The 115694-nt window shown below is 46.3% G+C and overlaps 2 protein-coding genes and 1 long non-coding RNA gene across 5 annotated transcripts; 2 read left to right on the forward strand and 1 right to left on the reverse strand.

The window, feature by feature from the left end:
- The first annotated feature begins 49847 nt into the window (after window positions 1–49847).
- On the forward strand, window positions 49848–84219 carry VTCN1 (V-set domain containing T cell activation inhibitor 1). Its single transcript, XM_059673707.1, has 6 exons — window positions 49848–49932; window positions 71202–71266; window positions 78026–78373; window positions 79271–79549; window positions 82231–82400; window positions 82699–84219. The coding sequence occupies exons 1-5, from the start codon at window positions 49901–49903 to the stop codon at window positions 82353–82355; spliced, it is 849 nt and encodes a 282-aa protein (XP_059529690.1). The 5' UTR covers window positions 49848–49900; the 3' UTR covers window positions 82356–82400; window positions 82699–84219.
- A 3399-nt stretch (window positions 84220–87618) lies between these two features.
- On the reverse strand, window positions 87619–92135 carry LOC132220349 (uncharacterized). The gene is made up of 3 exons (XR_009449769.1): window positions 91935–92135; window positions 88426–88523; window positions 87619–87745 (listed from the first exon to the last, which is right to left on the reverse strand). It is a non-coding gene; the product is annotated as an uncharacterized LOC132220349 (long non-coding RNA).
- Window positions 92136–100432: 8297 nt separating this feature from the next.
- On the forward strand, window positions 100433–112261 carry TRIM45 (tripartite motif containing 45). 3 transcript variants are annotated; one of them, XM_059674404.1, is made up of 6 exons: window positions 100433–101249; window positions 102664–103397; window positions 104859–104988; window positions 105581–105695; window positions 107544–107704; window positions 110788–110999. In XM_059674404.1, exons 1-6 carry the CDS (start codon window positions 100762–100764, stop codon window positions 110864–110866), a joined length of 1707 nt encoding a protein of 568 aa, XP_059530387.1. In that variant the 5' UTR covers window positions 100433–100761; the 3' UTR covers window positions 110867–110999. The 3 variants fall into 3 exon arrangements, with proteins under 3 accessions (XP_059530387.1, XP_059530388.1, XP_059530386.1); XM_059674403.1 differs by having other exon boundaries at window positions 100434–101249; window positions 107578–107704; window positions 110788–112261; XM_059674405.1 differs by lacking the exon at window positions 107544–107704 and having other exon boundaries at window positions 110788–112261.
- The last annotated feature ends 3433 nt before the right edge of the window (window positions 112262–115694 follow it).

Genomic DNA, 115694 nt, shown 5'->3' on the forward strand with positions numbered 1-115694 from the left:
TGGAAGTCTGGAGCCCCAGGAACACAGTTTGAGAACCACTGACATACATTAGCTCTTGACTCTCACATGCCCTGTGAGGTAGACAGGTCAGGGGTCGACATTCTTACTTTACAGATAAGAACAGGTTCAGGGAGGCTGCGTCACACAGGTAGGAACCAGTGGAGCTGGGACTTGAACTCGATCTTCTGATGCCAGACACAATATTCTAACTAAATGCAAACCCTGCCTTCGCTCACTTCGCAGCCTACCCTCTCACGGCGGGATGCCATGAGAAGATTCGCCAGAGGAGAAGGGATGCAGCACACGCAGTCAGTGAACAGAGAGAGAATCCTCCACGCTGCTGGGCTGTCCTTTCCTCATTCCAGAAGTGATGAGTCAGCCACCGCCTGACGACAGCCAGGTTGGAAAGTTCTCTTTCACTGATCACCTTTAGCGATTGGAATTTCAATTTCTGTCCCTGCGTGGTTATGTCTAAATATTTAGGCAGATCTGTACAGACTGGATTTGATGTCTGTTGGATGTGGTACATGTATTTATGCATTTGATTGTCAGCCTGTGAGGAAATCAATGCCACAGAAAGCAGATGTGATCTGACAGTTACGGAAGCATGGCTCTCGCTTTCCCCAGCACTCCCTGCCCCTCTCGGAGGCAGAGCTGGATTCTCCCTTTGGACCAGACTCCTGGAGAACTTGACATTTTACTTCCAGGCTCATTTTGTGTGAAATCTTAGGCATACCCATGGCTTCGATCCCTTTCCCAAACTCTGGTGATTCTCAGTTCTGTGTCCTCTTCCCTATCCTTTCTCTTAAGTTCCAGACTCACATTTCTAATTACTTAGACTACTAGAGGCCTGATGCACAAAATTCGTGCAAGAGTAGGCCTTCCTTCCCCCGGCTGCCGGCACCAGCTTCCCTCTGGCACCGGGGACCAGGGCTTCCCTCCAGCCGCTGTTTCACCTGGAAGGTCGTCCGGAAGGACATCCTGTCTAATTAGCATATTATGCTTTTATTATTATAGATGGGGACTGATGGACAAGATCACCTTATGAGAAGGCAGCCATCAGGGATGGTCAAACCCAGACTCTGACCCATTGATTCTCTTCCCTGAGGTGCTCTCCCTCTTCCCTCTAAAGCAGCAGGAATGACACAAATGAGAGGCTGAGTTTGGACTTCGCCCCAAAAGAGGCACATAAATAGACAAACAGCGGAAACCGGCAAAAATGAAAAAAAAAAAAAATCAGAGATAGAAGTACCCAGACAGCCGAGGAAAGTCACTGCTAATATAAGAAAGGTAATAAATTGAACTACCCATACTACCCATATACAGATAAGAAACTTGAAATAAGTATAATACAACCAAAGAGGAACACGTGGGATATTGTTAACATGAGGCAAATATAATAATTTTTTTAAATATCAAGTAAAAATACCAGTTAGGAAAAATATAACCATTTAATTAAGGAACTCAATTGACGAGATCACAGAAGAGATACATACAAATTGGAATTAGTGAACAAAAGATTAGGTTGAGGAATATCTCACAAAATATCAGGAAGAAATAAAGTGGGGGGCGGGAGGAGTAACTGGAAAAGGTAAAACTAATGAAAGCCAAAAATAGAAATTTTAACACCCAATATTAGGAGTCCCAGCGGGAAAGAAAACAGGTTAATAGAGGGAGAGGTGGTGGGTGTAACACTTGGGTCCCAGGGACTCACACCTCTCACAATGCATTGGTAGGCCCCTCTCACATGGAAGCTGAGCTTGATGGCGAGCCTTACTTTGGCCAATGGAACGTCCATAAACATGAAGCAAGCAGAGATGTGCTAAGTTCATGTGCCTTTGGTGGTGGTGGGGAGGGGGCGGTACACATATGACCATGTGACTCATTCTAACTAATGTAACATCAGTAAATTTGAAGCAAGCAGAGACTTATTAAGCACTTGGGCACACTTCCCTGACCATGTGCGGAAACCTAGTCCAGCCTTCTTGAGGATGAAGGCCCTCAGGAGAGAGAGAGAGAGAGAGATGCTGGTCATCCCAGCTCTGGCCTCCGCACTGTGTTATAGGTGGGTTACTTCCGGGACAGGTGCAGGAAGAAGAGGCACCATCACCTTTGACTATCCATTTCGAGCCTCCTCAAAACAGGCTTCTGGACTCACATAACATTTACACACCAACCCTCTGCTGGCCTGGATTCTATCCCCCTGCCTCTCAGTAACGTTGGGGCAGGCAGGGAGCCATCCAGAAAAGAGAAGTGAGCTTCTCTTTTTAAATCTTTAAAAGGTTTTCTTCACTTCTGACTCTCCCTCTGAAGGGGAGCTGGCTACATGCCCCCAGGCACCACTGTCTGGGGCCTGAGCAGACCCCTCACAGTCTCAGCTTCAACGCCTCTGTGACATTCCCTCCGTTTAAGGGCAAATACTTATTAGCAATTAAATTCTCCGCTCTTAGAACTGTCATCTGCGGTCTTTCCTCTGTAGGCATCTAGCCTGGTAGCTTCCCTCTTGTTGGCTCATTTTGCTGTTAGTTGTTGTCTCTATTTTTGTTGGGGGGCATCTGGGAGATTAAAAACCACACCATCATAGCCACCATCTTGCCTCTATTCTCCTTCTAGCTCCATTAAAAAAAAAAAATCTTATCTACAGGTCAGTTCTCTAATACTAAATGAATGAGATTGTTCCTTGCTCCAATACAGTCCAGAGCTTTCTTTCCCCTGTTGGACAACAATGAAATCCCAGAGACCCTCCACTATTTCGGGGCCCCTTCTTATGCGACTTTGTTTCTCATGTCACACATTCTGCCTCCGCCCAGAATGTTTCCATAGCCCATCCCAGCCTGCCCCTCTAGCTCTCCACATGTCACCATTCTCCAGGGCCCAGTTCAAGGCCTGCCTTTCCCCAGCCCGCCCCTCCCAGCCTGCCCCTCCCGTCCTCTCCCCTCTACACATCTCATCACCGTGAAGTTACATTTATCGAGCACTTATATTTAAATACCAGGCTCTGCAAAATGCTCTACATACATTATCCTAGTCAATCCTGGCAAGAACACTACGAGCCACTACAATTACTCATTTTAAGAAAACGGAAACTTAGAGGCTAAATATAATAAGGACAAGGTCGCGCGGTGGCAGAATTGGGATTTAAACCTACCTTGTGTCTTCAGACTACGCTCTCAATCATTTTGCTGCACAGGTCTGAGAGATGGCAGCTGTTAACTTTTTTAGTGAACATCCTTCCAGACATTTCTGTCTTTCACCTTTTAGAAATGCATTCATCCTCTCCCTCTCTCTCTCACACACACAGAAAAAGGTAAAAAGGTTTTGCATAAATGTTATATAAAATTTGCATAAGTCACTCCCTTGATTCGGAAAGTTATTAGCCATAGAACCAGGAGCAGTCCTGTCTACTTTGCCCTCCAATTAGATTTTAAATTCCTTGGTGGCCTCTTGCTTCTGGATATCTCCCTCCACTGCAGTGAAATCAGGACTGGGCACTTAGCAGGTGCATTGTAGATGCTTGTTGATGGACTAACACACAAAGGGTGCGACTGAAATAGGCCAATTGCAGATACAGTTACCAACAGGTTGTCACAAAGGCCTAGGGCAGTGATGGCGAACCTATGACACGCGTGTCAGAGGTGACACGAGAACTCATTTTTTGGTTGATTTTTCTTTGTTAAATGGCATTTAAATATATAAAATAAATATCAAAAATATAAGTCTTTGTTTTACTATGGTTGCAAATATCAAAAAGTTTCTATATGTGACACAGCACCAGAGTTAATTTAGGGTTTTTCAAAATGCTGACACGCTGAGCTCAAAAGGTTTGCCATCACTGGCCTAAGGGGCTGGGATTAATGCCCGTTCCCTCTTCAGTTGCACATTTCTAAATGACTGTAGGCAGATACTTAGGTAGGGGGTGGGGGGTAAGAAGTGCAGTTTCTGTCTCCGCAGCGGTCAAGGAAGGCCAGGCATGTCCATCATGGTCATCGGCCCACCCCCCAAGGAGTGAGGTTCAGGGGAGAAGGGAGGTAGCGTCTATCAGCTGCTCAGGGCTTCCTGCAGAGGCCAGACCACACAGGTACCCAGGATAACTGCTAGGGGGGGAGGGGCAGACACAGGCGCCGGTCCTTGTGCTCACCCAGCAGGATGTGAAAAATTCAGCTGGGTTCTTTTTATAGTTTCAATCATCCGTGGTAATGAAGATTCTGCAATTAGAACTCAGCTGGCAGTTGTGCTGGGGACGTGCGAGGCAGAGCAGAATCCCAGGTCTGCAGGAGGGCAGGCCTGTTTGCCGGAAGTCTTGAAAGCGCCGCTGGGAACGAGTGGGGTGATATAAGGACGAGAGCTATTTTTATGGACCATTTTCTAGCCATAATCACTCCTTAAGTAAGTTCCACGTGGGCATTATAGCTCTCCCATTTTATTTTGACTACATGCAGCTCTCAGTCATCTGTACAAGCGGAGGGGAGTATTAGCACAGGTGATGGAAACAGCAACACTGCGTTGATTTAAGACGCCACTAATTTGGAATTTATGATCATTTCCCCGGATTGGAGTTTACTTGTATGTATTTTATGAAGGAAGCATTTGTTGAAAATATCCAAGGTGGATTATTAGCCTACTTACGAGGACATGCTGTTCTCAGACACGTGAGCATAATGATAGGACATTTTTACTGAGTGCTTATTCTGTGCTAGGCGCTGTGCCAAACACTGTACCCGTATTATTAACCGTGACCCCTTTGCTCACCTTAGTCGACAGGCACTGTTGTCAACCCCATTTTAGAGGCAAGGCAATGGGCCTCTTGTCCAAGGTCACCCGGTCAGGAGGTGGCAGATCCTGGCTCTAAACCCAGCAAACCTGCCTCAGCCTCCGGCTCTCAAGTTTGAGGCTCCTCGAATCACAAAACAGCCCTGTGGCCTCTGCATGGCAGCGCTGTTAGCATGGGGAGCCATCATCCATGATTCTCAAAATCTTCGCAGCAAAGGATGAGGGGGCAGCATCAGTTTCTTGCTAAATTATGAAATGTCCTTCTCATTCCCTGTGTGTATATGTACCTCCTGGTTCCTTCTCCATTAAATTTAAAGCTCTCACTAAAACGCCTACACTATGACAACCACTCTGTCTTTCCAAACTGTATTATACAAACAGAAAACACATCTGCTCAAATTGACATTTCTATCCTGACAAACTTATCTGGTGAGCTAGGCCGATTCTTCCTGTCCCTTCTTCAGCTATATCGCTGGGGTCAACTTGTAGAATACAGATGGTCAAGTGCAGGGCACTGGAGGACCCATGAAGACAAGAAAAAGAGAGAGAACACTTCCTGCTTCTCGTTGCTCCAGTAGTAGGAAACAATGACCTGCTTTATATTTTATTTATTTATTTTGGTTTTTTATTTTATTTTGTTTTTTGCTTTATATTTTAGAGGAGGAGGTCATATAGACAGGCCCGTTCAGGAACATGTGGACTTAATTCTGTCATGTGAGGAGAAGTATTGTTCTATGGATCTATGTTACTCTGATAAAATGTGCCGATATTCTAGATCAGGCACAACCATTACAAAAGATGAACACACACACACACACACACACACACACACACACACACACAGAGTTAGTGCACAAAATTAATATCTTGGAAAACCCCATGCTCCTGGGACCCTAATCCTAAAACTCAGTTGTCAAAATGTGAAATTCCATTTATGTTTGTAGTAATGACCATGCAGCAAGCCTTTCTAAATGGCATTTAGGCCCAGCCGGTGTAGCTCAGTGGTTGAGTATTGATATATGAACCAGGAGGTCATGGTTTGATTCTGTTCAAGGGCACATGCCCACGTTGAAGAATCTATCCCAGTAGGGGGTGTGCAGGAGGTAGTCAATCAGTGATTCTCTCTCATCATTGATGTTTCTATCTCTCTCTCCCTCTCCCTTCCTCTCTGAAATCAACAAAAATGTTTTTAAAAATAAAAAGTAAATGGCATGTAGTGCCAACCCTAGAAATTCATAAGCTAATGATGCTTCCCTCTGAAGATGAGACCAGAGAAAGTGGCCTGAAGCTGACTTCAAGATTCAAGTGCTTACTACTAAAATAAGGGAAGATTATGGATGCTTTGTAAAATCAAACTCACTAATACTGCACACACACAAACTAATTTTATGAAAGATAAAACATTGAGAAGGAAGGCTAGTTTGACACTGGTTTGAATATTTCGTTTTGCAGAAAGGCTGCTATGTTACAGCACAAACCTGAGTATGGCTTTAAACACAGTGAACTCGGCCCCTCCGTGCAGATTATCCAGAACAAACCTTAGTCTCTGTGGAGCTGCTCTACCTTCCTTCCGTCTACCCCGTTCAGTAGAGGAAGAACACAAGTTATTTCCATTCAAGCAAAGCTATGGTGGAAAAGCACCAAGTACATTCTGCACAACTATCTGCACCCTCATTTTGTGATCATCGGCTCTTCGAATGATATCTGCCCATAATCACTGCCATGTGTGTGACTCACCCAGGGCTGACTGCCCACAAATCACGCCTGATAAGTACTGGCATGCACATGCAGAGGTGGGGAGACCTGAACGTTTGCCTCACTTCACTTCAGGTAAGTCAGGTGGTTGCTTGAGTTCAGACCTAGGCTGGCTGTAGTAGTGGATGCGTCTGGAGTTTGACTGAGTCCTAGACTCGGGGTGGGGGCCAGGATGTGAGGGATGGTCTGAAGAGGTAGATTGATGGGGGAAGGTGAGGTGCAAGAACCAGATCTGTGCTGGAAATAAAGGGCTGCCTGCAGGGAAAGGTAAAACGAACAGCCGTGCGGAGCTGCCACCAGCCCCATGGCACGGTGGGAACTAGAAAAAGATGTGTGTGTGCAACCCGTGCCAGGGTTCCCACCTCAGCTGGATCTCGGCCCCCACGTGTCCCCTGGGCTGGGTGCTTGTGTTCAGGATACAACCGGGGCAGCCAGAAAAAGCCTGGAGAGATCCTCTGAGGGATGGCCTTGGGAACTGTGGGAAAATGTTATAAAAATAAAATTAAGAGAAATATATATGTAGCATTAAAATCATATAGGAAGAGCCTAGCCAGATGCTTCACTGGTTGAGTGCCATCCTGTGCACTGAAAGGTTGCTGGTTGGGTCCTGGTCAGGGCACGTATGGAAGGCAACTGATCAATGTTTCTCTCTCACAACAATGCTCTTCTCTCTCTCTTTCTCTCTCTAAGAATGTCCTTGGGTGAGGATATATATATATATCTCCCCAAAGCAACCACTTTTGATACTTTCATAAACATTCTAGAAAAAATTATGAATGTAATGAAATTTATGAATGTGTGTCTAATCTTCCTCATCACATATTTTGAATTTACACAAAGTGTCCTATTATACATGCTTTCTGCACCTTGTTTTTTCCACTTAATGTATTTTGAAATAATTTCCCATCAGTGTATGTTAACCAACTCCTTTCTTTTTATGGCTACATGGTATCCCGTCACAGAGATGTACTCTTGTCTAACCAGTCTGCTGTTATTGGCTATTTAGAGTCTTCCTGGCCTCTTACTATTTTGGTTCTTCAGCAAATGTCTGTTATCTCTCTCTTGGTCTATTGCTGGGTAAGGAGAATGAAATGGAATCACGGTGCTATGTCCACTTCAGGGCGCTGTGACTTAGCAGCCAAGGTGGGAAGCCGGCCTGACAAATCCCTTGCCCTCCTCAAACTTGACTTACAGATAGTGCCTGATGCTAAGTGCTCGGTGGGCTCTGAGGACAGAACAGCATGGGCAGTGCTTCAGAAATGCATATCTTGTTTCTCGTGCATCTGCCTCAGTCTGCAGGTCCTTTTCTAAAGAGAGGCATTAGGTGGCACAGAGCTCACCCCTGCAGTGCCCACCCTCACACCAGTCATGGGACGGAGAAAGCCCTCCCTCTACTTTACCCCACTGGATGGATGCCAAGGCAGGTAAAGTTGCCAGAGCAGCACTGAGTACAGACCTTGAGGAGCAGCTGTGGACCAAACTCCACTTGGCGAACATATTTCCATGAGATGGAACTTTTGAGAATCCTCTGTGGTTCTGACCCATTTCAGAACTTATACATTCTGTGAAGGGTGGCTCTGTGGGCTGAATGATGCCTGGCTCTCCTGCCGGATTTCCTAAATTGAGAGATTGAGGGAGAAGTTACATTAATGGTCTCCCTTCTTCCTGAAGGTTCAATCAAATGATAAGGAAGCAATCTGCATAGTAATTACAACACCCCTCCACGTGAGTCCCTGTGCTGCAGCGGAGGAGAAGAGCATGGAAATCATATCTGAAATGAATTTCAGACCCACCAGCTTCTAAATCACAGAGAGGTTAATTCAGCCGGCACCATTACAGTAGGAGGTGGCATACTACGCTGGTCACTGGGAGAGCTCACATTGTTCTCAACAGCAGAGGGCAACAGGAAATACTGTCACCTGGACAAAGCTGGTGCTGACTGGGACCTTACCCGGGATTGCTTGGTAAGGACTTCATGAAGGTACCACTGACCATTCTCAGTTATGGATGGAAGCCTTGCCTTTTCCAGTATCTGAGCAGAAAATACAATGGCCAGAGTCCTTGCCCCAAATCCTCAAACCAAAGGATCATAAGACTAATGGATATAATGTGTTAATGGGTTATACTTTAGGGGAGTTAGAGGTGTTTGGGGGGAAAATGCGTATTTGTAACCTTTTGAGAGTGTCCACCCACAGAGCTCCACTGGCACCTCCATCAGCCATCTCAGTCTGTGATGCTGAGAGGACTCAGTCATTCCCATGACCTGGCGAAGCATTTCTCATGCTCTTTTTGGTAGCGCCAACAAAATTAAATGAGGTCTTTCCAAGAGGAATCAGAAGTTTGAGGCTCAAGAAAGAAAATGTTTAGACTGAGAAAAGGATTGGGAATAACAAGAATAATAAAAAGATTGGACAACCAGGGAGAGGGAAAGTTCTCAGACAGAGAGGAGAGGACACAGGATAATTGTGCACCAAGACCACCATTCAGACTGAAGAGGGGAAGCTAGGCATCCGTGCTGAGAGAAGTGTTGTCCGGTCTTCTGTATCAAGCAGAGTTACCTCTGATAAAAAAAACCTCTCTCAACCACTTCATAGACTGTTTCTTCTACTTCCTAGTTTGGTCTGAAGACCCACTCTCCCTGGCATACCCTTCGGCTCTTAGCCTCCTGAATAGAGGCTGAGAATTTCCCTTAGTCCCATGTACCAAGAAGGTGGGTGATCAGCACCCCCCAGTGCCCACACTGCCTCCAGACCAGTACTGCTCAACATCATGCCATATGCCTATTTTGGTCCGTGCTTCATTACTGCTACCCCCACCAAAATCTTGATGGCTACCTCAAATCCACTGAATACTCTGGCACCTAGCTTAATATACTTCATTCTCTCTTCTCCAAACTCTGCCATCTTCCTAGAAAGTACCCTGGGGAGGGTGTAGTAACGGGCCATGTGCTAGAGGAAGAGTCCATACACTAGACATCATGGGGAAGACGTGGGGATCATGTTCATAATAGGGATTTTCTTCTTCTTAGCCAGAGCTAAACCAGCCAACAAGTCCCCACACCCCACAGTAAGAGAGTTGTGGGGAACAGCCGCATTACAAGGGTGTGGAAGGTGCAGGGCAGACATGGTTGCGGTTCCTGCTGGTATATCTATTGCAGCTGGGGAGCAAGTCAGTTGCTCAGGGACCAGAAAAGAGGACACCAGCTAGGAGTAGTGGGGGTCCCAGCAGTAGAGGCTCTGCCAGCTGACACTCTCCCTCCATCACGTGAGTTTCCCCTCCACTAAGCGTCAACTTGTGGAGCTATGCATTCACTCTGGGATGGGGGCTCTGGGAGACTTTCAGCCTTGATTATTTGTAGCCTATGGACTGAATGTTTGCTACCTATTTTCTCTGTAACAATCCCTTCCTACAAGTTGTACTAATAGAATGTGTCAGGTGGCAGGGCAAGGCGCTACTTGCCCCATTTAGCAGCAAGTCGCATCCGTGCTTGCTCGAGGTTGGTGGTCATCCTTAAACTGCAGCTCTCTCTTAGAGGGCTGTAACTTTGAACTTGAACAATGCTATTCTTTATCCCACTGTATTAATTTCCACCTCTACCTAGTATGTCCACAGTATATTCATTTGTGTGTGTGTGCAACATAACAAACACACGGAAGGGATTTTAAAATAAAGATGTGATTTAACAACTAGTAAAGCAAACCCCTGTGTGACCTACCTGTCAAGACGGAACTTCACTAACATCCTAAAAACCTTGTCTGATTTGTAAGTCCCTCCCTTCCCTACAGGCAAATACTTTCTGTGGGTTTTTTTTTTTTTTTTTAGTATTTACTTCCTTAGTTTTCTTTATAATTTAAGTCCTAAAAAATGTCTAATTTTGCCTTTGAAAAATTTTAGTGTCCATTACATCATGCAGTATGTGCCCTGTACTGTTTGGCTCTTTCCGCTCAATATTATGACTAAGATTCATCTTCTCTGTGTCATTTAGCTGCACTTTCCCCTCCTATTTCTCACAGTACATTTCATGGTCTGAACCATAATTTGTTACTGACTCCACTCTTGATAGACATTTTAGGTTGTTTCTGGTTTGCAGCTATTATTCCATCCTGCTATGAACGTCTTAAATATGGATCCTGGTGCACATAAGCATATGTTTTATGGGAACTTATACCTTAAAAGGGAATTGCTGGGTCATAAATTATGCATTTCTTGTCGTTTATTAGATAATGTCAACCTGCTTTCTGTAGGAAGTGTGCCGATTTACAGTCCCGCCAGCAGGGTATCAGAGCTCTTGGAGTTCAAAGTCCTTGCAATGCTTGGTGCTGGCTCTCGGTGTTTATCTGTGATTTTCGTGTGCATTTCCCTGCTCACCAATGAGGCTGAGCACCTTTCTGTGCTTATTGTCTACCTGGGTTTCTCTTCTGTGGGATGCCTGTTCAGATTTTCTGCCCATTCTTTTATTGTGTTGTTTGTTTTTGTTTTCTTGTTGACTTACAGGTTTGTAGGACTTCTTCATGTAGTCTGGATAAATACCCCTTTGTTGTTTAGACTCATTGCAAAACATTGTTCCCATTTTGAATCTTGTCTTTTCTCTCATTAGTGATAAACTTTAATAAAAATGTTCTCAATTTAGACATAGTCACCTTTTAAAAATGTTTTTTTAATGGCAAGTGCTCCAGTATCTTGTTTGAGAAATCTTTCCTGATCCAGAATTCATAAAGATATTCTCCTATATTATCTGCTAGAAGCTTTATTGACTTGCTTTTCCCATTGGATCACCTGGGAATGATTTCTGTATATAGTGCACTGTAAGAGTTTATTGATCAATTTTTAAAGGATTCTTCCATTTTTGATGAAGTTGAGCTTCTGCACCTTTGGTTCTACATGCCTTAAATTTGAGGTTAACCAAGGTGGCAAGTCCATCAAACACCTAGACAATGCAGTGATCTACCAGGTCTTTAAAATACCAAAAGAATTTACATATATAATACAATTTATACATGCAATACACACACATACAAAAATAACAGTGATTGCCATCTATCAAGAATAGAAAAAGGGCCCAGCCAGCATGGCTCAGGGGTTGAGCATCAACCTATGAACCAGGAGGTCACAGTTCGATTCCCAGTCAGGGCACAGGCTCGGGTTGCAGCTTGAGCCCAAGTATGGGGTGTGCAGGAGGCAGCCAATCATTGATTCTCTCTCATCATTGATGTTTTTATCTCTTGCTCCCTCTCCTTTCTCCTCTGAAATCAATAAAAATATACTTTTAAAAAAAAGAATAGAAAAGTGATAGAAAAAGGGATTTTACAGGGAGATAGGAAGATATGATGGTGAGAGTGAGGATGTTTTAAGAGAAGGCAAGAGACAGGAAATCTGAAGGACTGGTTATTGACAGAAATGTCAGGGGTCTAACATTTGGTAGGTGCGGTGGATGTCTATTGTTTTTCCCGAACAGAACAAGAAGCCTCCTCTTAAGCCTTACTCGAATGTTTGCTTCATGAGATCAGGGCCAAGTTGTTCTTGTTCATTACTCTGTCTCCTCCACATTTGGCACAGTGCCTAGCACAGCACAGATACTCAATAAATGTTTGTTGAATGAATGAATGAATGAAATACTCCTAATATCATGGTTCAAATTGGAGCTATCATTTTTTATAGGCTACCTCTACGTCCTTAATGATAATAACTTTTGTTGCATACTTACTATGTGGTAGACAAGATGGTAAATGATTGACAGATATAACTTATTCCTTGAAACCACATTCCAAGGTTTTCAAGATTCCAAGCTAAACCAGTAATGACAGTAGCTAATGATTATTGTTGCGTGTACCACATAAAATTCTTTACATGTTTTATCACATTTAACCATCATATAAAAACCTATAAAGTAGACACCATTATTATTCTTCCCATTTTACAGACAAGGAAACTGAATTAAAAGAGCTTAAGTAATTTGCCAAAGGTCGTAGCTAGTAGGCAGGGGACTCAGTGCTCTGTTACCCATCATGCTATCTGCCTCTCCTAAGACCCTCTATCCCTTGTCTCAGAAGGAAACACCTCAACAAGCAAGGTCAGTTAGAGCCCGTCTCTGGAATTTTTGAACTTGAGACCATTCCTTCCTGGTGAGGGATGTTGTGAGGCTATGAGCCAATGGCAGCCATAACCCCATGGGTGGCAGATCCTATCTGCCGTAGGAGAGTGAAGCTGTTGGCAGAGAAATGCACACAAGACAGAAAGAGTGAGAATTCTGGTGGCTCTTTCACTCACTCTCCAGTTCTTCCTTCTGTTGTGAGAACTTTCCAATAAATTACTCCCACCACTCCTTTGTATTCTGCCTAAGCTAGTTCAATTGGGGTTCTTGCCACTGGCAACCAGAATAATCTTAGCTAATACAGAAGGCTGGGGTGTTCGCCTAAAGCATCAAAGCACTCTGGAGTTTAACACAAACTGTGCTTCCTGACTTTCCATTTGGTGCATGAATGGAGATGGGGACCTTTATAAAAGTGCCCTCTGTGTGCTTATAAGTGAATAATAAGTCTGGTCTCGTTTTGTCAGATGCTGCAACATCTTTGTAACTCTTTCCAGTGAAGGGGGTGGCCTGAGATATGCTCTTCTAAATATTCTTCTAAATAAGTTGTGTGTGTTTTCTACCTGCTGATCTAGTATGTCAAAATGTGGACTCTTTGCAATAGCTCTTCTGGGCAAAATGGTCATGAGTCTTCAACTCCCACAAATAGATGATGGTTATATTTCTTCACTGGGTTTTGGAGACTATTCTTTACTTTCTTTATAGCTCTCTGAGTCTCAGTCACCTTGTCTACAAAATGCAAGGAAGCCCAGCTGGCTGTGGCTCAGTGATGGAGCATCGACCCATGAACCAGGAAGTCACAGTTCTGTTCCCAGTGAGGGCACCTGCCCGGGTTGCAGACTCGATCCCCAGTGTGGGGCATGCAGGAGGCAGCTGATCAATGATTCTCTCTAATCATTGATGCCTCTATCTTTCTCTCCCTCTCCCTTCCTCTCTGAAATCAATAAAAATATATGTTAAAGAAATGCAAGGGACCTTAAGGACCTTTGGTGTCCTTTCCAACTCTGAGCCTGATCATTGAAACTGAGTCTACTATTAACTCAGAGGTATTGGTTATCGTTTGCTTCATTGGTCTTGTTGCTGGCTTGGAAGAGATCATGCCTGTCATTTCATAGTGTGGAGCTCTCTCTTTCCTAGTTCACCTCTTCCATGTCTAGTGCCTCATCCTCCTGCCCCCTGCAGTGTTCTGCAGGATGGGACACTAGCCCTTGGAATGCTCATTGACAACGGATTTATTGATCAAATATATGTCCAATCCCTCAAGGGGACTCATAATGTAAAGGCTATGAGAAATATTTGTAAAGAAACCTGGGTAACCTACTTTACCCTAAAATTTTCCGAACGTATTTGGTCACAAAACTCTCTTTTTGCAAAAAATGCACATTAATATCCCATTTTGGGAGCTGCTGATTTAACACCTCCCCTCTAGGTCTCTACAGTAGAGTAGATGTCATGACTCCTTAGTGTTAAGTGTACATGAAATGTAATGATGTTATCTTTCATTGTCCCACTTCCTGGGTGTAGCTTTTTTGTGAATTGAAAAGTGATTGTTCGGAGATCATGATTTGGTTTTATTACTAGGAAGCATCGTATTACTCCTTTCCCTGAACTCTCAATGGACATAAAGATTCTCTCCAGTTGACCAGAAGAGGGAAGCAGAGGATCTGGGATGGTACCTGAGGCCCCTGTCTCTCAGAGCCTGCCTTGACTTACTCATCTCCCCCTCAGAGCGAGCCATTCACATTTCAATCATACCCTCTGCAGAAAGCGAGGCCCACTGCTGGACACCATCATCTCACACCCTTGTGTATTTCCCAGAGCATCCATAGAAAGCAGCTTTCCTTAAAGTTGGGGAGCACCAGGAGGAGACTGATAGAGGCAGCAGAAAACCCTGAGGCACAGCCAGCAGAGGAGCAGACCTGGAAGTCACAGCAACAGTTCTCAAGAGCTGAGGCCTCCTCACAGTGGTGTGTTTGCTCCCACTGGCCCCTGTGAGAAGCCACTGCTCAGCAGGGCTCAGAGCAGGGCAGTCACCTGCCAGGGCGTTAGCCACAGTGGTCTTAAAATGGCAGACCTATGATCACCTCTGTTGCTGTTTTGGGTGACAAGGTATTCTTTTGGGGTAGTATGAGGCTTGGGTCCAGGGTTCTGAACATCAAATCCATTCTGCCAGAGCCATGCCTTTGCCCACAGAGAGCATCATGCTCAGAGGACAGGGCCAAACAAATGCATCATTTTGTTATGGTATTTTGGCCTCAAACCTACTCTAAGCCACTGAGAGGCTGGGAGTAACCACTGGAGGGTTACTCTAAAGGCAAAACTCAACATTCTACGTAGACTGAGTAACCTCCTGACACCTTTCCCCCTAAGTTTATACCTCTTTCTTGGGCTTCTAGATTTTAACTTTCTGATGGCAAGAAGAGATGAATCCGAGCATGCGAAGGGACAGAGAAAGCAGTTTCTCCTGAAGACCTGGAGCAGAGATGTAAGCCAGTGACTACAAACCTGCTTAGCACACAGAGACATTCCCAAGACATGTGCATTCACGAGAATGACGTGGCCAATAAAATCCCTTTGAACTTGACTCATCCTCATCACCCTTATTATCGCTGTCTTCCTTAGATGTGTAGGTGGGAACTAATGTGTGGGAGGGGGTGAGGTCAGGAAAATGAAGTGGGGAACACAGAGGCAGCCATTTTCTTACTCTTCCTTCTTTCCCCTCCCACCTGCCGCCTCCTCTCTTTCTTTCTATTCTATTCTCACCATCAGAGCCCCTTATAATAAGCTTGAGGGTCACTGTGTTGAAATGTCAGCACCCACACTGTGTTCTCCTGTACTTTCTGCTTTCTGTCTCTTGGTGGTTCTGTAAGAATGAGAGGAGTTCTGTACTAGACGGTGTTACCTCTCTTCTCCTTCCCCCGACTCCCAGGGAACCCAGGAATACCTGAGCTCTGCCCTCTCAAGTGTCCCTTCTTGCCATTAGTTTCCCAAGGAGTCCTGTGCAGCAAATGAGACTCCATAGCTGAGTTTGCACCTGATAATTCTCAATGCTGGGTTTTGCCCCAAATGTGTCTGCCCCAAATTCATATACTGAAGCCCTAAACCAAATGTGATTGTGTTAGGAGATAGGACCTTTGCAGAGGTTATTAAGGTTAAATGAGGTTATAGGAGTGGCACCCTAATCTGATAGTACTAGTGTCCTTATAAGATGAGTAAGAGACACGAGGTGTGTGTGTGTGTATACACACAGAGGAAAGGCCATGGAGAGCCCAGTGGCCGTCTACCAGCCAGGAAGAGGTGCCTCACCAGAAACCAACTCTGATGGCACCTTGATCTTGGTCTTTCTAGTGTTGAAACTGTGAGAAAATAAATGTCTGTTGCTAAGTCACCCAGTCTGTGGTATTTTGTTCTGGCAGCCCTAGCAAACCAATGCAGTACGTAATTACTTATTTGCTTTATCCCAAATACACACACAATAATACCATCACTACTCACTAATAATATAATTACTATAGTTTTTTTAATTCTGTAATTTATTTTGTCCTTACAGTATATACTACCAGAGATATACAGTCAAATTACTATGTCTTAAACTCACTTTGACTAGTTTCTTTCCATGTAGTTACAAGTTAGGGTCTTTTACTTTTTACTTTTAGGGGTTGCTTTTTAAATTTTTAATTTTGTTTCATAATTATGTAAAATATTACATGATTCTGAAGTCCAGTCTAGAGCCATGCTTTATTTATAGAAGTCTATCAGCAGCATCCATATGCCCAGTTACAACTGTGTTTCCCCAGAAGATTTAGAATATATTTAGGTAGACATACAGCAATCTTTGCCACAGTGGTAATTTGTGTTTTCTCTGTTTACTTTTAATTTTTTTCTCTTTTTTGTGTGTTTTATAATTTACCATAATTTATCTAATTGATTTATTTTTTTTATCTTGCTGAAGACTTAGTGAGCTTCTTGAATCTAAGGATTTATGTTTTTATCGATTCTGAAAATATCAATAATTTTCAAATATTTTACCTGTCATTTTCTTTAATCTTTTCTTTTGGAGCTAAAACTAATTGTTCCTCCTCAGTCTGTCTTTCCTGCCTCTTAATTTCTCTGTCATATTTCCTACCCCATTACACTTTGTGTTACATTCCAGTTCTCTCAGATTTACTTTTTAAAATTGTGTTTAAATCTGCTGTTTAATTTTTCCTTTGAATTTTAATTTCAATCTTTTTACCATCTACCTCCTTTTAGCACTTAATCATTTTAAAAATACTTATTTTTATAGTTTCTTCAGATTGCGGATTCTAACTTGTGGAGAGTTTTATCACATAGTAATATTTTTCTTGTAAGGTTATCTTTGATGGGTCATATTTTCCTTCTTTGGGCTTTGTTGGTGCTCCTGATCAGTGTTGACAAGCTTCTCTTTCTCAAAAAAAGCCAGATAGTAAATATTTTAGTCTTTGCAGTCACATACAGTCATGTAGTCTCTATCTCTTCTTCTTCGCCTCTCCTTCTCCTTCTCTTACCATCCTTTGAAAATGCAAAAATAAAAAAGTCTTGATGCAAGTCATATTATTCAAAAACAGGCCATGGGTGAGGGTCCTTGGGATTTGCTAGCCTGAACCAGTTTTACATTAAAGGGGACTCGGCGGCGGGGAGGCCTACACCATCTGGGTAGTGAACATTTGGACTCCACTCTCATGCAAAGTACAAGCTTGAGGTTTTGGTTTCTAAAAAAAGAGTTTTTTCTCTAATCAGAGTCCTAAGATCACTCAAATTTCCTTATCTCTTTTCTGGTCCAGGTAATGGAGTGTTTCTTGTTCCTACTTCACTGAGTGAAATTGTTCCTAGTTCACACCTGGAGATGCCAATTGTATATAATAATCTTAGTCACAGCCTCCCACTTTACGAAGCCCCAAACCATATATCCCATCCTTTAATGAACACCCCCCCCCAAAAAAATGCTGATTTTTGGCCATTAGAGCCAATATTAGGATTTGATTCACCCACCCGCATTCCCTAATTCTGGCTCTGAGTTCCTTCATTGTTTATGTAACTAGTTTTTTCTTTCTTTCTTAGGAGCCTACCTATTGTTTAAATTGTATGTATTATAGACATCTGACATTTCCCCGTGTTGAGTGAAGCAAGGGGTCCAAGTTAGCTGACTCTTCCAAGTTGCCCGAGTAACTCTTAATCAGAAGTGTTGAATTTTATCAAAAGTCTTTACTCATCCATTGTGATTGTAAAATAGATCTTATTCACTGAAAAAAAATCTATCATGTTATATTTTTTCCTCGAATTTTAAGTTATCCTTGCATTTCTGGAATGAAGCTCTCTTGGTTGTGACCCATGAGTCATTTAATATACTGTGAGTTCAATTCAGTAGGTTTATGATTCCAGATGCATAAATAAGATTGGTTTAAAGTCTGACATGCTTTTCTTTCTTTTTTTGTCAGATTTTGTATCAAAATGATTTGAGTTCTGCTAAAAAAAAAATTGGGTTGCCTTCTATATTTTTTCATGTGTTTAAAAAAATTTTTTGATTAGATGCTTATCTTTTATACTTCTCCTCCAGAACAATTAAAGCTGGATTTTCAAATCAATCCTGCTCTCTTTCTGTTTTTGTTTTTGCATTATTTTATTTTGGTTGTTTACTTTATTGTTCCTTTCTACTTTTTAAAAACCTTTTTATCCTTATTCTAAATTCCTGAATTAAATGAACAATTCAATTATTTTCATTTTTTCTTCAATAGTGAGAAAATTTGGAGTTATTTATTTTTGCATTTGCTGCATCAATTTCTCTAACTTTGACACATAGTGTAGGTTATCACTCTGCTGCAATGTGCATTTCCAAAGTCTTCCGATGGTACATTCTTCCTAATGTTCAGAGCTCAGCTTAAGTGCCATCTGAGAGGCCTTTCCAACCAGTAGTGCCACCCCCACGCCGGTCACTCTCAGTTACATCATTCTGTCTTCCTTTTATTAAAGCAAATATCACTCCCTCATATGTTCTTGTTTTATTCATGTACTTGTTTATGAGCTGTCTGCCCCCAATCTAGTGGTAGGAATATAAGCCCATGACAACAGGCTTTACCTTTTTAGTGCTGTATATCTTGCTCTTAGAGCAATGTCCCGTATCTGGTTGTGATCAATAAGTGTTTATTACATGAGTACATGAAAGTGTTCACAATGTCATTATTTTTTAAATAGCCTATATCTGTCATTTAAATTTTATTTTGTTGTTGCCTGACCGGCATGGCTCAGTCAGTGGTTGAGCACTGACCTATGAACCAGGAAGTCACGGTTCAATTCCTGGTCAGGGCACATGCCTGGGTTGTCAGTTCAATGCCCAGTAGGGGCGTGCAGGAGGCAGCCAATCAATGATTCTCTCTCATCATTGATGTTTCTCTCTCTCCCTCTCTAAAATCAGTAAAAATACTTTTTAAATAAATAAATAAATTTTATTTTGTTGTAGTAACTATTTCCAAGTTTGCCCTTCACCACAAGTGGATGGTTTCTTTGTTTGTTTAATTCCCAGTTTTATCTCTTTGTGATACGATAAAATGGCTCATATAATTTTATGCTTTAAAATTTAGAATTCATCTTTGTATCTTATCGTAAGATCCCTTTTTTGTAAATGTTCCACAGAAGCGGGAAAAGACGGCATTTTTCCTCTTTGTAAAAGAAGAATTCTATTATGAGGATTTTCTATGTTTCTGACCATTTTTGTTTATTTTAGCTGTCAAAGTTTGAGATGTGTGTTTAAGTCTCTCACAAAGATTGTATTTCAAGCATTCCTTTTCGTACATTTCTAACATACTTCTTTTTGTCACAGAAAGATTCCAGCTCTTAGATCTTTGTGGTGGATTGTGCCTTTGTTCAGAATAAAATGTTTTTCTTTGACTCATTTAACCTTTTTGACATGAATTCTATTTGTCTGAAATAAGCCACCCCCAGCTCTTTTTTGTGTGCTTGTCAGAAGACAGAATCTAGGAGCCTGTGGCCTGGAGCTCTGATGGGTCCAGGAGCCCCTTTCCTGATGTACAACAAAAGGTTAAAATGCTGCCCTGAGGGCCAGGTGAATCAAAGGGGCTTCGATACACTGCATATTTCGAATGCTTCTCTTCTAGGGAGTAAAGAAGGATGTGTTGGTGAATGTTTCAGCAGAGCAGAAATTACAGTTTTACTAGAGCCAGAAATTGCATACCTGTCAACAAGCTTAGGAAAGTCCTACGGGGCCCCGCAAGATGGTCTCCAAAGTGGCCGCAGTAGGGATTCGCCCTGGACTACCTAATTGACCCTTTTTGAAGATGTCCCTGGCGTTGACCATGATTTGAGACAGCCAGACGGCTTCCTAAGCATAGCTAGGGAGCCAGGGTAAGGGGCAAGGCACAGGAAAGCCTGACGCCGGGCCAGAGTGCCGTGCCCCCCCAGACTCCCCTGCTTAGTCCGGTTGGCAGTGGTTTGGGGCATCCTCGTCCACTCCCACCTAACCTAGTGCTGGGACAGGTGCGGGCGTGGAAGATGCTTGAGAAAGTTCGTGATGCTCTTGTGATGGGATGGAGCCCTGAGTAGTCATCATTCTCCGTGAAATGAAACCAAACACAACGTTCATGCTTGGCTTCACGCCATCTGGATATGGCCGCAAAATAACAGGCAATATTGTAGCAGCAGAACCCGGGCTGAATGGCAGGAGACCGGCGTGTGACTCCCCGTCGCTGTCACTGACTTGCCGTAGGCCGCTTTTCATCATGTGAGGCCGGGGAGCACCTCACTTCTTAAGAGCCTCCTGCAAGTGGGTGCGCTAGTCTGTGAAGTGCTGGGAGCTGTTTGGCAGACAAACGCAGTTTTAAAAAAAGACAAAATAGTACAACTGAGCTGTAGTGAAAACTGTGGCCTGCCACCAGATGCCCCTTCCCTCTCAGGGAAGGGCTGGCTGCCCAGCTGCTGGGGGTGTCTGGCAGATGACCCTCTGCTGCCTGCGCTGCAGGGAGCCTCCCCCGCCAGGCTGGCCCCTGCCTCGGGGTGGCCCATACCCAGGGACTGATCGGCAGAGGGTATAAAGGTCTTGTCATTCTGTTCCAACTCAGGAAACCCTGCCGGTCATTAGGTTCAGAACTCCCAGAGGAATTGAGCCCGGCTGCACCAGGAGCTACTAGAAGAGAAGGGATCGTTTCATTCTTCAATGTTTTTCCTCCAGAAACTTAAGCACATTTTGGTATACATGAACCTCACTTAAAGGAACCAGCATTTGTGAAAATGTGGATTTTTTTAAAGAGTTAAAATGGAAAAGAAATTTTAACAATAGCTACCGTTCATTTAGCACGGAACACGTGCTTTATATCCATTGGCTCATTTGACCCTCAGAATTGTCTTCTGAGGTAGATACTCATTAAATTTCACTCTCTAGCTGTGGGAAACTTAGGGTAAAATGGTTACGTCATCTGCCCAAGTTCCCATCTAGGAAGTGGTGGGGTAAGACGTGAAACCCAATTCTATCTGACTCCAGCAAACCGGCTCATTAACAACAACACAATACCACCCCTTAAAACTAGGCTACAGCCGCTTCCCCTGTAATTCCTGCAAACGACTGATTCATCTGTAGCACTGAGAAGAGATTTGGCTTTTCCTAAAAAAAGGGGTGAGGGGATATGCTATATTTTCTAGAAAAGAAGGGATACCCGATATTTCATAAATATTAAACCTTTCCTCTTGGTCTATTGTCTTCCGTGTCCATGAAAAGAAGTGGAAATAGAACAAGATACATTTCTCAATAGTAAAACACATCTAGAATTTATAAAATATTCCAGACAGTAGGGTGCAAAGAAAATAGGCCTTATCTGTTGCCCAAAAGGTGGGGAGGGGGGCTATTTGTAATTTCAATGACCTCTTTGGTTTTAACTTTCAGTGCATCTTTTTTTAAAAAACCTCTTCAAAGGAGAGGGATTCTATCAAGGCCATTTTCAGTGTTTCAGCCCCCCTTCCGTGCCCTGCACACGTTCCTCCCGCTCCATGCTAGCCGTGCCCACCGTGGCTCTGCCCTCTGAAGCCCTGCCGCTCCGGCAGCTGTTCGATCTGCTGAAGAAACCACCTCTCACCCTGTGCTAAGAGAAGCGCGTTTGCCTGCCTTTCCACAAGAGCTCTAGGACCGGGGCCCCAAGCATCACGGTCAGGGTAGCCTCTCTCATTCCCAATTCCAGTCCATCCTTGCTGGGAACTGACATAACACCACAGCACTGGTTGGGCTGCATTCCAAAGAGGTTTCAACCACATGTTCACACTCATGTCCTGCTGTCTGGCACTGCAGGCCAGATCCCAATCTCAGCCACATCATTCATCTACACCGGGCTTGGCTAAGAAAGAACAGAACAAAACTCCCGGGTCACAGGCCACATTCTTACATCGGATCATCTGAGCTGTTGCTGGAAGGGTGTTCATCACCTAGAAACACCCCAGGCTCGCGACTGAAAGTCAGTTCATCTGCAAGGGGGGTGGATGGCAGGATGAAGGGGTGACATGGAAAGTGCTGGGACGTGACTGTGGGCCTGGAATTTACCCCATGCCTGCCTCTGCGCATGCTCATGGCCCCTGGCCATGCCCTGGCACCCTGCTAGACTCTCCAGTGGTTTGAGCAGCCCACCATGTTTGCTCTTCCCATCTGTCCAGCCCGCAGAGACAGGTCACGGCGTGTGCTATAGGCTCACAGAGAATGCTCAGCAGGGGCCGGGGACCATGGAGGACACTGTTCCAGAAACTGGCTCTGCTTTGGAGGGCTTTCTGGGCGGAGCTGAAGGACCCTTGGGCCTCCAGAATTCGGAGTTATAATAATGGCAGTGCTGCCTTTTATTGAATATTGATTATGTGCCTGGCAGCATTCTAAATGCTTCACCTACATTATGTCACTTAATCTTCCCATAAATGTTATGAGATAGGACCAATATTATCTTCATTTTATGGATGAAGAAAGTGAAGGTGAGAGAGCTGCCTTGCACAAGGTCACAGAGAGGGGCTGAGCCAGGATTCCCACTGGTCTGTCTGGCTTTAGCGTCCACTCTCGACCCAGTGCCGTGCTGCAGAGGCGGTACTGGCAGCCCACGGGCTGGACTGTGTTCAGCCTGCCGGTGTGTTAAGAGACATTTAAAAATCTGAGCCAATATTAAAAATGCAAGGTATTTCACTTATAAACATATAAAAATTCTAGTATCTCTTAAAAAATGCGTATGTCTGCCATCACTGGGTCTCTGATCCCAAGGACTTTTATCTGCTCGAGGTGAGTATTAGCCGCCCCGTTAGATGGGGCCTGTGCTCCCCCGTTTCCACAGAGCCCAGTCCAGCAGGATGGTCCTGATCACATTCCTGCCTGACTCCCATGTGCTCTTGAGTTGCCCAGTCCTACTCTACAGACCCTGTTCCATGATTTTGGCTGGTGGGTACATCCCTGACCTGTATTGCCCTGGACATGGAATTTGGGGCTAACACTCATGGGTCTGGTTGGTTAGGAATAGAGAACACAAGTGTAAGCTGGTGATGGTTTGGAGCAACATGGCAGTTTATGGTTGATTCCAAAGTCAGTTCATCTCCAAGGGTAATGGCAGGATGAAGGGGTGACATGCCAAGTGCTGGGAAGGGACTGTGGACCTGGAATTGACTCCAGGTTCTGCCGCAGGCTGGTTGTGTGGGCCAGGTTGAGTCACTTCCTCTCTATAAAAGGGAGAGATTGAAGTTGATGAAGAGATTGAGGCGGGTGTCAGCTCTAAAACTCCTCCATGCTACTGCCTATAAGTCAGATTTTCACGTGAGAGGGACTGCCTTTGGGAGCATATTTTCTGGAGGGGGGCAAATTGCTTTCAGTGAGTACATGCGCAGGTAAGAAGCAAGCACCTTGGCTGGCTCAATTCCGAGCAGCGGAGGACCACAGGCCCAGCCCGGCAGGAGAGGTGTGGCCTGAGTCAATGAAGCGGTTTCAGATGCCAATGCTTTCCTTTACATGAGTTCAGGCTCAGGTCGGGCTGGGTTCTTTATTTGGAACTAAAAACATTTCTTGCCAGAGCAAATATCTCACCCCAAACAATATCACTGGGAACTATATTAGAGGGAATTTCACAACTTCTCAGTGCATTCAGAGGAACTCATAGGAACTGTATTGTTTTCCACTCTTCTTTAAAGCACAAACCTTATCACAACAAAGTGAACTTGTTTCTCATATTAGAGTAGCCAAGAAAATAGTTATCCAAAAGACTGCACTAAAAGAAATCAAGATAAGTCAAGAGATCAGGCACAGGTCGGCGAAAAACCCCTCATAATACATTTTCCTTATATGCTCCTTCATACATCTGTGGGTCTCCCAGTTCCCTCTGGCCTCGCACCATCTGAGTGTGAGTTTCATTGGCTTCTTAGAGTAAGCCCTATTTTCTCTTTGGCAAAGGTGGTGGTTGCAACCTGAAGTTCACTTACTTGTCTGAAAACTTGATCTCGGGTTGGACTTCCCAGTGTCCCCCAAGCTTGGCAGGTATGAGGGTGGGTGTGGGAACCTATAGGAGAGATGTGGCTCTTTCTGAGAGCCAGACACCAACTGAGGCTCTTAGAGGCCTCTGTGAGGAGGCCAACTGTACCTGGACTGAGCCTACCGGCTTCATCCCATAGAACTTGCCTCTGTATCCGGAGCTAGAGGACTGTCCAGCTTGTACTGGAACAGTGGGTCTCCTAGAGCAGGCTTCTCAGACTTAAATATACATATACATCACCTGTTAAATGAATATTTGGATTCAGTAGGTCTGGGTTATGGGCCAAAAGAAGAGTCTGCATTTCCTCAAAAAACTAAAAATGGAGCTCCCATTTGACCCAGTGATCCCAGTTCTAGGAATATATCCCAAGAAACTAGAAACACCAATTAGAAAGGATATATGCACCCCTATGTTCATAGCAGCACAATTTGCCATAGCTAAGATTTGGAAACAGCCTAAGTGCCCATCAGCAGATGAGTGGATTAAAAAACTGTGGTACATCTACACAATGGAATACTAGGCTGCGGTAAAAAAGTAGTTCTTACCATTTGCAACAGCATGGATGGAACTGGAGAGCATTATGCTGAGTGAAATAAGCCAGTCAGAGAAAGATTAATATCACATGATCTCACTCATTTATGGAATATAATGAACAACATAAACTGATGAACAAAAACAGATCCAGAGACAGAGAAGCATCGATCAGACTGTCAAACCTCAGAGGGAAGGTAGGGGAGGGTGGGGATAAGGGGGGAGAGATCAACCAAAAGACTATATGCATGCATATAGGCCTAACCAATGGACACAGACAACACGGGGGTGAGGGCATGAGTGGGGGGATGGAGGGTAATGTGGGGATAAGGACACATATGTAATAACTTAAGCAGTAAAGAAATTAAAAATAAAATAAAATAAAATAGAAAAGTAAAAAAAAAGAGAGAGAGAGAGTGCATTTCTCCAGGGTCTGGCGATTTTGCTGCTGCTGGTCCATGGACTGCATTTTGAGTTGCAAGGTCCTAGACTAGTGGTTTTCCACCAATACCAGCAGCTACAGCATCACCTGGGAACTTATTAGAAATGCAAATTGTAGGCCCCACCCAGACCTACTGAATCAGATACAGATATGTGGCCCAGCAGTCTACATTCTAATAAATCCTCTAGGTGATTCTGGTACATGGTAGAGTTTGAAAACCTCTGTTGACATACATCATTGTATGGATTGAATTGTGTCCCTCCCAAAAAGATATGTTGACGTCCTACCCTCCAATACCTGTGAATGTGACCTTATTTGGAAATAGTCTCTGTGGATTTAATCATGTTAAGATGAAGTCATTAGGGTGGGCCTTAGTCCAACATGACAAATATCCTTATAAGATGACGACCATGCCCTAGCTGGTTTGGCTCAGGGCTCAGTGGATGGAACATTGGCCTGTGGACTAAAGGGTCCAAGGTTCGATTCCAGTCAAGGGCACATGCCTGGGTTTCAGGCTCCATCCCCAGTAGGGGGCGTGCAGAAGGCAGCCGGTCAATGACTCATCATTGATGTTTCTATCTCTCTCTCTCCCTCTCCCTTCCTCTCTGAAATCAATATATATATACTAGAGGATGGTGCAGGACATTTGTGCACTGGGCCGGGGGGGGGGGGGGAGGGGCGGTTCCCTCAGCCCAGCCTGCACCCTCTGGCAGTCTTGGACCCCTAGGGGGATGTCCGCCTGCCACGGAGGTGGGAGAAGCTCCCGCCAACACTGCTGCACTCGCCAGCCATGAGCCCGGCTTCTGGTTGAGCAGTGCTCCCCCTGTGGGAGCACACTGACCACCAGGAGACAGCTCCTGTATTGAGCGTCTGCCCCCTGATGGTCAGTGCACATCATAGCGACTGGTCATTCTGCCATTCGGTCAATTTGCATATTAGCCTGTTGTTATATAGGATATATATATATATAAAAAGATGATGACCATGTGAAGACAGAGATACACAGGGAGAAGATGGCATGTGATGGTGGTGGCGGAGATTGGAGTGATGCATCTATAAGCCAAGGAATGCCTAAGATGGCCAGAAAAAAACCCAGAAGTTACAAGGGGCAGAGCAGGATTATCTTCTGCATGGCTTACAGGGAGCAAGGTGCTGCCAACACCTTGATTTTGAACTTCTGACCTCCAGAACTGTGAGTCAATACATTTTTGTTATGTTAAGCTGCTCAGTTTGTGGTACTTTGTTATGGCAACTAGGAGGGACACGGGACTGAATTCCCGCTATTGGAATGTGAGCAGAAGTGATGTGAGCAACATCGGTACCATATCACTTATAGAGGAAAGGGCTTGTGCTCCATTTTCTGTTTCCTACTGTGTGGGAAATGGCAGCAATGCAGCAGCCACCTGAGACCAAAGGTGGGAGCCACCATGAGGATGGAAGAGCTGCCCCAGTCCCTATCTCTCGGGTGACCTCAGGGAGCAGCCTGCATGTCCACTCTGGACCTCCAGCCTCCAGCCTACCCTTCCAAGAGGGACAATGAAACTTCTGTCTTGAGCCACTATATCTTTTGGTCTCTTTGAGAACAGTTAAGCCCCTACCTAACTCGTATCCAGGGCCCATCTTTTGGCCTGTCTTTGGCTTAGCTCAAGACCACAAAGGCATTTACCCAATTTGTCATAATCTGCACGTAGTTACAGCATGAGAAATCTCTTAAGTGATTTTTCCAGCATAAATATATCATGCTTCCGATCTGGCTGTCATTTCTTTTAACTCTTTCTCCCTCTTTCTCTGCTCACTTGCTCCTTCTTTCATTGGTCAGGTGCTCTAAATATTTGGAGAACAGCCCGGCCAGCGTGGCTCAGTGGTTGAGCATCGACCTATGAACCAGGAGGTCATGGTTCAATTCCCAGTCAGGGCACATGCCTGGGTTGCAGGCTCAATCCCCAGTAGGGGGCGTGCAGTAGGCAGCCGATCCATGATTCTCTCTCATCATGGGTGTTTCTCTCTCTCTATCTATCTCTCCCTCTCCCTCTCCCTCTCCCTCTCCCTCTCCCTTCCTCTCTGAAGTCAATTAAAAAATACTTAAAAAAATTTTTTTTAATATTTGGAGAACAGAAGTCATGGAGCCATGGGTGATTTTTGCCAGGTCACAATGGGGAGAATGAACTAGCAGAGAAAGGGAATGTGGATGAGATTCTGAGATGAAGATGAAAGCCTTAATCACCTGGAACTTGGTTAATCACAGCTCTTAATGAGAATGTTTCTACCACATCTTTAGAAGGAAGGAAACTGCAACCAAATAATCTGTTTCAACTCCAATGACTACTCTCCACAGCCTGGTATGAGGGGCTGGGGATTTGTCATAATGGCTGTGAGGTTCTTTTCAATCCTGTTTTACTCCTGCTTTGTTAAAGTGTTCATAATATGGAATGTCCAGTTAAACAAAAATTCTAAAATGCTATGGACTGTTCATTTTAAAAAACAATGTCCATTTTAAGAATATTATGCCAAAAATATTCTACAAATGTACATAGCTAACTGTACAAGGATGTTCATTTTGGCATTGTTGGCATTATTTAAACATTTGAAACAACCTAATATGTATCAAAAGGAAGAATATTAAATTTAAAAGTATGGTTTATCCTATTATATAAGGCAAAGGAGATAGGGCTGTGTGGACTGACCTGCAAAAATGTACACGATGTATTTTTAGAAAAATGATTATACTTCTTATAAAAATCAACAACTGATATTTGTGTATATATTTTCATATACCTAGGGAGCAAGGCCCTGCCAACACCTTCATTTTGAACTTCTGGCCTCCAGAACTGTACGTCAATGCATTTTGTTATTTCAAGCTGCTCAGTTGGTGGTTCTTTGTGTCTATCCTTCCAAAGTAGAAAAATAGCTTGGAAGGATAGTCATAAAGTCATTAATAATGGCTACCTCTGAGGAGCAGAATTAGGGGAGATGGAGTGTGATTTCCTATTTTACTCCATATGATTCTAAACGGTCTGGATGTTTTTATAATAGTAGGAATTCACTGGGAGGCAGGGATCATGCCTATCCTGCTCATTGTCCTTTCATGGATAGACCATAGAGGGATCAATAACAACAGTCAGTCATGGAGTACCTACCATGTGCTGGGCACTGTCCTTTGGACGTCATATGTGTTCATCTATCTCATTTTTCATACATATTCTATGAAATAAGAACTACCACCATCTCCATTTACAGAGGAGGAGACAGAAGTGCAGAGAGGTAAGCCAGCTGCCCAAGGCGACGACGTGATGGAGCTGAGACTGCACCCAGGCCGCCTGGCTCCAGAGGCTGCTCTTCACCACTATCCCGTGCCGTGTGGATTGACTGATGGAATGAACAAATGCTAAAGTTTAAAAAGAGTTTTCTGGCTAAATCTCCAGCAAGTAAAAGAATCAATGAACCAGTAAAGCTCATTCCCAGAGGATTCTGCTTAATCAAGGTTCTACAATTTATCTTTCGTTGCAAGGTAATGGGCTGTTTGCACGCAGAGCCTTCCACATGCTGAAAAGACCCTGATGCTAACAGTTGTTGATGAGTGACTGGGAAAGGGCTGAATATTTTAATTTGAAGTAAGTGAAAGAATTAATTGCCAGCAAATTAAAAGGCTTCATCTGCCATTTCTCTGCTCCCCTCTCTGCTGCCTTCCACCCGGAACAATAACAAGGGCTTTGTGGGCACAAGCGTGACGGGCTGGTTTTTCCCTTCCCAGCTGCGTGGTTTTGCAACTTGTGCTTACGTCGGGGGACGGAGGAAAGAAGTCTGTGCTCTAGAAGCATCTCTATTCCTTAAGAGATTGAGGGGACTCTCCTCTCAGGGAAAAGACTACAGCGCAGACATGAGTTCCTGAAGGAGAGGAAGTAGGTTTCATCCCATGTGTATCCTCATCATCTGTGTGCCATGAGATGGAAAAGGCTGAAAATCACTGACTTAAGACAAGCAATACACATTTCTAAGTCATTCAATTTGTAGGTAGATACATTTACATGACTCAAAATTAAATATATATATATGTATACACACACACACACACACACACATACACATACACACACATAAATGTCTGTTTCCCTTGTCTGTCCCCATGTGTTCACTTCCACTTCACCCTCCCACACCGGCAGCCATGTTAATATTTCCTATGAATCCTTGCACAGACTTTAAATACACATGCTAGCAAATACAAATTTAAAATGCAATCTCTTTTTTATACACAAACGAGAGCATGCTATGCATATCATTCTGCATCTTACTTTTTTTTCCATTTCATAATCCATCTTGGAAATCTTTCAACAGCAACGCATATGAAATGCCCTCATTCTCTTTTTACAGCGTCACAGTATTCTGCTGAATGGATGTACCAGAATGTATTTAACCAACTCTCTATTGATGGGCATTTGAGTTACTGCCAATGTCTTACCATCGCATACAATACTGTGATGAATAACCAATTCTCATGGTTATCACTAACCTTTTCTCCTAAGGGTGGCACCAACTGACACTTGCAACAGCAGTATAGGAGAGTGCCCACTTTCTTCTCTATCCTTGACCAACACTGCATTCATACACTTAGGTTTTTACTAATTTGAGAGGAAAATGGTATCTCACTGTAGGTTGACTATACATGTATTTAAGAGCTGTTTGCATTTCCTTTTTCTGTCAACTGTCTCTTTACATTTTTATGCCCAATTTTCTTCTGGGTAACTTTTTCTTACTGACCGCCAGGGCTCCTAAAACATTAAGGACATTAAGCTTTGTGTGTGAAATGAGTTACCAACAATTTGCTCCCAATTTGGAATTTGTCTTATTACTTTGCTAAAGGAGTATTTTTGCCAAGCAAATATTTTGATATTTTTGGAATTTATTTTAAATATTTTACTTTATGACTTCAAGATTTTGTATCATTGTTAGAAATGTCTTCTCTACAGTGAATTTATAAAGAAAGTTTCCTTTTAGGGTTTATTTCTTTACATTAAATATTTGATGCATTGGGAATGGAGCCTAAAATAATGCACTTCACATATTCAGTGTGAATCTGAAGAGTGTGGCCAGGTCAGAAGGATGTTCCCACGTGGGCTGATGGCTGGAGTCAAACACACTGAGAAAATTCTCACAGCTTTGCCATGCTCTTCATGTGTCACTGCCCACCCAGCCACAGTCCTTTGGTTCAGGAGTGAGTATCTGATCCACAACAGGTCAATCAGATCCCTTCTCAGGAATTTCAGAACTTGGGATCAGAATGAAAATCAGTTCTCGGTGGAGGCAGCCATAAAGGTGAATCTTGGAACATCCATGGGCCAGGCTCCCTCCCACACAAGATAGCCAGGCACCAATGAAAGAGTGAAACCAACTCAGAGAAAAAGGCAGCGACGGAATACTACTCAGCAATGAAAAAGGAATGAACCATAGATACACACAACAGCGTGAATCAGTCTGAGTGAAAAAATCTAGACAAAAGTAAGTACTTCCTATGTGATTCCATTTATACAGAACTCTTGAAAATGCAAACTAATCTACTGTGACAGAAAGCAGATCGATAATGCCACAAAGAGAAGGATCAGGAGAGGTAAGGGGGTGTGGGAGAGAGGAATTATGAGCAGGCACAGGGAAAATCTGGGTGTGATAGATGTTCACTATCCTGATTGTGGTGATGGTTCCATTTCAGAACTGAACAAAATGCACCTCCCAGCGTCCCTCCCCAGAGCATCCCCAGCACTCCCTACTGCCCCCCAGGCATCTAACTCCAACCACACCAGGCATACTTGCCCTTGAGTAAAACTATCCTATCTGTCCACCTGACAAACTTCTAACATATTTAAGTCTAACTCCAATGTTACCTTTTAATAGCTTTATTTGGCCGTCTCAGGCTGAATTAATTGCTCCTTCATCTGTGTTCCCATAGCTCTTATCATCTCTGTTGTGGTGATAGATGAGTCTGTCCTTCCCATAAAATGATAAACTTCTGAATAGCAGGAAGTGTGTCTTAATTCATCTTTACAAACCCAGAACCACCAATAATTCACAAAATGTAGCAGGTGCTTAATTAATGTCTTTTCATTGATTTAAATGGAGGGGAATCAAAATAGATCGATGGTTTTTGAGTCTTTTTGAACACCCTTTAATACAACTCTTTTTAAAAAGAAAATGTTACAAGGAATCTCAATATATAAGTCAGATAAAGGCGGAACGATCTGGTTGAAGAGTAAATGGGTTTGATCCGGAGGCTGTTTTATCATCCTGGTTTTTCCATAGTTTTTCTTCCTATCTGCACCATGTTTAAGAGGTTAGCGTTTATGCCACTTCCTCCATTTCCTCTTCATCTGCTCCACACCCTTCTCCACTCACCCACTCTAGAAGTACCCATAACCCTCCTGGGTCACAAGAGACCCAAAAAGACAACTCCCCTGTTTCCCCAGGCATCCTTGCTCCCAGTTTTCCTGTGTCATAAGGAATTCCCAATTGGGGGGCGGGGTTGGACAAAGACATTCCTAATCACTAAGACAGTCCTTATACAGGGGCCTCTGGCTATTTGCTCAAATTACCAAGCCAGTTTCCAAAAAGGTACGGGAAAGAACAAGTTTATCTCCAAAGCATGGAGGAGTCGGGGAGCTAAGCCATTGCTGTTGGTGCTTCTTTCATTTATTCTTCCTGCGTGCAGGGTCTTAATTTAAAACTTTGAGGCTGTGTTCCTTCATTTCCAGAGATTCACTTTATAGAACTGATATTACTTTCTTCTGTCTTGTATTAATTCTCCCTGCAGTTTTATAAACAAAGGTGGTTCAATATAAAACCCAGCTGGCTACACTGGGGACCCGGAGGGAGTACTCACACCATGTGTGGCATACAGAATTTACGATAAAGATAAAACGGAAGCAATTTCACTGTGTTTGTAGGATAAATGAGGGCACTGGACCAGAGGATCGCCAGGGCCCCTCCAACCTTGTGTGTTTATGATTTCCGGGCAGATGAGGACGCGGAGTAGGTTTTGGGTGAATTGTGTAAGAAATAAATTGTACTTTGAACAAATGAATATAATCTAATGGCAATAAATCTCAGGGGGAAAAAACATTTCAAGAATCATCTTCAATGTCTCCTTTCATGTACAGTTTCATTTTTTTTTATTATTTTTCTTACTTTCTAACAAATGCCACTGGCATGGGTTTTAAGTGCGATTCAGCAAATGGTGTGTCTACTTGTGAACTCTTCCAGACCCCCTAGGGACTCCCCCAGGACAGAGACTACAGGACAGACAGCCATGGTGCAAGGTCAGTAGGACTGAGTAAGAACAGGAAAGGACTTTTCCCAGCTGCTAAAAATGTACAGAAAGAGGGAGTTTCAAAATGCAATTGCCCAGACCATTAAGATTTTATGGTTAGGTTACCAGGCTTGATTCCAAGAGCCATTTAACCCAAAATATAATATAAGAGAGCCATTAAGAACTTTACTTTGATCTATTTAGCCTCATTTATAGCCTCATTTTTTGGGGGAAAAATACCCATTTCGTGTTTCCTGCTAGAATGCTGTGAATATATCTCCCTCGGCCTGGAGGTAGACACAGACCTGCAGTGTTGGGGACAATTGTGGGCAGATGGTCTCAGCTACCCAATTCATGCAAGCTTTATATCTGCCTAAGAGAAGACAACATTGTTCCCAACTGGGGAACAAGAAAAAGTTACCTTAAAGGGTGGAATTCTGAATGTCAACTCCCCCTTCTTGCTTAAATTATTCTATAAATCAAATATTCACGAAGGATTGCTTATCTTTGCATTAATTTAGAATCCTGTTTTATGACCATGATTGAGGACTCAAAGGTTATTTTGCTCTTTGTTATAATTAGTAAGTGGTTTTATGTTCCTTGATTATGATAAATTTGTTTTCAAATTTCAATATAATATCTAAATTGATCATTATCACAAATAATGTCAGTACTTGACTATCAGTGTTCTTCTCTCAGCAGAAATAAATGATCCAAATTTTTTAAACAAATGTATTGTGGGTTTCTTTTTTAACTAATGGAGGAGAAACAAAAAAACAGAATGATAAAGTATATTTTGAACCAAACTCGAGCTCAATCATTCATTCAACAAACATTTATTGAGTACCAACTACTGGGCTGAGTCCCATGGAGCACACAATAAATCACACTTCCTGCACTCATGGAAGTCATGAATTACAGGAAAGAAGACATATAAATAAATAACTGAGAAAGGTAAAATGAATAAGTACTGAAAGAAATGACAGAGTTCTTTGGGCAACAAAGGAAGGGGAGGGGGCATCCAGCTGAGACAAGAGACATTCCCTAGAGAAATGGGTGCATAAACTGACCCCTGTTAGAGGCAGGACCTAAGTGATGCGAGTGAATGGAAAACCACTGAGGGATGGTGTAACGGAGCAGAAACTTCATTTCTTTAATGTGACCTTTCCTCCTTTCCTTTTGATTCAAACTGGCCTTGTCCTGCCAAAGAGCACCCTGACTTACTGCCTCCCCCTTCCTTGCACGTCCACTCTGTCAATCATTAAGCCCTCAGGACAACAAGGTTCTGGTCAGCATCAAATAATCTTAAGAACAAAGCCTTGAGCCTGTTGACCACAGAGACAGGGTTTCAGCCGAAGTAGAGATGGCATCTAGGCCTCAGCTGTGTTTTGGCTCCAAAACGACCCCACTGACCACATCCTTGAGAAACCAGATGAAGTGACGCCATGGCTGCTGCAACGATCAACTACCCCTACTCTAGCGCTGACCAATCAATAGAAATCACGACCCTAACATTCTTTTTTTTTTAAAATATATTTTATTGATTTTTCTACAGAGAGGAAGGGAGAGGGATAGAGAGATAGAAACATCAATCAGCTGCCTCCTGCACACTCCCTACTGGGTATGTGCCCGCAACCAAGGTACATGCCCTTGACTGGAATTGAACCTGGGACCCTTGAGTCCACAGGCTGACGCTCTATCCATTGAGCCAAACCGGTTAGGGCGACCCTAACATTCTTGTCCCCTATATAACCCATCCCCTAGAAGCCATCAGGGAGCCAGGTCTTTAAGCACTAGCTTACCTGTGACGCCCGGCCTAGCATCATTTCCTCAAACAATAAACCCTTACTCTCTTGGCTGCAAACTCCTGCTCGAATTTGACTGGGCTTTGAAACAAACGCCTTTAGTCTGGTAACAATCTATAATAATAAAAGTGCAGTATGCTAATTAGACCGGACAGCCAAATGACCTTCCGGACGTCCTTCCAGTCAGCCTTCCGGATGAAGCCAAGGCTGCAAGAGCCGAGCCCCTTGCACGAATTTCGTGCATCCAGCCTCACGTCATTTTAGAAAGAGGAAGTGACAGGGATAAGCTGAGTGATTTAGAAAGCAGTCAGATACTAGCTCAATAACGACTGTAGTGATTCTAATGAAATGGAGATGCTTGAACCATATGAGACTGGTGTGAACAGTGAGGGGGGCCAAAGTTTGCTACCCCCCCCCCCCAAATATGCCTTTTGGGATACTGATTATTTTAAACTGGTTATTTTTAAGAAACAAAGACTCAGAACCTTTGACCTTCCCCCTTACCTACCTAAAGGAATTCAGATGCAAAAACCTGCCTTAAGGAAAGGAGCCTTCACTGTACTAGTAGCTATTCATTTTAGCAACTCACTTTAGCATATTCACCTTGGCATATATGAACTACGTGTGGCAGACAGGGAAAAATCTGGCAGAGCCTGTTTGTCAGACTCCTCTCTGTGTCCCATTGTTTCTGGGTGGCCTAACAAGAATTTGTTTACCACATGTTTGCTCTTTCTCATCTTCCTGTGAGTTGCCTTCCTCCGCTTGGAAGTCCAAACCACCAGCCCCATTTCTCCTCCACTCAAGATGGCATAGAAGCCTCAACCACCTCGTCTGTCCTCCGGGTCCCATGTTCTTGCAGAATCCCTACTGTGTACATATGTAGTGAGTTGGTTATTTTCTCCTGTTAATCCGTCTCATGTCAATTTAATTCTGAGATGATCCAGAAGATCTGAGAGGGGCAACTTTTCCCTCCCCCACATTGGAAACGAAGGAAAAGGGGGCTTCAGGGTCTTACTTGTCTTGGTTCCTAACGCCTCGTAAGGAACATCGTAAGCTCATAACAAATATTTCTTGGGAGATGATTGAAAGATTCAGGGCTGCAAAAGAACTGAGAGGTTGAGGCGTGGGAAAAGCCATTAGGTGGTATAATTAAGAGGTTGCTGGGTGATGAGGTGGAGGGTGGGGTTATTAACCAGGCCAGGGGCATGGAGGAACTTGTGCTTGGAGCCAGAAGATAAAAGTGTGCAGTGGCAATTAGGAAAGTCAGCAGTGGAGAGTGGACTTTGGCGTGGCTGAGCTGATACAGACGACAGAGAGGAGGAGCTTGTGTCCAGGGTGGTACTAGGACAAGTGAATAATGGCTGATACCTAAAAGAAGCAACATAATTATTATTAGGAGTATACGGTAATACAACTCTTAATGTCCATTTGTAAGCTGCCTGCCACAGGAGAACAAAAGACCAGGAAAATCTCGCTGAACACCAGGAGTCAGACCACATAAGGAATTGAAACTGTCCTAAAGACTCCTGATTGCACACCTGCCTCCATCCCCATTCCCAGGCCGCCACCTCAGCCCCCAAACCCACTGATGACAAAAGCTTCCCGCAAGTGACTACATGTAAGGATGAAACTCCAGCTCATGGGTGCTGCCATCATCGACCCAATATCCCCTTGGCTCCATGCTATGCAGCCCTTCCCTTTGGGTATCCCATCCTCCACCCACCTCTTTTTTAATGAATTAATTTTTTTCTTAAATCACCATCTGAGATGGCTCTTTCGCCTGCCTGTGTGCATCACCCATGCTAACCTTCAATTATGTGCTAAATGATTCTTTTCCAATCTCTTATAGGGCCGTCTGTGTGAGTATGTATGCATAGATGTGTTTGTGCTTACACGTTTGTGGGGGTTTGGATCCATGAGGGTAGTGTTTGTTAAAAGGAAATAGTGTTTTTATCTACGAGGATATAAATATTTGTACTAGTAATTGTGGTTGCTTGACCAACTTTCTCCCTCTCTTCCTTCTTCTCTCCTTCCCTCCTTTCTCCCATTCTTTGCCACCCATTTTCAAAAGGTTCTAATTTAGATATCCTAAGAGTCAAAAAGGGAGTACAGCAACTTGACAAAGCCATACCTTAACAAGGCCCAGGGATGAACGGGAGTGGGTGCTATTTTCAAGCTGAATTGGTGATGTAAAGTGTTTCAAAGGAGCCCGAACCCACTTTCCCACTGATACGTCAGTGTGTTAGTGTATATAGCTAGATATTAATAAAGGAAGGGAGCAAAGAGAAAGGGACATTAAGAAGCATAATCAACTAGGAAGCATAAGCCTGCTTCGCTAGGAGGCTGCAACTTCAGTCACTCCCCAGGGGACCTCTCGGTCCCTGATGTGGGCAGCAAGGACCATTAACTGGTCATTACTGGGGGTGGGGAGAGAACAATAATGGGGAAGTTCCTCTGCTGGGTGCATACCCACTAGAAGCCAAAATGGCACGGAGGGAGGCACTTCCACTTTGAGGCATGCACAGTAGGAACTAAGATAGTGACCATAAGGGGGAGTGTCTAGTCTGGGAAAAGGATCGGATTGGATAAGGAACACAGAACCCTGGAGGATCTAGGAAATGGATTGGTTATGGGAAAGACTGGGAAATTGATCAGTTACTTTGAAGAAGCAGCTGGCCCTTGCCAAGCCCAAGGTAATATAATCCAAGCTTAACAAAACAAAGCGCGCGCTCTCTCTCTCTCTCTCTCTCTCTCTCTCTCTCTCTCTCTCTCTCTCTCTCACACACACACACACACACACACACACACACACACACACACACACACACACACAACTAGCCCCGTTTATTCACACGTTCTTTCTCCTAGCAGCCGCCTGTGCCCTGGCAGCCGGGTGGACCAGGCTGGAGCACGGCCGGGAAACAGACTAAGCAAGCCGATGGGACAGAGACATGGACTGAACCAATGGCGCAAAGTGTCTGGACACAGGCCTATTTCTGGGCCTGGTGAAGACGAGGCTGAACTTTTTCCATGGCACAACAAACGAAGATGAGACACGGGGAACTGGGGGCAGCCTTCTATTTCCACCCAAATAAATCTTACCACGCCACTCCTCCCATGCGTGGGTCTCCTGGAAGCTTTCCTTGATAATCCATGAAAGAATCCAATCCCACCGGCAGGAAGGTGCCTGCCCTTCCTGGGAGTGTGTTTCTAAGCAAAAGCAAACTTTGATTTCCCTTCCACCTGGGCTCTCTTTGAACTAATTCGATCAGAAAATATGATCTCAGAAGGCTTTCCCCAACCCAATCATCAGCATCCATTATCACTTAGTGGATAGAAACCTAAAAAAGTAGTTCAAAAGTGTAACATTTAATCTTTTTCAGAGTGGCCCACGACATTAAAGTATCTCATAAAACAAGGCTACCTTCCAAATCTCTGTTGCTATAAAATTACCTTTAAATAAAATATCATAGACTTTATGTCTTGACATAAAAACTATCTTCCTGCTCATAGACTAATAAAATTTCCTGAATTTCAGTACATGCCATATCTAATAGAGTAATGACTTTTAATTAATCAAGCTGCCTACTCTATGCAGACTTAATAGTAGCGCAGCTAATACCATGCCAGAGTAGTGCCTCGCCTGTTTTTAATGACCTCAAATCAACTGGCTAAGATCCTCCCTTGGAAATAAGTTCTAATTTAAATATCCTGGCAATCAAGAGGGGGTATTTACATTTAATTTAGAAAGTTCCCAAGGTCTAAGTCAGCCGTTCTTGACTATAAAAATGTGTGGAGACACTCTGGTTATCACAATGACTAGGAGATGCAATTGGCACCAGTCACATCAAATCTCTTAAAGTCATCCACCAGGCGGTTTCAGGTCTACATGCATTTGTTGCCTCTTCCTATAATGTTCTGTCCCCCTGTGTCGGTTATTATTATTATTATTATTATTATTATTATTTACATAATATAAAATGTAGCATTTTAACTATTTTAAATAGGGTACAATTCAGTGGTACTTAGTACATTCACTAATTGCACAACCATTATCAGTACCTAGTTCCAGAACATTGTCATCACCCAAAAGGAAACTTCATTTCCTGAAACCATTAAGCAGTTACTTCCCAATTCCCCCCAAATCTTCTGGCAACCACTAATCTGCTTTCTGTCTTATGGATTTGCTTATTCTAGATATTTTAAATAGATAGAATCATGCAATTTGTGGCCTTTGTGTCTAGTTTCATTCACTTAACATAATGGTTTCAAGGTTCATCCATGTTGTAGCATATCAGCACATCATTTCATATTATGGACAATAATATTCCTGAGTCTGCAGGCCGATGCTTTATCCACTGAGCCAAACCGGTTTGGCAATAATATTCCATTGTATGAATATATTTTATTTTGCTTATTCATTCATCCATTGGTGAACATTTGGGTTGTTTTAACCTTTTGGCTATTGTGAATAGTGCTGCTATGAATATTTGTGTACTAAGTTTATGTTTGCACCTGCTTCAATTTGGGGTGGTTGGAGTGGACTTACTAAATCATATGTTTATTTTATGTTTAGCTTATTGAGGTGCTACCAACCAACTGAGCATCTTTTTTTTAATGTTCTCCCTAGGATATGTTTATTGATTTTTAGAGAGGGAGGGAGGGAGAGAGAAACATCAATCGGCCACCTCTCATACGCAACCTGACCAGGGATCAAACCTGCAACCTAGGTACGTGCCCTGACCAGGAATTGAACCTGCACTATTTTGATGTATGGCCTACCAACTAAGCCACCCTGCCAGGGCCAACTGTGCATCTTTTAAGACATCCTCTTTGAAGTCTTTCTTGACCTGTTCTTCCCCCTTCCACCCAAGAGAGCCCTCCTCGTATGTATTACCAGTCTTTCCAATGTACACATCTCCCCTAGCACCTGAACTTGAGTTGAATAACCTTATATTACCTGCCCCCTGTTAGTAGACTAACTCCTTGAGTAAAGAACCCAGGCATTATTTTTCTTTGTATTGTTTGTTGACTGCAATTTGGTGAATTGTAAGCTCTCAATAAATCTTTGCTGTGAAAATGACAGTTCTCAGTGCAGAAAAGACTTAGCTCCAAAGAGGGTGACTTTTCATGAGGGGAACGAATTACTTTTGATGCTATAAAGTGGTAATTGCTGGTTTTAACTTTAATTGCTGGGGCTGTATCAGCACACCCAGGTTGCTATTATATTTTTATGCTACAGCTTTTGGACCTTAAGATTCATTTGCAAAATCTATCTAGCAGCCAAGTGACCTCAACAATGTGGGAGGAAATTCTCAGAACTTCATCTTCCAACAAGTCTGAGCTGCTGGGCTCCTCCGCTGCTACGGTGATATCGGAAAATGCTGTATTTTATACGCCATAGTTTTGCCTGGAGATAGTTCGAGAAATTTTGGCAATCTTGCAAAAATCACAGTGTTTTAATTAAATTGCTTTCAAAGTTGCTTTACTTAATGGGTCATAGGACAAAGAATTTCCTAATGGAGTGAAAACAAATGGGAGGAGGGGGCTTCTCATGTGAGCGTCCTGTAATTGGAACCACCAATCAGAGGCGTCACGTGACGGCTCCCTGGTGGAATGATTTTTGCCTCTAAGTCAGCAGACAAAATTAAATGCTGAAAAGGGGTTGCCTTTCCAAGTGCAAAACTGCTGAGAGTCGGACAGAGAAGTATGAGGCATGGCTTCTGCTTGCTGAGAGTTTATAATCTAGCTGAGGAGGTAAGAAATAGACACATAAAAGATAATTATCAATTTAGGAGCCTGTAAGAGGTAAAGGAGTAATAGAAACAATTGGTGGCATTAGGCGGTATGGGGTGGGGGAGTAGGGAGAGACGCTACTTGCGCAGTCCATGCTACTTGAGCAGCACAAGAGGTAGCTGAGACAGGCAGAGAGGCTGTAGCTCTCCAAGTGAAGAGCATGATGCGTATCAAAAAAAAGCAATGGCTAAGGACCATCGAGTAAATTAGTCTAAATGGAACACGATATTCAGTAAGGGAAGAGGGGGATACAAGAATGGCACAGGTAACTTGGGAACCAGATTTTAAAAAAACATTGAAAAGAAAAATTAGTTTAGACCTTATCTTATAGGAATTGAGAAACTCAGCTTCTGAGTTGGAAAGTGACACGTTGACAGGTAGAGCTACAGATAAGTAATCTAACAAGGTTTATAGACCGGCTTACAGGGAGAAAATAATGGAAAAGAGAAATAAGTTAGGAGACGAATGGGGTAGCCCAGCTGAGAACTGAGAACGTGAACTAGAACAGTGGCAATGGGGATATGAGAAGGAGGCAGTAGGAGGTGGAGGGATAAAACTGGGTTTTCATTAGTTTTAGAGAAGCACTATAAAGCGTTGGTTTTCCTGTTTAATATATCTATTTCTATTTCATATGTTCTAGACACTTCTCTATTGGAAATCAGGACCTCCTACTCCACAACATGCCACTTTGGTTTAAGGGTTATCTTGAGCTGAGGACAATTAAGAAATAGACATAGGAAAAACCGTCTGCCTCCCCCTTACTGCCTAAAAGCAGGGCATACGTTTCCCTTTGTAAAGGTGTCTCCTTTCCCAGCACCACGAAGAGAACACTTTCTATGACTGGAGATGACTGGTTTAACTGAAGACAGCAAGCAGTACCTTGAGTTTGCATAACAAACCTTATTGAGCAACCTTTATCTCCCATACATTTCCTAGTCACCTTCCCACAATTTACTGTCCCTAGAAGCCCAAACTACCCCCACCTTTCCATTGTCTAGTCACCACTCCATGATTCATCACTGTGTTAAAGTGGCATACAGGCCCCTGTGTCGAACCCCCTCTTTCATGCAAAATGAAACCTTCTGTTAACCTGTCTTTTGTCAGTTTAATTAGCAGTCTCGGGGTAACTAAACCGAAGAGGATAGAGGAAAAGTTTTTCCTCCCCTACACTGACCATTCAACAATGCCTTCAAGCAACTGACCAATACTCCATCAGGTGACCACTTTCAATTACAGTCTTGATTCCAAATCTCAAGTGGATCCTAAGTGCTGATGGGCAATCTCTAATAAATTCACTGGAATGTGAGCTCTCCGTGGTCAAGGATTTCTGTTCTGTTCACCGGTCTATTTCAAGAGCCGAGAATGGTGCCTGGCACATAGCATGTATAGTGAATGTTATGGACAAGCATTTCACACTTTCTTCTCTTTTCAAAGACCTCAAACATTTTCATTGCAATTTAGATTCAGCTGTTGACCTTGCTACTTATTTTACTGAGGAAACAGAATTAATCTGAGGAGAACCACGTACTCCCACAACAAAGGCAACCACCCCCCTTGCAAGCTTTCTCATATTTGCTTCTTCCCGTTTATCACAAAGGACAGCTTCCCCTGGCTCCAAACTGCAGCTGACTCCCCCAACTGTACACTGCATCCCATCCCCTCCTGCCTTCTTGAGACTTTGCTCCTGCTCAGGAAGTTCTATAAGGGGAAGAAATGCAAGCCCCTGGATGTAGGGCCCAAGAAAAGGGGTCCCATGTGCCGCTGGCTCAACAAGCACGAAAAGAACCTGAAGACCAAGAAGCAGCGGCAAATGGAGTGACAGTAACTACTGCAGAAGTGTATGTTCAAGGCCTGAGCATGACGACTTCAATAAAGCACACACGGGCTGACATTATGCAAAAAGAGTAATATTCATCCTTCACTTCCTGAGTCACTTTCCAACCCCCATATTCTGTCCATTACCCGCCTTGATTTTTGTCTGCATTTGGTTATTGTCTATCTCCTCCCAACAGAATGAACGTTCCACTGGAGCAAGAACCCGGTCTTATTCACCACTCTCAGGCCACAACCTAGAATAGTTTCTGGTACATAGTAGGCACTGCTGCAGGTTCGGTTCCTTGGGGAGGAGGCTCTGAGGTGGAAATTCCTTCATTTCTGAAGGGAGATCTGAGAGGCACATCACAGTGTGTTCTATTGTCTAGTCACTATTCCATGACTTATCACTCTTTGTTAAAGTGGTATACAGGCCCCTGTGTCTAACCCCCTCAGTAGCACTTAAGAAAGTGGTTGAAAAGGTGAACTTATTGAGATTCAAAAACAGAACAGATGGGGTAAGGGTTCAGGACATGCAACAGAGGGAGGAACTGAGAACGGGCGAGTGAATCCTCATGCTCCGTGTCCTCCAGGTGCCTGCCTGGTGTGTGTGCTCTATGGGAGATAATGTTGCAGACCATGTGACCCCTGCCCTCCAGAATGGAGCCTAGACACAAACACCCACGTAACAGAGCAGCCTGTTACGCAAAGTAGTGCTTATAGAGGGAAAGAAAGGGGGGACCTTCCAGCTAGGGGGTGAGGAGAAAGGTTGAAGGCCACACGGGAGAAGCTTCTGAAGCCTTGAAAGAGGGAAAAGGTTTGGCAGAGCCAAGCGGGAGGAAAGGCGTCTGGCTGGCTAAGAGGTCGTAGTAGGTCAAGGGCTCAGATGTAAGAAATCCTGGGCCGTGGGGTCAACAATCCTCTCTCCTCTCCTCTGGTACTTAGAGTTGGCATCTTCATTGCACATTAATCCCTCCAATGTCACACAACGTGTGAGTTTCAAGTTAAATCTTAAAAGAGGAAAGTGTTGCCGCTTTACCCACTGATTCTATCAGCCTCAAGGGGGCGATTAGTAAGAGTTCTAAGTGACCTGTTCTATTTCTAAAACTGTAATGAGCCAGTAAATCCAATCATCCAAGCTATTACACTGTCCATTGTATTTGGGAAACAGAGTGTAATATATAAAGAAAAAAACACACCTTTCTCAAGAGAAATCAGTGGAGCAGGTAGCTGAGTCCCTGGTTTAAAAGCTTAGAATCAAATAGGTGTAAAGATCTTCACTAGTGTAACCTTACAGATGAGGAAACTGAGCACAGAAAGGTGAAAGCCCTTCCTCAAGGTCACACATCAGATCAGTGTCAGAGGTAAAACCCAACAATGAACACACAGCCCCCAGGCCTCTTAAATGACCCCTTAGATCTTTGGCCAGGGCTCCTCAAAGGATGCCTGTTTCCCCCTTATTTCCAAGCCCAAAATAACATAATCAGGTTAACAAAGAAGGTCTCTCTCTCTCTCTCTCTCTCTCTCTCTCTCTCTCTCTCTCTCTCATGCTCACCCTGTTTGCTTGTATGTTTTTTGTACACATGTAGGTCTAGCAGCCACCTGGGGCCCACGGCAGACTGCGCAGGCGCCAAAGGACTAAGCTTTAATAAGGCACAATCTCTGCACACTGGTCTTTGTTCTGGGCTTGATGAAGACAAGGCTGGACTTTTTCCATTGCGGATGGAAGGAGATGAGATATCAGGAACCTGGGGGCAGCCTGTATTTCCACTCAAATAAATCTCACCACGCCACACCTCCCATATGTGGGTCTCTCGGAATTCTATCCTTACGATCCCATAAAAGGACCTCACTTCCACCAGCAAGAGAATGACATTAGCTGAGTTAGCTAGGAGTCTGTTTACCTGTGGTTCATGAATGGCCAGCTGAGAAATAAACAACTAGGGGTTTTATTGTTGGATAAGAGATGATTTATAAGGCCCTGGCAGAAGTCACCAGACTTGGCTCTGATGGAAAAAAGAAAATAAGGTTGTGATTTCTGACAGCAAAAAAGGAGTCACTTGAAACCACAGTTCCAGCTTGAGATTCCTGCTTGGCCTTGTGTTTTCCTGACAGCTAGCCAATTTCTGTTTGCATAACCTAATCAAGCTGAATAGCAACTTCCTCATATGCTTCTAAAACAGTCTTGTCTCCCCGTCCTTATACTAGAAGTAGATCCACTATTTCTTAAGTAACTAGATCCTTTTGTTCAACGGCAATCTCAGACTTTATGTTGGAATGTGTGGGATATCTTGTGACCACACCAGGGACAAAGATGAGAACTGGGTGCCAACACTGGTCACAGCAGGTTCAATTCCTGGTCAGGGCACATACAAGAATCAACCAATGAATGCATAAATACGTAGAACAACAAATCGATGCCTCTCTCTCTCAAAAAATTAATTTTAAAAAATTTTAAAGCATAACCCATGGACATAGACAATAGGGTGGTTGAAGGCCTGGGGCGGGGGGTGGGGGTGGGAGGGCAGGCTAGAAGGGGTCAATGGGGAAAAAAGGGGACATGTACAATACTTTCAACAATAAAGATTTTTTTTAAAAAATGTTGAAAGGAAATAAGTCCTATTGTTCTTCTAGTACGTTCGTGCCTCATTAATTACACTTAAACGCTGACCCATTTGGAATGTATCCTTGTGTTTACTTCAAACTTACATTTCTAACTAACATACAGCCCTCTTCTATTGGGAAGGTTGTTATATCAGACAGGAGAGGCAAAGTTATATCCAATAACAAACAGCTCCTAAATCTTAGTGGCTTTAGCAAGGAAGGTTTCTTTCAAGCTCATGCCACATGTCCATCGTGGTTCAGCACAAGCTCTGCTCCACGTCAGCTTTACTCTGGGGCCCAGGCTGACGAGCCCCCGTCCATCTAGAACACTGCCTTTCCCACGCAGGAGAGAGACCATGACCACGCACACCGTGCCTCCTACAGCTGCCTTCAAAAGTAACACGTGTCCCTTTCAGTCACACTCACTGGCTAAAGTGAGTCACACAACCAATCCTGATGCCAATGGGATAGAGAAGTACAATCCTCCTCTGAGGAGGAACGATAAATATTTGGGACCAACACTTCAATCTTCCATCATTGTCCTTTCTGTTAATGTGCAGCTTTGGGAAAGGCCACACACATGGAGCCTGAAGTAGGCTGGGGACCTCATCTCACCAGCTGGGTCCGGAATATCATCACTGGCCTGGGGTTACGCATGTCAGAGCCAAAACAGCCCCACCCCCAACCTTTCTCCCCCAGGTCTCCTACTCTGCTCAGAGCAGAATATATAGTTTGGAGAAGCAGAGTATAGAAAGGGAGGGGGAACAGGCTTCACCTACAGACTGTTATGGGTTGAATTGTGTCTCCCCCCAAAAAATATATTATAGCCCTAATCCCCTAGTACCTCAGAATGTTATCTAATTTGGAGACAGGGTCTTTACAGAGGTAATCAAGTTACAAAGAGGTCATTAGGATGGGTCCTGATCCAGTATGATTGGTATCCTTACAAAAAGGGAAAATTTGGACACAGACTCATTCAGAGGGAAGACGCTAAGAAGACACCGGGGAAAACAGCCATCTATAAGCCAAGGAAGGAGGCCTGGGACAGATCCCTCCCTCACAGCCCTCAAAAGAAACTAACCCTGTGATTTCAGACTTCCAGCTTCCAGTCCTGTGAGACAATGCCTGCTTCTTAAGCCACCCAGTTGGTGGTACTTTTTACAGCAGCCCTTAGCAAACTAATACCGGGAACATCTCCAGTTGCTTACTAGGGGCTGTCTGGATGCTATTTTGAAGGGTTTCTAGAGCAACACTAGACTAGCAGGATAGAGAGCCATGGTCAACTGGTAAGGTCTCCCATGAATGTGAAGTTGGGACAGTATTAAATCTAGAGTCCGCTGACCAGATCATGCAGGCTCCAGCACACTGTGACCCTGTGATGGCACCAGGGGTCCCACAAACTTATGAACAGGTGAATGGATGGGCAGGGCTGCCAGGAGTCCATACCTGAGGGTTTCGCTGAAGGATGAGGGAGGGGAATGGAGAGCAAGGATGGCACCTGCCTGGATATTGGTCCCCGGCCTGTCTGCTGATGAAGCAATCAGTCCCTCCCCAATAATAGAGTTCTAGCAACTGGCCAAAGAAAGTCAAAGTCTCAAACAAAATGACAGCTCCTGAATATTTTACAAGATGTCAACTTCCCTTTCAATTAGCCTTTTTGGAATGTGCTGTATTAAGACCACAAGGTGTGCTCTTCCCAGCTGGGCTGAGTATTATGACATTTCTTCGGCTCTAGCAGAGCATCATAAGGTTCCAAAGCCTCGCTAACTACAAGGTATTTCTCCGAGCAGGTTTCAGAGTGCACTAGAGAAATATTGATGAAAAGGCCCAGAGGTGAGGGCTCTCTTTATTTCCTTCCTGCAGGCAGATTCAACAATAAACCTTCCTTTTTTTAAATTTAAACTCTGAGGCATTAGTGTGTGTGTGTGTGTGTGTGTGTGTGTGTGTGTGTGTGTGTGTGTGTGTGTAAATGTTTTAGCATGCTAGGAGCTCCATGGAACACCATTCCAATCTGGAAGCAAAAGAACACTTTTGCTACAGGTACTAGGGTTCACGGAGAGGCTCCCAGCAATGGTAGTAATGTGAGATGTCATCTGAAGTGATTTCAGAGGCAGTGACCCTCAGAGAGAAACTTGGAGCAGAGTAAAATGAAAGGACAGTGTAACTATTGTTTATGTAACCAACACCCCAAAATAGTGGCTCAAAGCAACAATCAGTTTACTTGCCCATGATTATGCTGGTCAGTAATTTGGGCTGGGCTCAGCTGGGTGGTTCTTCCATTCATCCAAGGTCATTCACGTGGCTGCAGTTAGCTGTCAGGTGGCCAAGGGCCTGGTTATGGAGGGGACACTCAGTCAGGACACTCATCTCTGCTCCACACGCTTTATCACAAGGTGGTGGAAGAGTCCTCAGCAGCCAGAGAGGGCAAGCCCATGTGCACATGTCCTTTTCAGGCCTCTGTTTACATCACACTTGCTCATGTCCCAAGGTCAAGCCCAGAGTCAGTGTGGGAGGGGACTGCACAAAGGCTTAGTACAGACACAAAGGCATGATTCCTTGAGAGCCTTCAGTGTAAGGAATCTTCCAGTTTGCTCTTCTGAGAACCTTTGTAAACTGTCCTGAGACCCTCAAAGGCAAAACTGCCGACAGCTGTAGGTTCTACCTTAGGAGGTAGGTTCAAGAGCTGGTGAGGTCTTTGTCATTTTCATTACTATGCTCCTGTCTGTACACACAGGCAAGTAGGTCTGGGGAAACTAAAATCATTGACCTTGAACTAATCCCTTCACCTCTGAGACTCAGTTTCCCATTTGTAAAACACAACCCATAGGGTTACGGAAAGGATCACATGAGCTCCCTAGCCTTTTGTGAAAAGTGCAAAGCTCCACATGTAAACAGATGCTCTTCCATCAGCCAGGATAGCCTACGGGGGGAACTTCAGGCTGGTGCACGGGGGGAATGCACAGACATTCAAGGAGAACATAGAGCTCCAGGTGAGTGGGCTGTTTACATCATTTTTAAAAAATTCATGAGAAGACCTTTTGGTTCCAGATAACATTAACTTCGTCTCTCCCTCTCCTTCATCCATCCTGCCTTCCTTCCTTTCTCTCTCTCACTCTCTCTCTCCTCTCCCCACCCCACCCCCCGCTCCTTCCCCCAAGACAAAGAGAAAACAGATTCTGTATGTTTCACACATCTGCTTTACTTTTTGTTCTAGCCCTAAATTGTTTCTCTATCTCATATGCAACTTGTTCTCTCCTACATCTAATAGCCTCAATCCAGTTTCCAAGACGTCTCCGCTTACAAGGGTGTGATGGATTACACTCCAAGTTGATCCCTGCTCGCCCATCCATCAAACATTACCAAGTCATTTTTGTGTATCTGGCATGGTGCTAGGACTTGGTGACACGAAGATGAATGAGGTATAGTTTTTATCCTCTAGGAGCTCACAGCCTAGTGATGAGATAGATGCATCAACAGGAAATAGGACTATTATGGTGTGCTATGAAAGAAAAATGTGCATTTATTCAATAAACATGTTAACGATCCCTTACTCCGTGCATGCCTTATGGTGTGAAATACAAAAACGAATAAGACGCCTTTCTATTGCTAAAGAGTGTCTAGTGAAGGGGTTGGACAAGTCAACAAGCACCATGTAGGAACACAGAAGTAGGCACGCGGTTCGCATGGGAGCCCAGAGTGCAGCACCTGTCAGGTGGAAGTGGTGGCGAAAGGTTTCCCGTAGAATTTACATAAAACCAGAAATGGGTGAGCGATGGATCTGAGGCAGACAGAACAACGTGAACAAAGGCAGACTGGCTTGGCTGAGAGTGACGTTTGGGAGAAACCCACAGCAGCTCAGCATGCCTGGGATATAGGGGGAGAAGGGGGAGAGTGAAATCAGGAGAGGTAGGCAGAGGCCAGGCCACAGGCGCTGGAGAACCACCGCTCACTTTAACCTGGGAAGTGGTCCGACTGATCAGATTTGCATTTTAGAAAGATCGTTCCAGCAGAAGTGGGTAGATTGACACATGTAGGGGCAGACTGGGAGCAGGACAATGAAATAGGAGACTCGTTAATAATTCACTTCAAATGGGACATGATGAGAGATTGAATTTAGGTGGTACTAGTGGGGACAGAGAGAAGGGGGTGGCTTTGGGAGGCATAAAGGAGTGTTATGGGCAGAACTGCGTCCTCCTCTGAAAAAATTCTCACGTTGAAGTCCTCACCGCCAGTATCTCAGACTGTGGCTGTCCTGGAGACAGTCTTTAAGGAGGTGATTAAGTTGAAGATCATTAGGGTGTGCTCTGATGCTATATGGCTGCTCTGCTTATAAGATTTGAACACAGAGACATACGGGAGGAAGACCACGTGACAACACAGGAAAGGCGGCCGTCTACCGGCCAAGAAGAGAGGCCTCAGGAGAAAATGATCCTGCCGACACTGTCATCTTGGATTCCAGCCTCCAGAACCGTGAGGAAATAACTTTCTGTTGTTTAAGGTACCCAGTCTGCCGGACTCTGTCATGGGAGCCAGAGCAAACTAATACGAGGAGGAAGAATCGGGAGACTTGGGGAGCATGAGGATGTCGGGGCGAGGGGAAGAGACAGTAGAGGTGACGGCGTTCAGGTTTGGGACCGGGGCACCGTGGCATGTGAGGCAGCCGTTTTCCAAGCAGGTTACCCAGTCGGTGGAGGTTTACTACCCGGGTCCGCTTCCTCCAGGGGATGCGGGGAAGGCGGGGGGAGGAACAATACGAAGGGAGCCAGCTTTATGCTTCAAGAATGTCCCCGCTGGAAGTCTGGGTGCTGGGGATGTCACAGACGAGCCGTTCTAACCTAACCCGACAGCAACGGCTCCTGTGCAGCGCACATCCGGTGTCTTTCTGGAGTCTCAAGATAGCTGTGAGGTGAGCAGGGCAGGCCCCACCACCCTTCCACTGAATAAAACCAGCTGGGCAGTCTCTGTGCCTGAGGCGAGCTCAGTCTTGGGGGACAAACTCAGCATTCATCGTTGCTGACCCCCAGCCTTCCTGAGGTCCCTCAGCATGACCCTCCTCCACGAGAGGCCCCGCGTGGGGACCCAGCCGGCCTGGGGACGCCAGCCTCCAGCTTCTCGGCACGGCCCTGACTCCTTGAGTGGTCCCAGTCCCTTCTCACTTGGAGATTAAATCTCCATCCCTGGCGCTCCCCCGCCCAGAGGGTAGGAATACCAGCCCTGAAGCAGGGGGTCTGGGAAGCTTTGCTGTCACAGGTCAAGGCCTGGAAAGGCAGCTCCGCAGGCCTGGCCTCCCTGGCGGCTGGGAGCAGCAGCCTCCGTGCCTGCAGGGACGTCTGCACAGCAGCGCTGCTTCCTCATACCTGAGCTCCACCGCTGCACGCACACTCCCGGCCTGAGCTCATTATTTAAGACCAGCGCCCCGCTGGCTGTCAGTCACACACCAGACGGGCAGAGGCAGCGGCACTCTCCCAGCACCAGCACGGGGGAAGGCACCCTCCCCTCGCCATGGCGTCCCTGGGGCAGATCATCTTCTGGAGGTAGTGCACACTTCTCTGTCTCTACAGGTGAAGGGGGCAGGGGTGGGGCTCTGGGGGTGCTGAGACGGCCGGGCTGCCCCATAGGTCCCCCATCTGTGTGTATCCTTATCTGACAGGAGCCTGCCGGACAAGAACCTAACTGAACTTAACATTACACCCCAGACACCTGGGGCACCCGTTCAGGAATGGGTTGGTTTTCTGCCATGAAGGGCTGACACCTGCTGGGACAGCTCTAGACCGAGGAGTGTGTGTGCCCGACTGGCCCTTCTGGGAGCACTGAGGCTCTTGAGGGGGCATCAAGCGGGATGGCAGGGATGCTTGGTGGGAAGGAAGGGAATCGGTGGCCGATGATGGGTGAGGTGTAGGCAGCAGGATGAAGGACGGGGCTGCATATGCTTTGCCGCTTCTCTGGGTGTGATCTCCCTGCACGGCTGAGGAAGTCACACCAGCCCTCCTCCACTCCCCGCTCCAGGATGGGGTCTCCCTGGGGGCTCCTTGGAGAGGGGACCCTGCTGCTGCTGCTGCTGAGAAAAAGGCCTTTGTAAGAGGCCAGAGCCAGCCCACCCTGGGGCTGGGACGCGGTTAGGGGTGACGAGAAAGCAGCAGGAGAGGAGGGGTGGGCGTGTACAACGCTGCTGAGCGGGCAGAGCTGCAGAGCTGAGGGGGGAGAGCCCACGTGGACCGGAGGAGGAGGATTCATGGGCCCCGCCTAGCTCCCCGGAGGGGAAGGATGAAGGAAGCCCCATGCCTTGTCTGTGGCTCCCAGGCCCCAGCACCTCTAGTTGCCCCTGTTCCCCTTTCTGGGAGGAAAGAGAAGGAAAGTGAAGGAAAGGCTTTCCTGGAACGGTGGTGAGTCCATGTTGTCCCAACTCCTGCCAGGGTGTAGGAAGGCTGGTGCTCGTTGGTTCTAGAGGTCATTTGTGTTTTTTCCAGTGAAAGGAAGAAAAGGGGAGAGAGGAGAGAAAACCTCAGATTCACAGAAAAGTCTGTGGAGAGGCTGAGAGAACACTGTTTCCCAGCGGCAGCCTAGAAAATTCTCTCTTAAAACAAAAGGTCAGCTCCCTCACTGTGTCCACCGGAAGTGGCCAGTCCTGCAGCAGGTGCTGGGGGGCCGTGTGGCAGGCAGGGCTGGGGGGCAGCACTCCCCTCTCTGTGCCCTGCAAGGATGCCGCTCACTGGAGAAGCAGCAGGTGTGTGTGTGGGGCGGGGGGTCATTTGGACTCTCTTACCTGCAAGAATGTCCCCAAAAGCACCCACGTCAGAGGAGCCAGTGTTGTGCCAGTACTTCTATGCCCTGGGCTAGATGCCTTACAGTAGCCTCCTTCAACCCTCACCACAGCCTGTGAGGGTTAATTATCACTCAGAGACGTTAAGTCATGTGCTCAAGGCCACACAGCCTGTAAGAGGCAGGGCAGCTTTGAAATCCACTCTACTGAACTCTGAAACCCAAGCTCTCTCCCGGGTGCCCTGCTCGCCCCCTCCCTGCCCATCCCAGCGCCTTCCCTCTACACTAAACCACAGTCTCATAGATGTGAAACACGCCCCTTCAACAAGCGGCTGTTGTTCCAGGGACAGATACGTGGGCTTTCTAATAATACTGCAACCAGCCGGGCTGGTTTTGCAGGACGATTAGGAGACCACTGGAATGGACAGCGGCTCATCCTCTGGGCCCTAGGTCAGCTACTCAGGCTCTATAGTTGGAAGGCAGCAGGTCCCTTGTGCAAAGAGGCCCCCAGGAAGAGGGTCCATGGACAGGCTTGGTGGGAAGCAGGGTCAAGAAAGCTCGTCCCAGGGAAGCAGGTGGAGCCCCCCTGAGGGAACCTGGTATCCACTCTTGGCCCTAACAAACCCTCAGTCTTTGCCATAATTTCCTTAATCCAGAGCAATACTTGTTGTCGAGGTGATGGTGACCACTGGTGGTGGAGGAGAGCTCATGAGAGGGCCTGCGTGCTCTGCAGACCCAGTGGATCGTTCTCTTAAATAATCACTAGAGAGCTCACTACCTCCAGATCTCATGCTCACCTGCATGCAGCTCAGGGGTGGAATGCTGGAGGGCAGTTTCCGCTGTGCCTGACCTTTGTGGCACATTTATGAGCTGAGAGGTCAACACTCTACTCCCCTTTCCCTCATGGCTGTCAGAGGGCACAGCACTCTCCCAGGGAACACTTGTTGGGTAGCTGCTAGGAGTCCCAGGGTGCAAGAGTCATGATCTCTGCATCTGAAGAGGTTACATTCTAGTAAACAACATTAACTGAGCACCTACTATGTGCTGGGCATTGCACTAGATACGAGAGCAAAGATGATTAAGACATTGATAAGATTATAAGCTAACGGGGAGAAAGGCTACTAAGCAGATAATTCCATAGTGTGGCTCATAAATCATGAGACAATCAGGGAAGGATGCAACTTCCCCAACTTGAGGCTTTCGAGGTTTCCTGAGCCAGGTGAGGGCTGGGCTAAGTTTGAAAGATGTGTTGGCGGGATCCAGATAAGAAGGGCGGGAAGGACACTCTAGGCCAAGGAGTGGGATAGGATAGGATAGGATAGGATAGGATAGGATAGGATAGGATAGGATAGGATAACAGAATAAAACTCATGAGCTACCATGGGAAGTTAGAAAGCTACAAGTCCTCCATGTCATCATGAGAACATGAAGTTCCAGGCAGGGAGTGCCAAGATGAGGCTGAAGAAGCCAAGCCAGGTCATGCTAGACTTTGTTTACAAGACATATGGGTGATAAGGGACCACCGAAGGCTCTCAAGCAAGGGAATCCTGGTGGTTTTCACCTTTGGTGGGTCCCTCAGAGGCAGTGTGGAGGATGGCTACGAGGACCGTGAGCCAGGAGGCAAGGAGAGCAGCAGGAAAACAACTGCAGTCAGAAATACAAGGAATGATAAGGACCTGACGTTGAGAACGGCAGCAGGGACCCAGAGGGGGGCAATCCATTCCAGAAACATTTAAGACTTACACTCACACACTTTCAGAGCTTAAAACTTCAGAAAGTCAGTACACCCACTCACCTTGTGGCTGGGATAATTAAAATAAATTGTGCAACTTGCTCAAGGGTCATGTAGTTACAAGTGGGCAGAACAGAGCTCTGTCAATGATCTTACGCATACTGCCCGGTGACCTAGCTCAAAACTGTGCTGGGCCCCAGCTGACCACGATTTACCCAAACACCAAGGCTCCCTAAATCTGAGAGACCAAAGCTCCATCCACATTTACCTGTGACATATGAAGAAGTGGGGATAACGTGGATATGGAGTTAGTCTGACCTGTGTTCCTATCCCAGCTCTCCACGTCCCAGCTGGCTGACCTCAAGTAAGTTACTTAACCTGCGTCGTCATTTCCTCCACAGTACAATGTGGTTAATCGGACCTCCCTCCTCCAGTTGCTGTGGAAACTAAATTAGTTCATACACCTAAAGAGTTCAGAGCAGCATCTTGTACCTAGTTGGCCTTTATGTGTTAGTTCTGCTTATTCGGTTATTCCCTTCCACTGTTTTTACAGAATAACAAAGTGACTTGGTGGGAGGGAGAGGATGACAAGTCCAACAGGAGCGGCTGGGTTTAAGGGACCTGTGTGTCCAAATTCAGGGATTTCAGAGGACTTTCTAGTCCTTGTTCTGTGACAGAAGGGGAAATCTTTGGCTGACTGAGGTGGCAACTCACTCAAAACTCAAAGTGCGCCGAAACCGGTTTGGCTCAGTGGCTAGAGCGTCAGCCTGCGGACTGAAAGGTCCCAGGTTCGATTCCGGTCAAGGGCATGATGGCATATCCCCAGTAGGAGATGTGCAGGAGGCAGCTGATCAATGTTTCTCTCTCATCGATGTTTCTAACTCTCTATCTCTCTCCCTTCCTCTCTGTAAAAAATCAATAAAATATATTTTAAAAAAAACACAAAAAACTCAAAGTGCAGTCTCCTGGCCGGCAGCAGAGCATCACCTGAGCCTGTTAGAAATGCACATTCTCAGGCCCGCCCTCCTGACCCACTGAATCAGAAACTGAGGGGCACGGCGAAGGGTTGGGGGTCAACTGCATTAGCATTCTCTCTGGGCTCCCTGACTCCTCAGGGGAAGCACAGGATGTAATCCATAGAGAGATAAATCCCACCAGGGATCATTCCTCAGTCCACATTTCCCCTGAAGAAATGTCCTAAGGAGGGAACAGATGGGCCTTGAGGAACACAAAGGAAGAAGCATGAAGTTCCCGCAGGTACGAAATGCAGGTTGTATCTCTCTGTAGCAGCGCTCCACAGTCCCAAACCATCCGCCTGGAATGTTCCAGATTGACTAGCACATCCCTTCCTACCGGGAAGACAGGCACTCTCCCTCTTTCTTTCTCTGCAGATTTTGAATAAAAATCTTCAGAGAATAAAAACCATGAAAGATTTCAGAAACACAGACAGCATCCATAAAATTCAAGGGTCGTAAATTGTCTCTTTTAGCTTCCAATGAGCTGCTCATGCACTCTTCTCCACCACCACCCCCCACATGGCCATTTCACAGCTCTCTTCTCTTCCTCCCCTACCGCAGTCTCAAGTGACCATCTTGCTTTATCCTGAGAAAGCAGGAGCCTGCAGACAGGTGCTCCTTCATCTGTTCACTTCCAAAGCTGCCTGCTGCCCTCATCTGGGCCCCTTTTCCCTTCCTCCCTTCCCGCCACCAGAGGACAAACCTCGCTCCTATCAAAGGGTGACCCCTCTGTGTCCCGGTCCACCCCACCTCACCTCCTCTGGCCAGCGTCATCAATCTCTCTTTCGCTACTCTATTATCCCCGTCAACATGCAACCCATATGTCAGTGTTTTCTATCTTAAAATAACCCTCCCCAACCCCCAACCTCTCCAGCTCCCTCCCCATCTCTTCCTTCTCAGCACACTTGCTTGTTGAAAGAGCTGTCTGAGTTCTGATCTTCCTGGGCACGGTAGAGGGAGGTGCTGAGGTTCCCAGCACAGACTGAGGCCAGGCTGCCTGGGTGCAATCTCAGCTCTGCCACTTTCTAGCCAGGCGGCCTTGCGTAGGTTATTTACCCTCTATGTTCCTCATCTGTACAGTAGGAATGCTCTTAGAATGCACATCAGAACAGTATAAGAATTAGGGGTGTTAATACCTATAAAGCACTTAGCAGACACTCGCTGTAAACCATGCATTCTTCTACGATGATTCTCTCTCAACTTTAGTTGGATTTTGTCCCCACGATACCGAGATATTGCTCCTGTCAATGTCAAATCTAATGTTGACGGCGCTGTTCTTGTTTTCACAGCAGCATTCAACACAGATGTCCCACCCCCTCCTTCTTAAAACACGTTCTTCTCTTGGTTTCCATGACAGGACACACTCTCCTGATTTCCCCTCCCCTGTCCTTGGGGAAGAGGAAGCAGGACTCCAGGGGGTTCCCCTAGGCCTGGGGGAGCAGAGGCAGCCGGCCTGGGAGCCTCTCCCGCAGGGCAGCTTCTACCTGAGCCTGGGCAGCGGGGTTCCCTGGAAATGACAACCTCACCCTCTACCTCTAGCTGCTGAGGCGCTCTCAGGGCAACATCCTCAGCAAGACAAGGAAGACACTTTCCCATGGACGCAGCTTCGTAAATGAGAGCCAGAGGCCCACACAAGCCCATGCCCTCCACACTCAGCTGTCATTGTGTAGTTATGACAGCAATGTTTTCTGCTATTTTCCTTTCCCATTATAAATATATTTCTGAAACATTAGGATTGAACAGGTTTTTGAAGCCTTGCTGAAAATCCAATCATCATTTATAAATATTGTTGCTACAGGATCCTGTTCAAAACTTCACATAACCAACTTAAATGCAGACTTTACAAAGCAACCACTGGGGACTGGAAAGGCCTGTAGATTTGGGGAATAAGTGGGTGGGCCGGCCTTTCGTCTGGATGGGCAGGTAGAGGTACCCATCTCTTAGGTAACTGACCCCAGCCAGCTCAGTGAGGTGGCCAGAGGAACATAATTTACCAAAGTCCTGGCTGGGAGGTCATCGGCTCCTTGATGCTATTCTCCCAGCTGCAAAGAAGAGGAGGGGGTACTTTGGGATTTTCCCAGACATATTCTGGTATGAACTCAACGCTTAAGGAGCAACTGATATGATTTTTTTCACTGTGAAGCAATATAATAACATTTAAGAGAATTTAAAAAGAGGAAATGACTATTTTTTGGTTCTGCCCTTTTCAAACCCAACTGCAAATCATTTTATATCCTCTCATAATCTGCTTTTTCTGTGGAACCTAGGTGTACTAAACTAAATATTTTAAAGCAATTTTATAGCTAAAAACATCCTTGCGCCTTACTACTGCAACAGGTGTAACTCTACAGGGTGATGTGCATCTCCATGCTTCCAATGGGGGGAAAGTCCTGGGATCTCGGCCCTGGGCCTGGCAGGACCCCTCCATCTGCTGCCTCCCATTGTGCTCAGTCCATTATCCTGTTGCACCTGAACATCATGGGCCCAAGCACCTGACAGTCTGTATTTAAGCATCTAAGACTGTTTCCTTTCCCAAGGTGAGTTCAGGGACACCAACTCTGCAACAGAATTTTCTCCGAGTCCTGTAGTCAAGCGAGGCTGGAAGACCCGAATAGTAATTGGTTGGACCATATGAAATTGCCAACATTTGACTGATTTTGACCTACAGAAATGATTATTTCAAACGGCTCAACCTAGTATATACTCCCCTGGGACATTCACTATGCAATGAGCATATTAAAGTCCTAAAGTTAAGGAAATCTATTTGATTGTGGTTGACCCAATGTTATGAAAATGTAATCCTTTTAAACATAATACTTATTTATATACATCAAGGGCTGGAGTAATTACAAAAAAACAGAGGGCATGAACAAAAAGAAAGCACAGTAATGAGGGGGCCCCGGGCAGTACGGAGGGCTGAGCCCAGGAGAGAAGAGCAGGCTGGCCGTCTCCTTCCCAGGATGCCTGCTCATCTCTGCTGCTCAAAGTCATCACAGTTTTCAGAGCTTCCCCCTCTACAGAATTCTTCCTGATTAACCTTCCTCCAAATAGGCTTTTTTTTGTAACGAGTCTCTGCCCTTTTTCTCTTATAAACACAAAGGGAGGGTTCATGAGGTGACATCAGTGGCTCACCCCATATTCCTCAAGTGACAGATACTAAATAAACAGTGTATTATTATGACTGCCCTCTCATTATTATAATTATTAATCAGTTCATCCTTTCAGGGTATTATTATCTTCCTAGTTCATAGGTGTTCATCTAATTTGCTTACAACTTGGAGGCGAGCTAAGCGAGTCTGGAGCAGGGAGGAGACTCACCCTGAGGTGAGGCTGCAGGTGCCTCGGGGAGCGTCTCACACACTTTGTAAGGAACCTACACACACAGTCCAATTTGAATTTGTTCTCCCGGCACCAGAGCCAAATGTCTGAGACAGAGACTGGAACTGTTGGACAGGTTAGGTCCAGGGGGAGTACAGTGGGGCAGTGGCTGGGCCACGACTAAATCCTCGGTGCTTCCACCCCACCCCACCCCACCCCTCTCTCTGGAATCCTTCCCATGACAAAGCCTTGAACAGGGCTGCCTGTCACTCCCATGCTACTTAATGGCGGTCAGTGTAACTGATTCTCTGGGGAGTGACTAGGCATTTGGACATCATGCAGCACCTCCCATCCTCTAGCACAGGGGTGGGCAAACTTTTATATAGCTCGGGTAACTTATGTAATTAATTGTGGTGCCTCGGTTTCCTTATCTGTAAGATGAAGATAACATTATCTCATAGAGCAGGGGTGGGCAAACTTTTTGACTCGAGGGCCACAATGGGTTCTTAAACTGGACCGGAGGGCCGGAACAAAAGCATGGATGGAGTGTCTGTGTGAACTAATATAAATTCAAAGTAAACATCATTACATAAAAGGGTACGGTCTTTTTTCTTTTTTAGTTTTATTCATTTCAAACGGGCCGGATCCGGCCCGCGGGCCGTAGTTTGCCCACGGGCCGTAGTTTGCCCACGGCTGGTCTAGCAGGTGTGAGGTGTGGGTAGGAATTAGGTAATACTCCGGGGGAGTGGAAGAGAGGAGGTGAAAGGTAGAGTGCAGCTTCCCGTGAGAGCACAGAGTTCATTTAATTAGCTGGCCGCTGTAACGGGGTGGAATTTAAATGACATGAAATGGGACGCTGGTGGCTTTGTGCCCTGCAATGGGAAGCACTGCCTCGAGTGAGCATGCCTACAAAAGACACTCCCGTCCCCGCAGACACACTGCTGCACCGTGCAATGGCCTGGAAGGGTGAGAGCGAGCCTTTTAGGTTTCTCATGATGTAAGCGGAAACGAAGCCTCCGAGTCAGGCTCAGGGAAGAGCAAACACTGATCCCCCCTGAACAAGCCATGCCACCTTTCAGATCCTCACATCTCATCTGCCGTCTGTCCGTAAGAGTCAAGTCATCGTAAATATACAGGGGTCAGCAAAGAGACAGCCAAATGCCCTGGAGGCAGGGCAGAGACAGGGCAGCTCTGGGGCCTGGACCACGCTGAGTCTCACCACTGTGCTCTTGACATCTGGACAGACACCGCCCCAGGCATGAGCAGTGGAGATGGAGGGTAAGGCCCATCCACTACACCTTGCTTCTCATTCTCTGTATCCCAGCTCCTATCCAGTGCTTTTTTTTTTTTTTAACATACTATATTCATCGCACTCTCCCGGCCCCCAATGAAACAGGGCATTATAAAATTGCAAGGAACATACTGGAAAACTCTAACAAAGAGCTTGCTCCTCTAATGCTGCTAAGGCAGAGAAGACAGGAGCTGTGGCCAGTTAGGACTCTGACTCCAGTTTCTGCAGCTGGGCCTCAGCCCCCTAGAGATGTCCCTGCAGGTACAGTCCACACGGAGAGAACCGTCCCCTGGCTGCGTGCCTCCAAGTCCACAGGACTGTGTAATTTCAGTCATTTTCCCTATTGTCCCAGCAAGCCATTGACATATCCCGGAAACTCAAGTAGTCAGGAACCCAGAATATGCCCTTCAGACCGCTCACCCCTGAAGTAACATGAGTGGCCTTTGTCAAACCACATTTCCTGTGTTTGAAAGAGCGCTCCTATAACCAGAGACCGCTCCAGAGCAACAAAGCAGTCTTTCCTGCAGGAAATGCCACAGTGGCACTGCCCAGGGTTCATTCTCCCCCCTTTTCTCAGGGCACCTGTCTGTATGCCACAATTTCCTGGCCTTCCCTGGCTTTCTCAGCTCCGGTAGCTGCCAGAACTACTATATTTGACTGAGAGGTGGAAAGTTGTTTCTGTCCTTGCTTTTGGATTAAATATACCCATAAAGGAGGAGGAAACTAAGAAACATTGTGAATATTAAACTAACAAAGCTTCTTACCCTAACTTCTTAAACCTAAGCCAAGATTTGACGTGGCTGGTGCAGCTTCACGGGCACCAGCCTTGGTTCTTTTCTCATCTCCATTCTTTTCTCTCTTATGGCCTTTAAGATTTTTGCCTTGTTCTTCCCGGTATGTTATGAGAGGCACAGCTAACCGGTTTCTGGAACAATGGAGAAGTGGGGAGGCACTGCTCTCAGGCTGAGCAGGGGTCTCGGTCTGTAACACAACCTGCCTCTAAGTGTCTCTGAGGGAGACCTTCTTCCCCTAACCCTACCCTTCATCCCTCTGACCTTGAAATAAATCACACTTTGTATCCACAATCACCCTGGTTCTGGATGGGGCCTCAGCCTCTTGGTAGCAGGAGAGGACACTAACATTTTTAGTGCTTTTGCCAGCACTGTGGAAGAGAAATTGTGCACATCATAAAAAAAAAAGGCACCAAGTAAAGAAGGTAGCTCCCTCGCTGACCCTCAAATATTTCTGACTTCAAATTCAGAAATAATGCCTTAAGCATTTAAAAAAAAATGGTAGTGGTACCCACCAATGTCCCTACCAGCTAGCATGTAATTCAAAGTATAAAGAATACAAAGCCAATTAAAAAAAAGTATATACAAGTCAAAAATAGAAAACACTTCTTTCTAGTTTCCTGATTATACATTTCTAGATGAGTTCATTCAACCTTAACTTTTATCTCTGGCCCCTTGTTTCTGAGTCTGTTGGTCAGGTGTGGGAATGGCAGGTTGCCATCCCTGCTTTTCTAATGCCGTGGGGCAAGCTGAGATGGCCTAGTGGGTCGATAGCCCAGTGCTGCCTGATACACTATGCTGGTCAGCAAGGCTTTCTTTGGTCTATCTCTTGAAGTTCCTGATAGCTTAGAGCTCTGGACCGCACAGCTTTGTCCATGACTTATTTCTCCAAGTTGTTAATATGCCTGAAACAAATCCTTTGGATGGCCATGAAGGCTGACTCTACCCCAGGGTGAAATTATACGTTTACTCTTCAGTTTTTATAGCATCACCTAGTAGTCTATTGGGCATGAAGCCTTAATGGTGGGGCTATTCTCTCCATGTCACATCCAAGTCTATAATACCTGCTGGGGGCTATAGATATACTCTATGTCTCGCATTTCCTTTTCTTTGAAGACATAATTCCATAATTTTTCTGGCTTCCCTTGTTACTTTGAAAAGTAAGCTATTAGTCTACTTGTCATTCTTTTCTAGGCAATCTGTCTTCTCTCTCTCACTGCTTTTAAGATTTTTTGCTTTGTTCTTCTTCAGTTGCACTATGAAGTGTCTTGTAGTTTTCTTTTTATTTACCTACTTATGATTCATTGAGCTTCCTGAATCTGAAGATTGGGATATTTCATAAATACTAAAAAATACTCAGTCTTTTTCTCTTCATTTATTGCCTCTCTCTAACTCTGTATTCTGTCTTTCTGGACCTCTGATTAGATATAAATATTAAAAATTTCTCATTTTGGTCTTCGTGTGTCTTTACCCTCTCTTTAATATTTAATATTTCAACTCTTTTGCTTAAGCAATTCTCTCTTTCAGTTGTATCCAATCTACTAGTTAATGTGTCCGGTTGAGTTTTAAATTTCAATTCTTTATTTTTCATTTCTTAGATGTTCTGTTTGGCTCTTTTTCAAATCTTTATCTGGTCAGTTTTTTTCATCTTTTGTTCCTTATTCAAGCTTTCCATTCCTTTCTTCATTTATTTTAACATTAAGAAGGCTTATTTTATATTCTGTATCTAATGGCTTCAATATCTGAAGCCTTTTCATTTATTCTGTTCATGGTGCCTTTTTCTTGTACCCTTAGGGGTTTTTTATTATAAGCTTGTATTTGGGGAAGTTTCTTTGCTGAATCCTTTGAGGCCTGGGTGGAGAACGCATTTCTTCAGAGATTCTTTGCTTTTGCTTCTGTTAAGCATTGGAACTTTACCAACTAGGAACCCTTTAGACTTAATTTTTGGTTTGGGGTTCTTCAGGACTGAGGCATGTAAATTCAGACCTCAAATCTCAGGGAGCGTTCTTCTCCTCACCCAGAACTAAGACCAAATGAGGTTAAATGTAAGCCAAGACTGGACTTGGCTGGTGCCTTTAGGGGAGTGGAGGGTTCCAGCTTATGTGATTCTCCAATTAGATTCTCCAGCTTGGGTGGCCCCTTGGCTGCGTCTCTGATATTCTGATGGCTCTTTTGTCACTGGAATTTGTAGACAGCCACTGTGTTCAGTTCCCTCTTCTCTGTCTAGAGCAGGGGTGGGCAAACTTTTTGACTCGAGGGCCACAATGGGTTCTTAAACTGGACCGGAGGGCCGGAACAAAAGCATGGATGGAGTGTTTGTGTGAACTAATATAAATTCAAAGTAAACATCATTACATAAAAGGGTACGGTCTTTTTTTTCAATAGTTTTGTTCATTTCAAACGGGCCGGATCCGGCCCGCGGGCCATAGTTTGCCCACGGCTGGTCTAGAGTCATGTTTTTTTGCTTCACTTTTAGCCTCTGCAAATCTCCTTGTTTTTCCTACCAGCAAAACCAAGTGTTCAAAAATGTGTGTGGTTTTATTTTATTCAGCATTTTAAACATTTTTAGTAAGATTATTACTTCTTTTAAGGATATTTCTATGCACTATTGCTAAAAATTTTAATTTTCATTCCCTGCAAAGTTCCTTTTTTCTTTTAGGATATCTCTATTGTGAAAGTCATTTGTAGATAGCAATGACTGAAATGGCTGAAGTTTAGCAAGGACTCAAACACAGCTGTTATCAATTAATTCCTTCTCCAGGTTTCCTTCTTGACCCCAGCCAACCAGGTCTTCTATGTCCAACTCTCCAAGGCATTTTGTAATAATTCATAGTGTCAGCAAGATTTCACACACCACAGTTTTATAAAATATTATTTTCCTTTAAGGAGGAAGATAAATGAGAATTTCTCCCATAAATGGCTACTCAAAAGTCACAAATGTGCTCGTTGCTCTTAGTAACACTGTATGTGCCCACGTCTAAAAGATGAGAACGTGTGTCCCAGCAGGTGAGGGTTTGCCATGGACTCCAGGTAGGACCTCGGGAGACTACAGACATATTCCTGTGGTTGCCGAGATTCGCTGGTCTGCTCTTTGGTGGGGAGATTTTTTGGTGTCACTGAAGTGGAGAGAGTGAGTGACAGAAGCCTGGGGCCTCAAATAGGGCCCTGTCTCCCATTTGGGAACACAGGCATCAGACGCTAAGGCAGGGAGAGGTGCTTTGGTAGGGAAGAGCGCTGAGGGCGACATGTGCTTGTTCCCAGCTTTACTGACGAACACACAGAACTGGCCCAGGGCTAGGCTTCCTGGGAGGAGACAGCCCAAGCACGTCTTTGAACGTGGTCAGTGACAGCACGGGCCTCCTATAGGCACCAAAGGGTGACAAGTCCAGCAGTCACTGTGCGTTCGGGTGCTGCTGAGTCATCTAGATTGCAGATCACTGGAACTCTACAGGCCATCCATCTGCCTGCCGCCCAGATCACGGTGACCGATGGGGATGTGCTCTCCCCAGAGACAGCCTGTCCTGTCCTTTCTCATCAGAGCTTCTCAGTTCCAGCTCCCGCCTCCCAGCTCCATCCCAAACCCCAGTGCCTGGCTCTCCTCTCTCCTGGAGCCCAGCCTTCTGAGATTCACCTCCAACCCCCCCACCCCTTTTATCCACGAAGGAAAGAGAAGAAGCATGCTCCAGGCTGGGTTCAGGAGTGAGGTCAGAGGCAAGTTGGAGCCAAGCCAGGCTTTGAATGGGGCCTGCTTTGGGTGGCCAGAGAGGAGGTGGAAGATGTTGGACAAACAGCTTGCGGTATCTGGGGAGAGTCTTAACTTCTAGGCTTAGTTTGAACTTGAATCTGTAAGCAGTAAGAAGTCATTTAAATTTGAGGTAGGGAGAAGGGGTAAAAATAAGAATCAATATTGACAATTCAAAATAATATCTAATATTTATACATTAGTAGTTTGTTTCTTTAGACCCTTACAACAGTCCTGTGGAGCTGTTTAATCTGGACACAGGTATGGGGCGAATTGCAGCGCTGCTCAGGTGTGCAAACCCCCTGCTCCCATCGAACTCCAGGCTCTCAGGGGAGTTGATGAGGGCGAGGGAAGGGGGGTAAATAGCAGTGCCTTCTCTTTGTTTCGTCCATCCCAGAAATGACCAGGCTGTCACTGAGCAGTGCCCCGATGGGCCTGAGGAGCGGGTGGGGAGGGCTGAGGGGACAAGGTGAGACAGGTAGGAGGGGGCTGTGTGTAACAGCAGCCAATTTGAAAAGGAAGTGCTAATTAGCAGCCAAACCACACTGCAGGTGCTGTGAGCACCCCTGGAAATCTCTTCTAAACTCCAGTTCGGAGACTTACAATTAGGCTGTTTCAGTCCAGACCACACAGGCTGCTTAGGGGATACCCGGCTCTTCTAACAGCACGGGCACATCTGGGAGGTTCAGAAAGGGTTTGAAGTGTGTGTGTTATTAAACACAACAGGATGTTACACTGCAAGAATCTTCTGGAAATGTTTTCTTCTCTGCAGTGAGAATAAGGAGGAAGGGGAAATGCAGGTATGATTAGGGAAAGGACTAGTAATCACCTTGCATGGACTTCTGTCTTGCTTTGCTTGTGCCTCTGGGAAACAGTGAACGAGGCTGATGAAATGCCGGTGTGTGCTGCATGGACATCAGGGGAGCAGTTATAGACGGCGCAGGCTTAAGAAAATAATGGAACGGCTCTGCTGCAAACTCAAATACTGTTCAGGGAAAGGTGTCTGTTTATTAATATTCTGTGTTTTTCCAGCTGAGACGTTCCTTCTAGTTTTCCTTCCAGAGTCTCAGACAAAAGATCCCTCCGTACAGAGATGGACTTCTTCAGTCAATGAATAATGGGGCGAGTTGTCCTTCCACAGGGGCAGCAGCACAGAACATGAGCCTGGAAACTGATCTGAATCCTGGGCTTTGCAAAGCTTTGGGTTCACATAAAATACGGCATCATAATGAAAGCCATGGACGAGGGAGTCTCAGACCCAAGGCCAATCCTGCTCGAATTTCTCTGGGGGTGAGCCCTTGGATAAGTTACTTCATATTAAACCTCAGTTTCCCCATCCATAAGGCAAAGATAGAAGTACCTATCTCATAGGGTTGTTGTAGGGATTGAATGAGATAAGTGAGGTCATGTACTCAGTTAATATCAGCTATCACTGTTATGTTATTAACCAAGGTTTTAGGCACCATATCAGAACACCTAACTATGACGAGGGCAAGGCCAGAGGAAACCTCAGGGAAGATCAGTACAGAATCATACAACTATCTGCATCAGAAAGGGACTTTCAAAATGGTCCCACCCTTACCTGGTGCCAGAAACTCTCCCCTGCCCACATCTCTCCCTAAGTGGTTTCTCAGCCTTTGTTTGTACACACACGTCTAATGACGTAACTCTTCGGTCTCAGGCAAGTACCAGAGAGCTCTGTTGGGAAGTTTCTCTGTACTTAAAGCTCAATCTAACCTCCTAGAACTTTCGCCTACTGGCTTCATTCCTTGCAGAGTGATGGAGAATAGGCCCAGATGGCATCTCCTTGTCAATCTCTTCCTGACCCTCCAGTTACTACTCTTCATGCTCATGTTCTCCTGCCCCTGGATCAAAGCTGGCCTTGATTCGCCAACACAAAGAGAAAAAGGAGAGGCATCCAGAGATGAGGAAACATTCTCTACAGAAAATAAGATTCTTCAGGGGAAAAATACTGAATAGACAATAATCTAAGTGTCTCAGAAACCTAGAACCCATACTAATCAATATTAAAAAAAAAATGGTTACAGAACACATGCTCTGTTTCACACAGTGTTTAAAAATAACGCCTTTTCTCCTTTTATGGGGAAAAACAGAGAAACTTTTTGGACAGGCTGAAATCAATGTCTTCACTCTCAGCATTCCTTTATAGACCTAGTCGCTTTTTCAGTTTACGAATAAAGTAATATGTCTGATTTTTTTTCAAACATTTACTTGATTTACTCAAATATTCTGCTTGGTCTATTTAATTTTAAAGTAGAACTTGTTCCGATTAATCACACGTTTGCTCACGTCATCTAGTTTTCCGAGGGTTGATCCTTCGTGGGAGACACAGTGGAAGAAGGCGGGTGATCTAGAGGAATGTGTACCTCTCAGTTCTGTCCGCATTTGAGACAGGCAGGAACCAGAGACCGTAGAAACCATTCATGCTTGAATGGAACAAAGAGGCCTTACGTCTTCCAGAATGAGTGCGCGCCGCACTGAAGCAGACCCAGAAGGCCTTGTTTTCTGAAATGGAGCTATGGGAGCTATGCAGGGATGCGGATGAGGGAGGCCTTCTGAACTGCTGGCCTCCTGCCTGCCACATGGGGCTTTTTCTAGAAGTATGGTTCTTAGGAGCACAGGCTCGTCCATTAGACTCCTGGGTTTGAGACCTGGCTCTCCCACTTCCTAGCTGTGAGAGTTTGGTCGGTTATTTAGGCTAAGCCTCAGTTTCCCCACATGTAAAAAGGCAATGATAGTGATACTAACGCATAGCATTGCTGAATGAAGGATGAATGAGACACTGTAGGTATATGTAGCACTGGCACACACACCATGCCCGATCAGCATTGGCGTTTTGGTTTTATCATCCTCAAGGACCTCAGGGAGAGCGAGAGTTTGTCCTTAAAAGATAGGTATCTCTATCCCAGTTTATTTCTTGGAAATCCAGTAACAGCCTGTCTGCTGCGGTGTGTGTTTCTATAGCACCAATTAGCTCATACATGGTTGGGACACAGGGGAATGAGGACAGTTATATCATGGAAGTTGCGCTGATTCACATGCATCTTCCCCGAGGCAAGGGGGCTGAAACAGCAGAGAAGAATGACAGCTTCACTGGGAAGGGCTCCGTGTGGCTTTCAGGTCTTTGTTTCTTTCCATTTTACATGAGCACCTGCTTCTGGAGCACTCCCCCCCGAGAAGCACATCCTGGCCTCGCACGTCCCGGGGTGTCCTTCCCTCTGTACCCCAACTTCACTGGTTCACAGCACCCTAAGTCAGAGTTTCTGCTCAGTTGTTTCTGTGCATTTTTTAACCCTTACCTGAGGATATGTTTTTATTAACTTGAGGGAGAGAGAGAGAGAAATATTGATGTGAGAGAGAAACATTGATCAGTTGCCTCCCGTACACACCCGACCAGGGATCAAACCCACAACTTTTTGGTGAACAGGACGGCGCTCAACCAACTGAGCCGCCCGGCCAGAGCTCTGTGCATGTGTGACATCCCTGAGCAGCTTCTGGCCCTGCTGCACTGCCTACTTTGGCCGTGGAAGTTAGCCCGAGGTACCAGTTACCGTTTCCGTTAGAGACCCATTACAGTCACACGGGTTTTCAGTGATCTGCCCTTACCTTAACCTTATGTTTTCCCGTCAGCCCTGTTACCTTTATAGTGCAATTTTATAGAATGTGAGGTTTTTCAGGAGCACAATATACCATTTCTTAACTGAAAAACCTAATTTCTTTCAAGTGCTGCAGAAAGACACAAAAAGGAGGCGAGAAGGGCCACTCGTATGGCAGAGTCCGGGGTGCAAGGCTGGTCCCTCCCTGGTGGCTCTGAGTTCTGTGTCCCTGAAAAGCACCTCTTCCCAGCCCAGAGCACTACCGTGTGGTGCTTGGTCCTGACCCGTCCAGGGCAGCAGAATAACCCTGTTCTCTGTGTGTCTGCTTTGGAGAGAGAGGAGGTAGCAGCACGAATTGCTAAATATATCCCTGAATAAAGCCTCTTTACTTTCTTTGAAACTAGTTCATGGAAATGCACTTTGAATTCCTGTGAGAACATGCTCCTCTCTTTACTGAAGCCCCGACCGCATTCTGTCTTGTGCTATTACAGCGGCATGCGTGTGCATGTGCGTGTGCGTGTGCGTGTGCGTGTGTGTGTGTTTTACCTGAATTGCACTGTGATTCCTGAGGGCAGGCCCTTGTTGACTTCCTCCCTGTGTCTCCTCCCCTTTGCCCGGCACAGTGTCTTTCGCATGGTTAGCACTAATAAATACTCGCTGCGTGCACAAACCCTCCAGAAGCACTGACTCGCGTCTGGGCCCTTCTGTGCAGAGTAACCACTGTGCCCTGTGAATGCCAATGCAGTGGTTAGAAGACCTAGTTTTGCATTAAAATTTCCTGTAGCATAGTTACTGGAAATTATGCTGGGGAAGTGAAAACCAAAAGGCAGTGTAAGAACACCTTATGTGAAATATTTTATTCATCGTTTTAAAAAATTAATAAGCAGCAGGAATTATTTAATTTGGCTGCTCTGATAGTTGCTGCTTCGCTTTCCAAGGTTCTGCAAGTGGAGCGGTTCCCCGAGGGAACAGCAGTTCAGAACAAAGCTCAAGGTGATCCTGCTTAGGCAGGGAACCTGCTGACAGATGGGTTCTGCCTCCACAGCAGGGGAAGCGTGGGTCTCGGGGAGGGAGATGAGCTCCCAGCCTCCCCTGTCCCATTCCTACTGGTGAGCGTACAGGTATCTGCTCCGTGTCCTTGCTGTCCAGCCCCCCACGGAGAGGGTGGGGGACAGCATATCTGTGGTGGGGATGGGTCTATGGTGATTAGCAGGGCTGGAGTGCAGGAGGCCGGGGAGGGACCCGGGGGAAGTGTGGGGAGAGACAGTCTGGAGAGAGAGGACGAGAACCCCTTTGAAAGACCCTGTGGGCTACATCACAGAGTGGAATCTTATCCTGAGGGAAACAGGAGGGCACTGGGAGTTTTCAGACTATCACCAGGACTACCGTGATCATCCGTGTTGCCATCATTCTTGCCAACAGCTCAGTAGCTGACCCACAGGGCAGGCCCCACAACAATACCCATCAGCACCACCAAGGCGACATGCACTAAGTTAGAAGCACGTGCTTGTTAGGTAACCGTGGCAGAAAGGCAAGAATGAGAATAGCTAATCCTTATAGAAACCATAGAGAATAGCTAATACTTATAGACGCTGCCTATGTGCCGGGCACTTTTCTAAGGGATTTTGTAAAATGGGTTAACTCAATCTTCGCAAGACCCGAAGTTGAGGTCCCACAATCAGTAAGTGGTGGTGCTGGGACTGGCACTGTGCAGGCTGGGTCCGGAAGCCTCAGTGATCACCCCATTTCCCACTTTCAACTAGGCTGTCGCCCCTAAGCTGCTGTCATCGAGAAATTCTGAAGTCACTGCTGCCCCTGGCAATGTGGACAGACTGCGCGCCGGGCTACCTGACAGGGGAGCTGCACTAATGCTGGGAGGCATGGGGGTGAGCAGGCGCAGGGAAGGGACAAAAGAGAAAGGAAGGAGAGAACAGGGCTGGATGATTCAAACACATGTGAAAATGCACACGGAACCCTGAGCACCAAGGCTGGGGCCTGCTACTCTGATGTATCAAAATACTATGATATTTTTATTATTATCAGAGGGATTATTCTCCAGGTTTAAGTCATTAGCTTTTCCTAATAAATTTAATCAGGCAGGTGCAATTAAGCTCTTTTAAAATTTTTAAATTGATTTGAGAGAGAGCTAGAGAGGCATCAATTTGTTGTTACTCTTATTTATGCATTCATTCCTTGATTCCTGTATGTGCCCTGACAGGGGATCAATGTGAGAGAAACACATCGGCTGGTTGCCTCCCGCACACGCCCTGCAACCTCCCATATGGGAATGACACTCTAACCAACTGAGCTACCTGGCCAGGGCCAACTCAGCTTTTTTAATAATAAAAAGTAATATATGAGTAGCCCTTTATGGATCATGCAACATTCATTGTCAACTACATCGTTTGATCTTAAAGCAACCCCCTTGTATTAGTTTGCTGGCACTGCTGTCAGAAGGTACCGCGAACTAGACGGCTTAGACAACAGAAATTTACTGTCCCGCAGCTCTGGAGGCGAGCAGTCCAGGTGTCGCCTGGGTTGGCTCCTGAGGGGGCATCTGTTCCATGCCTGTCCCCTGGCTTCTGGTGACCTCCCAGTCATCTTTGATGTCCCTTGACTTACAAATCTCTGCTTTCCTCTTCGCGTGGTGTGTTACCTGTGTGTGCATATCTGTGTCCAACTCTCCCCTTTTTATAAGAACGCCCATGAGTCATATTGGATCAGGGGTCCACTCTACTCCAGCATGACCTCATCTTAACTCATTACATTGGCTACAAACCTATTTCCAAATAAAGTCACTTTCTGAGCACTGGGGTTAGGACTTCAAAGTAAGAATTTGGGATGGGGGGGGACAGACTTCAACCCATAACACCTTTATAGCAGGTAAAGCAGGAATTATTCTTATTCCCATTTTAAAAATAAAGAAACTGAGTCTGAGAGAGTTGAAGGCAGGTCAATCCCAGGGCCACAAATGCAAGTCTGCTGCCTGACTCCGTGGTTGAGAGAGCCAGACAGGGCCTCTTGCTGTGAGTTTGTCTAGCTGTTCTCACACGCGGGCCAGTAAGAACTGAGGCTGCAGTGAGCTGCGTAAACAGAGGAGAAGCGGTCACATGCGGTCTCCTCTTGGAATCAATGGCAGATGCCCTAGTATTAAAAGCTCCATTCTGCTTCTTCAAGTGCTGCCCCTCCGGCTGGCCTTCACGGGGGCCTGACCTCCAGGGGAACTGTTTGCCCAAACTGTTCCTTGTAGGCCCAGCCCTGAGCCAATGGGAGCTGGGTACAACGAGCCTATTCAGGGCAGGAAGTGAAATGCCCGTGCTTCCCCTCTCTCTGTAGCATCATTCTTCGCCTCCCTGTGCCTTTCTTTTGTCCTGCCTGTTGAGTAACATCCGTGTGGTTGTGGGCAGTGTGAGCTGCCAGCAGCGAGAGGGTGTGGCTGGGGACACCGGCCTGAGGACCTATGCACCAGGGTGGGCAGCGATGGGCAAGTTTCCCAGGAACTGCTCTGCAACACACCAGCTCTGACGCACACCTCCTGCTCTGCCTGCCACTCTCCCCGGCTAAAGCTGGTGGCCCCTGGGTTCCCCTGAACAGAGAGGAGCGACACACCCCATTTGTGAGCCCCCACCCTTGGGAGACAGTGTGGGAAGTAGGCAAGTGCAGATTCCAGAGAGAGAGTCCAATCCAAGCTCTGCCACTTTCCATCCGTGTGAATTTAGGGAAGGTGCTTAACCCTGTCACTGCCTCATGGGTGAAATGGAGCCGATAACTTTGTTTACCTCACAAGGTTAGCGTATGGATAAATGATATAACCCCCAGATGGTGCCTGGAACACGTCTGCCACATAATTCTAGCCTCAGTAAGTGTAAGCAATACTTCCTTGTTTGTTTCCCAAATGCCATTTGTTAATCTGGTCACTGAAAATTGGCAGGCGACATAGTAAGAAGTTAACAGTGGTTATGTCTGGCTGATGGAATATTTGCTTATTTGTATTTTCTAACCTTTCGGTAATTAATATGTATTATTGTTAATAAGAGAAAATAAGGTCCCGCTGAGGATCTGTGGGACGCAGTGGACTAGGGAATAGTGAGTACAAAGTGAACGTGACCATGGTCAAAGTCTGAGGTCTCTGGGAGGAGACAGAACAGGTAGGTGAATGCTCCAAGAGGGACGGGCAGCAATGCTCAGGGTGGGCTGGGTGTGTGACCAGGGCTCCCCAAGTGGCACCTGCACTACAGAGGTATCGTCAGTCTTGTCCCAACAGTCTTTGTGCATGGTCTTCCCTGGTCTGGACACAGGAAAGAAAGATGATACAACAGTCAAACAAAAGGGCCACTCCTTTAACCTATCTCGTGCTCCCGGGGGGGACGGGGCAGAATTGCGGAGATTCCTTCCTAAGGTGCCTATTTCTAGGAATATGTTGAAGAGAAAGTTGAGGGGCTTTCGGTAGCACCTCTTATGACAGAGATGAGCCCAGGTTGCAAATCAGCATGTCGCACGGAATGAAGTAATTTCCTGTTTCTCTCTCTCTCCACAGCATTATTAGCATCATCATTGTGTTGGCTGGAGCCATTGCCCTTATCATCGGTTTTGGTATTTCAGGTATGTGATTTCCTGCATCACCACAAGCCGTTCACCCCTCACCACTGAGCCCCCAACCACTCAGTGTGGCAGAAGGGCAAGAGCGCGGCTCGTGGACCCAGAAAGCCTGGGAGTAGAGCACTGGGCCTCCTCCTTGCTGACTGCATTCTCCTCGCATTAGTCACTCATCTCTGTGGGCCTCAGTTTCCGCGTTTAGGGAGTGGAGCAGGCAATGTCTGCATCACCAGGCGGTTGAGAGAACCAAATGGAACGCTTATCACAGGGCTCTATCTACCAGACAGCGCTCAAGGTGTTCTGGGGTCAGAGGTGAAGTGCTGCAGGGCTGAGCCGTTCTAGCAATGGCTGGCCTGGGCGGATGGTTCTTTTGCAATGAAGCCTCAGCTGACCTGTTAAAGAATAGCAAGTCTTTGCACACAGGGGGCTCAGGGAAAGAGAAGACAGGCTGTGGCTGTCGTTTCATGTGGTTCCATGTAGGAAACATGGATGGTGCGCTTCGGAAGGCAGCTATCTGATGGCAGCTGCGAGGAACGGTCGTTTCCCTCCTCTTCTGTGTCTCAAAAGCATCTATTATTTAAGCCACATTAATTAAGACACTGGGTGAGCTGGTCGGCAGCTGTCTGCGCTGAGGCAAGTGCTTGGCTCCATTTCCCTTCAGCTGTCTGACTCAGGCCAACACGTGTATTTGAACTCAGTCTGTGGCCAGAGCTGTCACTTCAGGACTTTAAAGTTTCAGCTGCCTTTACTCTGTCACTCTCCTCCACTGAGGGCGTGCTGCCATCCCAGGTGACGTGTAAGGAGGGAGAGGCAGCGGAAAGGCCCCTGACCCTACTTGGTCCCTGTGCTGTCACTCACTCACTCACTGGGTGACTTTGAGCAGCTCTGTGTGGTGGGAGAGCTTAGGAATCAGACAGACGCTCTAGTCCAGTGATGGCGAACCTATGACACCCGTGTCAGAGGTGACACGCCAACTCATTTTTTTGGTTGATTTTTCTTTGTTAAATGGCATTTAAATATATAAAATAAATATGAAAAATATAAGTCTTTGTTTTACTATGGCTGCAAAAATCAAAAATTTCTATGTGACACGGCACCAGAGTTAAGTTAGGGTTTTTCAAAATGCTGACACGCCGAGCTCAAAAGGTTCGCCAACACTGCTCTAGTCTCTGGTCTGATACCAATGGTCTATGTCCATTTGGATATAACTTAACTTTCCAGACAGTTTCCTCGCTGGTAAGGCAGTCAGAGTAGTTATGGGGACTAAATGACAAAGATTTGTACGGTGCCTGACGCGTGTAATAGGTGGCTGCCATTATTATTTATGGTGACACCATCAGTGCTATTCAGAGTTTGCTGTTACTGATGCATTCGTATACCACCTCCTGACGCTTGCACAATTTCCTGGCCACACCAAGGCAGGCCCCCTCTGAAGTTAGGGAGGCCAGGGCAGGAAGCTACAGGACACAAATTCTCCATCTTTGGACACTGGGTAAAAGTTACAGGCTACTCAGTAAGCCAGTCAGGCATGTGCCTATGGCACCAAAACAGGAGCATTGAACAAATTGTTTGGAGCAAAATTGATATTTTAAAAAATTGTACTCATCTGAGAAAATGAATAGCTATTGGCTTTTCTTACACTTGTTTTATAGTTTGAAATTTTTCTATGTTTATAAGAGGTGAGTGGGCTCACTGTTTCAGTGAGTAGGCTCTCTACATATCTCAGTCTGGCCCTGGATAGCAGCAGAACCTGGGAGAAAGAGCACAGGCTTAGCACCAGATAAGATGGAGCTTGATACTAGCTCTACTACTCGCTACTTAAAGGGCTTTAGGAAGTCATTTAATCCCACAGAGCCTCCTTATCCTCATTCATAAAATGATCGTTCTTATCTCCCAGGGTTTTATCAGGCTTACAATGAGTGACTATAAGTAAAGTACTTAGTAAACTGTTTCTTTCCTCCTGGTACTCTAATCTGCAATCTTTCCAAATGATTCTAGTTAATAATAGTTATCAATACCACTGACTGAAGGTTTAACATGTGGCAAATTGGCTACTACACGAAGCTCTTTACCTGCGTGGTATCATTTAGACCATTGAGGGAACTACTGTTATTAAACATCCCATTTTATAGATGAAAAGCTATGGGATAAAGAAGTTAGAAAACTTGCGCAAGTAAGTGGCAGAGCTGGGATTTGAACCCAGACAGCCTGATACCTGCGCCTTGTTCTCAAGCACTATGCTCTGCTGCCACTTCCCTACCGTGTACCTTTATCTAGTCCGGCCCAGCATCCTTTCTAGTTTCTTCTCACAGAAGCAATTGCTACCACCAACCCTGCTCTCTTCTCTGGCAAGAGTGGGACTCACAAGTTCCACCCCAGGCTCCTCTGGCACAGGCGTAAACCTATGTGTTTCCACCTTTAAGCCATGTGCTGTGGTGCCCATCTGGACAGCTGCGTTCCAGCAGATGCTGAGTGACCGTCTGCTGAAGGCTTCCAGTATGCCCTCTATGCTACTGGACGCTGCAGAACCTGTCTTACTGAGTCCTTTCAAAGGGCAGTTCATTTTTCGGGGTTGAGGGCTCGATCCCCAGTAGGGGGCATACAGGAGGCAGCCAATCAATGGTTCTCTCGTCACTGATGTTTCTATCTTTCTCTTCCTCTCTCTGAAAATCAATAAAAACATTTTTTAAAAATAGCTGCTTTAAACTCATCTCCTACAGCCCTGTGGCTCACCAAATCACACAAGAGCTGCTGGTGGCTATGAGGCCTGGAGAGTCCTATCAGACCAGTCTGTGTTCCCTAGAACACAGCTCCTTGAGACAGTATTTGTTTGCAAGTTTGTATATAGATTTCTTTTTTGTGAGAAGCAATATTTATTTCCTGTTGCTTGCATATTAAATTTTATTTTATCCCTTTTTATCATCATTTATTCACCTAACAAGTAAGTGTTTATTTTTTTAAAATATATTTTATTGATTTTTTACAGAGAGGAAGAGAGAGGGATAGAGAGTTAGAAACATCGATGAGAGAGAAACATCGATCAGCTGCCTCCTGCACACCCCCCACTGGGGATGTGCCCGCAACCAAGGTACATGCCCTTGACTGGAATCGAACCTGGGACCTTTCGGTCCACAGGCTGACGCTCTATCTACTGAGCCAAACCGGTTAGGGCAAGTAAGTGTTTATTGACTGTTTTCTGGGTACAAAGCAATGGCTTGGTCCTCATGGTTTTTCAAGATATCACAGGCCTTTATTCCTCCTCTTGATTTGCTATGGGGAGGGTGGGATTTAATCAACATTACACGCATTCCACCTGCCACATCTGTAATGCAACCTTAAATGGTCTTGAGCCCACACTGGTCCCTCAGGCTCCCACGGCTGCTACTTTTACGCATTAAGTTCTCTAAGAGAGCATCCAACAAATCCTCCACTTGTGGGCTCAAGGCCAACGCCTTACAATTAATTCGGTAACACAATTATCGAACTAAGATATGTTATTACCATTTCATTCTCTCCATAAACTGTGCTAATTATGTATTTTTTCTGAAAAGTAATTTTTCAAATCAACTTTAATGGCACTTTATAATCTACAGTCAAATTTCCCCTTGCTCTAATATAATTACATTTGCCCCATGGTTTTATTGAGAATCTCTGTGTATTTTCATTGCTTTCTTAAAATATATATTTTTTATTGGTTTCAGAGAGGAAGGGAGAGGGAGAGAGAGAGAGAGAGAAACATCAATGATGAGAGCGAATCATTGATTGGCTGCCTTCTGCATACCCCACATTGGGAATCAAGCCCACAACCTGGGCATGTGCCTGACCAGGAATCGAACCATGATCTCCTGGTTCATAGGTCAATGCTCAACCACAGAGTCGCACTGGCCAGGCTCACTGCCTTCTTTTTCACTGGCTCACATCTCCCCCAAATTTAAATGTGGTAATCCTGTCACATGTTCCTCACTCCCATAATCATTTTGGGTAGAACTATTAAACAGTCCCTTGATTTCTACTGACTTCCATTCATTTATTCATTCACTGAACAAATACATATTTTTCGCTCAAGCTGCCGTAACAAAATACCATAGACCTGGTGTTTACATGGCAGACGTTTATTTTCTCACAGGTCTGGAGGCGGGGAAGTCCCCTCAGGCCCCAGGTGGCCCACCTCTAAGGCTTCCATCAGAGGAAGGGTGATCTGCTGTGCTCCGTTTACTCATTCAAATCTTAACCTCACCCAGAAACATCCTCACAGCCACACCCAGAGCAGCTGACAAAATGTCTGAGCGCTCTGTGGCCCAGTAAAGGTGACACACGAAATTAATCATCACAGCAGTATAGGAATTACAGATATGATTCAAACAGTTTCTGCCCTTGAAAAGCCTACAGATTAGTGCCAGATAGAGACCGGAGACAAGGTAGAGGGGAGACAGCTGCTATAATAAAGGCACAGGAAAGTGTTCAGGGACAGTAAAGACAGAGTCTATTCATTTTGTCTTGGTAGATCAAAGGAGGGTTTCGTGAGAGGCTGCCATCTGAACAGCCTTGAATATAAGCAGAACTCGGATAGCTGGTGATAGGAGAGGAGGAAACTATAAATTGGAGGTGCAGGATGAACAGGGGTGTGAAAATAATAGTATAACTGGTATAACCAGGATTAGCCAAGGCGGGGAAAGGGGTGTTTCGCATTCATATCACACAGTAAAGCTTCGCATCATCCTCTCTCATGACTTCTCTCCCAAACCTCCCACCTGCGTGGCCATGCATGGCAGCTGCTCCTGTCTCTATTCCCTGCACTCTAAGCCTCCAAACATCCCCCCAATCCAGCCTGTGCACCTGTGTTTCCTCTGCCTTTTTTTTACTTATAACTTTTCTTCCATCAGTATCTCTCTTTCTTTTTTTTTTTAAATATATTTTATTGATTTTTTACAGAGAGGAAGGGAGAGAGATAGAGAGTTAGAAACATCGATGAGAGAGAAACATCGATCAGCCGCCTCCTGCACACCCCCTACTGGGGATGTGCCCGCAACCCAGGTACATGCCCTTGACCGGAATCGAACCTGGGACCTTTCAGTCCGCAGGCCAACGCTCTATCCACTGAGCCAAACCGGTTTCGGCTCTCTTTCTAATATAAACCCATCTAGCTTAGCTTCTTCAGGTCTGTCCCTCATCCATTACCTTCATCTACTTTATAAAGGCCTACGGCCCAACTAGACAATTCTAACCCCTTGTGGGCAAGAGAGAATATCCTTATGTTCATAATGTTACCTCTGACATTTGAAAATACCAAGTATGCTTGTGTATTTTTCCAATGAAAGCAGAAAATCAATAAATCACTTGATATGAATAGACAATATAGACTGAAAGAAAGCAGTGGGAAATGAGGGTGGAAAGGTAACAATTAATGAGCATTTCCTATGTGCCATGCAGTATTTAGGTCTGAAGGCCATGCTGGGTAGTCTGAACTTGACTCCACAGTCCTTGGGAGTCATGAAAGACTAGTGATTAGAAAACTAACATGTTCATATTGTTCTTTAAGCTCTACCTATAAGACTAATGCATGTAAACTATATTGGATGGAGGCAAAGATAAGAGGAAGGAATAGCAATAAGGAAGCTGGGAGGCGCTCAGCACCCATTTTTCTGGCTTTAAGGAGAAGAGGTTAGTGAAGACCATTTTAATATAAGGTATTAAAGGATACTCAGAGATTGGGATGGAACTCGACCTGAAAATCCTCAGGATCTATGACAGCTCTGGGGATGGGGGCACCTTCTTCATCTTTCTTTCATGGTCTTCCCACCAGCCCCCTACTTTTTGTGTATGGCCCACGGTCATCTTGGGCTCAAAGACTCATCCTCATCTCGGCTTCACATCCATACCCCAGAAGGAGCCTCTCAAGAAGATTCAGTTCATTGAATCAGTCCTACAGGCGTCTCCAGTCAGCAGCCCATAGACTGAGTGGGCTATCGGCTGGGCAAGTGCGGAAAAGGCAGTGGACACAGCTAGCTGCATGATTCATATTCTGTTGGGTGATGTACTTGGAGAGGAGGGGATATCTTCTATCTTGGGCCAAAAAAAAATAATTTAGTTAAGTATCATTCTTCATCATGCCATAGCTGGCACTATAACCTTGACCAAGTCACTTATCTTCTCTTCGCTTAGCTTCTTCATCATTCAAATAAAGATAAAAGTAACAGCACTTTAGAATCTGACATTCTTCAGAACTCCTAGTCACATTTGGTTAACATGAGGTTTCACTTCTACACCATTTCTGGTTAACTATGAATAACAATATCTTATATGTGCAATTACAATTTTTAAGTCAAGTTCATAATCATTTGATTTGATCCTTACAGGAATCCTTTAAGATAGGCAAGATAGATAGCATTACCTCCATTTTTCTGAGATCCAGAGAGGTTACATGACTTATTCAAGCTCACACACATACAAAATGACAATGCCAGGACTTGAGTTCTCATCTTTAAACCCCAAATCCAACATGGTCTCCTCTCATCGTCTCCCCAGGATTGGGTTACTTGGTCCCCAAAAGCTATTGTTTATTTTAGATCGCTGTAGCTATAAAAAAACAAACTATTGTCTTCCTGCTCTTTCTATCCTTCTTACGTCTTCTTTCCTATGCCTCTCCTGTCCTTCTGTCTTCCTAATTTGTTACAGAAGTCTCTGTTTGGCTTTTAGTAATGACGGGTTTGGTGATAGAAGTTCCAAAGTTTTCCTTGGCATTGACCCTTACTTCCTAAATTGCAGGCACACACTCCATCTCAGTCACGACTCTCACCTCGGCTGGTAACATCGGGGAGGACGGAATCCTGAGCTGCACTTTTGAACCTGACATCAAACTTTCTGATATCGTGATACAGTGGCTAAAGGAAGGTGTTATGGGCTTCGTCCATGAGTTCAAAGAAGGCAAAGATGACTTGTCAGACCAGAATGAGATGTTCAGAGGCCGGACAGCCGTGTTTGCTGATCAAGTGAGAGTTGGCAATGCTTCTCTGAGGCTGAAAAATGTGCAACTCGCAGATGCTGGCACCTATAAATGTTACATCATCACTTCCAAAGGCAAGGGGAATGCTAACCTGGAGTATAAAACTGGAGGTAAGTTATTTTTAGGCAGAGGGAAAGAAAGGGCCAAAAGCTATTTGAGGCTAAAGAGCAGTTAGCTGATGAAATATCATGCTTTTACACTCATGAGTGATTAATATCAAACAAGACCCTCAAAGTCTGTTAGCAGCCATCCTTGCTGTCCAGTCCAAGACCCACACCAACTCCAAAAGGGGCCCATCATACATGGTCTTAAAATCTTTTGTTCTGAACTCTAGCTTCTTCTGAATTTTCACATGTATTATTTAAATAATATATTGTAGTGACAGGTGAATACCGTTTCTTCCTTCTCTCTTTCCCTCCCCTATTTTCTCCAGGTAGCAAAAAGATATATACTGAGTGGCCAGATTATTGTGACCACCCCATCCGTACAGTGAAGTGAATTAGTTATGCAAATAATAATAATAATAATAATAATAATAAAACCTTGAGAATATTTGCTTAGGACGTTTTCAATATTCAGTATTTTTGGAAGTGTCAATGAAGTACTGATGAGGTGGTCATAATAATCTGGCCACTCAGTGTAAAGTTCAGAAGACTTCACAGATCCCTGGGGAAACACCCAATTTCCCTAATGGATAAACTTTTTTTGTAATCACTGGAACTCCTCTTACTTGGAGAATTTACCTGTTGTAACAATTGAACCTAGAACTTATGTCTCTGGAGTTCGTGACATTGGCCAGAATTGTGATGTACAACAATATCATGAGCAGATCATTATTTGCATCTACAGTACAATGGGCCATACACAGAGAGCCCACTGGGGAAGTGAAGTTCTGAGTCACCTCAATGATAGAAATCACGGTGTATTTAAGACCTAGTTCTTCAAAGGCCATATTGTCTTCTCTTTCTGACCTTGACATCAGCCCTTTCTGACCTTCCACCCTGCAGCCTTCAGCATCCCAAAGATGGATGTGGACTACAATGCCAGCTCAGAGAGCTTTCGATGTGAGGCTCCCCGATGGTTCCCCCAGCCTACAGTGGTCTGGACATCCCAAGTTGACCAAAGAACCAACTTCTCAGAAGTCTCCAATACCAGCTTTGAGCTGAATTCTGAGAATGTGACCATGAAGGTTGTATCTGTACTCTACAATGTCACAATCAACAACACATACTCCTGTATGATTGAGAACAACATTGCCAAAGCCACGGGGGATATCAAAGTGACAGGTCGGTCCCTTCATGCTTTTTGTATGGGTGTATTGGGGTGAGAATGAAATCTAAATTAAAATATAATTTCTGTAACTGATATATTATGTACGAGGGCACAGAGAGCTCTAGAGTTCTCTTCACAGACACCTAGACCACAATTCCAGTTGGGGTTACACTACATAAGAAGAAGACTAATACAAAACAATATTTATGGCCTTATAGGTCAAAGATGGCAACTAAGCTTTGTCTCATACAGCTTCTGACTGCTGGAGAGCGGTGTGCAGGGTCCTGAGGCCCTAACTCAGCAGGGCTGCTTTGGTGAAGCAGTGGATATGATGATTACTTGACATCTCTGATATATTCAGCTCATGATCTATATGCCAAGTCCCCCAACACTGGTTTGGTTCTAGTCTGCCTTTGAGAAGGCTTTCAATCTGAAGACGGAAGGTCTTAGAATCTGCCTTAGTCTTAGTCAGCCCATGCTCCCACTAACATGGCCCAGGATTACCCGACAGCTCTAGTTTGCACTGGCCTCCCAGGGAGCAAAGACCAGGATCCAGGGAGCCCAGCACGCGGGTCTCCCTGCAATGCTTTAGTGCATGAAAACCTAGGGTTGAGCTGGCACCAAAGAAATGCAGAGACTGAATTATAACTTTTAAAACCATCCCTCTTGGGGCTAAAATGAATTCAATTTGAATGAGTTGTCGAAATTCTTTTGCATCCTGGATAGGAAACATGTATCAGACATACGATTTGCAAATATTTTATCTCATTCCATAGGTTTTCATATGTATACTTTATTTATTTACTTTACAATGTTTTTATTGATTTTTGAGAGAGAGAGAGGAAGGGAGAGGGAGAGTAACATCGATAGGAGGCCTCCTATACGCACCCGACTGGGAATTGAACCTGCAACCTGGGCATGTGCCCTGACTGGGAATTGAACGGTCACCTTTCAGTGCATGGGACAATGCTCAACCAACTGAGCCACACCGGCCAGGACAGAAGAATGGTTTTGATAGAATAGGAAGCCATGAAGTCAGGAGCCTATGTCAATGTCCAAGGGAGAAATTATGAGGGTCTTAATGGAGGCAGTAGCAATGGGAAAGAAAGGGGAAGAATCAAAAGTTAATGAAGAAAATAATCTACAGGCCTTAGGGACACAAACGTGAAGGAGAAGAGAAAGAGCAAGTCAAATGGGTGTGATGTTTCTACCCCGTTTGCTTAGGAGGTTAATAACACTGCCAACAAACAATTAAAATACAGAAGCAACAGTTTAGGAAAAAAGACGGGGATTTTAGAGATGCTGAGTTGAAAGTGCCCATTGTTTACTAGGCAGAAAGGTCCCATGGTTAGCACATGACCCAGCGTACGAGGGGTTTTGGGAGAACACTCCATCCGTATTCCACATACTTCCTTCCATGAGAAGATACCCCACCAACCTAACCCTTCCAGCCTCTCTGTTCACCCCTCTTTCATGCCTCATCAGAGAAGCAGGAGTGACTAATGTATCTGATGGGTGAGTTTATTAGAAGAGGCCGGCTCCTTCTTTTTTCCTGTCTCTCTAGCTACCCTCAGGAAGTATAATTTCTACTCTGCTCTTCCCAGCCATCAATGTTTCAGAGGCGTAATCCGCTTGGCAGGAGGAAGCCTGCCCAGGCTGGTGCTGCCTGTCCGGGGAGATGCCTGGGCGACAGCTCACTTCCGAGCACAAAGCTTCATCCTGTATCAGATTTATTAGTAATGCGAGTGATATTTTGGTCTTCCAATTGCCTCACTCGTTTTGTCCTACTCTTTAACGGATTCAGAACTCAGCTGTAAAAAGGGGTGTTCTTTATTGGGCTCCTTTGAACCCCAACAGTAGGTGCTCAAACATTTACTCAATAATTATGTTTTTAACTGACCCAGTAGCAACTGTAAATCCAGATGTGAAACTCATGACAAAGTTCAGAATAAGGAGATGGATTTGGAAATGATCAACTTAATGGAAGTCATACTCATTAATTAGGCTTGAGCAGGGTTACTCTTGTTGTTTTCACAGCTAATACTTATTGATTGCTTACTTATGTGCCAGGTACGTTCCAAGCACTTTAATGTATTAACTCATTAATCCTCCTAACAAGTAGATTATTATTATTTTAGTCCTATTTTATAGATGAAGAAATGGAAACACATATAGATGAACTAAAGTCACACAGCTAGTAAGTGTCAGAGCCAAAACGAACTAAATGAGATTGGACTGTCGAGGGAAAAAACAGAGTAGAGCAATTTAATTTCTTCACTTCTCTTCCCTACTTCAAAATGAGAACAATACTTTCTCATCACTTTGCAATGATGTCAAGAAAGCGAGTAACACATAACCTGTAACGGTCACGGCCGAGAGGGGGAAAAATGTGTCTGAAACCAAGGACTGGCCATGGCCATTGTTCAGCCCATTCTTTCCTTGGTAACCAATTATTATCTCTTTATTGGTATCATTTTTCATTTGGCTGCGTGCTTACTGGAGTGGACCATGGAACAGAGCTTCCTTTGAAGAAAGGGAAAGTGGATAATGGGGTACAAAGTTGCCCCCCAATTGGGTACAAGTTGTATTAGGAACAACTTGCTGTTTTCCAGGTACTTTTCCTTGCTAACCAGCCACGTGGAGAAGATCTGCAGCTTCCCCTCTATGACCCTGAACTTGTTCTCTCCCTTTACAGACTCTGAGATTAGAAGGCGGAGTCACCTAGAGCTGCTGGACTCAAAGGCCTCCCTGTGTGTCTCTTCTTTCTTTGCCATCGGCTGGGTACTCCTACCTCTCTCCTCTTCCCTGGTCCTAAAATAACGTGCCTTGGCCACACAGAAACGTGCAACGTCATTAGTACGGCAGGTGAGATGAACCCTGAATGGTGTGGGGGGTCCATTGTGTGTGTGCCTGTGTTCCTAACATGATCAAGCAGCTCCAGCATCAGCTCTGAGGATGATCCCTCCCTGAAGGAGAGACTCAAGCCATCTCCTTCCCCTCAGCAACCTAGGGTGCCATGTGGCCTTGATAGAACATCATCAAAACACAGAAAACAAGGCCGTTCCTGAATGAGAATACACTCATCCAGTGGCAGGGAGAGGTTCTGTTCTCAATAAATGTTTGCTGAATGGTTGTAATGGTATCTTATTGCTGTTATTTTCAGAATCCCAGGAATCTGCAGAACGATTTCACCACAAGATATGACCTAGTTTTCTATTTCTTGGGGGGAAATGAATTCATGCCTAAAAGCCTGGAGTGAACATACAAGATCAAGAAGCAAAAAGAAGCAAAAAGCAACCCACTGAAGACTCCAATATGAACAAGATAAATCTATCTTCAAAGACATGTATTAGAAGTTGGGGAAATAATTCATCCGAACTAGAGAAGTGTGTTAAGACTGCGAAGTAAAACGCATGTGGGGACAAGGGTACCCCCCCCATAACTCAGGGACCTCCCCCTACCCATCCCCAGTTGGGGAGTGAGAGGGTGGGCTATTGCAGCTCCCTGTCTCTGGATCTTGTTATCCTGCTGTAATGTCGCTCCCAGAAAGTTTCAATTGCAGTATGTCCGCGCTTAAACTTCTGTGGAAACAGCAAGAAGCTGCTAGTCAGCTGCCACTTCACAACCAAGGTGGCTGCATCTCAGTGGTGGCCTGATGATCCGCTTGTCACTATGATGCTTGCAAACGTGCCTCGGCATCTCTTCCCACCTGACAAACGCTGAGGAAGCGTGGGGCGTGACTGGAATTTCAACGTAAAAATCGTAGTTGGGTGACATTTTCTAAATGATCTGAGGACCTCCTTTTCAAAAACAAATGCCATTTTATTTCTCAGGTGACGTTTAGCCGTGAGTGGGCTGGGAAAGGCCTCCCATCTTGGCCACATGGGCGTTAAGTCACCACAAGGTGGCAGGCTTGTGCTTTCCAGGCCGCGTGGCCTGAGAGGACCTCAGGTATCAACAGCATCTAGAGCAGTGAGACTCACTCAACCGGGCTCATTCTGCAAACCCCCACGGACATTTAGAAATGTTTGGAGACTTTAGCTGTCATGATTTGGGGGGAGGGGTGCTACTGGCATCTAGTGAATAGAACTCTGCACCCTACAATGCGCAGGACATCCACCCACAACAAAGAATTATCCAGCCCAGTATGTCAATCACGCTGAGGTTAAGAAACCCTGATGCGGAATAGGAAAGGATCCTAAAAATAGGCATTAGCCTCTGTCGCGGAGGCTGCGGTCTCAGACCAGAGAGCCAGAAGTCAGTTTGGGGCAACCAGGAACTTCTGACGGATTATCTGCAGCTTTTGAGCTTCTGAGTTCCTTTCCCTTAGTTTTTCTCTACAAATAAATTTCTGTGAGGGAGCTGCTTGAGTTCCATCTCAAGTTCTCCCTCTCTGAATTTAGATCTCAGAACCCTGCCTCGTCACATTCAAACTGAGACAATAAAAACATGTACCTTCCCTGAAGCCCACAGAGAAATCTGAAAGCAGGGACAATAAACCTTTGAAAGGAGGCCCTGAGGAACGAGGCTCTGATAGGAAAGAATATTTTGTTTCCAGCCCCCTACCCACACCTTTCACGTGTTGACTACGGCCTCCCGGGCACTTTGGACCCACCACGACTGTATTGCATTTTGTTATAGAAAGCTTGATTGTATAGTTCTGATCACTCATGAGAATGATTAAATATGCATTTCCTATACTGGTGTCTGCCTGGTTTGTCAAAGAAAGTGAGTGTAAGGGAAGATGAATAAAAAGGCATAGATCGGGTTCTAAAGCTTATGATTGGCGTTCAGTAAGTGTCTGTTGCGTGAATGGATAAGTGAATGGAAGACATGAGAGGAGCCTGTGAGCGTGGGCCAGGCGGCCGGGTCTAGTTTCTTAAAGACACTCCACGAGGCTCACCGACCTGGCATGTCTCCGTCTAGGAAAATAGAGGACAGTGGGCTTGACGCACGTAAGTGTGGAAGAGTACACGTTGGTGGGCAAACCCAGTGCTCTAGTGCCAAAAAAAAAAAAAAAAAAAAATCTGACTTTGACTACTCAGGAATTTCAAAATCTCAATCTCAGAAGAAAAACCTCAAAATCATCATTCCCAGGCTGTTCACCTTTCAGATGCAGACCCAGAGGGGAAGTGTGGGTACCTGGCTATCTTCAGGTTCTACAGCTTGCCCAAAACCACACTGGTAGCTGGTGGAGGAGTAAAATCTATAGGAAATCTCATTTTCAAATGCCCACAGGCCTTTTGCACAAAGTAAACATTATGAAACCAAATCAAGAAAGCAAACTGTGAAAGCATGACATGCTCAACCCAGCCCAGGTTAATCCCTTGGCCTTGTCCATGAGCACACAGCGATGCATTAGGCAACAGATGTGTCAGATCAGCCGAAGTGCAAGGACCAGGATATCACTTACACCACAAACATCTGGGGAAGCTCAAATCGAGACGCCAAAGGCTAAAACATTGCAGAAGTATTAACACACTTGAACAAACCATTCTAACTTCAAGGTGAAGTATCAGCTACCAGCTATACTTTTCAGGTTGTATGAGATTTGTTTCGCCAGCGCAGTGACTTTGCTGCGCGCACTGTTAACTGGGGAGGGGTATGCAGGGGATATTACTGCACACTGAGGCGTCTGCCCGATCGCACAGTGGTGTGCTTTCATTCCATTGATGAAACACAAAATTCCCAACCTCCCTCCAGCTGGTGAAGTCTCCACACATCCGCTGGCAGCTCTAATTCAGACTGTCTTACTACGTGCCTGCGCTCCTTGCTCCTTTTAACCTTGTCTTACGTCCTGTTTCACATCAATCATCTCCAGGAGTTTCAGCACGGCAGCCAGGGGAGAAAATTGACAGTCTCAAAAACAGAACCTCAGCTGTGCTCTCTTTCCCATCTACCCTCAAGCAAAAATTCTTCTTCCCCCCATGAAGCTGTCTCTGGGCGGTGCTTCATCTGTACATGCAATTTAGCACAAAATCACACACTGTCTTGTTGACTGTTCCTCATTGCTGTATACTTGGACTCCTTTGAAGATGATGGCAAAATAGGTATGGGAGCTCAGGCAGTCCTTGGAAATTTGCTCTTAAAAGAGGGCGAAGCAGATATTCCCAGGAAGCCTTGTTTACTGATGGTGTCCGCGGGGCCAAAGCAGTTAAGTCACAGCCTAGAAGAGGGGGTCTGTAGTTATCACTACAGGAGGCCCTGTGTCGACGGAAAAGCCTGGCTCCCCCAGATAATGATATACCTGTGTCTTCTCAAAGTCAAAACTTGACCTTCAGCATGATCTTATCTCTTCAGTCCAAATCGAATTGCCTGGCCTAAGAAGTATTTTTAGCATTTTCAATTATAAGGTCCCTAACCCAAAACTCTAAATAATACTTTCAATAAGAACTTTATGGGTACCTTGGTCGTATATCCCTTCTTTAGAACAAGACTAAAGTGGTGCTCAGTTAATCTAGCCTGTGAGCAATAGCAGACTTGAGGCTTTCTCTTTGTCTCCCATATTTGCAGTTTTCAAATTTTATTTGTAGCCAGTCACGTGTTATTTTAGGGAGAACTATTTAGGTTTTACAGATAAAATTCTAGGACCGTATGTACTTAATATGACTTTGACGAGATGGCTCAAGTAGCCACACATGACTCCAGTGGCAGGTCCAGGTCCCATCATACCTCGGTAGGGGAGGATGGAAGTGTGACAGGGTGACAACACAGACAGCAGTTGCTATTGAGAGGCAGTAGGTGCTCCCAGCAGAAGCCAAGTCACAGCCTGCTAAATGACTACTGTCATCAATTCCTCTCAGTTTTCCTTTTACCCCTCTTCTCCTATGTGGCCCAATCCACCCTCCTCTAGGCCCTGAGTACTCTCAGTGTTTCTAGCACTCTTTCCAACAAACTCTGTCCTCCTCCCAATAAGAACTAGCATCTAGCTACACATGAGAAGGTAATTTATTAACTACCTTTTTCAATAGCTTAATGTATGGCCCTCCCATGGAGGCAAACCTTTATTTCACTGAAATGAAGCTACAAGTGAAAATATCACATAAAAACATCAAACCAGTGAGAGATACTTGGGGTACCAGAGTATAGACCAGTGACTCTCGGCAAGGGAGACCAAAATAAAGGACAAAATTAGAAAAGAACAGTGAATGATCAGAAGGGGCTTATCAGTTCAGACAGTAGAGCCTGGTAAGAGCGGACACTGATGTAAATTCGGGAATTACTATTCTCTCTTAACAAAATGAACGGAGAGTAACACAAGCACAACCAGGATAGAGATACACATGTCAAAAAATGCGTGGCTCCATTTCATTCTCTCCCCACCTCATCTACGTAGGAGCCAGAGTATTGTACTGACCTACGTTCAGGGTCAGGTCTGAGCATACTGAAGAGGGTTCTTGCCGTGGGCAAAAGTTTTATTGCAGGCCCTGTCACAACAGTACCTGCCTCAAGTTGGTAACTATGACTATTAAAGAGAGACTTCATAAAAAGCAGTTATTACACTGCCTGGCTGTAACAGTCTGCTAGGACGGCCATAACGAAATACCACAGGTTGGGTGGCTCAAACAACTGAAATTTCCTTCCCCATGTTCTGGGACTGGCAATCCAAGACCCAAGTGTCAGTAGGTTTGGTTTCTCCCGAGGCCTCTCTTCTTGGCTTGCAAGTGGCCACCTGCTTATTGTGTCCTCGCGTGGCCTTTTCCTTGTGCACCTGCATCCCTGGTAGCCCTCTCCTTATAAGGACACCAGTCATGTTAGATTAGGGTCCACCCATACAACTTCTCTTAACCTTCATTACCTCTTTAAAAGCCCTAGCTCCAAATACAGTCACATTCTGAGGTCTACTTTGGGGGTCAAACGACCCTTTCACAGGGGTCGCCTAAGACCATTGGAAAACACATATATAATTACATATTGTTTTTGTGATTAATCACTATGCTTTAATTATGTTCAATTTGTAACAGTGAAATTGGAGGTCACCACAACATGAGGAACTATATTAAAGGGTCGCGGCATTAGGAAGGTTGAGAACCACTGATCTAGATACTATGATACACAGAGAATTCAATAGACTTACCATCCTGATTAGGAGCGAGCCATGAAGACAGCAGAGGCCAACGTAGTCCAGACAAAGGGTCTTTTCTAAGTCAACATTTTCAGGATGAATCTTGCAAGATGACATGGTCATTAAGTATAAGAATGGAAGAATCCTAAAAGGAAAAAGGAGAAAGCGGGTATGTTACATTAGAATGCAATATTGTAAAGAGTGCAAAGCATGCCTTTTATGATCCATTCTTTAATACAACAGTAGGAGCACTCCACACTGCTGCTAATTTTAATCACGAGAATTATTGCCATCTGCACCACAAAATCCAGCCTATAAATGTGCCATTTTCTTTATATTATTACCCATTTAGCAGTATATATTTTATATGGAAGATAAATTTATATAAAAGATCATGTAATCACAAAGCACTCATCCAAAATAATTTTTTAAACAAACACATTAATATAATGTATCAGTTGCTTCCTAAAATATTTATTTCAAAAAGGTTAATAATGAACTTTATTACTTGACAAACATAGGAAAAAGAGGATTCACAGAAAGAGATGAATCGAGTGTACAATAAAGTGTAAATAGTCTAAGAATATCTTTATGCCAAACCAGTTAAGACTGGGGGCATCTTCCTGACTGCATCAACTGCAGAAAGTCTGGGGTCATGGCAGGGGTTTGGTCTTGCAACTTGGAGTCAAGTGAAGAGACAAAGCAGGTGTTAGACGACCCTGGATAAGACACTGAAGAATCACCCTAGCTGGCTTGGCTCAGTGGATAGAGTATCAGCCTGTGGACTAAGGGGTCCCAGGTTCAATTCCGGCCACGGGCACATACCTGGGTTGCAGGCTCCATCCCCAGTAGGGGGCATGCAGGAGGCAGCAGATCAGTGATTCTCAATATTGATGTTTCTTTCTCTCCTTTTCTCTTCCTCTCTGAAATCAATAAAGAATTATATTTTTTAAAAAGTGAAGAATCTTTTCCAAAAGGTTAATAATAAGGGAACTTATGTCTCATTTAGTCCCACTCTGACCCAGAAGAGCTACACAAGCAGAGCTCCAAAGTTCGGATCATTCTACCCATTCCATCCTGCACCTTCTCAAAATTGAAGTTGCCCGTTTTTCATAAAATATCCGTTATAAGGGACTATTTACGCTTCTTAGATCTCACAATCAGAATTATCTCATGGTCCAGAGAATTCATAGATAAAAAATCAAAGTACCATAATGCAATGCAAGTTCTCCCTCCTGTCTCAGTTCAAAATAAACAAAACAGAAGTATGCAAGGTCCAAGCTTTTCTTAGTTACACAAGCCTTTTATTGCAGCTACTGCCACTAGGTGGCACTAAAGACTCAGTGTTTCAGGAATCAGACTCAAAATCAAAAGGCAAAAATTATCTATCTTGAAATAAAGAATAAATTTCCCCGGTCCTCTGCCATGATGACCAGTTTCTTAGAAATTAACATGAATCTCACTTTATTCACTTATTTATTAACCCTACTATGTTTCAGACACTGTGCCCAATGTTAGGGATGCAGAAATAAAACACGGTTCCTTGTGCTTAACGAGGTCCCAGTGGGAAGGGGGTGGGGGTACTGTGAGGGCCAAGGGCAGAATCAGATAAGCAAGTATAAAATTGAAATATAGGGAGGAGGAGGAGATTTCTGAGAAGCAATCCAAAAATACACATCAGCCGGCCCCTCCTTGCTCACTCCCTCTCCAATGTCAAAGCCATCCATTCGTGCAGCTGGCCCGGGGCCTCTTCCTAACCCGGAGCAAAGGAGGTCAAGGAGGCAGACGCTCCAAGGAGTGGGCTCTGGGACCCCAACCTCACCCAGCAGATTTCCTGGACCCGGGCTCCATTGCCCGCCCACAGTTCCCAGACCAGGCGGGCTCTTTCCTGCCTCCCTGCCTTCGCACATGCAGTTCCCTCCACCTGGAATGCCCTTCCTCAGCCTTCAGGTCCCAGCCGGCTTTAACTCCCCTGGAGAATCTTCCCTGAATCCCTTGGGGCTCCCCCTGCATCCTGCACCCACCACGGTCACAGTCATTTTCTGGATGATGCTCTTAGGGGTGATGAGGTCTTGGGGATGCTAGCTTTACCTTTGTACCCCAGCCCCTGGCACAGACAGGTTTTCAGTAAAGCCAGGAGGAAGGGAAGGAGGGAGGGAGGGAGCAAAGAAACACCTCTCGTAGGATTGGACAGGATCTGGACCATGAGCACCTGGCACAGGCCTGGGCACGGAGCAAAGCCCACTGCCTTCCTGCCACCTCCACTTGAGCCTGGGCTCCAGCACCTTCTGCCTCACCCCATTTGGAGCCGGCTCAGGGGTCCTCTCTATACCCACAGGCCTGTGTCTGTTGTCCCTTTGGAGCAGCGGTTCTCAACCTGTGGGTCGCGACCCCTTTGGCGGTCGAATGACCCTTTCACAGGGGTCACCTAAGACCATCCTGCATATCAGACATTTACATTACGATTCATAACAGTAGCAACATTACAGTTATGAAGTAGCAACGAAAATAATTTTATGGTTGGGTCACAACATGAGGAACTGTATTTAAAGGGCCAGAAGGTGAAGGACCGCTGCTTTGGAGGCAAGGTCATCACACCAGGATGCAGACGAGCACTTGACTTCACAAGGAGCTCCCTGTGTTTGGGAGAACTGGGAGAAAGGCCTCCATTCTCCAAAATCCAGGACCAGGCAAGCTTGCAAGGGCCTGAGGGCTGACCTTGAGCAGGGGACTTCAAAGGGTTTTCACACTGAGTACTTTCCACAAACAAGGCCTTACCTGATGGCCATGACATGAAACAGATGGAAACGAAGCTGCTTCGGGGCAAAGTGGTGGGTGTTGAGGGCGCCTGGGAGAGGGGACCAGAGTTCCCTGTCCCCCTGCAGCTCCGGGTCCCAGGGAGATGCAGGAGCAGAGCCCACTCCCTTCCTGCCGCCTCCACTTGAGCCCGGGCTGCAGCACCTGCTGCCTCGTCCCATTGGGAGCGGCTCAGGGTCCTCTCTATACCCGCGGGCCTGAGTCGGTTGCCCATTTGGAGGCAAGGGACCCTCTTCTTTATGAGCGGAGCCACCTGGCAGGATGTCCTCACAGCAGGAGGCAACAGCAGAGGGCTCTAATCCGAGACCTGGCCGCCATATCCCAGCTTGTGCCCTGAAGGGGTCTCTGGTAATACAGCCACAGTTACAAATCCACAGAGGGCCTGGAGCCTCCTGGGCTTGTGAAAATGGGGACCACACATCAGCTGCAGAGACCGTCCTGATTCCCAATCCAGCTCCGCTCCATCCAAGGGGGGAAGCGCCGAGGCCTGGCTCTGAGCTGTGGATGGGAATGATGCGCTGGGCTGGCTCCCAGTGGGCACGGGCTGGGTGGCAGGGTGGCTTTACTTCCTGCAGTAACAGGAACTGGCCAGCTGAGGGCGACAGCCTCTGCCGCCGCCCAAGGCAGGCAGCTGGGTTGGGCGGAAACCACACCTGGTTCCCCTTGAGCAGGGCCAAGGGGGAGGCTGAAGGATGGCTTTGGGGCCAGGTGGGCACCCAGCTGCCCTGGGAGGCCTGTTCTGCCCACCACCCTGCAGACGGGTCCCCTCTGGTGGCCGCACTGCGCAGGCTGAGCCCTCCAGGTGCAGGGCGTCAGCACAGACTGGGTGGTCTCGGCATTTCCTCCGGGGAGAGGGGAGGCCGGTGTGGGGGCGCAGTGCCCACCTGGTGTCTGCACCCCTCTGCCTAAGGGGGTCCACCCCGGGCGCCTCCCAGACTGGTTTGAGGACCTGGGGCTGCAGGCAGGACCTGAGGAACTGGTGACCGGCCGGGCTCGGGCTCAGCAGGTCCCTGGGGCTGCAGGGGAGCGCTGAGGGTGCCTGTGCTGAATGGGGGCCCAGGGGGTGAGAGGTGCTGCCACGGAGGTGGGGTGGCATCGGGGACTTGGACCAGGAGGCGCCGGGGCAGAGCCAAGTCTCACAGAGCAAATGCAGGAAGCCTGCTGGTTTGCAGACCCCGAATCAATTTCATTTCGAGGTAAAACAATATCGGCCAGGAGAGGCAGGCGGCCTAAGCCAGACGGGGAAATCATGGCACTTTGTAATCTAAGCCACAGACGGCGAGGGGAGGCGGGGTGTTCCCCACGCAGGGCCCTCGCCCCAGTGCAGCGGGACTCCGCCAAGGTTACCGGCTGGGAGGGACCTTGGGACAAAGAGAGCAGCCGCCCGGAGGCACTGGTGCCGTGATCCCCCGTGTCCCCCGTTTCCGGACCCCTGTCTGCTGGGGGTAGATTGGGTGGGGGGGTGGGGGGGGTCGTGAGGGGAAGGGTGAAGCCCATCAGAGCAAATGGCCGCTTACCAAGAGGTCACAGGTCAAGGAGACAGAGGCTCTGGGCGGCGGAGGTTCATGTCCTGCTCCGTCCTTTTACTGCTGTGCACCCTCCAAGGAAGAAGTCACTCGCCCTCTCTGTGCCGCAGTAGCTTCACCTGTAGGATGGGCACGTGAACAAGGGGGCGTGGAAACGTGATTGGCCAGATGTGAGCACGTGGACAGGGGGCGTGGCCACGTGGACAGCCTGAAGTGCGCATGTGAACAGGGGTCCTGGCCACGTGATCGGCGGGGAGTGCGCACATGAACACAGTGTGGCCTTAGGTTAGGAAGGAGGAGAGGCCACGTGAAGAAGAGGGCAGATTGAAGGGATGGGGCCAGGAGCAAAGGAGCCCCAGGAGCCCCCAGAAGCTGACCAGGCAGGAAGGGCCCTGCCCTGGAGCCCTCGGAGGGAGCACAGCCCTGGACGCCCAGATGGGGAGAGCACTTGTTCCTGTTGGTTTAGGCCAGTCTGTAGTCATCGGAGCAGCAGCCTCCGGATATAGACCCCTCCTTTGGGGGCTTTTATTTAATTAATTTATTTTTAAAATATATTTTATTGATTTTTTACAGAGAGGAAGGGAGAGAGAGAGAGAGTTAGAAGCATCGATGAGAGAGAAACATCGATCAGCTGCCTCCTGCACACCTCCTACTGGGGATGTGCCTGCAACCAAGGTGCATGCCCTTGACCAGAATCGAACCTGGGACCTTTCAGTCTGCAGGCCGATGCTCTATCCACTGAGCCAAACCAGTTAGGGCTTTTTTTTTTTTAATTGATTTCAGAGAGGAAGGCAGAGGCAGAGAGAAATAGAAACATCAATGATGAGAGAGAACCATTGATTTGGCTGTCTCCTGCAAGCCCCCCACTGGGCATCGAGCCTGCAACCCGTGACCGGAATTGAACCTGGGACCCTTTAGTCCGCAGGCCGAAGCTCTATCCACCAAACCAAACCAGCTGGGGCTCCTTTGGGGCTTTGACGGGGTTCTGTAACAGCTGAGCCCTGTGCTCCGTGGCAGGGGAGACCCCCCCACCCCAGACTTCTCACTGCAGGGCTCACAGGGAGATCATCCCTGTGTCTGTGCCTGGGCCCTGACTCCTGCTCCCTGGGGCTCCTCCGCAGTGACAGTGCAGCGGGCACACCAGGCAGGCTGCTTGGGGGGAAGGGCAGGCCCCGTGGCTCAGGGATTCCCCGCCGCCTTGCCCAGCCCCCGCTGCAGGATGATGCAGGGCTGGGCAAGGAGCAAAGCCTCCACTTGAGCCTGGGCTCCAGCACCTTCTGCCTCATCTGATTTGGGGCCGGCTCAGGGGTCGTCTCTGTACCCGCAGGTCTGTGTCTGTTGTCCATTTGGAATCACACCAGGATGCAGATGTGCACTTGACTTCATAAGGAGCTAGTGTGTGTGGGAGAAAGGCCTCCATTCTCAAAATTCCCCCGGACTGGGCAAACCTGCAAGGGCCTGAGGGCTGACCTTGAGCAGGGGTTTTCAAAGGGTTTTCACACTGAATACTTTCTGCACACAAAGCCTTACCTGATGGCTGTTATGTAAAACAGATGGAAACTTAGCTCTTGGGGCAAACTGGTGGGTGTTGAAGGCACTGGAAGATGGGACCAGAGTCCCCTTTCCTGTAGCTCTGGGTTCTGGGGAGATGGGGTTGGGGTTGGTCCTGGCAGTGGGACAGGGCAGCCAGGAGAGTGGGAGAGCCCTGGGGAGAGTCCAGTGACTGACATTTACTAAGTGGTACAGAAGGGCTTCCGTATTTTCAGAACTGCGTGTTCATGCCTGTGTGGCTGGGCCAAGGAACTCCTCTTCACAGCAAGAAGTCAGTCTGTACACACAAAAAAGAAAATATGTCCTTGGAAAAAATCATAATGACTTCAAGCTTTAATGTTCTCAGTTTCTTTTTTTAATCTTGAAGGGATATTTTAGAGGAACTATCTCTTGTCTAGAGGAAATATTTAAATATTTTTTATATTGATTTCAGAGAAGGAGAGGGAGAGATACATTAATGATGAGAGAGAATCATTGATCAGCTGCCTCCTGCATGCCCCCTACTAGGAATCGAGCCTGCAACCCAGGGATGTGCCCTTAACTGGAATGGAACCCAAGACCTTTCAGTCCACAGGCCGACACTCTATCCACTGAGCCAAACCAGCTAGGGTTAGAGGAAATATTTATATGAATTCAGCAAGTCCATCAACTTCTCTTTTTCTTTTGTGAAATTCAAGTAAAATTAAATTTAAAATTATATCTGAAATATGATTGTTCTGGTTTTTAAAAAATTATCTCTACCCATCTTTTCATTACCCATGCTTCTCTTCTTGTATTTGCATATTAAGTTGCCCAAAATGATGTTCACCGAATGTGATTGGTTATTATGGCTGGTGGGATTGGGGTTGTTTTTTCACTTCCATCTTTGGGATTTCAGCATGTTTTACTGAATTCTTTAAAATGAACAGATGCCAGGTTTTTACTTTAGTGTTATTTAAAAAAAAAAAATACAGGAAGGAAACACAGCAATGACCTATTCATTCAACAAATATTTATTGACCAACTTGAAAAAAAATTGAAATATAGAATGTTGCCCAGCCAGTCTGGCTCAGTGGTTGAGCATCTACCTAAGAACCGGGAAGTCACAGTTAGATTCTGGGTCAGGCACATGCCTGGGTTGCAGGCTCCATCCCCAGTAGGGGGCGTGCAGGAAGCAGCTGATCAATGATTATCTCTCATCATTGATGTTTCTATCCCTCTCTCCCTCTCCCTTCCTCTCTGAAATCAGTAAAACTGTATTTTTTACAAAAAGAAATGTAGAATGTTAAGGACTTAGTAGAGGTTATCTCAGAGCACCATCAGTACCACATAGGGGGCACCTAATACAGACTTGGTCGCCGGAGGACTCCCAGAGAAAATGATGTCTCGGAACTGAGCTCTGAAGAATGGGTGGAGGTTAAGGAGGCAAAGGAGAGCAGGCAGGAAGCCCAAAGCAAAGCCAGTGGCTGGGACAATGAGCAAAGAGGCTGAAGCTCAGGGTGCATGCTGGGGTCAGGGAGGGGCGGTGTAGGAAATGAGGCTGGCTGGGCTGGCAGAGGCAGGGTCAAGAGAAGCCCCTCCTGGGAGACAATTTCCATGCGAGCAGGGGTCTTTGCTTGTTCTGCACAATGACAGATCCTGGCACATAGGCACAAGGCCCTGTCCTCGGGGAACTTACTATTCTAGTGGGGAGCAAGCCATGAAAACATCTGGGGGAAACAGATTCCAGGTGCTTAAAGGATATTTGATGAATAAATGAAGGTGCTGAGTAGCCACTGAAGATCCTAATCAAATTGAAATTTCAGAAATATATATCTCAGAGGATTAGAGAGTATTGCATGGAAATGGGGCCCTAATTAGTAATCCAAACAAAGTATAAAAACCTGAGCTAAAAAAACAAAAACAACAAACCTGAGCTAAAGCAGAAATAGTGTGGAAGAAAGTGGAGTAAATTCAGAGAATGGACGTGGGCAATAATATAATAAAAGAGCCCCCCTTATAGAAGGGGCTGGTGCTTTGTATACATCACCTCCAAATCCCACAACAGTCAAGGGGGGGATGAGGGGGTTTGGGGTGTTTTTAAAAATTATTATTAAAAGAGAGAGAGAGAGAGCGAGAGAGAGAGAGAGAGCTAAGAAACTTGGGAAACAGCAACGTTTAAGAGCAGTGGTTCTCAACCTTCCTAAGGCCACGACCCTTTAATACAGTTCCTCATGTTGTGGTGACCCCCAATTTCATTGTTACAAATTGAACATAATAATTAAAGCATAGTGATTAATCACAAAAACAATATGTAATTATATATGTGTTTTCCAATGGTCTTAGGCCACCCCTGTGAAAGGGGTCGTGACACACAGGTTGAGAACCGCTGGTTTAAGAGCCAGGTGGAAGGAAGTGTGGGAAAAAGAAAAGGCGAGGTTAAATAGCGCTATGGCAATCAAGGGAGGACAAGGTTTCAAGGAGAAGAAACTTGTCCGTGTCACAGCTACAGAAAATTATATTAAATAATAACTGAAAAGTATCCTCTGGAGTTAGCAAGGAGGAAGTTATCCAGGACTTTGGCAAAAGCCATTTCAGAGGAATGGTGAGAGCAGAGGCCAGATTGTACTGTGTTTGGGGGCAAAATGTGAGGGGAGTTAGAGAAGCAAGTGGAGACTGTTCTCATTAAGAGGCCAAAGGTAAATGTGACATCGCTCTCTCTGTATTCACAGTCTCCGGTGGTACTGATCAAGCAAAACGTCCAGTCCAGACCTGCCTGACTTCCTGACGGCTCGTCTCCCTTCCTGGCCTTCTTGCCATGGGGACGTTCCCTGTCTGGGGCTGCCAGGGTGGGCTGAAGTCCTGCAGACACCTTGATGGACCTGGCCGTTTTCATCGACCCTGTTCCTCCAATTCCACGGCTTTCGTACTTCCCTGCCACTGTCTGCTGCCTGGGGTCCCCAGAAAGATGAAGCAGTATGTGAGAGTCGACGAAAACCCTGACCTTTGTTCGGAGAAAGCAGAATCCTTCATCCTTTAACCTCTCCCATGATCTCACTCCAAATCACGTCGGGCTACACAACCCACAAAACCTTTGGCTGAGGGCAGTCCTGTCTGTTCACCTTTATGTGAGGTCATTGTGCCCTGCTCTTCAATAACAGGTCTTTACTAGAGGCCTCCTGTGAAGGCACGGGGCTGGTTGCCAAGGGCATTTCATATTAATAGAGAGATAAGGAGTGTGTGTGTGTGTGTGTGTGTGAGAGAGAGAGAGAGAGAGAGAGAAAGAGAGAGAGAGAGAATACAGATGCACATGCATAAATTATATATAATAAATAAAAACACTTGCTACTATAATGTAGCACAAACTTGAAAGAGAAACGTATAGGTAAAGAGCTATTGGAGCTCAAATCTGAGGCCTTGAAGTAATAGGGAAAGTTTCAAACAGGCTTGACACAGAAGGGTAGGTTTAAATAAAGATGAACAAATTTTGCAAAAAAAAAAAAATTGGCAAAGACCAAGAAGTGTGCTTAGCAATGTTCAGGGAATCACTAACAGGCCAGTTTTATGGATCTATTTAGAATCCAGATTTTATCCTATGGAGATGAGGAGCTCCTGACGCTTTTAGAACAAAGGCTGACCATGTACCATGTGTTTACAATTAACTTGGAAAAGCTGTGTAGGATTGCATGGAAAAAAAAAAGAGGGGAGGGATAATTCGAAGACTATGGTGATACTTGAGGTCAGGATGATCGGGTCCTAAAAGTCTACATAGTAAGGTGTTGGCAGTGAGGATGGAAAGAAATTGGTGCCTGCCTGGATATGGAAAAAGATAAAGGAGGCCAAGAGCATTATAAGGTTTCAAGCTGGAGGGGAGGGAGAATGATGATATCCTTGAGACAATAAAATTCAGAGAGCACAGTTTAGTGAGCAGAAACATTCAATGAGATTTAAAATATGTGGGGCTTCAGGGGAAGGGGACACATCTGGGGGCAGAGTTCTAATAGATGGCTGTGACCAAAGCTCAGGGGAGAGGTCAGTACTGAGAGTGTGGACCTGGGAGTCACCTGCATGGGAGAAAAATGCAGAGAGGAAAGGCAGGGGGTAACGTAGGGGAAGGAGGAGGGAGAGTGTGAGAAGCAGCCCAAGAGGTTAGAAGGCCAGAGAGGAGTTGAGACGTCAAGAAGAAGCACGTTGTAAGGATGAGGAAGCACACAGCAATGCTGACTACTAACAGGCTGTGTGCTAAGAAGCCAGGGAGCACATCACCTGTGATCCACAAGAGGAAAGCTTCAGTAGGAAAGCGGGTCAACAGTGAGTTCATCCGCGGCAGGGAACTACGGGTGGTGATGATGATAATCGAAGGCGATGATGAGAGCAGAGAGTGCGACTACAAAAGCTGAGCTGAAAGGCAGCGGAGTCAATGGGGGATTTGTTTCCCCCTTTAACACTTGGTTGTAATTATTGGCAGAAGAACACGCTAGTAGAGAACGCGCTGAATCATGGGGCTCTGAAGCACAGTCTAGGAAATCTAGTCAATAATATTGTAATTAATATTTATGGTGCCAGTTGGGCGCGGGAAATATCAGGGGGGACATTTTGTAAAGCATACGATTGTCTAACCACCATGCTGTACATTCGAAACTAACGCGAAATAATGCTGAGTATAAACTGCAATTGAAAAAAAAATTTCTTTTTAAAGAAGAGATTGAAAATGTAGAAGCAGCAAGTTTTTTGAGGAGGCAGGAGAGGCTGGGTTTAAAGAGCAAAGGTCTTGAGGGGTTACCCTTGCAACAGAAGAAAGGCAGGCAGGAGGGGTATGAGAGGAGGTATATATCAGGTTTTTAAGTAGAAGGTAAGGGAGTTCTCCAAATAGCTTTCCTTTTCTCAATTAAAGGCTAAATACTTTATCTTTACAACATTTAAATTTTTAAGAATCTGCTGAGATGCTTAAGAACCTGGGAAAGGAAAGAAAGAGGCGGTTCGGGTAAAAATCTTTGAAAAGGCATTACAAGGCTGCGTTCAAGTCTTCAGATGTATTACCTTGGGCTGACCACCAGCCTTCTCTGAGATTTCCCTCAAAGAATCGTTAAAGGATTGAACAAGATGATGCTGATGTAAATGATAAAGTACTTCTTCAACAAGAGAAGCTCAAACAGCCCCCTGGGAGCTGGCAAAGGGCATGAATAAGAGATGAAGCAGCACCAAGCATCAGGTGAAGGTGAAGTTCAGGCGGGGATATATAGCAAACCCAAGTCTGCAGGCGTGTGTGACCTAACTCCAGCCCACGGGGATGGAGGCTGCAGACTCTGAGCCAGGGCAGGTGAAGAAATCTAGGTAAGGACCATTATAAGACCTCTGCAGGCATGCTTACTGACTTTGGAAATCGCGTGTCATTTTGATATACGAGGCGGGGGCAAACGTGGGTTTACAGCTGAGTATAGGAAACAGCTCCCTTTGGTATTATGACTTATTCATTATCGTATTACTTTTCCATACAAACCGCAAACCTCCGTTTGCCTCCCCCTGTAGAAGTGGCATTGGACTCACGGCCATGACATGTTGTATCTATTTTGGAAATGGCTAAACATTTCTAAGTTTTGTAAATAGTTACTTTTTTTTCCCCTTCATATTTTGGAGTCGACAAGTTTCTTGTGGTTGATTTCCAGATTTCCTTATTTTTCAACGCTTGTGCTCTAGGCACTGTGCCTCGAGCAGATATGGATGAGGAAGACATCAACGCAACAGCGGTTCACTGGGCGCAAACCCGGTAGGAAAGGCCGTGCACAGAGCAAAGACGACGGAACCCACTCGCCAGGGGTACGCGGCTGGAGACAGAAGGCGGAGGTGAGGAGCTAGGGCTGCCACTTGCGGAGTCTGGGGAGAGCGGCGCCGGATCCCAGGAACAGCAAAGGCCCACATGGCCGAACCAGGAGGCGGCCGGTAAGGACACGACTAAAGGAGACAAATTATAAAGGGGGTTCCGTGAGCCCATCGGCCCAATTAGCTTGTGCGCCCACCCAGGGCTGATTTCTACCCTCCTTGACATCCTCCACTCTCCCACTGTGAGCAGTCGCGGGCCCTCCTGGAGGGGCTGATAAACCAGCGGGACAAACCTGCTCCGTTCTGGGCGACAAACAGGTCATTTTCACCCCTGGCCGTATTGGGTGCAACAGCGGCTTCTCCAGCCCCAGGGGATCGGGTCCCGGAACCAGGGACTGAGGGGCCCTTGGTCCCAGAAAATGCCGGCGCCGGCGAGCCGCAGCGGGCACACTAGGCCTGAGGGGAAACTTCCGTCGCCGCAGCCGGAAACAGGAAAACATCTCGTCCTACAACTCCCAGCATGCCCTGGGCTGACTGACAGCTCCACCCACCAATGGGAGGGCCCAGCCTGGGTTTGTGGGCCCAATCTGAGGGCGTCAAGGAGGCCATCCCCGAGGCCTATCAAGTGGTCCTCTGGCCTCTCTGTCACCACAGAGATAAAGAGGACAATCCCCGTAAAATGGTGACGCTGGCTCTACTATGCCGCTCACTCCCCGCTTTGCTTTTTTCTCCCCAGAGAGGCCCGAGCCCTCCCACCGCCCCGCCCCGCCCCTCAGTTTGGTTCTCCCCTCCCCGCCTGAGTGGACAGGCGATGTGGGATTTCCAAAGCTTATTGGGTGCTGGTGGTGTCAATCTAGAGGGCGGTGGGGGCCTCGGGCCGCCCCTCTCGAACGGTGATTGGACGCTCCTGAGTGGAGGGCTGGGATTGGTGCGAGGAGGGGCCGAAGCCTTTCAGCACCTGGGGTCCAAACCTGGGGAGGCTGTGGCCGCCGAGGAGCTGGTGCGGACTCGCCACGTCCCGGCCCGCTGTGTGCCCTCCCCCCAGGACCGGGTCGGGGGAAGGAGCGGGAGGCCCCCTACCTCATCACGGGGGGCGAGGGGGGGCTCTTGTCGCGTGTCGGGCGCGGGGCCAGTGGGGCGGGAGGGGGGGAGGGTGTAAGAGAGGTGCAGGGAGGGGTTCAGGAGGAAGCAGCGAGACTAGTGCCAGACCTGGACCTGGAAGCGCTTCCGGGGAGGATTTGGGGGGCAGAGGTGGGCGTGGGCGTGTCTGGCATGGGATGCCGTGGAGAGGAGGGGGCACTCCTGGGCAGAGCTGCGGGTCCTCCCTCGGAGGAATCCTCCCCCCGTTTGCCCTTTGACTTGCTGGAGAGCGGTTCCCCATGGTCTCTGTTCACGTTCCGGGAGCTTTCGCTTTGGGTGGGCTTAATCAACTACTTCCTTGCAGAGCTGCCCGGGGCCTTTTCTGATACTGGGCATAAACGTGGGGAATATGTCAGAAAAGAGGAAGCCGCTGCTGGGCTTCATGGGCAAACTCCCCAGTGGGGCTGCCCTTGGGAACTCCGGCAAGACGCACTGCCCTTCGTGCATGGGGCTTTTCCAAGCCCCCAGGCTCCTGCCTTGTTTGCACACAGTTTGCACCACCTGTTTGGAGCAGCTGGAACCCTTCTCAGTAGTGGACATCCGAGGGGGAGACTCTGACACAAGCTCTGAGGGGTCACTATTCCAGGAACTCAAGCCACCCGGCCTGCAGCCACAGACCGGCATCCTCTGCCCAGTGTGTGATGCGCAGGTGGACCTGCCCGTGGGTGGAGTGAAAGCTTTAACCATAGACCACCTGGCCATGAACGATGTGATGCTGGAGAGTCTGTGTGGGGAAGGCCAGGGCCTGGTGTGTGACCTCTGCAGCGACAGGGACGTGGAGAAGAGGTGTCAGACCTGCAAAGCCAATCTCTGCCATTTCTGCTGCCAGGCCCATAGGTAAAGATGGGATACCCCTACCTCGTGTGGCTTATGAGCAGAGGAGAAAGAGGTGTTGAGACAGACATCCCTCCTTGGTGAGCAAATGGAAAGTTTTCTCAAATGCCATGGAAGGTCAGAGAGCAACCTACAGTCAGAGCAAATACTATAGAATGGTAGTATATTCCTGCAGCCTTAGATAATACCTGTGGTAATGACAGCATCAAAGGCTTGCATAGTCCTTCTCAGTTTGCAAAGCACGCTCACGGTGTCCTTGGCTCATCAGCCATTTGCATGCTGGGTCATTGCACTGGGTGCTGGGGAAAGAGAATGAATAGAATAGCATGGCTCCTGCCTCAATCTCATTTGATCCTTGCACCTCTTATTAAAAAAGTAGGCACTGCTTCCACCCCTATTTATTGAAGGAACTAGCTTCGCAATATGTGACTTGCCACAGCACCACAGTTGGTAAGTAACATGTAACAACTGACTTTGAAATCCAGATCTGCTTTCTGCTAGTCCATGCTGCCTTCCCAGTGTAAGGTGAAGTCACAGGGAGCACCCTGGGGCTCATTCCAACACATCGGAATGGAAAATAACCAGGGTTTTAGGGTTAGCGTCAAGCAGTTCTTTAAGTTCTGCCTTCCATTTATTCTCTGGCCTCACCCACAGAACAAGTTAGTAGTCGTCGGTCTATTTTTAACTTGTAACTCTGACTGTCTTGCTGCCAGCTAAACAGCTGACCCTGTTTTCTCTGCAACCATTCCTCTGCCCCAACAGGCACCATGGTTCCCAGGGGTTCCCCTGAATCTCTGGAGAGCTACAGAGAAGAGGAATTCAAAGAGCTTTGATTCTGATCATTGATTTCACTCTTTCTAATGTTGATGACTCTTGAGGAAAATTCTAGCTTGCTGCGTTGAGTGATATAGGCACTGGTCAAAGGAAATGCTCTACCACACCTTAGATAAAAGGAGACTTCTGGGGCCAGCTGGCTGCTTTTCAGTGGCCTGGGGTTTACTGCTGTGCCATCTGGCCCAGGTGTTTCTTGGGCTGGGTTTTCACCGTGCTCTCACCTCTAGCTTGCTGGAGGAGGGGGCTGTGGCTCTTGTCTAAACTTGCCAGTTTAACTCTTTGGGGAAAGTTCTAAGATGTAGACTTAGTGCTGCAACCTTTTGCAACGCCGTGCCCTGAGCCAGAGAGCCCTAGTTTACTCTGTATCCCGTACAACAGCCCTCTCAGGTACGCACTATCCCCACTGCACAGAAGGGGGACTGGGATCAGAGAGGATCATGTAGTTAGTCAGAGGTTGGAGCAAGGAACTGATCTCAGGTTGGTTTGACTTCAGAGACCATGCTCTTACAACTGCTGGGCTGTTTCCCAACTAGAACGGTCCCCTCATTTCCGGTTCCTGACTCTGCACTCTGCTTGCCCCCAGGAGGCAGAAGAAGACCACCTACCACACCGTGGTGGACCTAAAGGACTTGAAGGGCTACAGCCGGATCGGGAAAGCTATTCTGTGTCCTGCTCACCCCGCGGAGGAGCTGAGGCTGTTCTGCGAGCTGTGTGACCAGCCCGTGTGCCGAGACTGCGTGGTGGGGGCGCACCGGGAGCACCCCTGTGACTTCACCAGCAACGTTATCCACAAGCATGGGGACTCCGTGCGGGAACTCCTCAAAAACACGCAGCCCCGCGTGGAGGCCCTGGAGAAAGCCCTGGCCCAGGTCAAAGAGACAAACGGCGCCCTCCAGCAGCGGGTGGAGGCCGTGGCCGCCGACATCCGAACGTTCTCCGAGGGCTACCTCAAGGCCATCGAAGAGCACCGGGACAAGCTGCTGAAGCAGCTGGAAGACATTCGGGCCCAGCAGGAGAACTCCCTGCAGCTGCAGAAGGCACAGCTGGAGCAGCTGCTGGCAGACATGCGCACCGGCGTGGAGTTCACCGAGCACTTGCTGACCAGTGGCAGTGACCTGGAGATTCTCATCACCAAGGGGGTGGTGGTGGAGCGGCTCACGAAGCTGAACCAAGTCGAGTACAGCGCCCGTCCCAGAGTCAACGATAAGATATGCTTCTCTCCTCAGGAGAAAGCGGGCCGGTGCCGCGGCTATGAAGTGTACGGCGCCATCAATACCAAAGAGGTCGATCCAACCAAATGTGTCCTTCAAGGGAAAGGTAGGGACGCGCTGCCCGTTGGCACCGAGGGGGCAGTGGGCAGGGACTTGGTGTTTAAAGATGTGTAGCTTTTCAGCGAGGCCTCTGTTCAGCTAGGAGGAGCTCCCCACTGGCCAGTTTACTAAAGGACAAGGACCCCCTGCCTTGCCCTTATCTTTCGATCTGTTCTGGTCAGGGTACAGTTACCGTCCTTTGCAGGCGTGAGGCTTGGTCCTTTTCCAGTTGAGAAATGTAGTCGTCACCCAGGACCTCAAGGATCATGTTCTTTCTATTAGAAGACAAAGCCGAGATGGTACCCCTCGGAGATTACAGCGTAGACTTCAGGGCAGGCCAGAATCCTGAGTGCTCGGAAGGGAGCAGGCAGGCCCCAGATTGCTTGGATCCAGTTCTGAAGAGTTTCAGAGGAGGGAGGGAGTGATTATGGTTTACTTTCTAGATCCTTTATGGTTCCCATTGGCATTTAAAAGAAGACACTAGGCATTTCAGTCAGTAGGGGAAGACAATCATTGACCACAGTGTTCTGTTCTAGAAGAAGCATGGTGTTCACACGTATAGATCAGCCCTGACAGGAAGGCTGTATCCTGGAGTCCTCCTGACTCGGCACAGGAACTGGGAACTGCTTGGAGGTCACAGGTCCCTTTGAGAACGCTCTTTCCCCAGAAACACCCACTACCTCGGGCAATTTGAGGAGGTTCTTAGACCCTCCATAGACCTCACAGTAGATCCTGGACCCATTCATCTGACTGCTGGACTAGGGGCTGCAGGGATGGGGGCGGGGGTGGGGTGGATGATTAAACTAACAGAAACAGGTCTGGCGCTTTTCTTGGGGGGAGGGGATCCACTCAGGCAAGAGGTCCAATTGTTTTTTTTAAAGTATTCTATTGTGTCCTTGCTGTTGAATATCCCAGCACCTTGGCATGAACTCCCGCATTGTGGAGGCTCTTAGCATGGAGTCCAAGCCTATTCTAGCAGTATCTGCACTGAGAGAGGGTAGTGTTGGGGATACCAGCCTCCCTCACAGGGTCTGAAGGTTTTCTTCTCTGAATACTTAGGCCAGTGGTCGGCAAACTGCGGCTCGCAAGCCACATGCGGCTCTTTGGCCCCTTGAGTGTGGCCACGAAGTTTCAATCGCACTGTACGTGCGCGCCCGCACGTGGTATTTTGTGGAAGAGCCACACTCAAGGGGCCGCAGTTTGCCGACCACTGACGTAGGCCAATCCTAAATATTTTCAAAGCTTCCTTGGGGCTGACGTTAAGGTCCAGGATCCTGTGACCCAAAAGCAGCTGCTGTGAGAACGAACTAGGAGAGACTCCCAGGAGGCAGGCGCTGGCAGACAGAAAGGGAAGAGAGAAGGGAACAGGGTGACCACCATGCACAGGAAGCACAACCTTTTGTTCTAAGAGAAAAAGCAAGACGGTGTCTGAGCCGGGGAGGTAGTCACCGCATTGTTTCTCTTGCAGATCTCCACAGAGCCCGGGAGAAACAGCCCGCCTCTTTCACCCTGCTTTGCAAGGATGCAGCAGGAGAAAGCATGGGCAGGGGAGGAGACAACATTCAAGTCGCAGTTGTCCCTAAAGATAAGAAAGACAGGTCTGTACCACACAGTCACGTGTCCTGGGTGACGACACTGGAAGCTTGAGGTCTGAAGTAATAGTGGAGTGGTAACGGCAGTGGTTACCGTCTGCCTCCCTGTGGTGCTATTAAAAATGATATGATCAGTTGGACCAGATGCGTTTTCTTGTGTGGGCTTTATGCCTATATGCAATTCTCTCCCAAAGGTCTGATCTGCCCGACTGTCTTCATCCCAAGCTTTGAATAGAGTGAAGAATAGTCTATATTTGGCCAAATGGTGCCCTTCTCAAAATTCAGCCCCTCTTGGCGACTAAATGGTATTGGGAGCCGAGCTACGTGGCTCCGGTGAGGGAAGGGAAGGACAGAGTATAGGAGGGCACAGCAGAGCTGTAAGGTCTTCAGGAATTCATCCACACAGCAGATTACTTTAGCATCTATTTTGCTTCCTTCTGTTGTGAAATTAATTTCTGAGACAGGGGGAAGCAGCACCCTGTTTGGGGGACATTTAAAATTTGGTTGAATTTAATGGTGTAGTTTCCATCCTACAGTAGTGGGCACTGAAGCAGGCTGTGAGAGTGAGTGGCTTTTTGGAACTCTTATCTCCGTCCAGTCCAGTCAGAACAATGGTGCAAGACAACAAGGACGGGACGTACGGCGTTTCCTACACCCCCAAGGAGCCTGGCATCTACAAGGTGTTGGTCTGCGTCAAAGAGCAGCACGTGCAGGTGAGTGAGACCGGTGCGTACGCTTCCCTGAGCTCCTTTCCCCCTGGCCCTCGTGGGTTCTGTCGCCTTCGGATATGGAGACCTTTCTCATAGCATCAGCAGTATAGAGGGACTGAATAGGATTCTCTTCTTTCTTACTGCCCTTCCCTTTAGAAGTGCCCCAGATTTTGTGACTCATTCCTACCAGAGGATGCTGGTGACTAAGAATTCTCGAGCCCCGTTTTACCTCTGGGCAGTGATGCTTGTATTTCATCATTCTCCCAGTTGGCTTGTTGGAACTCTGAATTTGGGAAAGATGCCTTAATCACAGGGGGCAATCTACTAGCAGACAAGAATACACACTCAAGAAATATAATCTGGCTCAGGATTTTCCAGCTTTGTTCGGACGATGGCCAGATGGTGGACTTACTGGAATACGATTGGGAGACATACACCCTCTCCTTTCAACTGCCTAGTCATCTGTCTGCTGCCCATGTGGTTCTCTGTTGACATATATGCTTAACTGTTACCATGGTTACCATACCACCTCCACAGACAAATGTAACAGTTTCTGGTTAGAGATGATGAATTTTTAAAAACTTGGGCCATACTCAACATGTCCAGCAGAATCTCTCTGCTGACATTTGAGTAATCAGAGGTTCCCCCCCAATCAGAAATCAACACTGATAGGGACACAAATACCATAGAGTCATGACATGTCAGGCCTGTGGTCTTCGCACCAGAAGATTCATTGTTCCCTAGCCACACGTTGCTTGCCTAACTAGTGTGCCAGAGTGGGTTAGGTGTTTTTGCATACATTTATTTCATTTTTCCTCCAAACCGTTTTTAGGTATGCAGATCATCATCTGATTAGACCAATGGTTCTCAACCTTCCTAATGCCACGACCCTTTAATACAGTTCCTCATTTTGTAGTGACCCCCAATTTCATGGTTACAAATTGAACATAACTAAAGCATAGTGATTAATCACAAAAACAATATGTAATTATATATGTGTTTTCCGATGGCGACTCCTGTGAAAGGGTTGTTCGACCCCCAAAGGGGTCGCGACCCACAGGTTGAGAACCGCTGGATTAGACTGAGACACCAAATGTGTCAAAGCATACCGTACTTGCATAGCAAAATCAGAATTTGACCCCATTTTTTAAAATTCCAAGTTATTTTTAAAATAGATTGTAAATTCTTTAAAGGCAGAGAGACTTAACATCTGAAAGGCTTTAAGGTGCCAGACTCTCGACTTGGTACTTTCCGACTGCGTGGTTCACATAGGGGTAGGCACATAGCCATACTTACTGAATATTTATTGCTTAACATGGGCTAGAAACTGGAGAGTGGAAGTTATCCTTGAAGGAAGGGGGGCAGGTAGGAGTTTCTAACTTGAGAATTCATTAACCACGCTCTTAACCTTTCTCCCTTGCAAATCTCCACTGTCCCAGAATAAATGGGTGGGTACATGAGTATGTCCAGGATGGAGGGGTGGAAGGGAAGGAGGTAGCTCAGTCTGTGAGGGAGGACGTGTGAGGCTGAGAAACTGGAGAAAGAACCACAGGGTGTCCGGGCCTGTGGTTGTGGCGCCCCACTAATTCCCCGAGATTCCTTGAGAATGGAGAAGCCAGAGGCCGAGGCAGTGACATGGAAGCACAGGCAGGGTTTACCAGTGTGTCACGTGGTCTAGGTGTTAGGAGGACAGGGCAGACTCCTGGCTGTCACTGCCTTTGTATCTGGCCCACTCAGCTGAGCACCCAGCTAGCTCTTGTCCCCAAGTGTTTCCCTCTAAGGGCAGGCCCTGTGACTTGCACTCCATTTAGACATGGATGCTCAGCACATCCCTGTTGACTCATACATAAGGTGCTGTTCTTTGCTCTTGGTCTGAACACCGAAGGGCTCGCCATTCACTGTGACCGTGAGGAAAAGGCACCATTCACACCCGGGCGTGTTTCACTGCTGCACGTTCTGCTCCAGTGGAGGCCAGAAAACTGCTCGCTGTGCCTGTGGGGGCACCATGCCAGGTAAGGAGGGCCAGTTGCACTTGAGAGTCTTTCCCCTCTGGGACCATCTCCCAGCAATGGGAATTAGCACGGACACTGAGTTTGGGATATTCTGCCTTAGGATTTGTTTCTAAGAAATACAGTTTGTGGCCCTGGCTGGTTTGGCTCAGTGGATGGAGCGTTGGCCTGTGGACCAAAGGGTCCCAGGTTCAATTCCAGTCAAGGGCACGTACCTTGGTTGCGGGCTCCTCCCTGGCCCGGGCCCTGGTCGGGGGCATGTGGGAGGCAGCCAATCGATGTCTCTCTCACATCGATGTTTCTCTCTGTCTTTCCCTCTTTTCCACTCTCTTTGAGAATCAATGGAGGAATATCCCTGTGTGAGGATTAACAAAACAAAAAGAAAGAAAGAATACAGTCTGTGGATACAAGTACCACAGTTCTGGAACTTTCATTTAAAGCTTCTTTGTTCTGAACACTGAAACAGCAAGCTTACAAGTTCTGAGCTCTTTTCATTTTGATACAGTTCACCAATCCCATGAGCCCTGCTTCTCCCTGGATGCTTGGTTTCCCGTTCTGCCCTTTCCAGCAGCCTGGCAGGATAACAAATGTTAACCCATCCTGGTCCTTTTACTAGTACAAGGTTAAAGAAGTTCCAAACGAGGCAGGGATGGGGCGTGGTTAAACCAATTGAACCAGGTCTGACTCTTTTCTCAGGGGTCAGGGGTCAGCTCAGGCAAGAGATCTGTTTTTAAAAGCATTCTATTGTGTCGTTACTCCAATGGTGGGCCTTAAGTGCGGCTTTTGCACCCTTTGCTATAAATGTTTTAGGATCTATCTTCCTTTTTATTTCCACTACTCTAGCCTTCTCTTTTATTTGTATTATTTCAGAGTTAAAATCCAAACCAGTTCATCTCCTTGAGTTAGCACAATGTTAAAATAACACTCTTCTCAGAACTTCAGCTAGCCTTACTTGATTTGCTGTCATCAGTCCTGGGAGTCCTCCTGGCTACAGGGGCATCTGATAGTTTGTTCCCCTCACCAGGCTTTTTTTTTTTTTTTTTTTTTTTTTTATTTTTATTTTTTTTTTAATTAAATCTTTATTGTTCAGATTATTACATTTGTTCCTTTTTTTTTCCCCCCATAACTCCCCTCCTCCCAGTTCCCGCCCTACCCTCCGCCCTCACTCCCCACCCACTGTCCTCATCCATAGGTGCACGATTTTTGTCCAGTCTCTTCCCACATCTCCCACACCCCTTTCCCCCCCAAGAATAGTCAGTCCATTCCCTTTCTATGTCCCTGATTCTATTATAATCAACAGTTCATTCTGTTCATCAGATTATTTATTCACTTGATTCTTAGATTCACTTGTTGATAGATGCATATTTGTTGTTCATAATTTGTATCTTTACCTTTTTCTTCCTCTTCCTCTTCTTAAAGGATACCTTTCAGCATTTCATATAATCCTGGTTTGGTGGTGATGAACTCCTTTAGCTTTTCCTTATCTGTGAAGCTCTTTATCTGACCTTCAATTCTGAATGATAGCTTTGCTGGATAAAGTAATCTTGGTTGTAGGTTCTTGGTATTCATCACTTTGAATATTTCTTGCCACTCCCTTCTGGCCTGCAAAGTTTCTGTGGAGAAATCAGCTGACAGTCGTATGGGTATTCCCTTGTAGGTAACTGAGTTTCTTTCTCTTGCTGTTTTTAAGATTCTCTCTTTATCTTTTGCTCTTGGCATTTTAATTATGATGTGTCTTGGTGTGGTCCTCTTTGGATTCCTTTTGTTTGGGGTTCTCCGCGCTTCTTGGACCTGTAAGTCCATTTCTTTCACCAGGTGGGGGAAGTTTTCTGTCATTATTTCTTCAAATAGGTTTTCAATATCTTGCTCTCTCTCATCTTCTGGCACCCCTATAATTCTGATGTTGGTACGCTTGAAGCTGTCCCAGAGGCTCCTTACACTATCCTCGCATTTTTGGATTCTTTTTTCATTTTGCTTTTCCGGTTGGATGTTTTTTGCTTCCTCGCATTTCAAATCATTGACTTGATTCTTGCGCTCCTCTGGTCTGCTGTCGGGCGTCTGTATAATATTCGTTATTTCAGTCCGTGTGTGCTTAATTTCTAGTTGGTTCCCCAATATAAGATCGAGGGTCTTATTAGTTTTCGTGTAGATCTCATTAAGTTTATCGGCAGCTTCTAAACAGTTCTTGAGAGACCTTAAAAGTGTGGTTCTGAACTCTATTTCTTCCATTGACAATTTTGTCCTGTTTCTTTGTCTCCGCATTTTGTTATGCTTCCTTGGTGCACCCCCTAGTGGTCTTTGTTCGCAGTCTTATAGATAAATCTTTGTTGTAGCTAATTCCAGGGAGGGTTTGACCTCCAGGCCAAGTGGCTATGAGATTCAGCTGTGTCAGCAGTGAGAGAACTTCTGTCCTCTAGGGAGGTGCTAATCTAGCCTTTGCCTGAGGCTATCCGGCAAATGCCTCTGTGCAGGGCTTGGGCAGGGTGGGTCGAACAGGATCAACAGGGTGGGCCGGAGAGAGCAGTTATGGCGGCTCTCAGTCCTGTCCCAAGGGGCTCTGCCTCTCTGAGTCCCAGCACCCGCTGCAAAGCTCGGAGAGAAAGCTGCACTGGCTCTGACCGAAGCCAGACAGTCCCGCTTCTCCTGCCTGAGTCTGGGTCCCTAAAGACTCGCCCGGATCTGGTGCTCAGAGTCTGCGACTCCCTCCCGATTGAAAACAACAACCGCGCCCTCCACCGCCAGCCCGCTCCGCGCACTCCGCACCTCAGAATTTGACTTCAGTACTGCGCCTCCTCTGAGTGTCCTTATGCGTTTCTCTTTCCTCCTAGTTGTAGGACTTCCACTCAGCCAGCGCCCCTGTGGTTCTGGGTGATGTCCCTTCCGTTTTTTGGTTTCACTTTTGAAGTAGTTGTTCAAAGCAGCAAACTCCGGCGTTAACCTATGCCGCCATCTTGGTTCTCCCCTCACCAGGCTTTTATTAGATGTTGTCACATCCAGGAGTTGGAATGTTGCCAGTTTTAATTTCCATGGTAACCGCTGGACTTCACTCTGATGGTGGTTTTCCCTCTCCTCTTTGTATGACGCAGGTGGGTACCTGGGCTGTGGCCATGGACACAAAGGCCACCCAGGTCGTCCCCACTGGTCATGCTGTGGGAAGTTTACTGAGAAGTCAGAATGCACGTGGACAGGTGGGCAGAGCACGAGGAGTCTACTCAGGACGGTGGCACTCTGACCATTTCCTAGGTCAACCCGCTAACGCTGCAGCCGGCACAGCTTCAGATCACCAGAAGACGCCGGGCCTCGATTAATTCTGAAGAAACGCATAGAATTAAACACAAAGTGCCTTGTCTAGGTGCTCGAGCTCAAATACTTTTTGTGAGTTATTCACTGATTGTATGTGTGGACGGTTGAGCACAAGACGCCACCACTATATGTCAAAGGAGGCTGTCTTCTGTCTGTATGGGTATGAAGGTACCTATGCCCTTAAACTTCGAGATCACGGGGACAGTGTTGTTACTCTTGTCACTAGCTAGTTAATAAGAGGCAAAGAGCAAAAGGGAGGCCAGACATTATAAGCATGGCCATCTGGGCGCTTCGCCAGGAAGCTGCAATTTCACACTCTCCAGGGGACCACCGTTCCATTCACTGCAGATCACTGGGCAGAGGGGAAGATGGACACATACACAATAAAGTCGGGGTGATGTAGGAAAGATGCTTGCCTGTCAGTCAAACCTAGGAGCAGGATCATTGACTAGAGGGTGAAATCACTAAGTGCACAAAATATTAAGGTTAAATTCCCAAAAGGAATTCTCTTATTCCTCTTGTTTCTTTTGCTTCGCTCCTGCTTCCCTGCACTTTCCCGTGTTCCCCCCATTGCCATGTGGCCCTAGCCATGCAGACCCACATGCAGTGGACTGCCACTGGGAATACAGCTAAGCAGCCTGATGCTGGATTGGTCTGTGCAGATATGAAGTGGAATCCTGGCCACTGGCTTTAATCCTTGCTCTGCTGAAGACAAAATGGACTTTTTTAATGGCGGGATAGAGGGAGATGGGACCTTGGAAACTCAGGGGTTTGATTCTACGCTAGTTAGTATCACTCATTCTCCCATGCGAGTCTTAAAAAATTCCTTTCTTGCAAGAAGCCCATTTCCATTGGCAACCAGTGGGGACATGGAGGACACCCCACTGATAACAGTTTGGTTCCTTACTTTTTGGTAATTAACCTTTTTTTATTTCTCCCTGAGGTACATTCTATATAGATATTTTCCACAGAATAAACACCTCCTTTTACCGTATCCACTTTCACTAGCACAATTTCAATGGATTGTAATGTGAGCTTGCTGTTTAGATGGAAGTCCCCTTCCCCCCTCCCCCGTACCACGTTCATCTCGTACCCCCAGAGCCTAGAAGATGACTACTTGGTAAGGGCACACAAGTAGGAAGTAGATAAAGGGAAGTGGTGTTGAAATAGAACCTCATACCTTTACTGCAGTCCTGTTCCTGCCAGGCGATCAGCTTCTGCTCAACACCTTCCAATGGGTTCCCATGGCACTCAGAACAAAGCATGCAGATGACCTGCTCTTCTCTCATTCCCTACCCGCCCGCCCCACCGCCCATCACTCTATTGCAGCCACGCTGGCCTGCCTGGTGCTCTCAAACCCTCCAAGTACTCTTGTCTTGCAGCCTTATCACCCGCCCTCCTAACCCCCCAGGTTTCTGCTTTGTCAAGTATCTTCCTGGAGAGGTCCCTAAGTACACTGTATAAAAGAGCAGTCCTCCCCTCACCAGGACTCCATGTTACCTTTACTCGGCTTAATCACCATCTACCATATATACTCTATTTGTTTATTGTCTGTCCTCTTATACTAGACTGTAAGCTCTATGAAGGCAGAGATTTGGCATTTATTAACTACGATATTGTCCCTGTGTATCTTACATTGTTCCTGGCACACAGTAGAGCTTAATCAATATTTTGTTGAATGAATAAAAATCTGATTATTTGCCATTTAACCAAATACCACTTAGAAAAAAAAATCTCGGTCTCTCTCAAACATGTTGGATAAATTCAATGCACCACAGGGACCAGCCTTGAATTTTCTAATGACCTCAGACATTTAGGGAATTGCTTGCCACGAAGAAGCTTATTGTATTTACATCATCCCCCACCCCTCCACGGTCTTTTAATGAATCAGATTTCAGAAATGAGGATAAAAAGCTTATTTCAGTTGGAAAAGATTTCAATTATTGGGTAACACTAATGTAGATGAGCAACAGAAAACTTCTGTAAGATACCTAGGTTTTGGCAAATGCCCTAGCCCTTAAGCAATATTAATGGCAACAGTTCCATTACAAATATTAAGAAAGTTGTGCAGGTGGGGGTAGGGGTGTTCCTTGGCCTACGCTACAGTATAATCTACACTCAATTTAATTGAGCTGCCCTGCCAGCTGAAAAACCTGACAAAGTATGAATGAGCTGCAGAGCCCAAGACTCCAAGGTAAGGAGAAAAAGAAGTCTGAGCATTTAGGAATCGTCCCCAAGTGTAGCAAAGTGCTTCAGAAATCACCTTTGAGTTGTGAGCACTGAAGCATCACACGATGCAATATTATGATGTAAGTTATACCTCTGGTGCTAACAGGTCAGAAAAAAGAGCCATAATTACAGTCTTCGTCCCTGGGGTACTGTACAGGATAAACACCGAGGTTGTCTTGGGTAACAAGCACACACATACACCTGCCAGCCCACCCACTCTCTAAGCTCTGAAGTGCAATAGTCGCTCAGCTTCACTCCAGAGGCTGTACACCGGGGTGTTAGGTCTGTCTCAGTGAAGAGGCGGTTGGGTGAAGTGAATGTGAACTAAGCAGAATAGGGAAGAGGCATTTCTCTCTTGGCCTTGTTACTTTCTACATACTGAGTCCAATTCCCTCATCACTTCCTCAGAGAAGTCTTCCCTAAGCAGGTCAAATCCTAGTTTTTAGCCCCCCCCCCAGCTACATGGACCTCTCCATGCGGATCTCACCATTGCACGTCACAGTCATCCACGAGGATCTGAGTAACGCCTGTCTCCCTCCTAGACTGCAGCAGCAGGAGGATGGGGATTGGTTTTGGTTTTACCTTTTCAATGCCCAGCAGTGCCTGACACATTTAATATACACATTTTAATTAATGTATAAATAATTAAGCAGTAAGAGCATTCTCCCGACCTTTTCTTTCACATATAAACTCTACCTACATTCAGAGTCAGCTGTCGATTCTGGAAAAAGGGACTCAAGCTAGTAAAGACCCCGTGTAGCTACATGTGTGTGTCCCCGTCCCTTCCCTAGGGGCTAGGCTTTGTCCCCTAGCCTGAGTCCTGGGGTACTTGGTACTGGAACTGACCCTCACTTCATTTTTATCTATGAAAACATTTTAATCTAAGCTATATGCCTAGGAATTCTAAATTCCTACCATACCTCACTTTGTGACTGCAGTTATGCTTCTTAATTCTGTCTTCTCCTAGGGCCAGATGCTACATAGCGTAGTACAATATCCCACTTTGTAAACCCAATTCTCTCCAGACATTATGGTAGACAGCAAGACTTCAGACAACCCGAAAGGCCACACCGAGCACTGGTGTCCATGGTCCTCCCATTAGCGCAGGCGAATCTGGCTTCACCTGAGGCCCGCTGACAGCCACTTCACTGGGCAACAGACCATCAGAGAGGAAACCACCCAGTGCTCCTAAGAGTCCTGCTACATCACACTGCTAGAGAAATGGGTGGCGTCCCACAAATGTCATTCCACCCACTGGTGTTCATGATGACTGCATGCAAGGTTTAAAAACCTTGGCGGTTATTAAAGGGCCAGGGTTCCATCCAGCTATGGCAGGCACAATGAATGCCCTTTTTTGATCAACTCTGCTAGAGAAGTCAAACTATAAACCTTCCATGAGGCAATTCCGTCCCATGGGGTATACCCCGTAAACTGGTGCTCAGCAGTGTTGCGCTTTGGTGACAGATGTTCACCATCTGGCTCATTCACCCACACCCATGCTGCAGCCGGATTCTCATATTGCCAGGCCTGGTCCCGTGTTTGTATGGCATGCCACGGTTTACAAAACTCTTATCATCTTATTTCATCCTTGCCCAAGTCTGGTGAGGTGGGCAGGCAGGTGGAACAAGACCTGGCAGCTGTGGTGTCAGAGAGGGAGGCTGCCGGGCACTGCCAGGACTCAGAGGGCAGTACCTCGATGAGACCACTACCCCCTGGGAGGTGGCCCACTGCTGGAGGGGGCAAAGACCCACCTGGTTATGCTTAAAACACTGACTCACGGTAACTAAAATGAACGTGAGCCTGAGACAGTCACCAGCATGCCACTTATATTAATTAATCCATGAGAAATTTTCACCCTGGGGCTAGAATTTAAGGGTGCATGTTTAGTATATTTCACGCCACCAGGACAGTGGTTCCAACTTTTACTGCACACACATCTAATCAACAGCATCTCACTGTTACAGGAACACCTACCCACGACATAGTTAGGTGGCTTTGCTAGCTCAGCATCAGAACAAGGAACACTAGAGAAGCTGTTTATGATGCCAGAAGGAATCTTACAGCAGATTACATTTGTCCACGGACTCCGAATACTGTATGTTATAATCCCTTCATCCCTCTCTGGACCAAGAGCAAGAATACTTGGACTTCCAAGTTATCATCTCCTCTGTCCTAACCAGTGCTTGGAACGAACACCGACTATGTTCATCTAGCGTGCTTTCTGATGGCGACCCACTGTCCATCTAGTCAAACGGGTCAGAGCAGGTGTGTCGGTTAGTGAATTCCCAGTGGAGCACACTGAGCTATATGCTAATCTAGGTATCTTATAGGTAACAGAATGGAGATGCGCAGGGAATCTGTAACCAGCCTATTATCAGACAATCAGCAAGGGGCAGAGGCAGGGTTCGTACGTTCTTGCTGGCCTGGGAGCCACTGCTGCTCAGGTGACACTTATCTCTGC

This window comes from Myotis daubentonii, chromosome 18 (assembly GCF_963259705.1).
Source record: "Myotis daubentonii chromosome 18, mMyoDau2.1, whole genome shotgun sequence".
NCBI lineage: Eukaryota > Metazoa > Chordata > Mammalia > Chiroptera > Vespertilionidae > Myotis > Myotis daubentonii.

Excerpts from the sequence above, each read along its gene's own strand:
- VTCN1 (XM_059673707.1), top strand. The coding sequence starts at position 49,901 with ATGGCGTCCCTGGGGCAGATCATCTTCTGGAG. Across the intron at positions 78,374-79,270 it reads CCTGGAGTATAAAACTGGAG|CCTTCAGCATCCCAAAGATG; the intron begins GTAAGTTATTTT and ends TCCACCCTGCAG. Across the intron at positions 79,550-82,230 it reads GGGGGATATCAAAGTGACAG|ACTCTGAGATTAGAAGGCGG; the intron begins GTCGGTCCCTTC and ends CTCCCTTTACAG.
- TRIM45 (XM_059674403.1), top strand. The coding sequence starts at position 100,762 with ATGTCAGAAAAGAGGAAGCCGCTGCTGGGCTTCATGGGCAAACTCCCC. Across the intron at positions 103,398-104,858 it reads ATGTGTCCTTCAAGGGAAAG|ATCTCCACAGAGCCCGGGAG; the intron begins GTAGGGACGCGC and ends TTTCTCTTGCAG. Across the intron at positions 104,989-105,580 it reads CCTAAAGATAAGAAAGACAG|TCCAGTCAGAACAATGGTGC; the intron begins GTCTGTACCACA and ends ATCTCCGTCCAG.